The sequence below is a fragment of the Trichosurus vulpecula genome, chromosome 1 (genome assembly GCF_011100635.1).
Source record: "Trichosurus vulpecula isolate mTriVul1 chromosome 1, mTriVul1.pri, whole genome shotgun sequence".
NCBI lineage: Eukaryota > Metazoa > Chordata > Mammalia > Diprotodontia > Phalangeridae > Trichosurus > Trichosurus vulpecula.
The window spans coordinates 252,617,764-252,761,942 of record NC_050573.1 but is presented as its reverse complement, the minus strand read 5'-3'; the positions used below and the strand labels follow the sequence as shown (position 1 = coordinate 252,761,942).

Below are 144,179 nucleotides of genomic sequence, written 5' to 3'. Positions count from 1 at the left end.
AAGAAAATGCCTGTTTAAGTCTTTAAGAAGGAATTAAATAGTGGAAGGAGTGGTGGTCATGACTATCCCCCATATCTGGAATGCTCTCCTTCCTCATCTCTGATTATTGAATTCACTTAATGCTTTTAAATGCCAGAGAAAATCTCATTTTCTACGGGAACCCTCTCCCAACTCCTCTGAATACTAAGGCCTTCCCTCTCATGTATGTCCTATTATCCTGTATATAGCTTGTTTGTGCATGTTTGTTTGTTTTTTATTGTCTCCTCCATTAGATTGTGAGCTTCTCGAGCGAAGGGACTGTCTTTTGCTCTTTTTGTATCTGTAGCACTTAGCATAGAACTTACATATAACGAATATGCCGAATAAATGTTTGTTGAGTGACTAGTGAAGATGAAGAGAAGACCTAGAGGTCATAAGGCATAGGGAAAGATCTAATAATAAAATATTTTGGTGAGATAAATTTCAGAATTTGTTTACACAGAAGTGAAATACTTGTGGCATGATCTAGGACATGAACATCTTTTTCTAAAAGAGATATAGTAGAAGAGTAGGTCATGGTATTTGACTTGATTGAGTTCCTGGAAAGTTAGGGTGTTTAAGGATACATCAATATGCATATTAGAATCTCCTAGTATGAGAGCAGGAGTTGGAAAGGAGAGAAAGATGGGTAGTTGAAGATGAGGGTAGGTTTTGTGTGCCTCTAGGGGGTTCAAAATCATTGGGATATAAAAGTTCAAGGGGATGACTGTGCTCTAACCATTTAGGAGTGAGTCTGTCCAGAGAATCAGTGGTTGGAGAAAGGCTCTTGTAGACAGATGTGATTAGACTGTTCCAGTTCTAATTTCATGGAAGATGGGGATGTTGCTTTCTTGAGGCCTTAGAATGTCTGTCATAGAAGACAGGAGGAAGTATCAAGCCCAGTTAGGACACCATCATGTTTTGCCTACCCAGAAGTCCTTTGAGAATGGGAAATGGATGGCTCTGCCTGGGCTTACAGTGGAGATGGAGCAAAGCAGATCTCTATAGGAAGTAGGGTGGCAAGCAATAGTAACAAAAGTTGTTTTTCTGGTGGGGATGGGAAAGCAGAAGCCCAGACTACGGACATATCGGGACATGCAGCTGATAATTGAGTCGGGAATCTAGTCATAAGAGAACAATATGTGAACATAGGAGCTGGAACCCAGGTATAAAGTCAAAGCAGGCATAGGAATGTTGCTAAACCACTTGAGTATTAGATTATTAATTCTTATATTTCCACTGTTAAGTGGCTAGATGGGTCTTAGAGTCAGTGGTGGAGGCAGGCAAGCTCAAATAAATAGGTGTGTGTATGTGTATGCACACACACATGCATATATATATATATACACACACACACACCTATATCTATATGTGTGTATGTATGTATATATGCATTCATGCATGTATATGAAGAATGTGGGGGCAGGAATCCAGGCTGATCATTAAAGCCATATTCATTGACTCATATCTAAGGGCTCACATTCATATTTCGGTTCATGAAATGTCTTGTGTTAGAATAACTCTGTAAGGTAAGTAGTTCACATAGGTTGTATGACAAGGATGGGAAACCTGTAGCCTCAAAGGTACATGTGGCCTTGTTCTGTGAAGTTTTGATTCTTTCGAAGGGCCACACTTGAGGACCACAAGTGGCCTTGAGGCTACAGGTTCCCCACCCCTGGTGTATGGGGTGTTCTAGGAATACTAGCACTTCTGGTGTGAGAGCTTACTTAACCCTTCTCAGGGCTGCTCATCTACCTTTGGTGTCCCACTTTTCACCCAACTCTCACCTGTGTGTCCAAGAAGCTTTAACAAGCATAGCAGCCACACTCTGGTAAATAGCAGTGACCACACCTGGGTAAACTGTCTTGGCAGATGGGCTAACCCAGATTGAGGGTAACCAATGGATTCCAAATACATCTATGAATTAAGGGGATGTCTACCACAAGCATGTGAAGACTTCCCCAGTGGAATGGGAGGATGACAAAAATTTATTCCAATGTCCATAAAGATGGCTAAAGCAGGTTCTGTGGTGTGCTTAGATCTTGGTCAGATGTTGAAGATATCAAGGTCAACTACTGCATCCAGGGACATTGCTAGGCATCCTGACTTTTGTCTTGTCACTGGACTTTGAAAGCTCTGTAAGGGAGTGAAGCTGATAACTTTGTGTAATTTTGCCTCACTTAAATCCAATTCACCCATGAGTCAAGATATTGCCTGTGATGTCATTGGTCCTCTTTTAAGATGAAGGACAAACAGCAATTACCCCCATTTTATAGATGAAGAAATGGAGATTACATTTAGGAGACTGGCTCAACATCATGTAGCATAGTTTGTGCCAGAGCCAAATCTGCAACCTGGATTCTATGACCCTAACTATTGCCATGTACACTTTCTCTGGGCCAGACCCCGGCTTAGATTGGCCCTTATGGTGCTCTGCCCAAATATGGAGTCAAGATATTATGAGTCCAGGGATGGTAATGAAGGATTAAATCCCCGTCTCTGTAGGTAAAAGTGAATGTATTACAGCATTTTTATATGAGCAATGTCTTTATGACAAGAGAATTAGAATAGGTACATTGTAAGATTTGACAGAGACTTGGCAAACTATCTCTTAAGGGTCTGGAATTGGAAACCTGTCAGGCCTGGAAGAATAAAAATCTTATTAATAAAAAGCAGTGTGGTATTTGTTGTTGTTGTAAGGAGGGAAAGGGCCTTTATATTGTCATGTCTTTCTTCTTCCAAATATAAAATAAATTAGCCTTTCAGCACTGGATCCAGAAGGGTTTTTCAATATTAAATAATCCTTGCAATATCTCCTTAAAGTAGATATAATTTCCCCATGGGGTGGGGGCAATGAATCACAGTACTGTTGTATCCAGTTTAAGAATATAAATAAAGTTCAAGGGGAAAGGAAAAATAGAACTTGTGAAACTATACTCTCTTCATGAGATTGTCCTTGTGCTCTCTGTGACAGCATAACTAAGCATCAAGTCTTGTTCAGCAGGTAAAATAGGTTAAAACAATAGTAACTACAGCTCTGTCTGTGACTATGTGTCTGAGTTGGTGAAGAAAGGTTAAAGGTACATGCAAAATCCTGGGAAAAACACTCATCCGGTGCCAAAGCAAGAAACATCATGCTTTCTGAAACTTCTGTAACGGGTAAATGCTTCCTTCCTAAGACAGAGTCTCCAAATAGCTGAGTTAATGCCCAGTCATGTCTGGACATCTGTTTTTCTAGGTGCTCAGTTGCACTAGTAATAATAAAATTATAGATTCACAAAATATCAGAGAAAGATGGGACTTCGGAGGTCAACTCATCTAACCTCTGCTCAGATCACAAATCCTGTCCAGAATATCCTTAACAACTGGTCATTCAGCCATTTTCATTCCCGGTGATGGGTGTACACTCTCTCCTTAGGAAATCAATTCCACTTTCAGGCAATTCTACATCTTAGGGTGTTTTTCCTTGTAGTGAGCCCAAACTTACCTTTCTGTCACTACTTTTCACTGTTCCTAATTCTGATTTCTAGGAGGAAAACACAAAAAAAATTTCTCTTCTACTGTCTCTTGATATGGAGCAACCATAAGTGTTGGAATTATGGATTATAAGATCTGTAAGTAACATTATTAAAGACATTCTAAATCCCTCATATTTGAACATTTGAAAACTGAGGACCAGAGATAATGAGTCATGTACTTAGGGCCATACAGCTAATTAATTACAGGCTCAAAAGTAGAGCCCAGGTCTCTTGATTGAAATTTTTTTTAAAGTACATATTATTTCATTTATTGAATTTGTAGCCCCAGTGCCTTGCACAGCATTTGGTACATATCAACTGATTAATAAATGGTTGCTGCTTGGTTGATCATACAAGGTATTTTTAAATACACTAGATTAGGGGACCTTGAGGATATTCTAGTAAATTTTTAACAGGCAGCTTTCAAAAAAATTATTCATGAGGCACCTTTAAATATAATCTCAGTCATTTTTTGCCATCATATTCTTAAGTATGGACATTCAACAACAAAATAAATCAAGCCTTTACTTGTAACATTTGCCAATTTCCTGAGGTAAAACATACTTAAAAATTAACAATTGCCCCTCCCAAGCTGGCTTCAGCATATTCCTAATGCATATGAGTGTTTGTGTGTGTGTGTGTGTGTGTGTGTGTGTGTGTGTGTGTGTGTTGAACCCCTTTGGCAATTTGGTACCACTTCTAGGCCCTTCTCTGAATAATATTATTAGATGCAGAAAACAAAATACCTAAGATTACAGAGGAAACTATGTTGAAATAGTTAGGAAAATATTTTTAAAACATCCCTGCTTTATATTAATTTGGGAGGAAGCTAGTTTTATTGGAAGAAGTAAGAACAGGATGTGGTTTTGTTGTTTAAATGGGTTTTTTAAAGAAGAAAAAGGCAGCACATAGTTTAATGATGTTGATAATAACAGATACAAGCACTTCACATTCACAGAGGAATTTAATGTTGAGAAAGTACATTTCTCAAAACAACCCTCTGTAGTAGGTAGTACAACTTCTCCTCTTTATCCCTTCAGCCATCTCCTTCGTTTCTCTTTTCTCTCTCGTTTCCCCTTTCTCCTCCTCCCTCCTGACTTCAACCTTTTACAGATGAAGAAACACACTCAGAAGGGCTAAGCATCACTGGGGAAGTCCTATTCAAATGGGGATTCCATGCACAATGTAACTCTAAACTTTTTCATTTCCTTTTCCCCTTGGCAAAATGCAAAATTTCCAAAAGCTAGAAATTTTTCTTCCAAAATGTCTACTTTCAGGTGTTATTGCTTATAATCTATAATAAAGAAATAAATGGAGTTGAAATAAATATTCTTTATTACAATATTCTAACATTACCCTCTATGCTATAGGAATATTATCTCTGTCTTGCTGTTTTGTTTATTCTCTGTGGCATCCTGAATTATGCTACACATAGTGATAGAATTGCTAGTTATTTAGCAGTAAATGCATCTAGCATGATCCTTTATAGGGAAAAAATGAATGCAGGTAAGCAGAAAATGATGTTTTAAATAGTTAAACTGTAAATTATCTATATATCAAGTGATTCTTATTGAGCCAATAAAAGAAATATTTCAGCGACCTGTAATGGAACTGCTTTTGAATTCCCATTTTGAAAGTATTTTTAAATCAAATATATGTATAGTAACATATACATGTGTGTTTGTATGTGTATGTGTGTGTGTGAACTCACAGATGCTAGATGTTTCTTTACCTCTTTTGAGCTCCCCCTAAATTCTCTTGGAAACTCCAAGAAGGTCTGCAAATGGTCCTATTACTCCAAAGAACTTTTCTCTCAGATAGTTTAATGGCCCCATACTTAAAGGATTCTTGGGAATTAAGCAGAGTTAATGACTCAAGTTTTCTTCCCAAAAGAATATTAAGATCAATACCCTCCCCACCAATCTCCACTTTTATAGCTTACAAGAACTACCAAAGTGCAATTATTTCCATGTATCCGTGAATAACCCATATTTGCATGAGATTATTAACATTTTACATTGCTATCAAATGATCAGATCTCCTCTATCACGCAAATCTTCCACCTAGCTTTAACCTAGGCTCTGCACCTGTTACTCTTACCCTTGCCACTTGACAAGCACACATTTTTTTTTATCTTACATTCTTTGATGACCATAGAATAGAACATACTTGTATGAAACTACTAATGTCCCCTTTATAATTATGTGGCACTAGAATACAGATGAAAATGGCTTCACAAGTATTCTTTGACTGCTTAAAAGTCCCAGTTGACCTCTCTTATTGTGAAAGTGAAACCTTTCTTGTCCTACTCTCCAATAAATAAAGAAAAAAATTACAATGACGATCAAGACCTAATTATAATTACAAAGCTCCTTTGTGTCTCCATAGGAATAGAATACCTGAAACATATCTGGCTAAGATTAAGTAATCATGCTTTCACTATCCTTTGAATATGGGAACCCAGGTGAAGTGGAACCATATATATGAAATCATTTCACTTGACTGAGAAATTAGGGGAGGATTCAAAAAAATGTCAAAGATACAATTACAGATGGCCTGATGACACAGTGTCATCACCTCTCAGTTGTGAGGTATTGACATTCTCTGAATGGAAGATCTTGGGCAGCTTAGGACCTAGCCAAGGACACCCAACAAAGGAAAACACAGACACCGAAAGATAGTCACCTAGTAGCACCTGGACCAATTGTCTCACCACTGTGAGATCCCAGGAAAAAATATGTCTCACTTTTTCTTTTGTTAGCTATTTCCTCAAGACATAGAGTTTGTACCTTCATAAATGAACAAGCAACATCAGCCCAAAGATTCAACCTTTCTCTACTTTTATGTTTTGACTTAGAGAGAAAACCTCTTATCCCTGATAAACCTATTGTTATTAGCTGATACCTTTCTGTTCCATAGATCAACTACCCTACCATCATGATTGTAGTAATTTAAGTAACAAACAGGATAATATTTTGGACAAGTATGAAATGCTTCTTGGGAAAGAAAGGGTTATCAGTACACATACTGCTATAAACACTATTACTGATTACCAGAGGGTTTTAACAAAAAAGACAAATGTAGGAAGTGGTTGGTTAAGATGTTATCTGAGAACAGACATTGTATGTATGGATTCTAGCCTAAACTGCAGAATGAATTGCTCTTAGCAATGTCTATAATTCACCCAACAAGGGCTGGTAACAGATATGCCTAGAGCTCTAACACATCTGAAAAGTTTTTGTTTAGTAATTTTCATTGTATCTGACTCCTTGTGACCCCATTTATGGTTTTCTTGGAAAAGATATTAGAATGATCTGGCATTTCCTTCTCTAGCTCATTTTACAGATGATACAACTGAGGCGAACAGGATGAAGTGATTTCTCTAGAGTCACACAGCTAGTAAGTCTATCAGGCTAAATTTGAACTCAGGAAGATGTCTTCCTGACTCCAGGCCTGAACACTCTATCTATTGCCTCACTTAGCTGCCTGACATACCTGAAGCTACCTTTTAAAAATTATCTTAATTCATTTTGTTAAATATTTCTCAATTACATATTAAAATTTTAATTTTTTTTTAAATTTTAACTTCCAAATGTCCCTCATTCCTCCTTGAGAGGGCAAGGAATTAGATTTTGATTATATATGTAAGGTGATGTAGAACATGTCCATCATATTGGTCATGTTATAAACAAAAAAAAACCCAATAAAATAAAGAAAGATTAAAAAGTATTCTTCAATTTGTATTTTTAGAATTCATCAGTTGTCTCTCTTGAAGTATATAAGATTTTTTGTGATGAGTCCTCTGGAATTGTTTTGAGCAGAGTAGCAAAGTCTTTCATAGTTGGTCATCAAAATATGGCTGTCACTGTGCAAAATGTTCTCTTGGTTCTGCTCTCTTCACTTCACATGAGTTCACATAGATCTTCCAAGTTTTTTTTTTTCCTGAAGCCATTCTACTCATCATTTCTTATAACACAATAGTATTTCATTATAATCATAATATATGATTGTTCCGCCATTCCTCAGTTGATGACCATTCCCTTAATTTCCAATTCTTTGAAACCACAAAAAGAGCTGTTATAAATATTTTGATACAAAGAGGTCCTTTCCCTTTGCTTTAATCCCTTTGCAACACACACCTTGTGGTGGTATTAGAGGGTCGAAATTTCTATAGCCTTTTTGGCTTAGTTTCAAATTGTTCCCCAGAATGGTTGGGCTAGTTCACAACTCCACCAATGACGCATTAGGATTCCAAATTTTCCATATTCCCTCCAGTATTTATCATTTTCCTTTTCTATCATTTTAGCCAATCTAAGAGGTATGAAGTGATATATCAGAATTGCTTTAATTTCTCTTTTTTTTTCTAAAAAGAAGTGATTGAGACCATTTTTGTGTGATTATTGATAGGTCTGTTTTCTTATTCTGAAAGCTGCTTTTTTATATCCTTTGACCATTTATCAACTGCGGAATGCTTTATTTTTATAAGTTTGGCTAAATGTGCTACATATTTGAGAAATGAGGTCTTCATCAGAGAAACCTGAGGCAGACATTTTCCTATTTTCTTATTTTTCTTCTGAGTTTGACTGCATTAGTTTTGTTTGTGCAAAGGTTTTTTAAATTTCATATAATCAAACTTATCTATTGTACTTTCTTTAATCCCCCTTTCCTCTTGTCTGGTTATAAACTCTTCCTTTATCTGTACATATGTCAGGCACATTTTTCCATGCTCCCCTAATTTACTTATAATATTACCTTTTCTGGCTAAATCATGTATCTATTTAGACCTTATTTTGGTGTGTGGTGTGAAATGCTGGTCAAATTGTGCTTGTGCCACATTCTTTCCTTGTTTTCCCAGAAAATCTTGTTAAATGTTGACTTTTTACAGCAAAAGTTAGATCCTTGGATTGCTATGGTCATTTACTAATATGTATTGTGTACCTAACCTATTCCAATCATACACTACTTTTTTTTTTCTTAGTAAGTACAAAATGGTTTTGATGATTACTTCTTTGTAATATAGCTTGAAATCTTGAATTGCTATGTTGCCTTCCTTAAGATTTTTTTCATTGATTCCCCTGATATGCTTGACCTTTTGTTCTTTCAGATCTATAAAAATAATTATTTGGGAGCTTTTTATGGCACTGAATAAGTAAATCAACTTACGTAAAATTCTCATTTTTTTATGTTGGTTTGGTTTGCCAATAAGCAACCCATATTCCCAAATTCTTTAGCCCTGTCTTTATTTGTGTAAAAAGTGTTTTATAATTGTGTTCATATAATTGCTGGATTTGTCTTGGCGGGCTCCCCAGTATTTTACATCTTCAATAGTTATCTTAAATGGAATTTCTCTTTTTATCTCTTGCTTCTGGGTTTTGTTGATAGTATATTGAAATGTTGATTATTTATATGGGTTCATTTTATATCTTGCCACTTTGTTAATTGTTTCAACTAGTTTTTAGTTGATTCTGAAGAGTCTCCTTAGTATACCGTCATATCATCTCCAAAGAGGAAAAGATTCATGTCCTTATAGCCCACTTTTATTCCTCCAATTTCTTTTTCTTGTCTTATTGCTATAGCTAGCTTTTCAAGTAAAATCCTGATCTTATTGGGAAGACTTCAAGCTTATCTCCATTACAGAAAACACTTGATCATTGTTTTAGAAAGATACTACTTATCATTTCAAGACAAGTTCTACTGATTACTATGCTTTCTAGTGCTAATATTTTTTAAAATGAGAAATAATTTGTTATTTTGTCAGACTTTCTGAATCTATTGATTTAATCATATGATTTTGTTGTCATTGTTATGATAAGTGATCTGAAAATTTTCCTAATATCAAACCAGCCCCAAATTTCTGGTAAAAATTACACCTGTTTGTAGTGTATGGTCTATGATCTTTGTGATATATTGCTATAATCTCCTTGCTAATATTTTTTAAATAGCATTAATATTCATTAAAGAAATTGGTCTATGGTTTTCTTTCTCTGTTTTTGCTATCCCTGGCTTAGGCATCAGCACCATATTTGAGTCAAATTGTTCATAAATATTGGAATTAATTTTCCTTAAAATTTTCATAGAATTCACTTGTAAATCCATCTGGTCCTGGGCATTTTTTCTTAGTAAACTCATTGATCACTTGGCCAATTTCATTTTCTAAGATGTTGTTGTGTTGGTTGTTCCATCATATCCAACTCTTCCTTATGCTATTTTGGGGTTTCCTTCATGAAGATACTGGAATGATTTCCATTTCCTTATCTAGATCATTTTACAAATGAGGAACAGAGACTAACTGGGTCAAATGACGTGCCCAGGATCACACAGCTAGTAAGTGTCTGAGGCTAGATTTGAATTCATGAAGATGAGTCTTCCTGATTCCAAGCCCTATACTGTTTCCATTGTGCCACTTAGCTCCCCTTTTCAAGGATAGTTATTTAAGTTTTCTATTTCCTCTTCTGTTAATCTGGGCAGTTTATGTTTTTATAAATATTTATCCATTTTACTTAGATTGTTAGTTTTACTGACATGTAATTAGGCAAAATAATAATTGTTTTAATTTCATCTTCATTGGAGGCACATTCACCCTTTTAATTTTTTGAGAGTAATGCTTTAGTTTAATTCTTTCTTTTTTAAATTAAATTCACCAATGGCTTACCTATTTTATTGTTGTTGTTGTTTTCATAAAATGAGCTCCTGGCATTATTTACTAGTTTAATGTTTTTTTTTTCCCTTTCAATTTTACTAATCTTGCCTTTGACTTTCAGGATTTCCATTTGGTGTTTAATTGAGGATTGTTAATTTGATTGTTTTTTGTTTGCTTTTAAATGGCTTGCCCAATTTATTGATCTTCTTTTTCCTATTTATTTTTGGTGTATGCATTTGAATATATAAAATTTCCCCTAAGCATTACTTTTGTGGATTCCTACTCATTTTGGAATGTTGTCTCATTGTTGTTATTACTTTTGATGAATTTATTGTATGTTTCTATGATTTGTTCTCTGACCCACTCATTCTTTAGGATCAGATTATTTAATTTCCAATTAGCTTTTCACCTATGCTTTCCCAGCCTTTTATTAAATATAATTTTATTACATTATGGTCTGGAAAAGGTGCATTTAATATTTCTACTTTTCTGTATTATTTGTTTTTTTGTGCTCAGGTGCATGGTCAGTTTTTTTGTGAAACTCCCATGTACATGAGAAAAATATACACATCTTTCTATTCTCAATCAGTTTTCTCCAGAAGTCTATCATATGTGACTCTTCAAAGATTCTGTTCATCTCCTTGAATTTATTTTTATTTTATGGCTAGATTTATTCTAGCTCTGAGAGGGGAATTTGAGGTCCCCCATTGGTATAATTTTATTTCTGTTTTAACCTGTAATATACTTAACTTTTCCTTTAAGAATTTGGATGCTCTTCCATTTGGTGCATATATGTTTAGTATAGATACTACTACATTGTCTTTGGTATCTTTTAAGCAGATGTAGTTTCCCTGCTAATTCCTTTTACTTAGGTCTATTTTTGCTTTTGCTTTGTTTGGAATCAATATTGTTACCCCTGGCTTTTTCACTTCAGCTATACCATAATAGCTTATGCTTCAGCCCCTTATTTTAACTCTCTTTGGGTCTCTGTTTCACATATGTTTCTTTTAAACAGCGTATTGTTAAATTCTGTTTTCTAATCCATTCTGCTATGTGCTTCCATTTTATGGGTGAGTTCATCCCATTCACATTCACAGCTATAAATACCAACAGCACATTTCCTTCCATCCGATTTTCTTCTGTTTTCGCTTTTCTCTCTCCTTTACTCTTTCCCTCTTATAAAGTTGGTTTTATTTCTGAACACTGCTTCTTTTACTGTGCTCTCTTTAATCATCCCTCTTTTTCTCTTGTGACTTTCCTGTTCAGTAAGATGGCTTTCTATCACTACTTGAGTATGTACATATATTTTCCCTCTTTGAAACAATTTAGATATGAGTGAGGTTCAAGCATTACCTGCCCTTCCCTAACATTTCCCCTTCTACTGTAAAAGTTCTTCCATATATGCATCTTTCATGTGAGATAATTTTCCTAATTCTTTCTCTTCCTTCCAGTTCTCCAAGGGCATCCCTCTTTCTTACTTTTCCAGTATTTTATATCATCCTAACTTGATCAGCTTACTTCTATTCTCTCTTTTTGTATAGAATCCATCTAATTTTCCCAACAATATTAAAACTCTTAGAAGCATGTATCATTTTGAAATATAGAAAGGTAAACAGTCTAACCTTCTTGATTTCTCTTTCTTATTTATGTTTTGATGTTTTTCTCAAGTCTTGTATTTGTTTAGAAATCATATTTTCTATTCAGCTCTGATCTTTCCACCAGGAATGCTTGAAAATGCTTTATTTCATTAAATTCTCATTTTCCTTGATGTATTATACTCAGTTTTTTTGGATAGGTTATTTTTGGTTGTAATCCTAACTCTCATTTTTATAGTGGTAACTGGTAAATCTTGAGTGATCCTTTCTGTGGCCTCATGGAATTTAAATGGTTTCTTTATTCAGGTATTTTTGATTTGGGAGATAGGGAATTTGGCTATAATATTCCTAAGAGTATTCATTTTGGGATCTCTTTCAGGTGTTGATTGATATTTTCCTCCCAAGTTCTAGGATATTAGGACAGTTTTCCTTGATCATTTCTTGAAATATGATGTATACTATCTTTCTTTGATCAAAGCTTTGACATAATCCATTAATTCTTAATAATCTCTCCTTGATCTTTTTTCCCATATCTGTTTTTTTCCAATGAGATATTTCACATTTTCTTCTGTTTTTTTTTTTTATTCTATCAACTTTGGTTTATTGTTTCTTAATGCAAACAATAAAACATGGAGTCATTAACTTGATCTTTCCCAATTCAAATGTTTATGGAATTATTTTCTTCAGTAAGCTTGAGTACCAATTTTTTTTTCTATTTGGCCAAATACATTTTTTAAGGCAATTTTTGTATCTTTTCTATTTAAACAATTTTTGAGGTTTTCTTTTCTCATTTTTTTGACCTCTTTTCCAAAATTGTTGATTGTCTTCATTATTTTTTTCCTTTGCTTTCATTTCTGCACCAACTTTTCCCTCTACTGTTCGTATTCAATATTAAAAATCATTTTTATCTCTTCAAGCAATTCCTGTTAGTTAGGCTTGTGTCTCATTCCTTTTTTTTTTTCTTTGAGGCTTTCCTTGTAACTATTTTGACTTCATTGTTATCTTCTTAGTTTGCCTCGAAGTAGATGAAAAATCAGTGGTGTTTTGAGGTAGTGACAATAGAAGCTTCAGGAGCCGTCAAGGCAGAAACAGTAAAGGAATCTGGAAACTGGTCAGAAAGAGATTACAGGGCACCATTGTGCTAGCACTGTGCTCAGGACAAGATGTTATTTGGTAACTCTATTGTTTATACTCAGTTCTGGGTCATAGTTCAAAGACAGAAACTCTTTCAGCCAGGATCAAGTAAGAGCCCTGTAATGGTAATCAGAGTGGGCCTTTTTTTTTAACTGTTTTCTCTTTTGGAATGCTGAGGTAATCAACTACCTTTGATGAGTCTTGCCTTTCAAATGTAATGGCAAGCAAAGTAGGACTTTTTGCTGTTTTGTGTTTGAGTTCTTCTCAGCACTGAGGTAATTAAGTGCCTTTGTTTCAATTGGAAGTCTTTGATTAAATCAAGACTCTTTGACCTGCTTAAGAAACAAGAAAGCCCCAGGTCCCAGGCCTCACACCTTTTTGCTAAGTAGGTTCTGAGCTTTCAGGGCCCTGAACCCCTTAGGAGAGCTCTGAGGTTAGAGCTTTGCCTTGGGGGCACCCTTATTGGAAGAGTGTCGGTGATTTGGCCAGAAGAGACTCTGGGTAGCCATTAGAGCCCCACCTCCCCCGAGCTTTGCAAAACCCAGATGTTGCTTCTCTCTCTGGTAACTATGTATGTATTTCTATGGATAGACTGGTTTATGTTATTTGCTTTATTTATATAATGTACTCTTGTAATTTCTGTTTGTATACTCTCTGAAGTTCAGGGTGCTGGCTTTTCCCCTTGAACTAAGTGAATGATATATGTATATTTAATTAAAGTGTGATTGTTAACCCCTTAAATTTGCTTTCCTTAGAAAAGCAGATCAAAGAACCCATGCTAGCAGCCCTTCTGTGTGCTTTTTTTTGTCTTTCACCTCCGCGGCAGCTGATAGCAGCATTGTTGTTACAAGCCCTGAAGATCAATGGTTGCTTTTTATGGTCAAGTTATTATTATTTTTTGTTATTTCTGTTTGCTCATTTTTCCACCCTATTTCTTGTTTTCAAACTACATGTTGAAGATGTACTTTATTCCAAGTGTGAGAGATTTAGAAAAAGCTCTCTCTTTCTCAAGCTTCAGGCTTCTTTGAACTACTCTTTTCAGGACTAGTTTTGGGGATTTGCATATGTCCAGTGCTTCTGAAGCAGTGTCTTCTAGAGAGAAGTGTGGTCACTGCTCTCTTGACCTTTACTGTAGTCCTTGCCCAGGAAAAGCCCCTGATCACTTAGGATTGCATAAATATTGTTTCTCAGGACTTCTCCCTCCTTGGGGCCAGCAATGACAGTGTTCCTGAGACTTTCCATTCCTTCTAGATCAAAAATAGTTGTCTCTGCCCAGAAGTAGATATAGGCAATGGAGTTGCCTAACAGTTGCTCCTCAGGGATCTCACTCCCTCTTAGCTGAAAATACTCCTCTCTGCCCTTGAACTCTGACCCAGAAGTGAATATAGACAATTGAGCTGACAAATAGTATCTTGTTCTGAGTCCAGTGCTAGCACAATGGTACCCTGTAATCTCTTTCTGACCAGTTCCCCAATATTCTTACTGCCTCTGCCTTGAGAGCTTCCAAAGCTTCTGTTGACACCACCTAATCCCACCACTGGTGTTTCATTCATGTAGGCTCTGGGCCAGCCACTCCCCCATGTCCCAGATCTCTATTTCCTACCTCTTGTGTGATTTTGGGTGGAAGATGTCTATCCTGACTTTCTTGGTGTGTCTGTCATTCCAGAATCAATTTCAGTTATTATTTTACATTTGTTTGTAGGGGAATGTTAGGACAACTCAGCTGAGTGCTTTTACTACTCTACCATCTTGGTTTTGCTGTGGATATTTTTGTAAAATGTTTCAAACTTTGGTTAATCAGTGAACTCATCAAAATGGACACTCACTACCATGATGAAAAATTCTAGGTCTATGATACTGACCCTTTTTTATATGGATATTTAGGTTACTGAAATGGCATAGAAAGAGTATCTGTGTGAGGGATGATGATAAAACTAGTTTTCAAACAACATAGACCACCAGGAAAAATGCTTTAGTAAAAATAAGAGTGTCCTGAATCAAATCAAAAGAAAACAGTCATTCTTGGTATTAAATATGTTACTTGAAGGCAGAGATGCTTTCAAGGCACTGTTGACAATCAGATAATTTACATATGACTACTTAGAGGTTTTTGAAGGTCATAAATGAATAAATATAAATCAAACAAATGAGGAATGATTATAGGCCATACCTGCTAAAAAGTGTTTTGTTTGTTTGTTTTTGGTTTCATATCTTAAGGTAGAGATTGATTACTAAATACAAGGAGCCTGTGGCATGAGGCATTAGTAGTTATAGAAGATAGAAAAAGAAGCTGTGTATAACATGAGTCAGAAAGAATCAGAAACAGAAGACACAGAAGGTCATGAGAGAACCTGCTTGTAGATGAACAAATACAGAATCTGACAGGAGCTAAGCATTGCTGACAGGTATGTTTTGCAACTGAGGCAGAAAACTTTTTAACTTTATAAGACTATTGTAGCTGACAGAAACAGATTGGAACAAAGCAGAATCATCTGCCATTTGAATAGTTGTCTGAATTAATTCTATTTTCATGTTATCTAAATGCTTAGAGGAAGGACAAAATCCCATGGGGCTTATGTTTCCTTTCACTGCCTTCTACACTTAATAAAACACGAAGGTTAAAGGGAATGACAGACTTTGCACCTGTTGTCACAAGAGGTATGCTGATATAATTTTGCTGAAAGAGTGTAAAACTTTCTGAGAACCCTGAAAAGGGTGGAGACATGTTAAAAGAGTAAAGTTTAGCTTTACTAGCCTCAGAATAGAAGCAGTTGACAAATAATGAAGGCCATTTTCTATGGAGATCAAGGATATTAAGTCTTCTAGAACAGAGATTTACATTGTCCTGGCACATGGATTTTCTTAGTCATCTACATCTCTGTTAGGTTTCTATATGTCTATACCTACTTTTCCTCAAAGATACTGCTTGAATTGCTGGAAGAATATCAACAACAATTCTGGGTGAACTGCTTTATTTTTATTAATATTGATTTTATCTTCTATTTAGTAAATGCTTTGATTATTATTGTTTTTGCTTTATATTATTTAGTAAATGATTCATGTTTAAAAGTTAATGGTGTCATAGTGTCTGATTTTGTGAAAGTGGGAAGCACATCAGTGGGGCATGAAGAGTTAGTGTTGTAATTATTAAGTATGTACTTCTTGTCCCCCAACACCAGAGTTACTCTGTGGATCCTGAAAGCTGAATTATAACAGCATACCCATCCCCTCCCAACCTCTAACAAATCTAGCCCTCCCTCCCCACCCCCACACCAATGCCAGACCTAACAAGGTGAGTATAGGGATATAGAGAGAATGCAAAACAGTCCCTGCTTACTAGGAGCTTAGACTTTAATGGGTGAAGTCATTTGAATCTTTAAATTGAAAACAATTAAATAGAAACACATTATATACAGGATAAATTGTTTAAGAAGAAAGCAACTAAAGAGTCCTGAGAAAGACTTTTTGCTTTAGGTAGGTCTTTAGCTGATATATGAAGTGAGCCAAGAAAGCTAGGAGACAGGAATGAATAGGGAGCACTCTAAGCAATATTGGACAACCACTGAAAACTCTTACAGAAGTATTCTGAGAGGAATAGCAAGGAAGGCAGTGGCACTGGATCTCAGATCATGAAGAGAAGAGTACACAGTGTAAAAATACTGGAAAGGCAGAAAGCAGCCAGGTTATAAAGGGCTTTAAAAAGTCAAATGGAAGAATTTTTATTTGATTCTCGATGTGATAGGGAGTCACTGGAGTTTATTGAATGGCAAGGTGATATAAACAGACCTGCACTTGAGGAAAATCAATTCAGGAGCTGAGTGGAGGATTATTGAAGTGGGGAAAGACTTAAGGCAGAGACGCCAACCAGAAGGTTCTAGTAATAGTCTAGGTATGAGGTGAAAAGGGACTGCACCAGAATAGATGCAGTCAAAGGAGAGAAAGAGATATAAAAAGAGAGGCATTATGAAAGCATTAATGACATGCTCATGGCCCCATAGCTAGCTTCAGAGGCAGGATTCAAATCCATGTACTTCTAAATATAGCACTTACTTTTAACACCACATTAGAGGACAAAATTTTAGATGGATGGATAATGTGGGACCATATAATACTTCCATATATCAATTCTTTCTCTGGAGTTAGACAGAATTTTCCTCCATAAGTCCTTTGTAGTTGATTTGAATATTCATATTACTTGATAGCTTAGTCATTCATGGTTATTCTTTGAACAATATTGCTGTTACTGTATACAATATTCTCTTGGTTCTGCTCACTTCACTCTGCATTTTTTCATGCAAGTCTTTCCATTTTTTTTCTAAAATCAACCTGTTTATCATTTCTTATAGCACAGTAGTGTTCCACCCCAACCACATACCACAATTTATTCAGCCATTCCTCATTTGATGGGCCTCCCCTCAATTTCCAGTTCTGCCTCCACAAAGAGAGCTACTATAAAGATTTTAGAACATAGAGGTCCTTTTTCTTTTTGTTCAGATCACTTTGGGAAACAGAAATAATAGTTATTTTGCTGGGTCAAAGAGCTTGTACAGTTTTGAAACTCTTTGGGCATATCACTGTCCAAAATGGTTGGATCAGTTCACAGTTCTACAAATTGTGTTTTGGTATCTTAATTTTTAACATCTCTCTAACATTTGACATTTTCCCCCTTCCATTTGTTTAGCTATTCTGATACGTACTTCAATATTGTAATTTATATATCTCTAATAAATAATAATTTGGAGCATTTTTTCATATATCTATATATAGCTAAAATTTATTTTTCTAAAAACTGCTTATTCATATCCTTTAGCAATTTATTAATTGTAGAATGATTCCTATTCTTTTAAATTTTATTCAGTTCTCTATTTATTTGAGATATGAGGCCTTTATCTGAGAAACTGTGTAAAAAAATTCTCAATTTTCTTCTTTCTTTCTAATATTAGCTACATTTGTTTAATTTGTTAAAAAAAACTTTTACATTTAATATAATTAGAATTATTCATTTTGTAACACAAATGTTCTCTATCTCTTGTTTATTCAAAAATTCTCCTATTGAAAAATCTGATAAGTAATATGTTCTATGTTCTAATTTACTTATGATGTCTCCCTTTATGTTTAGAATATGTATCCATTTTGAACTTTTCACAGTAAATGATGTAAGATATTAGTCTCTACGTAATTTCTGGCAAACTACTTTCCAGTTTTCCCAGCAATTTTTTTTCCTACCAAATGGTGAGTTCTTATCACAAAAGCCTAGATCTTTATGTTTATCAAACACAAGGTTACTATAATCATTTACTACTGTGCATTGTATATTTAATGTATTCTACTGATCCAACATTCTATTTATTTTTTTAAATTAATTAATTAATTTACAGAATAAAACAACCATTGTATTTCTTAAACAGTACCAAATAGATTTGATAATTACTACCTTATAATGTAATATAAAATCTGGTACATTTAGATCTCCTCCCTATACATTTTTTTTCACTAATTTCTTTCATACTCTTAACCTTTAGTTCTTCCAAGTGAACTTTGTTATCATTTTTGTAGCTCAATAAAATAATGTTTTTAGATTAATTGGAATAACACTGAATAAACAGATTATTTTAGGTAGAGTTGTCATTTTTATCACATTAGCTCATTTTTATTGCATTAGCTTACCAATGAGCAATAAACATTTCTCTAGTTATTTTAATTTGACTTTATATAAAACCATTTCATAATTATTTTCATATATTTCTTGAGTTTTCCTTGGCAAGTATACTCCTAAGCATTTTATATTGTCTATATTTATTTTAAATAAAACATTTCTTACTATCTCTTCTTATAGGGCTTTGTTGATGATATACAGCAATGCTGATGATTTATATGGGTTTATTTTATATCTTATGGTAGCTCAATGGCTCAGTAGATAAAATGCTGAGCCTGCAGTCAGGAAGACCACTGGTCTCAGAAACTTACTAGCTGTGTCACCCTGGGCATTTCACTTAACCTCTATTTGCCTCAATCCACCAGAGAAGGAAATGGCAAACCACTCTAGTCTTTGCCAAGAAAATCCCATGAACAGTTTTGTCTTGCTATGATCCATGAGATCACAAAGAGTTTGACACAATTGAATGACAATTTTGTCTCCTCCAACTTTCCTAAATCTGTTAATTGTTTGAACTATTTTTAGTTGAATATCCAACCTGTGAGCTCCACATAGCAGCTGAATTTTGGGTCCTTCTGCCATGAATGTCAATGGTAACTGCTTCTCTTTGGAACAGCAACCCTGAGGGTCTTCCCTTCCCAGGTTAAATTTTTAAATCGTTTTCCTCTAATTAAAGGGGATGTCCCTTGATTAAGCCATGGAGCTTGAGTCCTATTGTGGTCCAATCTATGATTGAACTGGGTTTAAGGTTTTGTAAAAGAAAGAAAAGAAAAGGAAGAGAATGAGGGGCAGGGAGGGAGGGGGAGAGAGAGAGAGAGAGAGAGAGAGAGAGAGAGAGAGAGAGAGAGAGAGAGAGAGAGAGAGAGAGCGCATAATCTAGCCAGATAACTTCAAGTTAAGTGGGCAGCTTCTGGCCATCAAAATTTACCTTCCTTTCAAAAGAAGAAGAAGAAGGAGAGGGAGAGGGAGGAGATGAAAAGGATGAGCTGAGTTACCCAACTAGCTGGGTCCCCTTACAGGCAGCTCTGTCTACTCACAGGTTGTGTTTGTCCTTCATTTTCTAAGAGGACCCTGACATCAGGGAAATGATGACATGACTTGCAGTTGACTTGGATTTGAGTGAGGGAGTACTGTGCAAGGTCATCACCATCACCATTTTGGAGATGAGGAAATTGAGATAGACAGACTTGTCCAGCATGACAGAGATAATTATTGTGAAAAAAATGAAGGAAACTATGAATTTTAATTTCATGCCTTTTGATTTTTAAAAGCACACCAAAATTCTACACAGTACTTTCTCATTTCTCTTTTTCCTTTTGTCCAATTTATTATTTGTGTTCAACATTCTTCAAATATTGAGTTTTAAATTTTCTCCCTCCTTCCCACCCCTACCTTATTCACTGAGGAGGCAAGGAAAAATATTTCAATTATACCTTTAAAATAGTATAAAATATATTAGCCATATTAAAAACACAATAATAAATAAGTAAAGAGAACAAGAAAAATTATACTTCAATTTACATTCAGAGGTGGTAGCACTTTTTTTTCATCATAAGTCCTTTGGAATTGTTTGAAGTCTCTGTACTGATAAAAGTAGCCAGTTTTTTTACAGCTGATGACATTACAAAGTAGCTGTTACTGTGCCCAATGGTCTCCTAGTTCTTGTCACTTTAATTTCATCAGTTCATGTGGGTATTGCCATGATTTAAAAAACAAATGACCCCTTGTAATTCCTCATAACAATAGTACTACATCACAATCATAAATCATATGCCACAACTTGCTCAGCCATTTCCTAATTGATGGGTACCCCCTTGGTTTCCATTGCTTTGCCATAAAAATGTAGATACTATGAATATTTTTGTACATATTTGTTCTTTTCCCTTTCCTTTGTTATCTTTAGAATTTAGACATAATAATGGCATTGCTGGGTCAACAAGTTTGCACAGTTCTATAGCCTTTGGAGTACAGTTCAAAATTGCTCTCCAGAATGTTTGGAGCAGTTCACAACTCCATCAATGGTACATTATTGTCCCTATTTTTCCATATCCCTTCTAACATTTGTCATTTTTTTCTATCATATTAGCAAATCTGATAAGTATGAAGTAATACCTCAAAGTTATTTTAATTTGTATTTCTCTAGTCAATAGTGATTCAAGAGTATTTTTATATAACCATAGATAGACTTGATACTTCATCTGAAAAATCCTTTGATCATTTATCAAGTGGGCAATTGCTCTTATTTTTATAAATTTGGCTGAGTCCCCTATATATTTGAGAAATAAGGCCTTTTTTTGCTACAAAGTTTTCCCCCAGTTTCCTGTTTTCTTTCTAATCTTGCTACAGTGGCTTTGGTTATGCAAAAACTTAAATTTTACTAAATCAAAATTGGCCTCTTCCTTTATCTGTAAATATGTCAGGTAAACTATTCCATGCTTCCCTAATTTGCTTATGATATCAACATTTTGTCTAAATCATATATCCATTTTGATCTTATCTCAGCATATGGTGTGAATATTCTTTTTCTATATATTTTTGGCCAAATTGCTATATAATTTTCCCAGCAATTTTTATCAAATAATGATTATTTTGTCCTAAAAGCTTGATCTTTGAATCTTTGGGTTTATCAAGCACTAGATTATGAGGGTCATTTACTCTTCTATAACTGTGTACCTAATCTGTTTTGCTGATCCATCACTCAGTCTCTTACTATCCAACATCAGGGTCTTTTCCAGTGAGACTTGTCTTCTCATTATGTGATCAATAATTTGAAGCTCCAATTTCAGTATGTATCCTTTCAATGAGTAGTCTGAATTAATTTCTTTAAGTGTTGACTGATTTGATCTCCTTGCTATCCAAGGGATTCCTAAAAGTCTTCTCCCGTAGGTTGATTCTGCAGCTCTCAGCTTTTCTTGTAGCTCCTCACTCATAGCCATAAATTACTACAAGAAAAACAAACAAACAAAAGTAAGTTTGACTCCACGGACCTTTTTTTTAAAAGTTATTTCTCTGCTTTTTAGTATGCTGTGCAGATTTTCCAAAGCATTCTTTCAGATGGGCAAATATCTTCTAATTTCATGGCTGTAGTAAGAATCTGTAGTGATCTTTCAACCCAAGAATATAAAATCCAAGACTGCTTCCATTGTTTCTTCCTCTATTTGCCAAGAAGTGAAGGGACCAGTCACCAAGATCTTAGCTTTTTGATGGTAAGCTTCAAACCATCTTTTACATTCTCTTCTTTCACTCTTATCAAAAAACCTCTTAATTCTTCTTCACTTTCTGCCATCTGGGTGATATCATCTGCATGTTTGAGACTGTTGATATTTCTCCTGGCAACCTTAATTCCACCTTATATTTTCAGCCTGGAATTTTACATTATGTATTCTTTACATAGTTTAATAAATAAGGTGACAACATACAGTCTTGCGTTTCTTTTCCAATCTTAAAATAATCAGTTGTTCCATGTTCAGTTCTAACTATTGCTTCTTGACCTGCATTCAGTTTCCTCAGGAGACAAGTAAGATGATCTGGTACTCCCACCTCTGAGGACTTGCCACATTTTATTGTGATCCACACAGTAAAATAAATAATTTAATGTAGTCAATAAAGCAGAAGTTGATTTTTCTGGAATTCCTTTGCTTTCTCCATTATAAAGTGAATTTTTGATTTTCTAAGTATTCTATCATATTATCTGCAAAAAGTGATAATTTTGTTTTGCTCATTGCATATTCTAATTCCTTCAATTTATTTTTCTTGTTTTATTTCTATAGCTAGCATTTATAAATAATAGTAGCAGTAAGGTAATCCTTTCTTCAATAGTGATCTTATTGAATAGGATCCTAGCTTATCTCCATTACAGATAGTACTTGATGATGGTTTTAGATGGATAGTACTTATTATTAAAAATAACAACCTCTATTTATTCCTATGCTTTCTAGTGTTTTTATAGCAATGAATATTTTATTTTTTCAAAAACTTGTTCTGCATCCATTGAGATAATCATATTATTTTGCTGTTTTTGTTATTGATATGGTTAATATAGGCTGATGATCTTTGTGACATATTATTGCAATCTCCTCACTATTATTTTATTTAATTCTTTTACATTAACATCCTTAGGGAAAATTGGTCTGTAGCTTTCTTTCTATGTTTTCACTCTTCCTGGTTTAGATATCAGCAACTTATTTGTGTTGGAGAAGAAATTTGGTAGAACTCCTACTTTGCCTATATTTCCAAATAGCTTGCAAGTATTGGATTTAATTGTTCTTTAAATATTTGTTAGAAGTCATTTCTGAATCTGCCTGGTTCTGGGAATTTTTTTTCTTTGTTGGCTCATTAATGACTTATTCAATTTATCTTTCTAAGATAAAGTTATATAATTATTGTATTTCTTCTTCTGTAATTCAGGGAAATTTATATTTTGGAAAACATTCCTCTATTTCACTTAGATTGATAGATTTATTGGCATATAATTGGACAAAATAGCTCTTAATAATTGCTGGTGAATTCCCCTTTTTCATTTTTGATAGTAATTTGATTTTCTCTTCTTTTTATTCAAATTAACTAATGGTTTGTCTACTTTAATGAAATTATTTATTGTTCTATGATTTGTTCTTTGATCCACTCATTCTCTAAGATTATATTATTTAGTTTCCAATTGATTTTTTCTATGTTTCCATGGCCGTTGATGGAGTTGAACTTTTATTGTGTTCTGAAAATTATGCATTTAACATTTCTACTTTTATGCACCTGGTTGTAAGGTTTCTATGCCCTTATACATGGTAAGTTTTCATTAAGGTGTCATGTATGGTGCAGAAAACGGTATACTTGTTATTGTTTCTTGATATACCATGAGTCATTAGCTTTCATTTGTTATTTTCTAATTTTTAAGAAATTATTTTCTTCAATGAATTTTGTACCAGTTTTTTTTTCCCATTTGACCACTTCTGCTTTTAAAGGAGTTCTTTTCTTGAATGTATTTTTGTACCTCATTTTCCATCCAGTTTATTCTACTTTATAAGGAATCCTTTTCTTCAGTTAGTTTTTGTACCTCTTTTATAATTAAACCAATTTTTTAAAGGTGTTGTTTTCTTCAAAATTTTTTTGCTTCTTTCACCAAACTTTTAATTTTATTTTCATAATTTTCTCAGATTATTCTTATGTCTTTTCCAATTTTCCTCTACTGCTCATCTCTTTCTTTAACCCTTCCTGGAATTCCTATTGGGCTTGGGTCCAATTAGTATTTTTTACTACAACTTTGCTTGTAGCCATTTTCATATTGTCATGTTCTGATTTCATATCTTGGTTTTCCTTGTCAGCAAAGTAGGTTTTTATGTTCAAGTTCTTTTTGTTGTTTTTGCTTGCTCCTTATTCCATCTTATTTTTTCAGTTTGAACTCTATATTAAAGTTAATCTCTGCCCACCTGGGGCTAGCCAGACACTGTCCCAAGCTTCAGGCTTTCAGTTCTTGTTTTGGAGCTAGTTCTGGGAGTATGCAAGTTTTCAGTACTTCCAACGTGTGGTGATCTGAGGAGGCATTTGGTCATGGCTTTCCTGGTCTTCACTCTTTTCTTTCTCAGAAAAAGTCCGTATTCCCCTTCAGTAACAAGCACTAGTGTTCCACTCTGACATGGAGCTGAAATTCAGAACTGCATATGGAAAATAGAGTTGATAAACTGTGCCAGCTCCTGCCTCAAGTGCCAGAAAAGGGACAAATGTAATTTTTTCTGACCAGTTGTTTAACCCCCTTACTGTCTCTGTCCTTAGATCTCCCAATTCTGCTACTGCTGCTATGATGCTTCTATATGATCTCTAACCTGGTGCCACACACCTCTTTGCTGACCTGGAAATATATCTTACTCTTACTTTTTTTTTTCTCTCTGCTATGTCAAAATTTTATTTGTGGAGTCATTTTAAAGTTGTTTGGAGGGGAATGCTGGGGAATTCATCTGTATGCTCCTGTCTTGGCTCTGACCCTTTACACATTACTTTCAAAACTGTCTTTTGTGTGTGTGTGTTTCCTCCTGTATTTCTGTTTTGTGCATTTAAGTGAAACTGTTTCAGTGACCCTCTCTTTTCGGATATAGTTTACCTGACTCTTCCTAATGAACAGTTTACCTCCTTTCTTCCCATATATCACTTTGATATCTTTTAAACTATTTTTTTCCTCACAATATTTCTTTGATAATATGTTGTACCCTATTTATGTTGACCAGGCATTTTTCCGTTGCCCTTTAAATGACTCAGAATTTTGATTCTTTGAAGATTGTGCAGCCATGATTCATAACCATATATTACTGAAAGCTTACTGTTGTTTAAGAAAAGATAGATTTTTTTTTTTTTATTTCAGGAAGAAGCTTGGAGTAATTGGAAGTACTGAGTAATTTCCCAAATGCAATCTAATCTGATCTCTTTCTCTTTTTCCATTCATTCACTCATTTATCCACAAAATGTCAAAGTTGTAAGTAACTTTAAAGATCATTTAGACTAATTCCTTCATTTTACAGATAAAGACACTGAGGTCAAGAGAAGTCAAGTTGCAGACTCAAAAGAACAGGTTAGTATTATAAATCCAAAGCTCAGACTTGAACCCAGGTTTTCAAAATATCAACACACAGAAACACTCTATTTTTCCCACTCATTTATTCATTCATTTGTAGTATTTAACAACAACTTTTAACCACTTGCTTTTTGCATTGCACTGGAGGGCATTGGAAGCACAGTTGTGAAGTTGTGGGGGGAGTTCTAAATTGAGAATCAGAAAACTTGGTTTCAAATTCTGACTTGAGTTCAAATCCTGTCTCTGAGATTGGCTCTATAATAATTTTCAAATTATTTAACTTCTATAAACTTTAGATTTCAGGTTTATAAAATGAGATTATGAATATAGAAACTATACCATAAAGATCTTGTGAAGAAAATGGTAGATAAATCTTACAATACTAAAAAACTGAATTATTATTAGCATGCAAATACAGATTTATTTATTGTTTATAAGAATTGTCCTAAGTAGAGTGGATTATCTCTGGAGGCTGTGAGTTCCTCCAAACTGCAATGTTGCAAGAAGGAATTGAGTGACCAGTTGCAAATATTTTAGAATGAATTCCTCTTCACAGATGAGTTAGACTAGATGTCTTTGTCATTGGGCAAATAACTTAATCTCTTTAAGTCTCAGTTTCTTTGTTAAATGACAGGGTTGTTTTAGAATCTAGAGCAGTGGTGTTTAATTCAAATAGAAATAGGGGCCACTAAACTGTACATAATGATCCCTGCAGGCCACATATTGATGCAGAAAACCACATATTAATATAATCAATGGCATTGTATTTTTATGTGTTTTGTTAAATGTTTCTCAATTACATTTTAATTTCGTTTGGGTCTCAGTCAGAATGTTGTGGGTCTCATAAAGCCTGCAGGCAACATGTTTGACACCAGCTCTAGAAGACCTTACAGGCCTATTCCATTTATAAAACCATGATCCTATGATCTTATTACTGCAAAGCTGAGGAGTCTAGGAAAGATCTCCTATTAAAATAATGAAATTTTAGGTGAATGAATTTATAATGATGACATTGTTTCATGACTGGGAATAGTAAAATTAATTATTAATTTTTTTAGCAAATTTCTATTTCATTAGCCTACCATGTGATCTCCAGAATCTTCCTCAGACAGTTCGAATGGAAGAGATTCAGTTTCCTGGCCTGGCACTGGCATACTGTTCAGGTTTCACAGACATGCAACAATGAGGTCAACACAATAGCTCTGTAGACCTTCAATCTGATAGTCTAATACCTCTTCTCTCCCATACTTCCCTTCGGAGCCTCCCAACACTGAGGTAGCTCTGGCAATGCATTCATCCATGTCATTATCAATGTTTACATCCCTGGAAAGTACACTACCACAGCATTAAAAACTTCTCTATTTGCTGTAACTGATGGTTCCATGTATGGATGGTATGGTGGTGGCTATTGGAGCACATGTGTTTTCTTGGTGTTAATTGTTAGGCCAAAATTAGCACAAGCAGCAGAGAACCAATCCATAGTTTGTTACATCTTGGGTTCAGAGGCTTCATTGAGTGCACTATACCTAGATCAACCTGAATGTCACTTATGTAGCTCACATTCAACTGGTCTAAAATGGAATTCAAAATCTTTCTTGATAAAATATCCAAACCAAACTTTGTCCTTGTTGAAGAAATCAGTATACTGTCAGTCACCAAGATTCCCAAATTTGGAGTCATTCTTTACTCTCCCTAGCCCTACCTTCCATCCTAAAATATCCAATCAGTTTCCAACATTTTTGTTTTTCACCTCCCATCAATGCTCCTCTCTCCATGCATATTAACACTATCACCTTAGATCAGAACCTTATCACCTATAAACTCAACTATTGCAGGGAAATCTAAATGGTTTCTCTCATTCCAGGCTCTCCCTCTTCAATTCATCTTTCATATAACAAACAAAATGATCTTCCTAAAGCACAGATCTAAGCACATCACTCACCTTTTCAAAATTCTCCAATTTCTCCATATTGTCTTTTGGATGACATGCAGAATCCTTGCGCTGGAATGCTATCCATTCCCACTCTAACTCAAGGCTGACTTTCAAGATATTTTTACACATAATTTCTCTTTACATACTCTATTTTTCAACTAAACTGTCTTCCTTGATCTTCCTCAAGCCCACGTTTTACCTCCATGTCCTGTGCTTAGAAGGTTTTTCCTCCTCACATCATCCCCCTTTGAATTTCTATTTTCTATAAAGTTTGAGCTCAGTTACCATCTTCTCTTTGTAGTCTTTCCTGGTCCCTTTAGTTACTAATGTTCTCTCCCTTTCTTCCCCCTACTTATCTTGTATTTCCTCATCTGTGTATATATTACTTCCTTTTTCAGTCAGCTCCAATTAACTCCCATTGCTTCTAGGATAAGATTCAAAGCCCTCTGTTCAGCATTTTCAAATTTATTACATAATATCAATGAATGTCTGATCATCATGCTAGCTGGAACTCATAGAATTTATTCTCCCTTTAGGCTCTGGATCTTTCTACAAACTGTCCTATATTCTTGTAATATGATCCCTCTTCATTTCTGCCTCTGAGATTCCATAACTTGGTTCAAGGCTCAGTGGAAACTATACCTGTCCATGGGGCCCTTCCTGAATTCTGTAGCTGCTAGTGATTCATCCTAAAAATATTATCTTGTGTTTATGTTGCTTGTATTTATCAAATACTCTGCTTTATTTTTGTCTATGTTGTTTCCTCCAATAAAATGTAAGCTCCTCGAGGTAAAGAAATGTTGCATTTTTATCTTTGTATCCTTGCCACCTAAATGTGTCTGGAATGCAGTATCCACTTAAGAAATATTTATTGATAATTGATTTATATGTCCCCACAATAGGAGGTAAGATCCTTGAGGGAAAGAAACATTTTGTTATTACCACTGTCCTCTAATTGCCTAATAGTAGTTCCTTGAACAAAATAGCTACTTAATAAATGCAGAGCTCTTTTCCCCATTTTTATTGATTCTTTCTGCTTTTTACAATGTAGTCATTACCCAATATTCTCTATCCCAAAACACAGTTAAAAAAAGATTAAAAAGTTATGCAAAGTTACTGACTAGTATGACAGCTTATTCAGCATTATCCAATCATAGGCCGTTCATCCTCTCTCCCCCATATTGCAAAAGGAGGTAAATATGTTTTATTATCTGTTTTGTGATACAGTTTGGCTGTTGAAATTATGTTAACTTTGACTACCTTCCTTTGGTGTGGTTTGACTTTTCTTTCTTTGGTAGTATTACCTATATAGTCTTTGTGGCTCTGCTTATTTATCTGCTTCACTATATATTCTGATGTTTCTCATTGTTTATATTCATTTTTGTAGCATAGATTATTAACTATAACATATGTTATATATTTTATGTATATATATATATATATATATATAAACATACATATAGATGTATATGTATAACATGAGAATTTACTCAGCCATTCACCTATCATCACCCACCTAGTTTTGAATTTATTACTTTTGTGAAAAACATTTTAGTTAAAAGTTCAGTGTATTACAGGTCCTTTCTGTCTCACATTCAAATATTTTATTTCTGTTCAAACCTGTTATTTTGTTTGTGGAACACACACTGAAAGAGGAAATTTCCTGTACTAAAGCCAAGATATAACTGCTTTTATTCTTGGGGAAGAGACTGGGGGTAATGAGGTGTTGTGACTTGACCAGATTTACCTAGCCACTATGTGTCAGTGGTCAAACTTGAACATAAAAAATATCAACTCCAAAGCTGGCTCTCTAGCTGTCATGAGGCCCAGCCTCTTCTCTTTTGAGTGTGTGTGTTTTAATTGCATTGCTGAGTCAAGGGTCATAAGCAGAATATAACTTTGTTTTGTGAATGACTTCAAATTGTTTTCCAGAATGCTTGGACCAATTCACACCACTACTAACAGTTTTTCAGTATGCTTCTCTTCATAAAGTCCATCCAATATTGAATAATTCCATCTCTTTTCAACCTTTTAAAATTTGTTAATATCAAGGTGAAAGTTGAGTATTTTGATTTGCATATATTTTGTTATAAAAGATTTAAACATTTTGTCCATATGCCATATCCACTGGTTACTTATTTATTGAGGACTCACTTTTATTTTATATTGATGTCATTTTCCAATATTGTTTGAATTATATTAAAATATTATGTGCATTTTTGGTATATTTATTTTGTTTTTGCCATTTGACAGAATAATTCTGGCTGCATTGGATTTGTTCTATATTTTTTTATAAAATAATATAATTATAATTAAAGTGTTTTTATTTTGTGTTTTATATTTCTTTTTATTTCTTGTTTAGTCAGAAATTCTACCAAAGTATGAATACCTTCCACCTTGCATTACCCTCCAATTGGTTAAACATTTGACTTTTTATATTTAGGTTGATTAACTATTTGGAAAATGTTATAATAGGAAACTTGTCTAAATTAATTTTCTGCCGTATTACTTTTCACTTTATCAGCAATTTTTATAAATTAGAAATTCTTTTGTCTAGAAGTTTGTGTTCTTGGGCTTGCTGAGTAATTATCTAGTAGGAGGAATTATTTCCAGGTGTTGTTTTTCCAGCCTGTGCTACTGATCTATTTTCTTTAACCAACCTCAGATAGTTTTTATGTTTGCTATGAGAATTCTAGACATAGGAATCTTTTGTCCCATTTATTCCCAGACTTTATAATTTCCATTGAGATTCTATACTTTTATCTTCTAAATGAATTTGGTTTTTGTTTTGTCTAATTCTATAAAGGAGATTCTTCTAGGCATTGTAATTTTTATTAAACTTCTATAATTTAAATTTATCTTTCCATTTACTTGTTTGCTTATTTATTCATTTATTTGTTTGTTTGTAAGAACTGTTGTAGATGTGTTTATATTAGTACAGAGTCTGTCTTGTCATCACAAAGGTATTTTATAACTTTGTTATCACTGGGAATAGAATTTGTCTTTATTATTATTGTCTCCTTTTTGGTAATTGTAAAGACATGCTGATGGTTTTATTAATCTTTGTATACTACTGCTATATTAATCTATTAATTTTCTTGATTAGTTTTTACCATTTCTTGTGGTTTTCAAAATAAAATATAATGTCCTCTATAGCTAGATATATTTTTCTCTTTTTAAATTATCTTGATACTTTATAATTCAACCCTATTGTCTTGCTATTGTAGCTAAGATTTCTCAAAGTATTTATTTTTAGTTTTCAACATTCCTTTTTATAAGATTTTGAGTTCTAAAATTTTCCCCCTTCCTCTTGCTGCTCTCCCTCCAAGATGACATGAAAGTGATATGGGTGATACATGTACAATCATATTAAACATATTTCCATGTTAATCATGTTGTAAAAGAAGATTCAGAACAAAAGGGAAAACCACAAGAAAGAAAGAAAAAAACAGAGAAGAAAATAGTATGGTTTGATCTACATTCAAACTCCATAGTTCTTTCTCTGGATGTGTATAGCATTTTCCATCATGAGTCTTTTAGAGATATTTTAGATCATTGCATTGCTGTGAAGAACTAAGTCTATCAAAGTTGGACATCATACAATGATGCTGTTACTGAATATGGTGTTCTCCTTTCTGTTCACTCCATTCATCATCAGTTCATATAAACCTTTACAGGATTTTTTTCCCCTAAAATCTGCCTGCTTATCATTTCTTATAACCCAATAGTATTCCATTGCATTTGTATACCACAGCTTGTGCAGCCATTCCCCAATTGATGGGCATACCCTCAGTTTACACTTCTTGGCCACCACCAAAAGAACTGTTATAAATATTTTTGTACATGTGGGTCTTTTCCCATTTATATGTTCTCTTTGGTATACTGGCCTAGGTATGATATTACTGGGTCAAAGTGTATGCACATTTTATATCCCTTTGGGCACAATTCCAAATTGCTCTCCAGAATGGCTATGTCAGTTCACAACTCCACCAACCACACAATAGTGTTCCAATTTTCCCGCGTATTCTCCCACATTTATTATTTTCCTTTGTCATGTTAGCCAATCTGGTAGGTGTTAGGTGGTACCTTACAGTTGTTTTAACTTGCATTTCTCTGACCAATAGTGATTTAGAATGTTTATCATGTGACCATAAATAGCTTTAATTTCTTCATCTGAAAATGGCCTGTTCATATCTTTTGACTATTTATCGATTAAGGAATGATCTATATTCTTATAAATTTGACTCAGTTCTCTATGCATTTTATAAATGAGGCCTTTATCAGCCTTATTTAGCGGCCTTTATCAGTCTTTTTATCAGAGACAATAGCTACAAAAATTATTCTTCAGCTTTCTTCTTCCCTTCTAATCTTGGTTGTATTGGCTTTGTGCAAAAACTTTTTAATTTAGTAATTAAAATTATCCATTTTGCATTATATAATGTTCTCTATCTCTTGTTTGGTAATAGATTCTTCCATTCTCTATAGATCTGTCAGATTAACTATTCCTTGCTCTCCTAATTTTCTTACAGTATCACTCTTTATGTCCAAATTATGTACCCATTTTGGCCTTATCTTGGTGTACTGTATAAGATGTCAGTCTATGCCTGGTTTCTGCCATACTATTTTCCAGTTTTCCCAGAAGTTTTGTCAAATAGGGAGTTCTTATCCCAGAAGCTGGAGTCTTTGGGTTTATCAAACACTAGATTACTATAGTCATTGACTATTGTGTCTTGTGTACCTAACCTAACTGATCTACCACTCTATCTCTTAGCCAGTACCAAGTAGTTTTGATGATCGCTGCTTTATTATACAGTTTTAGGTCTGTACGGCTGGGTTACCCTCTCTTGCATTTCTTTTCATTAATTCCCTTGATATTCTGGGCCATTTCTTCTTCCAGATGAATTTTGTTGTTGTTTTTTCTAGCTCTATAAGATTTTTTTTGGTAGTTTGATTGGTATAACACTAAATAAGTAAATTAATTTAGGTAAGATTGTCATTTTTATTATATTAGCTCAACCTAGCCGTGAGCAACTGATATTTTTCCAATTATTTAAATCTGAGTTTATGTGACAAGTGTTTTGTAACTGTGTTCATGTAGTTCCAATATTTATATTGTCTACAGTTACTTTAAATGGAAATTCCTTTTCTACCTCTTGCTGCTGGGCTTTGTTAGTAATATGTAGAAATGTTGATGATTTATGTGGGTTTATTTTATATCCTGCAACTTTGCAAAATCTAGAACTATTCAAATGGCATTGGAAAAAAGAGAATTCATTGCTTTACCACTGTACTCATTAGGAAAAACAATCCCTCAAGGAGCTTACATTCTAATATGGGAAGATAGCCCATTAAAGGAAGCTGGAAGGTGGGTGAGGGGGTAGGAAGTATTTGAATAAGGGATGTTAGAATCTAGAGAGCTAAGAATGAATCCCATAGAGGAATAAATAAGTGAACATGAATAGCAAGTACAATTTCCTTACAGAGGTATTTCAAGAGAAATTGATCAATCCAAGGAGGGACCACAGGGATGGCATGATTTTCCAAGGTGAGAAGGCTTTAGATTATAATCAAGGCTGAGGTCTAGATAAGAACTGGAACCCAGAGAGAAATGACATGGGGAAAATAAAGTCCTTTAGTCAACCAGTCATCACATTTATTGAATATCATGATATAATTAAAAAAGAATAAAAGAAATATAAAATACAGCCCCTAACTTCAGGGATTTACAATAGTATATGGGAGAGAAAAAGACATCAGCATGTGAGAAGTTAAATAGTGAAGCTATAATTAAAAAAAATAACTTTGAAGAAGAACACAAACATAATATGTGAGTAATCTCAAGATGAGTAGCAAAGATAGAAGGTGCTTTAAATTCATAAAAAGGTAAAAATTACATTTTATGCACCAAAGTTGTTTTGCTGGTTTTCAGATCCTTTTTATGATCATGGACTAAAAACAAAAAAGTTATTTTGATAGCCAAATACCATGGGCATTATGAAAGGCAATTAAATCTAGCTAACAGCAATCTGTACCCTCTGAATTGTTGCTGGTAATGAAGCTACTTAGTTTGAAAAGTAAGACTCATCAATTATTGATGTATGAATATTCTAGTCTTTCAACTTTTTGAATAGAATTACTTCCTATTCATTAGTACTATCCAAAAAGTCATTAATTTTAATATTCATTTGGGTGACAATATTTGAATTGTAAATACATTCAGCACCAACATTTTTCCAAGTTTAGCATATTTATAAGTCAATTTAGTAGCTAGTGAGAGAAAAATCTTATGAAGCAAATAGCATCGTTCAATTGCCCCATACCTAAGATACAGAAGGATTTAGAATGTGTGTGTGTCTGTAGATATGTAAACAAATTCTATGCATAGGTGTTTCTTTTAATATGTGTAAAATTAGATAAATGTACATTTAATTGCACATTTATCCATACAATTTAAATAATTTTGTACATAGGTAAATATATGTAAAACATTTTCAATCATAGCTTTTAAAAGATTCATTTGGGCTTATCCATAATACTATTCCTTAGCATAGGAAATGATGGAACTATTACTCTCTTAACAGAAAAACCTAGCACTTGTATTGACTTAAAATGTGAACCTTCTGTGTTATGGCTTCTTATGCCTTAGATTTAGAAACAGTCAAATGATACAAGTTCCTGCTAGAATTATTATTGAGCTAAAAGGTATGGTCCTATCCCCATTAAAAATAAATTTATTTCTTTCTATAGTCCTGAAAATACAAAATTTCCTGAATATTAAAGTTTTGTTGCCCTTATCTAAATATTATGAAAGTACTTTATCATAAGTGAAAACTTAATTATCCCAGTTTTCTCAAATCCCCTTCTCCACTCCCTGTGGCAAGTAGAAACATAGATGTTAACTAATAAAGTAGATACAAGTTACAGTTCATAGAATATCACAGTTGGAAGAGACCTCAAAAATTATCTGGTTGCAACTCAGCAAGTCACCACGATAATGTAGCAGATATGTGGTCATATTGCCTTTATTTAAGGATCTCAAATAGGAGGAATGTTCAAATTTCTTCTTTTGAGGACCTTTAATTTTAAGAAGTTCTCTTTAGGTAGAAACATCAGGTCAATTCTAATGTAAATGTCTTAAAGAATGCCATTCTGATTTCACCATGGATGAGTACTAGTCAGGTCATGCAATCAATTTTGAATTCACTCAAATCTCTGATGGCATTTTGTCCAAAAATGTTGAATCTGCTCTCTTTATATCCAGCATCTTTGAAGTATTTGTGTAGATCACATCATTTGTTTTGATAGTACTCATATTGGGAATTGTAAAATAAATGATAATTCATTTTGTGGATGGAAAAACTGAAGTTCAAACAGACTGACTAAGAAAGGGATAGAAAAAATCTCATCTTTTCTAAGAAATTTGTGTTTCCCTCTAAAATAACATCTTCTTTTTCTCCCCACAGCATTAAAACCTGAAATTCATTGATGTCATCATTAGCAGACATGACTTATTCAACAATGATTATGTGTGAGGTAGTTAGATGGAGGATGGTGAAGTGAAGAGAAGATATATCCTTAAAGTTCATGAGATATTTGCAAGGGTTAGGGAGGAAATTGGATGAATAAAAATATATTAAAAATGATATTATAACCTTCATTTTCCCCTTAATTTTTATAGAGTATTTCTGATACTGAAACTCTATTTATTATAACATATTGAGTCTTCCTCTGCAATTTAGAGGCTTAGAGAGCTTCCTGGTTCAACCAAAAGATTAAATGATCTGCCAAGGATAACCTAGCCCAAAATGATACAGACAGGACTTAAAATCAGGTCTTTTTTAACTCTGAGGCCATGAAACTTTTTACCATATCCTATGTAAGCTAATACATATTTTTATATTAGGTGAATGTTAGAAAATGGAAAGCTTAAGAAGAGGAATGATAAGGAAGGAATTTCTGTGATTCGAATTAATTGAATAATTTTCTCAAGTATTCATTTCTCTGCAGCTTTTATGATTTGGAGATACAAGACTCTACACCATCTATTGACGTGTATTTATTAATTATCTACTGTGTACAATGCAATCTCATTATTCATTCAGTCTAGGATTTTTTTCTTTTTTTTTTTTTAGCTTGCATTATTTGTATAATTGTCTCTTCTTCACTTCATGTATTGATTATACACAGGAGAATTTTATTTTAATTAATTGTTTGTTAAGGATCTGTTTACCCAGGAAACTGAAACCCTACTCTCTAAAAGTATGTCATGAATTATTATAATTGAAAATGAAAATTAAGATTAAAATATACTTCCTACTTTATTTTAATAAACATCATGTCACCACATTTTCCTCTCATTGAAGATCTGTCATCTTTGTGGTAATAACCTTGATGAGTTTTTGGCACACAATAAAAGAAACAATTATTTTCATAAAGCACAAAAACAAAATGTACATTTGTGATCCAAACCTAATGTAAGGGGAAGTGGCACTGATAAAATTATTTTTTCAAGTACAAGGCCTCTCCAGAGAGATAAAAATAATTTTTTGAGTTTTGTCAAAGATTAAAGTAAACATTATACACACTCATTCTTTGACATTTACTTCAGTTGTCTATCATACTCTATTTTACTTTATTATTGAATCTATCTGACTAACTCTGTTAACTTTCCTTGCCAGTATAGACAGTTATATCATGTATACTCAAGTGAGTAGAAACAACTTGAAAATCAAGCTTAAATATTTCAGACACAACAAACTTTTTCATCAATAGCAGGTTTCGGAGTCTCAATTATCCATGCAGTACCCTTAATTCTTTAGTCCTTTTAGCCCAAAGTCTGTGTGTAAGCAGCTAAATTCAAAATAAGACTACGTTTCTTGAGACATATTTTGAATGCTCTATTAACGATTTATTAAGTAGTGTAAACCTCACACAGTTTGGTCTAAGACAGACAAAGGGGATGAGGTTGTTGTCACATGTGTATTTCTCTCAAAGTTGGCATCATGCGTGTACGGGAGTTGCAGTGTTGGAACTGAGCTCATATTGTGGTTAGGGTACACAATTTCCAACAGGAGCTGATGTCACCCCATCATCATTCACCCCTGGAGAGAGAATATATCTCTTATACCAGATGACTCCCAATCATACTAGACCACTCCCAGCCTTAGACTGTCTAGACAAGGGAATCTGTCTCCACCCAAGCCAGGGCAGAACACAAGGGAGATCCTACCTTAGATTAAATTACTTCAGACCTTGGGGTGGTGGTGGGGTGGGGGGTGTGTGGAATGACCAGGATAAGGAGAGTCAATGCAGTCTAATTATAAATAGTGTCCTTTTGAAGAAAATCTGAACTTAAAAGTGAGGACTTTTGAAGAAGGGGCCTGGAGAAAGGTTGGAATCTCCAAGATAATGATTACTGAAAACTCTTTTTTCCTAGTAGTAAAAAAGCAAATGGTCCATATCAATAAACTCAGTGTTTATAGCTACTTAATTTCTCCTCTGGAGCACTCTCATCCTGGAATATTCCTACCCACACTGGTACCTTTCTCCTATTAGTGAGTTCTTCCTTAGGGACTCCATTTCGGTGAAGGACCTGATGGGGTACAGGCTCTGCGAGCCCCCTTGAACTCCTTGAATCTTCCCACTTGATGAGGCATTTGTCTGAGGCCATAAGCTTTAGGGCTAGGCCCAAATCTCTAGGTTACTCTTAACCTAGCCCTCCATTGTCCTGTTACTTCCTACCCTTGATCCTATGAATATGGAATATGACCTCACCCCAGTTCCATCAAGATCCTCCTTAGACTTCTCCTCAAGACCATCCCTAAACCTCTCCTCTCATCACCCCAGGACCACCCTAGACCCCTCCCATAGCCTTTCTGTATATAAGTCTCATCCTGTCTCCATGAAGGTGCTCAGATTCAATCTACCTCAGATTTAATCTGGACCACTTGTGAAAACAAGTGTCACAGTAAGATTTCTTAAAACTCTACCCAATATGGTGAATCTTTAATAAACTTTGTTTTTCTCTTCAGCTGAAAGAAGGCTTGGTTCAAATTCATTTGACCAGGACCCAGTGTGTTGGTATTTTGGGATCTCAAGCACTCCTAAAAACATATGGTTCCCTGACCTCATCAGACCCAGATGTGACTTCCCTGCCTTTGTTTCTGAAGTTTCAAACTTAACCACTATGATGGCTGAGCCACTATTTCACCCTGGAAACTTCCCTGAGTCTTTGTTAATTTTGAATAATTTTTCTGTTTTGGCCTTTTTGGACTCCCCCTTTCTCCTCCCTTTTTTTTGTGTTGTCTTCCACCATTCAAATGTTACTTCTTCAAAGGCAGAATCTGTCTTTTTTTTGTGTTTGTATTTGTAATTGCAGCACTTAGCTTAGCAACTGGCACATAGCAACCACTTAATAAATGTTTGTTCCTTTGCCTAACCTCTGGAATGGATATGAATCTCTTCTTTCTTTATTAGTCAAAAGTGTAAATTAGACAGGTCTTAAATGTCTTGTGGGGGGGGGGGTCATTTGGAAGTAATATGAAAAGAGGGGCAGGTCAGGTGCTGGTGAAAATAGTGAGTTTGAGGGAAAATGGCTATATAGAATGGATTTGAGCAGGATGTAGAGGACAAAGAAAGTAGCCGTTCATGAGTCAATGCATTGCCCTGTCTGGTAGCATATAGAAAATAGAGAGGAAGCCCAGCAGGATCAAAAAAGGTTAGAATTGGAAACTACTTTAGAGAGCCTCTCTTAAAATTCTTTCCTTCATTTTACAGGTATGGAAGCTGAAGCTCACCAAAAAAGTGAAGTGATTTGTCACTTCACCAAAATCTCATAGATTGTAAGAGGAAGACTAGTATATGAATCCAGGTTTCTGACTCCAAGTCCTGAGTGTTTCTAAATGAAAATATTGTTCCAGTAATCATAATGATAGGGTACAGGTTATGGGAGCCCCTTTGAACTCTCCTTGAATCTTCCCACTTGATCTGGCCTTCACCTGAGGCCATAAGCCTTCCATTATAGCTAGGCCCAAATCTGTTACCCTTAAACTAGCCTAGCCCTGCTTCATCTGTTAACTCTAGATTGCTTCCAGCTGCTTCCCACCCTTGATCCCTTCAAAATCCCATTCTCTTAGTTCCCAGAGTCTGACCTCTAATCACCCCAGTCTCCTTAGACTCTTCCTCCTCTGGTCACTCCAGACTACTTGACCACCCTTAGATCCCTCCCACAATCTTTCTGTATATAAATCTCATCTTGCCTCTGTGAAGGCACTCAGAGTCAATCTAGCTCAGTTTAGATTCAATGTGACCCACTGGCATTAGTGACACAAATGCCCAGGCTCCCTAAGAGTCTGCTCATTATGACAAATCTTTAATAAACTTTGTTTTTTTTTGGCTGAGAAGGCTTGAGTCGAATTCATTCAGGAATACTCGGTACATCAGTATTTTGGGGTCCTGAGCACCCCTAAATCCCTAAAAACCTATGGTTCCCTAACCTCATCATTAACAAGAATTTATACTTATCTTGACTATTAAGCTGCTCCCTTTGAAAAAAGTGAAATATATTAATTTTCTATTAAAAGTTGGCATTACTTTATGTTGATAGGTTTTAGAATAGGGTTGCTTGGTTAAACAAAATATAATTACCATATATTAACACCGTACTAAATTACCATATTTTAACACTGTAAAAAAGAACAACATGTGAAATATTCAGCTACAGGTAATTTATGTGTATGACACAACCAGTCATACTATTTAAAAAATAAAATAAAATTTTCAATAGAAAGAGAACTGCAACCAGGAGTTTAGAGGGCACCCTTCAAATGACTTGTCCCAACCCAAACAAATAATTAAAAAGGCCATGATAATTTCTGTGTAGAGCAGGCACATGATAAGCTTCTATAGACTGGATTAGTCATGTCTTTAATCCCACTGTCAGCAACCAGGTGTCCCCCACTAATTTGTGCTTGTTTAAGAAAAACAACAGCAACAACAACAATGCCTTATATTGACTGCTAGCACTCACCTCTCTGTTTAAGGTTTTATTGATTGATGAATCTCTACTGGTAGAATTTGGGTTTTCAATCTTTTTTGTCTTGTGGTCCCCTTTGGCAACCTGGCGAGGTTTATGGTGCACTTTTCAGAATTATTTTTAATGCCCAAAATAAAATGCATGGAATCACAAAGGACAATAATACTGAAATAAAGAGGTAACTTTCCTAAGTTCATGGACCCCTTCAAATATATCCAGGTCAAGACCCTTGTTGAACCCCTGCTATAGAACTAAGGCTAAGTGATAGATTAAGAGAGGATTGTTATTATAAGAAAGGGTTGTTAATGTTACTATTTATTTTTATTGTCACATCTTGTAAACTTTCCTACTTTGAAGTTAATTCAATTCATATTTATCACACAACCAAGATTCTGGTAGATGTTTTCTATTGACTTCTGGTACATTCTCCTTCCTTTCTCGTTGAATTCAGTGTCTGGCTCACTCACAGTCTTTTTCTCCTCCCCAAAATATTTCTTTCCTTTCCTCTTCTCTTCTCTTCTCTTCTCTTCTCTTCTCTTCTCTTCTCTTCTCTTCTCTTCTCTTCTCTTCTCTTCTCTTCTCTTCTCTTCTCTTCTCTTCTCTTCTCTTCTCTTCTCTTCTCTTCTCTTCTCTCTCTCCTTCTTTGTTTCCATATACATACTGATATTCCTTTGGACATTCTAACATCTCAGTTCTTCAGTTTAACCTTTCACATGACCTACTCCTCCACTTCACCAGCTACACACAGAGATGGTCATACCTTGGACTTTACTATCACCAATAATTGTCTGTAATCTCTTATCTGATAACAACTTATTGTTACTATGTTGTGGCCTAGGGTGCTGTGAGCCCTGAAATTCAAGGGCAAAAAGATATGGGTCCTGCCTTGAAAGAATTTGACTCAAGCCTTCTTTCAGTCAGAGACAGGGTTTATCAAAATGCTGGTTGAGGTGGGGTGAGATTTTAAGATGCTATTGTGACACTTGTATTGACAAGTGGGCCAGACTCTTAAGGAATCTGAGCACTTTAATGGAGGCAAGATGGATCTTTTATACAGAAGACAGTGGGAAGATCTAGATGTGATCTAGGAATGGCCAACCAGTCTGGGCTGACTAGGAGGTAACAGAAGGAGTCTAGGTTGAATTAAAGAATGGTGGTTTAGTGTCAGGCCACAATGAAAGGTCAGTTGAAAGGATTATTAACTGGGAAGGGCTGGGTGCACCAGGTGAATGCCAGAGGCAAGTGTAGGGCTTTTTAGGGGTCCATCATTAATATCCCACCAATTTCACATCTTCCATAGCCCTGCAACTAAACCTGTTGTTTATTCTCAGTATAATCTCTAGTTCTCTTCCCCTTAGTTGATTCACCTATATGAGCAACATTTTCTTACCTTTCCCTATCTTAACCTATTGGTGAGCCATTAACACTGTACACTATCCTCTTCTCGGAAATCCCTTGGCCCTTTGTCTTATTCCCAACCTTTTTCAAACACTGGATTACTCGCACCATCTGCTGCCTTTGCTCTTACCTACATGCTTCTGAATTAAACTAGAGAAAATCACAAAACCATGTCCACTGGGTATACAACCAATTTGTGTTACACCCTCCCGGGCTCTCCTTTTTTCAAAGTATTTCTCTTACATATCCATAGTTGATTCACTATCCCACACACAAAAGCTTTACTAAACTTCATCCTTCCTAAATCCTATTTCCCTTTCCCTCCACCATCCTACATGAAAGCCTTGCTCCATATATTATTGAAAAATTAAGACTTTTTGCTGAGAGATTCTGATTTTCCACTAATCTCATATCACTAAGTTGCATTCTACTATCTCTTCCTTCACTGATGTTTCATAAGAGGTAGCCTTTTTTTTCCAAGGCAAACCCTTTTATATGCACAAATGATCCAACTCCTTCCCAGCTTCTTGAGCAGATTGTCTACTCTATCATTCCAACACTCTCACTTATATTCAGTCTCTCTCTGTCTCCCAGATTCTTCCCTACTGTCTACAAATATTCCCATATCTTCCTTCTCCTCCAAAAATCCCTCAATGATCCATCCATCCAGTTTATCATTCTATATCTTTCTTTCCTAACTGGCTTAAAGTACCTGAGAAGACTATAATTGGCGACTCTGTATCCTCTCTCTCTCTCTCTCTCTCTCTCTCTCTCTCTCTCTCTCTCTCTCTCGCGCTCTCTCTCTCTCTCTCTCTCTCTCTCTCTCTCTCTCTCTCCCTCTCCCTCTTTCTCTCCCTCCCCCCCCTCCCCCCATTCTAGTTACCAAACTCTTCATTCAACTGAAGGAACTCTCTTCAAAGTTACCAATGGTCTCTTAATAGCTCAATAGCTAAATCTGATGGTCTTTCTCAATCATCATCTTTCTTGACCTCTTTGTAGATAGTGACACTGTGGATCACCTTTTTTTCCTTAATATTTTCTTCTCTCGGTTTTTTATTTTTTGACACTGATCCTGATTATCTTCCTACCATTTTGTTCCTTTTTACTCCTCTTTGCTTGATCTTCATCCTGGTCATAACCATGAACAGTGGGTGTCCCCCTAAGCTCTGTCCTGGGTCCGCTTCTCCCTCTATACAATATTTTTCTTGATGATATCACCAGCTCCCATGGATGTAATAATCATCTCTATACAGATGATTCAACAATCTATTTATCCTAAACTAACCTCTTTCTTGACCATCAGTCTTACATTTCCAACTGCCTACTTGACATCTTGGGATAGCTAGGTGGTACAGTGGATAGAGGGCTGGGCCTGGAGCCAGGAAGACCTGAGTTCAAATCTGTCCCACTTAGAACCTTACTAACTGTGTGACCTGGGGGAAGTCACTTAACCCTGTTTGCCCCAGTTTTCTCATCTATGAAATGAGCTGGAAAACGAAATGGCAAAGCACTCTAGTATCTTTGCCAAGAAAACTCTAACTGGGTCGTAAAGAGTCAGAGACACTAAATGACTGAATAATAACAACACTAGACATCTTGGACTTGATGTCCTGTAGACATCTCAAATTCAACATGTCTAAAATGCAACTCAACATTTTTTTTCCCCAAATCCTACCCACTTCCTAATTTACCTATTACTCTCTCAAGGATGCCATCATTCTCCCAGTCATTCCTGTTCCCAACTCAGGTTTCATCTTCAGCTCCTTATTCTATCCCTCCTTGTATCTTAGCAGTTGCCAGGAACTATAGATTCTACCTTCATAACATCTCCCACATGTGCCATCCCACATTTCTCCTCTAATATTGCAGACCTCTTGTTTAGGTCCTCATCAGTTCATGTCTGTACTATTGTGCTATCCTACTGTGTGATCTCTCTCCTTAAATATCTCCATAATCCAGCCTATTTTAAACTCAAGTATCATCTTTCTAAAGTCATCTTTTCTCAAGTCATCTTTCTAAACCTTAGATGTGACCATGTCACCCTCCACCCCATTTAATCACCTCCACTTTCTACCTATTAATGACAGGATCTAATATAAAATCCTCTTTTTGACTTTTAAAACCTTTCATAACCTGGCCCTTTTGTACCAGGTTTACTATACCATACAGTGACAATAGCATTCTTTTTTTTCCTCTTATAATTATCATACTTTCCTAACACTATTCCTGAAATCCTCTCCTACCTTGTCTCCCAGGCCTCCTTCAGGTCCTAATGAATACCTTGCCTTATGCGAGAAATTTTTCCTCATCTCTCTTAATGTTATTGTATTCTCTTTAAGACTATCTTCAATGGATTCTGAATATATCTCATTTATACATTCTTATACATGTCTCTCCATTAGAATGGGGATTCTTTGAGATCAGGAAATATTTTTTACTTCTTTGTATGCCCAATATTTAGCACAGTACCTGACATATAGTAGGTATTTAATAAATGCTTGCTGATTTGACTTATTGTTTTTATATAATCTTCCTTTTCTAATAATTTTTCCTCACTCACTAACCCAGAAATAAGAAACATGGGTAAAAAATATTTTGCCCAAAGCTAACACAGTTCAAATCTGACATCATAAGATGTGTTTTACCTACATAGTATTCTATTTGTGCATGGAAGTAGAGTTTTGCATTCTTTCTTTTGTAAGTTTATTTTTAATTAACAAAAAAAATCTATTTTTCTTCCTCCAACTTTTTCTTCCACCTTGGCTATACCTACAAAAGAAATGTCTGAATCTGTATTCTGAATATATTTTCTTTCTTGTGAAGTAGGAAGGATTTCATCATGTAATTGTGATTCATGGTCCTTAATCCTTTCAAAGTTGTTTTTCCCCTTCATAATATTACTGTTATTGATTAAATTGTGCTCCTGATTCTGCTCATTTCATTCTGAATTACTTCCTATAAGTCTTTATAGGTTTCTCCAAAAATATCCCACTCAATGCTTATGGCATAAGTACTCCATTATAATCATATACCATAATTTCCCCCTAATCAGTGGCTATCCCCTTACTTTCTTTTTCTTCACCACTACAAAAATCAGCTAATATTTATTTGTATATGTATACATATGTAGAAATTAAATGTAGTTCCTTTTCCTCTTTTTTTTAAATCTCTTTGCGACATTGGGGGCTTATTGTGGTAGCATGGGTGGAAAGGTAAAGTTAGTTTAGCAACTTTTTCCCATAGCTACAAAATGATTCCTAGAATGCTTGTACCTGTTCACAACTCTTTACCATAATCCCTACAGGACTTTTATTTTTCCTTTTTTTAAAAAAAATTACCATTTTGGTGGTTTTGAAGTAGGAACTCAGAGATGCTTTAATTTGCATTTCTCTAATTATTTAAATTGCCAATAACATACTAGATTTTAACCTTTGAAAACTGACTATTCAAATCATCTTACCATTTACTTAGAAATTAATGTTTTAAACTTGAACCACTGCCCTGTATATCTTAGAAATACGACCTTTATCAGAGAAACTAGCTACAGTTTTTGTTTGTTTGTTTTAGTTTTTACCCAGTTAGCTGATTCCTTTCCTATTTTAGCTTCATTGGTTTTGTTTATGCAAACTCTTTATAATTTTATATAATTGAAATACTCATTTTATCTTCTGAGATCCTTTCTATGCTTTGTTAATGAAGTCCCTCCTATATCAGAAAGTAATTTCTTATATTCCACTATGTCTGTCATATAGCTATTTACAATTTATCTTGGTATATATAGAGTGTGAGATGCTGAAATAAACTTAGTTGCTCAGAATAAATTCCAGTTTCCCCAGAAGTTTTTTTGTCAAATAATGAGTTATTATTCTAGTATTTATAATGTTTGAATTTATCACATATAGGGCAACTGTGGGTCAAATTTTTTTTGTTGAGTACTGCTTTGCATTTAAACTTTGAAATTAGGTTCTGCTAGGTCCCTTCCTTCACATTCTTGTTTTTCATTATTTCCCTAGAGGTGATTCTTTACCTTTTCTTTTTCCAAATAGATGTTGTTATTTTTTTCTAGCTCTATAAAGTACTACTTTAGTAGTTTGATTGATATCATACTAAATAAGTAAATTTAGGTAGCATTTTAATTTTATTACATTGTTTCAGTCAATACAAATGCAACTACTACTTTCCATATTCTTTTAGGTCTTTCTTTATTAGTGTACAAAGTCATTTGTAAGTGTATTCGTAGTGTTTTTGTGTTCGTTGTAGCAAGCAGACACCTAAGTACTTTAAATATTCTATCTATTGTTTAAATTGAATTTTTCTTTCTGTCTTTCCTACTGAATATTCATAATAATATTCATAAATACTGATAAATTATGTAGGTTTACTTCATATGCTGCAATTTTTAGTTGACTCTTTAGTTGACATCTGCAAAAAAAACAATGATTTTATTTTCTCTTTGCCTTCCCTCCCCAGGCAAAGTGTTTTATTCTTGACTTATTAGTATAACTGGTATTTCAAGGACCGTATCAAATCACAGTTGTGGTAGTGGGCATTCTTGCTTTATGTCTTTATTATTGGAAAGACCTTTAATATATCCTTATAAAATAAAATGGTGTTTCTTTATTTTAGACAGCTAATGCTTATCATATAAAGGATTCACTTATTCCTATATTTTAAAGTTTTTTTTTCAGGAATAGGTATTGTATTTTGTCATTTCTTTTTGAATATATTGATATAATCATAATTTTGTTATTGTTATATATAATGTCTATTATGCTGATTTTATCCTAATATTGAACCAATGTGGTATTCCTAGTAAATCTGTAATCTGGTCATAGAATATAATTGTCACAATATGTTTTTTATATCCTTCTTACTAATATTTTACTTAATTTCTGCATCAATTTTCATCAGGTATATTGGCATATAGTTTCATTTTTATTTTGACTCTCCATGGGTTTGATATCAAGACCATATTTGAATCATAGGAAGAATTTTTTAGGACTTCCTTTCTCCTGTATTTTAAACAGATTATTCAATATTAGCATAGTTTTTTTAAACATTTGATGGGATTAACTTGTGACTATGTTGTCCTCTTCTCCAATTTTCTCCTTGTCCCCATTTTTTTTCTGAGATTGTTTCAAATCCTCTATTTCTTGATCTGTTAATCTGGGCAATTCCTCCACTATGGGATTTCTCTACAGATAAACTGTATTTCCTTCTCTAGAAGCTACCAGATCCCAACATCTTACCTATGTAAAATGGGAATTTCCATTCCATCATTTTTAACCATGTACAGAGTAGAAGTACATTTACTATCCCCTTTTGTCTTTTATCTCTTCCTATCCTTTCAAAGAAACCTCTGCCATTCTTTCTTCCATCATTGATTTACCTGTGTGGGGCAGGGGTGAGAGTGAGGCAGAGGGTAAGGGCATTAAGATTTATTCCACAGTACCTCAGTTTAACTCTTGCACCTTTGCTTCTACTGATTCTTTAAATTCTCCTTAAATCTTTAGCCCAATATGCCTTTTTATCCTGTCATAGTCTTTCTGTTTTTTCTCTTACCCGATAGATAAATCTATCCCATTTTCTTTTCATATAAACAACAGTCAATAAATGAGATAATACTTTCATGACTTAGTCTTTTTTTAGATATTTGCAATTATTTACCATCCCTGTGCTTTCAGGGTATTTACCAGTCAAATAATCCCTCTCTCTCTCTCTCTCTCTCTCTCTCTCTCTCTCTGTGTGTGTGTGTGTGTGTGTGTGCGTGCACATGCTAGAATGCATCACATTTGTTGAACTTTAACCTCTTTTTCACTAATGGTTTGGTTAAGGTTTATGTGATATGTTGAAATTTCAGTTCCACTTTTTGTTTGGCAATATATTAAAAACAGAAGAATGATAATATATTTTTTTATTTCCCTTTCCTTGATGTTCAAAACTCTTTTTTCTGGCTCCTTGAAAAATACTTGGTCATTGAAAATGTTAAATGTAACCATGATGTATCTTGAGACTTGAAGTTTGCTTTTTTTTGGTATTTTTGTATTTTTTTGGTAGTGATTTGTTGAATTTCCTAATTGCTTCTTTGTTCTTCAAGTCATGTAATTTAGACCTCCTCAATAATTTTCTTATATTTTCCCTTTTGTTATAGCATTATTTTGATTTGTCTTGTTCTTCTGAGAGACCTGTTATGTTTATCTTTGAATATCCTGCTTTTAAAGAAAGTTTCTTTGGATTACGTAAAATTCTTCTTTCATTTCAATTTCATTGCCTTTTGTTTTCCTTCTGCCAATTTTTTCTCCACTTCAGTATCTTGTGTTTCAAATCTGTCTTTGACTTCTTTAGATTATCCACAATTGATTCAGTTACTCATAAACCACTGATAGTATTATGTAATTCTGCTTTGGCACTCAATCTTCTTCAAACTAATCACAAATAAAATGTTCTGAGGTCCAGTTCTCAGTTGCAGCTCCAGGATGAAGAGAAGCACTGCTTGTCTCAAGGGAACAGAGGCCCTACATAGGTATCAGTTCATGTTCCAGTATAGATAGGAATTGTGTTCTCAAGGGAGCAGGGACCCTACTTAGATCAGGTCTAAAACACAAACCAAGAGGGTCACAGACCCCTCCTTGGATCACACTGTCCTGAAAGCACTAAAAAAAATTAGGCCTTCAGACCTAGTTGGGAAAACAGCAGGACATAAAATCAGAAGCTCACGAAAGTCAAACCCCTGCTCATGCAGCAGTAAGGAGAGTTCATTTGTAATATTAAGTTCAAAGTCAAGAAATTGCATGGAAAAATAAACAAATAGCAGAAATAGAACATCAGCATAAAAAGCTATAATTGTAGACAGGGAAGCACAACTCACATCTTCAGAGGAAGATAATGATTTTAAAATATCTATAAGTGGAGCCTCAAAAAATTCAGATTGAACACAAGCCCAACAATAATTCCTAGAAGAATGAAAAAAAAAGTGATTTTATAAAAGCAAAAGTGATTTTAAAAATCAGAGTGACACATGAAAAAAATGAGAAAAGAAGAGTAATGCAAGGAAATTATGAAAAAAAGACAACGGTTTGGTCAAAGGGGCACAAAAATGTTGATGAAAATAACTCCTTAAAAATAACAATTGGCCAAATGGTAAAAGTAGCACAAAACCCACTGAAGAAAATAATTCCTTGAAAATTGGATTTTAAAAAAAAAGGAAAAGAACTTATTTGTACAAAAAATAATTAAAGCAGCTCTTTTGTGGTGGCAAAGAATTAGAAATTGAGGGCATGTCCATTCTTTGGGGAATGACTGAATAAGATGTAGTATATGATTATAATGGAACACTATTGTGCTATTAAAATGACAAGCAGTATGATTTCAGAAAATCCTGGAAAAACTTACATGAACTAATGTAAACCGATGAACCAGGAGAACATTTTACAAAGGAACAGCAATAAGGAAAGATGATCAACTATGAATATCTTAGATATTCTTAGCAATACTATGATCTGAAACAATTCCAAAGGATTCATGATCAAAGTGCTACAACCAAAACAACGCAACTGACTACCTGCAAACCTGCAACTTAAAACCATTCTTAGAACACTGTCCTTAAAAGTTTTGCTAAAGTTTGAAGTGTGGGGAAGTAGTTCAGTTTTTCCCTCATCCATCATGATGGACATGAGTTTAGAGAATCATGGGAAGATTTTTTAAAACTAATATAGAGTGAGAAAAGGAGATATAAAAGAATGATATGAAAGAAATTAAAGGTAAGAATGGTAAGAAAACAGCTCAAATACAGTGGAAAAATTGATCCCAAATTATTGAATTTAAAGCACATGACATTTGTTTCTCTTTTCTCTCTCTTTGAAGTAGAATTTTTTTCTAATTACGTGTCACAACAACTTTTGACATTCATTTTTATGAGTTTGAGTTACAAATTTTTCTCCCTCCCTCTCCTTCCCTCTTCCTAAAATGATAGACAATTTAATATAGGCTACACATGTGCTATCATGTAAAATATATTTCCGTATTAGTCATAGTTGTGAAAGAAAAACACACAAAAGAGGGAAAACACAAAAAAGAATAAAGTAAATGAAAAAGTATGCATTGATCTGTATTCAGAGGCTATCAGATCTTTATCAGGATGGAGATAACATTTTCCTTCATGAGTTATTTGTACTTTGATCATTGTGTTGCTGAGAAGAGCTGAGTCATTCATAGTTTATCATCATGTAATGTTCCCGAAACTGTGTACAGTGTTTTCCTGGTTCTGCTCATTTCACTCAGCATCTGTTCACAAAAGTATTTCCAGGATTTTCTGAAATCAGCCTGTTCATCAGTTCTTATTGCATAATAATATTCTATTACATTCATACACCACGTCTGGTTCAGCCATTCCCCAATTAATGGACATACCTCAATTTCCAATATTTTGCCACCATGAAAAGGACTGCTATAAATATTTTTGCATATATAGGTTCTTATCTCTTTGTTATGATCTGTTTGGGATACAGACCTAGTCGTGGTATTGCTGGATCAAAGGGTATGCACAGTTTAGTTGCTCTTTGGTCATACTGTCAAATTGCTCTCCATAATTGTTGCATCAGTTCACAACTCCAACAACAGTCTTCCAATTTTCCCATACTCTCTCCAACATTAATAATTTCCCCTTTTTCTCATATTAACCAATCTCATTGGTGTGAGGTAGTACCTTAGAGTTGTTTTAATATGCATTGCTCTAATCAAAGGTGATTTGGAGCATATTTTCATATGCCTATATATAGCTTTTATTTCTTCTTCTGAAAACTACCTGGTCATATCCTTCGACTATTTATCAGTTGGGGAATGGCTTATATTCTTATAAATTTGACACAGTTCTCTATATAGTCAATTGATGAAGCCTTTGTCAGAAACACTTGCTGGTAAGATTTTTTCTGAGATTTCTGATTTCTCTCTAACCTTGGTTGCAATAGTTTTGTTTGTTCAAAGGCTTTTTAATTTAATATAATCAAAATGATCTATTTTGTACTTCATAATGGTCTTTATATCTTGTTTGGTCATGAACCCATAACTCATTTAACTCCTCCCTTATGAATTTGGATGCCATGCCACTTGGTGCATATGTGTTTAATATTGATACTACTTCACTGTCTATGGTGCCTTTTAGCAAGATGTAGTTTCTTTCCTTATCTCTTCTAATTAGATCTATATTGTTTTTGCCTTGTCTGAGATAAGGATTTCAACCCCTTTTTGTTTGTTTGTTTTTCACTTTAGCTGAAGCATAATAGACTCTGTGTGTGTCTCTCTCTGCTTCAAGTGTTTTTCTTGTAAACAACTTATTGCAGGATTCTGTTTTTTAATCCATTTTATTATTCAATTCTGTTTTATGGGAGAATTTCTCCCATTCACATTCACAGTTATTATTACTAACTCTGTATTTGTCTCCATTCTATTTTGCTTCTAGTTTATCCTCTTTCTCCTTTCACCCTTTTCCTCCTTGACAATATTTGCATCTGTCTACTGCCTCCCCTAATCTACCCTATCTTCTGTCAATTCTCACCCCTCCCCCCCCCACCTTATTTAATCTCCTGCCACCCTACTCTCCTGTCAGGTAAGACAGATTTCTATATTCAACTTATTGTATATATCTTTCCCTCTTTCAGACAATACTGATGAGAGTAAGGTTCAAGTGATGCCCATTGCCCACCCTCCAATCTTTCCCTCCATTGTAATAGGTCTTTCACACTTCATGTGAAATAATTGACTCCATTCTACCTCTCCCTTCCTGCTACACCCAGTTTACTCCTTATTCTCATTCCTTAACTATTTTTATGTCATTCTCTCAAATACCCCTTATACCTATACCTTTTGTCTATGTATATTCCTTCTAGCTCCACTATTAGTGGTATAATTTTTAAGAATTACAAGTATCATCTTCCCATCTAGAGATATAAACAGTTTGGTTCCATTGAATCCCTTGTTTTTCTTTTCCTTTTAAAAACTTTTTTAAGCTTATCTTGGGTCTTGATATTGAAGATCAAAGTTTTTGTTCAATTCTGGTCTTCTACTTATGAAAGCTTGAACTTCTTGTATCACATTGAATGACATTTTTTTCTTTGAAGTATTATGCTTAATTTTGCTGGGTAAGTGATTCTTAGTTGTAAGATCTTTTAATGTTGCAACTGCAACTCTGTAATCTTCACTGTGGCTCCCCAATATTTGAATTCTTTCTTTCTAGCCAATTGCAGTATTTTTTCCTTGATCTGATAGTTCTGTAATTTGGTTATAATGTTCCTTGGAGTTTTTATTTTGGGATCTCTTTACTGAGGTAATTAGTGGATTCTTTCAATGTCTAGGGCAATTTTACTTGACAATTTCTTAAAAGGTGCTGGGTAGCCCCCTCCCCCTTTCAAATACCTTTTATTTCTTCTCCCTTAAAATACAAGATCTTTAAAGGCATGTATTTTCTTTCTTTATTCTTGTATTTCTATTCTCTATGCTTATTAAAATGCCTGGCACATGATAAGCACTTAACGAATATGTGTTGACAGGAATCAATGTATCCTTTGGAGAGGGTTAAGCAATATTTCTGAGAAAGCTATTGAAACCTTCCTTTCAGTCATATTTAGACAAACCTTTGTGGAAATACTTATTACCTGCATAGGCAACATATATTGCCTACTTATACAAAATGAAGATTGCAGTAGAAAACTATTAAGGTCACTTCCATATCTATATTTATGATTGAATGCCTTTAGGTCTGAAAGTTGTTGTAGAGGCCATCCAGTTCAATTCCCTTATATAAAAATACAGGATTTAGAAAGAGAAATAAAAAAACTTAAAACAACTTGAAGAGCATTTAGTTGACAATTAAGGGAGCATAGAACAGAAGTCACATTGTCCTTCAATTTTACTATAGACTTGTCAGAAAAAAAATAGATGAAGCGTTTGGGAAATAGATCACAAGTCTAACACAGAAGAATGATATAGTAATGTTGGAGGCATTCAGTCATCCAGGCATCTGATAGAATTCTTTATCCAAAATACAGTGGACAAGAATTTCTTGAATCAAATTAATAATGATTTTATGACTAAAAAATTGAAGACACAATGGGAGTAAATTATTCAAACTTGATGATTTTGACCAGCCATTCAGTTTGACATTGATACCTGGCAACAATCTAGCACATTCAATTGAAGGACCAACTGATAGACATCTAAAAAAGGAATCCATGATCATAAGATACTGTTAAATCCTTCATTGGGAAAATGGACTCCAGCCATTTGAAAAACAGCTAAATTACTTACTACATTGTGTTTCTCATTTTCAAAATATTTCAGAAATATCTTGTATTCATGCAATTTTAGTGAGTGTTTTAGGCTAAAATAGCTAGTCGGCACAACCAATTCACTTAATGAATTTGTTTGGCATGTTGTTGATGATGCATCATCTGACTAATTAACAGATTTTACTTAAAGGACTGAAGATATACATTCTATGCAGCCTGAAAAGGTTTCCTCTTACTCATATCTGGGATAAGTATAGGAAGATGGATGTGACTGTATCTGCATTCCAATTTTACTTTATTACCTCAAGCATTCATGGCTCCACTTGTTTCAGCTCTCCCCAGACTGATACAACCAGACCTTCTTTGACCTAAAAGAGATAACTTTTAAGAACAAAAAAATGGAAAATTGCTATTATGGAAAATTGCATTGTCCTGTAACCATTGTGGTGATGAGCCTCTTCTAGAATTTAGTTTCTTTTGTTTTCAGTTCCTATTATTTTATCATTTATTTTTATATCACCTTCATTTTCCGAAAGTCCCTACTACTACCACCCCAGGATTCTCTTGTAATAAAGAATAAAAAAGAGGAAATAAGGAATTTCAGCAGAACTAATTAATAAATCAAGCTGACAGTATACTCATTCTTCCACACCCATAGACCATCTTTCTCTCACTTCTTTAAAAAAAGGGATGGAGGTACATTTTTTTGTCTCTTGTTTAAGGTCAGGTTTGATCATTTTAATTACATAACATTTTATTTTTGTTTTTGTTCTTTCCATTTACATTGTTATAGTCATTGTTTACATTGTTTGCCTAGTTCTATTCCTTCACTTTGCATCAGTCCATATGATTCTTCCCATGCTTCTCTGTTTTATTCATACTAAACAATTTTCTGTTGTGTAGTAATATGTCATTATACTAATTTACCACAATTTGATTAGCCATTCATATACCGATGGGAATTTACTTTGTTGAGAAGTCAGCTTTACCTCCATGTCACAATGGGGCATCAAAGGAGGACTTTAGTCAAAATTAATCATTCCATGTTAACTATTGAGTTCTGTAGAAGTCAGGAAGGAAGGAAAGAATTAAAGTAGGAAAAAAGAAGGAAGGAAGGAGGAAGCAAAAATGTTAAAGGAAGGAATATGTGTCCTGCCTAATAGGTGCCTTACAATTATTCTGTCCTTTGGTCATCACAACAAACCTGGGAAATAGATGGTATTATTATCTCTATTTTACAATTGAAGAAACTGAGGCAGAGGTTAAGGAAGTTGTCAGGGTTACATAGCTTATAAATGTCTGAAGCTAGATTTTAACTCAGGTCTTCTGAAGTCCAGTTTCACTGCATAATACTGAACATTTATCTAAAACTTATTTTCTCATATATAGATCAAGTTCCAGTGTTAATAATTCAATAGTTTACTCAGAAATTATTTATGACCTGATGTCACTATGATAGCTTGAATTTTTATTTTTATTTTGTTAAGTTAAACATAGCTTTATTTTGAACATGGAGGGACTAGGTTAAGTTCTGTCAAATTCAGAACACCAGCAGCTAACCATTGGGAGACTGGCAGGTGAGAAGGAGTTGTGAATTTACGTGCAAGAGTAGGAAATGTAACAAGGTGAAAGAAAGAATGTGATGGTGTGTGTTCAAGCCAAAGGTCAATCTAATTCAAAAGAATAGAGTATCCATGGAAAGGAGACTAAAAAACTTGGGTGGTGTTGACTGGAAAATACACAGAAGCAGAATAGGAGTGGAGGTGGGGTGAGTTGAGAATCTGGTTTCAAAAAGGGTGATTTTTGGTCAGAAATGGCAGAAGCCATAAGGTTACCAATACAATATTGCTCACTATACTCACTAGTTATTATAGAGCATATTTTCATGGAGTGACAATGTACAGTAGCCATACTCTTTGCTACTCCTTAAAGGGGTAATACCAAAAGAAGGAAGGTCCCAGGAAGAGTGAGTCTAAATTTTGCCAAATCAGTAGATATAGTGTTTCTGGTTTCCCACCAGATGACTCAGTTCTCCATACATTTAGTAGTGAGATTAGGTGAATGTTTCAGGCCATCTGTTGGGACTCTACTTGTATTGCCTGGTCTGACTCTGAGAAAGTTGTTATTGCTGCCTTATATTCATCAACATCATAACTTATTCAGTTTCAGTTGATTAGAAATCTTCTAATGAGTTACAGGATTTTATATTATGCAAATTCTGTTCCCCTCCCCTCCCCAAAGCTGATGAGTTTATTTTCATCCATAGATTTAGCAATGCAGAACTCATACCAAGAGAGAGCCAAAATTTTATATGGGTAATGGTACAGAAATAGGCATATTCTATATATATACAGCTGCAGTTCTCTCATCTAATTTCACCCTCTTCTTGTCCCTTCTTTAAACAAACTGAACAGTAAGCATTTTCTCCTCCTAAGGGAAAAAATAATGTATGCACCACCCAGGCACTAAATGCATTTGACATTGTTTGGAACTCAGGGTGTAAATGAAAGTGGAAATGGGTTTTGGAGAAGGGGTTTAAGAAACACACGGTATGCCAAAGAAATTATCAAAATTTTCAGGAGCTTCCATTTGACATGTTGAAAGTGTTTTAATAATAGACATCAGTATAAACAGGCTATAGTGTATCTCATACCTTGATGTATTAGGAATAATAAAAAAATCCTTTGAATACAAAGATCTACTTAGAAAAAAGCATTAATATTACATGTACAGCATGCAGATAAAATTTACATCAAAGCACTTCACATCCTTCTAGAAGTATTAGATGGTGGAAGGTCTGAATTAAATATATGTAGGAAAGTTATCTTAAATAATAATCATTTCAAAGTAATAACCTGCCTAAAAATGACAGCTTAGTGCTTCTACATTTGGTATTCAGTGAGCAGTTATCCTGTCATAACTGCCAATGCTGACTGATAAATGTTCCAAAGACTCAGGAGAATATTGACAAACCTTCCACTTGGGTGTAACATGGAGATAAGAGAACTGAAATTATATTTGCTTAAACTCCTAGCCCAGCACCATGCTTCACAAAATTGCAAGATGGTGATAGGTTTTTCCCAGAACCATGAGCATTTTGTTTATGTATTTCTCTTGACCATAATTTTTGCCTATTGATAAATGTTGAATGAAACTCCACAAGCAGAAAGTACAGAACTACTGCAATTATCCAGATAGTTCCAGCCAAAACCATATTTTACCCAGAATCATCCAGAAATTTGAGGCAAATATGTTCCTTTGAAAGAAGTCCAATATTATGCTGTATCAGCTTCCTGTTTCAGTTTCCATACATGTAAACAGCATAAAATTATTTACGTATCATGAAGGAAATTGAAGTTTTGATTGATAACACATTGTTTTGATCAGAGTAGGAGCATAAGAAAAAAAAATCTATTTTGAGAAATGTATTTTCTTCTTGGTGACTGTTTCTACACAGAATACTGAAAAAATTTGTCCCAGAGATGATCTTTTTTTTTGCTTGAGCCAATAGGCCATGGTCCTTACAAGGTGTTGGAATTAGACTGAGCTGAGTCTCACTCAATCAAATGATTGTGTTGATGACTATGGTTAAGCAGTTGCCATTGGCTTGGTTCTGGCACTACACAAACAGAAAAAGTCTATATTAAATAACTAACCAAATAATTATTCAATATCTATTTAATTTTGCACTGTGTAGATGCATACATATGTATTACATAAATCCATCCACATGTGCCAACCATGATGACAGTCTACGATGCTCTAGAATTATAAAAGATTAGATGGAAAATACACTTTCATGGAAGTTTCTCTATTGAACTCCTAATAGGGATAAATCAAGCAATTAGATATGCTGAAGTCATAATATTTTTTCTTGAACAACAGGATAGATTAGTATGCTTTCTCTGTATCTATACATAGAGAAATATCAAGCAAATCATCCCTCTTAATAAATTACAGCTGCTTTTATGTTAAAGGCTACATCAAGTTTTGTTATGACTCACATAGCAATTTATTGAACTTCTGGTTTTAAAGTTGCAAATTAAGGGCTTTTTTTGCTAGATTTATATTCCATGGGGATCTGATTTTCAGGCAATTTGGATGGAAATTATAAGACTACTGAAAACAACTCTTCCATTTAATTTATTTCGACTAGATAATCTGGCCCCTGCATGTGTATAAGGGAGAACCTGAGTCATAGTCATGAATTGTACAAAGTTATGGTTATTGAAATTTTGCAAAAAATACACACCAGAAAAATGAAACTAATTCTTCCTGAATACTTATATATTGTTCAAGTAATACTGTTATAAGAATAATTGACTGCCATGACTTGGGGTGTGGGGGAGCAAAATGAAGGTCTTTAGTGACATTATCAAATTTGACCCTCATTATTTTTCAGCACTTCTTTTACTCCTGGATCCTGAATTACCCATCAATTTCCTAAGATTATTGTTCTAAAACCTTTCTTATTAGACTTAAATTTCAATTTGACTCACATTTTCTACACTAATAAAAGATGATGTGTTGACTCAAGCTATCCAAGATGAGTTCCTTCAGTTCACCTGTTTCGTACACCAAACACTTTCTATATTTTCCTCTTCTCCTCCGTCATCATTGTTCCCTCAAGTAATAAAGTTGATTTCTGCTTTTGTTGAAAAATTTCTTATAAGGTTGCTCCATAGTCACTATGTCTATTTCTTTATCACTCAAGTCTCAATTTGCAGCCTAGATTTGATCCCAAACACTAAGGAAATTATTTTCTCAAAGGTCAGCAGTGACTAATCACCATATCTAATGGTCAGTTTTCAGTCATCACTCTATTAGCTTTAATGTAGTTTTTTGATACTGTCATTCTTCAATCAACATATATTTGTTGTTGTTAAGTTGTATCTGACTCTTCACAGCCCCATTTGAAGTTTTCTTGGTAAAGACACTGAAGTGGTTTGACATTTCCTTTTCCAGGTCATTCTACTGATGAGGAAGTGAAACAAATAGGATTAAGTGATTTGCTCAGGGACACGTAGCTACTACGTGTCTGAGGCTGGATTTGAACTCATGATGAGTCTTCCCGATTACAGGCCCAGCACTGTATCTGCTGCCTCACCTAGATGACCCCAACACATATTTATTCTGCACCTCATATGTGATGGGGACTTTTCTAGTCACTCAGGGTAAAAATAAAATGTATGAAAAATGCATATTAAAAAGGAGTTTCCCTAGTAATGGAGAAAACAACAAGGGTATAGAGATCAATAAATGCATACATATCTACATACATACACATATATATGCATGCATACTCTACATAGATATGTATATACACATGCACACACAAATATATGTACACATGTAATATAAAGATAAAATAACAGTTATACAAGATTTAAGGAGGGCAAACAAGTGGAGGGCTAAGGAAAGGATTCATGTAGAATATAGTATTCACACTGCATCTTAAATGAAGGGAACTCATTGACAGAGAGGTGAGGATGGGAGTTTATTCCAAGTATGGGGTTAACCAGTGAAAAGGCACAGAGACAAGATATGGAATTTCCTTTGTAGGAAAACAAAGAAGACCAGTTTGGCTAGATTATACAGTGTGGGAAGAGGAGTAAAGTACATTGAGGCTGAAAAAAAATAGGCTAGGTTCAGTGTATAAATACTTTTAAAAGCTAAATGGTGTATTAAATTTGAGTTTAGAAACAATGAAAACACAGGGCTAGGGACATCAGATACTTGCTTAAGTGAAATCTTTTTTGAAGCAATGCAGCTGATGAGCTGGAGTGGGAAAAAATTGACACAGGAAGGCCAATTCGGAGACAATTGCATTTGTAGAGATGAGAAGTAATGTGTGTTTGAACTAAGGTTCTAGCAGAGTGTGAGTGGAGTAAAGGGGTTAGATGCATGAAATCTTTTGGAGGTAGAATGGCATGCTTGGGCTACTGACTGGATATAGGGTGAAGGAGATTATGGAGTCAAGGCTAGCACCACAGTTATGAACATGGGAGACTGGGATAATAATGGTGTCTAACAAAAATAGGGAAATGTGTAAGAGGGTTCGGTTTGGGAAGAAAGATAATGAGTTCTATTTTGGATCTCTTAAGTTTGATTATTATGTCTCTCAGTGCTTGTGAACTCTATAGTCTGGTTCTCATTTTACTTATCTGTATTTCTTTTTTTGTCTCCTTAATTCCTCTTCTTAGACTCTATAGTTATTTTCCCCAGCTCTGTCTTCCAGTTCTTTTCACTTTTATCTCTTTATCCTTTCTGTAATCTCTCTTTTCTCTGGATGTATAAATCCCAGATCTCTATCTTCAGTCCTGACATATCTTTAAAGTTCTAGATTTGCACTATAAACCTCCTACTGGACATCTCCACTGGTATGCTCTTTCATCATGTAAAACTTGATATCACCCAAATTGAAATTCTTGTTTTCCCTCTAAATCTTAATCCTTTCCCTGACATCTTGATTCCTATAAATCTTCTTAGTCACAATAGTGTGAAACCTGATTGTCAACCTCAGTAACTTTCTCTGTTTCTCTCCTTCTCTGTTTCTCTATCTCTGTCTGTCTCTGTGTCTCTGTCTCTCTCTGTCTCTGTCTCTCTCTCTCTCTCTCTCTCTCTCTCTCTCTCTCTCTGTCTCTGTCTGTCTCTCTCTCCTCTCCTCCTCTTCTTCCTCCTCTTCCTCCTCCTCAAAAACAATCAGTGGCCATAAAATTTAAGTCTGATACATACAATTAAGTTTCCATTTTTTTTTGTTTCCACTGCCAGTTCTCTACTTCTGATCAGCATTGACTCATTCATTCACTCCTCACTTATTTATTCAAGAACATCTGTTAAGCATATATTATGTTATATGTTAAAGACACTGCGCTTGGCATTTGAGATCCTGGGACAAAAAGGAAAATAATCTCTGTCCTGGAGGAGCTTACTCTCTTTTGGGAAAACACAAAATCTCATATATAATTGCAACTGTGAGAAATGATTATTTCTCTCTTGTATTTAAAAATTAATTATTTTATTAAGACCAAGGTTTTCCCCCTTTTCTACTTCCTCATCCAGAAATCAACCAATATGAGAAATCTTTCTGAAACACTTAACCAGCCAGGATGGCTAAGATCTAATTGAAGACACTAAAAGAAATTCTAAGTTTGGGCTAATGGGTACATTTCTGCTCACTGTTTGCTCAGACAGGTCTCAAAATTGTTAATTCTCTCTCTTGTCAGACAGGTGACATGGAAATTGAGAAGTCTCTTTGATCAACATTTGGGTAACAAAAGTCATGTACCCCAAGAACCTCATTGTAATATAGCCCATCTTCTCATTGGAATATCCATTTTCCCATTATTTGTTAACTAGCCACAGTTGATTGCCACCCTCAGGAACACCTGCTCTTTCAAGGGCATATAAACTGTGAGCCTGCCACCACTGGGGTCTTCAGTCTAAGACAGAGATGGCCAAATGACCATCTCTTTATTAAAATGTTGGAACTATAAAGTGATTAAATTACCCAGAAGATGTCTCCTGAGACTTTTAAAAAATCATATAACACATACATGTATATGTATATGTGCATATACATACACACATGTGTGTATATTCATATATTTGTATATGTGTGTGCATATAATTGTTGTATTTTGTCATTGTTTCAGCCATGTACTATTCTTTATGATCCAATTTGGGGTTTTCTTTGCAAAGATATTCCTTTATCAACTCATTTTGCTGATGAGGTAATTGAGGCAAACAGAGTTAAGTGACTTGCCCAGGTTCACACAACTAGGAAATTTCTGAAGCCATATTTGAACTCAGACTTTCCTGATTCCAATCCTGTAGCCATATCTACTGTGCCACTAGCTGCCCATAAATAAAATCATCACAAACTAAATTTATGGGAGAAGCCACATAATATATGTCAGACTTTTAATGGGTTAGAGACTCCTTTCCTTTCTGAGAAAATATTTTACAAAGACCATATATCTTTTCTCTGGACTATTGTAAAATTGGACATGATATCAATTAGGAATTTGGTTCCTCAGGTATGTGAGTTTGGGGTTTATGAATACATAAACATACATGCACAGAAATATACACATATGTGTATATATTTTACATATATTCTGTAATGCATATATATGTAATATTAGTATACAGTTATGTAAAGCTTGGTTAAGGTTTTAATTGCAATATAATGTCTGACTTTTGGGACATCTTCCTTAGATTGCCTTGCTGATAAAAGCCTAGCCTAGGCCTTCTATTTCCAGATTACTTTTTTTATATATTGTGATAAAGTCTATAATTCTCACATCTAGTTTTGACTATTGAATTAGAAATAATTAGAAAATGGATATGTCAGGTGAATCCAATTCCTGTAGAGTAAGAAACATGATCTATAGCCCACTATATGTGAGCAGGATCTTTGGCACTAATATCCCATTGTATAGTATTGTAGACCAATTGCTGTGTAAAACCAACAACAATCAGCACACAGAAGGCTGCTAACACAGGTTCTTTGATCTGCTTTACTAAGGAAAGCAATGCTAAGGAGCTAACAATCTCACTTTAATCACACATACAAATATCATTCACTTAGTTCAGGAGGAGAAGCCAGCAACCTGAGCCTCAGAGCAAATACAGACAAATTACAAACATACATTATAAACAGACCAAATACAAACCAACATCTGGTTAGCAAAGCCAGGGGCATTTATAATGGCTTGCCCAGAGTCACGCACCACTCTTCTAGTGAGTGAGAGCCCCAAGGGAAGATGCCAACCTCTTGAGTTTATATATTCTGTTCCGGGTCAAAGGGTGTCACAACATGCAGCTCACCCACATGACCTAAAAGCACCACAGACATGCGACCTAAACCCACATGGCCTAGGCGTTCCCTTGAGGCAAGGAGTTCATCAAATACTCCTGATTTAATCAAAGAAACAAAAGCCGGACTCTTCAAGGGCATTTGATTAAATAAGTGCTAAAAGAGAAAACAGTAAAAAAAGTCCCACCTTAATTACCAATACAATATATACAAGTATCCTTAGATAATAGCATAGAATTCTTCAAACAATGGCTTAATGATCATTTGTCAGGTATGCTTCAGAGAGGATTTTTTTTTAGGTATGTGTTGAACTAACTGAGATTCTATGAAAGGCCAAATTACCTTAATCCATGGTGCCTATGCATTAAGATACAACCTGATGTCCTTTCTGGAACTAACCTGTGTGTGTGTGTGTGTGTGTATATATATGTGTGTGTGTGTGTGTGTGTGTGTGTGTGTATGTATATATATGTATATGTATGTGTGTGTGTATATATATACATACATACATACATACATACATACATATATATATATATATATATGATTGGAGGTCTGATTGGATTGTCAACCTGGTGGTAGTGTTGTATAGGAAGGGACAGAGGGAAAGGGGGCTATTTTTGGGGAACATAATTATAGTTATATTGATAAAATAGAGAAGTATGTTTAAATGTGAATAAATAGGGTTTAAAACTGGATGGGACTTCAGGGACAAATCTACTATTTTTCAGATCTGGGGAATGAGGTCAAGAAAGGGAGAGTGACTTGTCCAGACTCAAACAGGCTGTTGTGGACTTAGAGTATGTACATAACTCCATCTAGGTTATTTCTAAAATAAATGTACATCCTGAAAACTACTTTACACACCATGAGTATTCAATACATATTTTTAAAAATGAATATTTTGCAATTTATTTTTTCTGCTCCCCCTTCCAATTGATAAACTTTTTTCTATTTCACTTCCATTCTTATTTTATTTTGTTAATTGCACAACTATAAATATTTCCTTTTATTTTAGTGTGCAAAGCAATTTATACTTTATGGTTTATTTATTTATCATTTATTATCGCTGATATACTTTTTTCCTCTGTAATTCATTAAGTGAAGGAATCTCAGAATGATGCCTATTTTGAGCTCTTTGACTGATCATATGACCTTAAGTACTACCAATTGACTAAAAGTCTTCTTTTTCTTAATTGCTAAATCTAGTTACCTTTTTCTCAGTTCTAACTTGATCTTTCTCAATTTTGAAAGAGTTTATAACTCTTTTGTCCTTGATTCTTTCTTTTTTCCTAGATTTTCATGATACGATTCTTGATTGATTGTTGAGAGCTCTCCAAGGTTCTCTTTCTTCCTTTCTGTTTCTTTTCTATATCCTTTTGCTGAATAATCACTCATTGCTTACCCCATAAGTGTGAGTATACATTAACTCATATACCATCTCTTTCAAGAGGCCTGTACTAATCCCTTTAGTTGTCAGTGCCATCCCAATCTGTAAACTAATTTGTTTTTATTTTAATATGTTTTATATATTACTAGGCAGGTAGGCAGTATAGTGGATAAAGTTTTGGACTTAGAGTCAGGAAGATCTGAGTTGAAATCCTGCCTCAGACATTTAGCTATGCAATATTAGGCAAGTTATTTAAGTTATATGAATAATAGTTTCCTCACCTATCATTTTACATCATAGGGTTATTATAATATCATTTTATGTCATAGGGTTATTAAAGGAATCAAATGAGGTAATGAAAAGAGCTTTGTAAACTAAAAGTACTGCAGAAATGCTAATTATCACCTATTACCTTGTATTTACCTTTCTGCATACTTGTTTTTGCTCAATGGAATATAAGCAATTTTTAAAAAAAAATTTATCTTTTTATTCCTATTCTGTGTCATGCAGTAAGCACTTAAGGTGTTAAGTGAATAAGACACTATCTTTATACTGCAAGCATTTTTCCTGGTTGTCCCCCATGCCTGGAATATTCTCTCTCTTTATCTCTACCAATTGGTTTCCTTTAAGACCCAACTAAAATCCCATCTTTTAAAGAAAGGCTTTCTCAATTTTTCTTAATTCAATTGTCTTTCCTCTGTGTTTACTTGTTGTCTTCCTGATTAGATTGTGAGCTCCCTGAGGACAGGCACTGTCTTTTGCCTTTTTTTTTTGTATTCCCAGCTATTAACACAGTGTCTGATATAGGACATCTTTAATATATGATTACTGGCTGACTAACTGCTTACCGGTACATTTTGCAAAATCATGCTATCTCTGAACAATAAATTAAACTACAGAGATACATATTTCCCCTCAAGATGATAAAAAATGATGGGATCTGATGTACTTCAGTCTTCTTCTCAAGACACATGAATAGCAATTCAGAAGGAAACACTGACAAGCAGGACAGTTTTGATGGTACTTGTGAATGGCAAATGGCAATATTATTGATAATTAGTAGTGACTTACAACTGCTAAGGGTTTCAGGTTAAAATTATATTTCTCCTCCTCTAAAAATGTAAATCTTTTTCATTATTTGAATGAGTATCTACAATTTCATCATTTAAATGTGATTCTTTTAGGAAAGGAAAGATAATAGAAGAAAAGAGAACGGAGTATGTGCTAAGGTCTGGTAGTCTGCAAATTAATCACTGGAATATCTTTCTTCAATCTCTTAATTATATTTTTAAGTTCAATTTGACTGTCATTGTAGAGCTGCTTTGAAGAAGGTCTATGAGTTTTACACATCAAATTAATAACATTTCAGCTAATTAGGAGAAGAATAGACTGGCTTAATAGCCTTGGAGGCATGAGGTCTGTAGAAAGAAAAAGACTTGTAGTTGAAACTGCTTTGGTGGTCACATTAGTGTTTCATCAATGCTTGAGGGTTAATGGTAATAAGGTGAAGCTGGCTCGATCAGCAGGCAGAGAGATGATACTTTAATTGTGCATTCTGAAATGGCAGCAAAGGCTGTTGGAGTTTGATAGCAGATTTTCAGGAGTTTCCATTATTTTGAAATTAGAGACATAGATTGTAACATGCTGAAAATGGATCCTACTCTAAGGAACCTACTGCAACAGTCCATTAAGTCCAGAATCCTAGGTTATGTAATTGACAATTAAAAAAAAAGTTAACCATCTTGATGAAATGCCAAGAAGTTGAACACAACTGCAAAGATAAAGTGAGGCCATAAACATATACTTTTTTTTTTTTCAAAATAAGACCAGTGGTCCTCTACTGCTCCTTAGGGAATAGAAGAGGGTGTCTTCCTGGAGAAGTGGCTTTAGGACATTGGGACAAAAAGTCTATGGTACTTACATAATGAAAGGTCAAGTGAGTTTGCACTATACTTGTTAGGGAGTAGGGTGATTATAATGTGAGTTATCCACTACTCTCAAGGGTATTAATTTTTGCAAAGCAGATTGCATATATTCCTATTTTCCTTGAATATAAAATTTTCACAAAGAATTTACCATAGAGGAATGAGGCTACAAAATCCAATTAGATAGCAGGATAATTAAACATCAAGCATTATAAGCCCTCTATGAAAGCAGAGTAGTCAGACACCTGCATGCTACAATTTGAGGAATGATACTAAAAAGAACCTTTGGAGATTTTGGATTAGGGTATGAGATCATGCTCAACTGCTCATTTAGTCTAGAATCATGTTGTTTTTTTTAAAACTTTTAAACATAATGCCAAGGACTTGAGTATAACCATAAAAATTAAGTTCTTCACTAGTAGTGCACTCTGAAAAAGTGAAGTGGTTGCTAAAAAGAAAAACAAAAGAAGATCCTTTCTACTAAAATATAGGAGAAGAAAGCCCTACAGAAATTTTGTTCTCTTGGGAAGTATCTATTACTTGAATTAATTTTCCAAGAATTCCATAATTCTAAAGAACATTGCAGAAAGACTAGGTTAATAGACTATTTTTGTTTAAAAAAGAGATAATTTAATCAACATACATCTTTTAGTTTGGATTATTTGAGCTATTGCTATTTCATTTTGGTGATTTCACTATTCATTTTAGTTTTGAAGCATGTGAGATGCTTTATAAGTTACTGAGAACAGAATCATACATTCGAAGGCAATTTGTTCAAATTCTTCTTCCAATGGCATTTGGGAGAGGCAATGTGGTGAGGCGTTATGTGGTTTAGTAACCAGAGTGCTGAGTCTGGATGTTAGGAAATGTGTGATTTAAGTTCACTGTGTTATATGGAGCAGTCACTAAACTTCTCTGAGAATCATTTCCCTCATTTTCAATCAACTTCAGTAGCTCCCTATTACCTTTCAGATCAAATATGTAATCTTCTGCTTGGTTTTTGAAGTCCTTCATACCTCTGGCCCATCCTTTTTTCTAAATTTTTTTTCTACCTTACTCCCTTCCATGTCCTCTGTAATCCACTAGCCTCCTTGCTTCCTTTTGTACACACTCTATACCTCCCACCTCTGAGAGTTTGCACCAGCTTCAAATACTGTGCTTCATAATCTCCACTTCCTGGCATCCTTAACTTCCTTTACTTGTCAGCTAAAGCTCTACCATCCAAAAGAAGACTGACTCTGCTCAGAAATTTTTCTTCTCTATATCTTTTTTCTGCATAGTTCACATGTGTGAACATGTGTTCATGTTCATATGTTGTATCCTTCAGTGACTATGAGCTTCATGATAGGAGAGGCTGTTTGTTTTCCCCTTTCTTTGTATCCACATGCTTAGCACAGTGCCTGGCACATGGTAAGCACTTAAAATGTTTGTTGAATCATCTCTAAAATAGTGATGAGAGCACCTCTGTTTCCTGCCCCAGAGAGTTTTCATAAATGTATCAAAAGAGATGATGCTTAGAAGTTACTTTGAAAATTTTAAACTTTGCAAACATTATAGAAATTTTAGTTATTGGGGCACCTTTTAGAAAGTTGCTACTTGAAGGCACTAAATGGTGGTTAAGTGGTCTGAATGAGTCACTATTACTCCCAAGGTACTTTACGTTCAGGCAGGAATTTTTTCTAATTGACTTAACCAGGTGAAAATAATAAAATAAAATAAATGCCTTTTAATTAAGGATTTGTCCTGAAAAATGATTTCTGATTTTCCTTTTCTGGCTTAGGTAACTTCCCAGTAGAAGTATTACATTATTCCTAACTAAAATATCCTCTAGTTTCAATTAGAAGGGATGCTAATTGTGTCACATTGTCTTATTGAAGCTCTCCCATGGCAGGGATGTTCTGCCCATGAAGCAGCATTATTTCAGGCATGGATTAAGTGATCCCATCTGGAATGTGCTTTAAGTGGCTTGGTAACTTTCCAGGTGGAAGATGGCATATCAATTTTTATTGGCATAATTATTTATACTATTGTTTTGTTTACTATTATTTTAACACAAATAACTTTGCAGGTGTCTGTCTTCTCTCTTATGTATGGCATACCTGCTGGGCTCACAACAACTGTTTTCAGAGAAGTGATGTGTTCTTCAGGGGAAAATAATAGCTAGCAAAGGGAAAGGGGAGGGAAGGGTTTTCTATTTTATTCATACTAATCATTCTTCATCCACATTTATTATTTGAGATGCTTCCGGCTGAATGACTATATACAGAAGAGATAATGTTATCTATCCATCTTGCTGCTTTACTGTGGGTAACCTCATGCAGAAAGTAGTCTAGTATTTCATTACATGTCTTTCTGGGAGCCAAAAATGTCCTTCAGGTGCCTCTGTGTAACTATTGTAAAGAAATGTACCTTTCACCCAACCAAAACTATCAGAGTGATTTGGTGATAGTGAAGAAGGTCTTAAAACTCAGAACTGCCCCTGCTTAGGTGACTTGGTATTCTGAAATGACCTTCTCTGTCCACTATCTCCCATTTTTCACCTCTCACCTATGTTTGCTCCTATTTAATGTCTTGTTATTGATGCTTTTTCTTCTGTATTCCTGCTATTTAAGCTGCAAGTATATGGGATTTAGAATCATGGGATATTTGGACTTGTATCCTGGTTTTGGCATTGCAGATCTATCTGACCAGCCAGTCACTAGAGTTCTCAGAGTCTCATTTTCCTCCTATGTAAAATCAGTATGATAACATATCTCACCAGGTTGTCCCGGGGATCAGATGAGGTATGTAGAGTTCTCTGCAAACTTCAAATTGAAACATAAATGTCAGTTATCATCATAGAATCATAGATTCAAAACTGGCAAGGATCCTAGAGGCCATCTAGTCTAATACCATTGTTTTGAAGATGAGAAAATTGAGGCATAGAGGTTTGTGACTTTCCCAACATCAAAAAGAATAGGGGAAGAAACAGGCTTTGAATTTAGGTGCTTGAACTCCAAATTCATCATTCTTTCTAACTATTATATTATTATCATAGTCACCATCACCATTATTATCATCAGCATTATGGTGGTAAAGGTTGTTGTTATTAGCTAACATTTATATAACACTTTAACCTTTGCAAAGTGCTTTCCATATGTAATCTCATTTGTTCCTCATAAAAACCCTTTGAAATAGAATGTTATCATGATTTTACAGATGAGGAAAATGGGCCTGACAGAGGTTAGATGACTTTCTTAGTGTCATGTACCTTACTAGTAAGTGTGTGAGGCAGGATTCAAATTAGATTTTTCTGCCTTCAAGTCCAATACTCTACCTGCTGTGTCACTTATCTGCCTATATACCATATGATCCTAGAATGATAGCTTCGAAATCTGAAATTCAAAGATTCTATTCACTTTCTGAAAACTGCTTGTTGTTGTGTGGAAGAAAAAAAAGTAAAAATTGCTCAACCAAATTATTACTCTTCATCACTCTTCATCTCAATGGTGGGAATTTGGCCAGAGTGCACTAAAAATCACAGTTTTTAAAGCATCTATAAACTTTAATTTGTCTCTTGGTATTCTAAAAGTGAGTTTCCTGTAATAAAATAAATAAGTGACCATACTAATATAAATGGAGCTAGAAGAAAGAAAGAAAATCAAAGAATACATTTCCTTGGAGAAATAAGCAAGTCCAGTCAATAAGCATACACTAAAATGCTAAGACAATGTGTTAAGAATGAGAATACAAATAAAGGCAAACATTCCCTACTCTCAAGAATCTCACAGTCTAATGGAGGAGTAAATATGAAAATTACTGTACAAAAAATATATACAGTATAAATTGGATAGAAACCTAAAAGGAAGGCACACATTCAAGTAAGACAAGCAAAGCTTCTTGTAGAAGTTAGAATTTTAGCAGGGCAGGAGGCAGAGATGAGGAAGAACACTCCAAGCATGTAGATAAGCCATATGCTTTGTAAAGAACAGGAAGGTAACCAAGGTTACTGAATTGTGGAATATGTAAAGTAAGGTGTAAGTTAGATTGAAAAGGTACTAAGGGGGGTGGGGCAGAGCCAAGATAGCAGAGTGAAACCAATGACTTGCAGTAGCTCTCTTACAAATTCTGTCAGATATCTCTAAAAAAGTGAATCTGAGCAAATTTCAGAGAGGTAGAAACTACTAGGAGACTATGTGGCAGATTTCCTGCCCAGTAGAGCCAACAGGGTTGACAGAATAGATCTGTGGGCTGGGAGAGTGCCAGGCCTGTGTAACCACACTCAACCACAGCAGAGTGGAAGCAGTAGGCAGTTGTAGAACATAGCCAGAGGACCAGGCTGAGAGAGTGCTGAACTCATAAAACTAAACTACACCAGAGTGGGAGCGGGAGCAGGCCTAGTGCTGAAGTGTCTACTGTGGTGGTGATCCCCAGGCCTCCCAGGAAAGGAGTCTGTTGCAGCTAGGTGAGATATCAGCACAGAGGCTGCAGCCATGGCAACAGCTGCTCCTGAGGCTTTTAGCCCACAGTCTAAAGGTTTGAAATTCACCTTCTTGAGCTTCTGGGAGCCATGATGAGCAGGAAAAATGGCCATGCCTCCCTTCCTCACCTGGAGTTGAACCAGGGAATACTGCCAGGGGAAAAAATCCTGGAATAGCAGAGTCAGAAATAAATGTTCAGTAATTTTTTAGCTCAGGAGACTGGGGAGATGGACTCCTCTTGTGGTGGTAGAAAGAGACCAGTGCAGGAAGGGAGGCTTCCCAGCAGGCCCCACCTCAGCAGACCAGCAGGAGTTCCTGAGGCCCAGAAGGGTGGAGCTGGCAAATGTCAACACAGGACCCCAGGTGTGCCTTCTCACTGCCAGGGGAATTGGCAGACATCAGGGCAGACAACAGCTAAGACCACTCATGTTATAGTACAGCCCTAGGGGAAAAGGAGACTTTCAGAAGCCAGACCACCCCTTCTTCACACCTCACACAGGGAATGTCAGTGTAACACGGGGAAACTCAGAAAGACTGCACCTGGCCTTGACCTTGGCACACACCACCCAGCTCCAGCTCAGCATCAGGTGAGCTGCAGAATAATATTGCCTTTAGCTGACAAAACCAGAGGCCACAGCACACAAAGCCAGTAACTAGGCCCCCAGTTCCCAGCCCAAGAAGCTTGCAAATGAGCCCCCAAGGCTCCAGAAGCAGAAGTCAAGTTTAAAAGCCAAGAAAAAGACAAACAGCATGAAGAAACAATCCAGGCAAACAAGTACTATCAATTCTTATCGTGAAGACAGGGAAGATCAAAATACCAATTCAGAAGAGGCCAGTATTGATACTATACTCACATCTGAAACCTCAAAAGGGAATGTGAACTGGTCTCAAGCACAAAAAGCACTCCTGGAAGAGATCAAGGAGGATTTTAAAAACTAAATTAGAGAAGTAAAAGAAAAAATGTGAATGGGATGAACTCTCCCATAACACGGAGGCAGATAGTAGAATGGATTAAAATCAGTAATCCTACAATATGTTGTTTACAAGAAACACATTTGAAACAGGGGGATACACACAAGCTACAGGTAAAAGGCTGGAGTAGAATGTATTATACTTCAGCTGAAGTAAAAAAAAAAACAGGGGTAGCAATCCTTTGTCTCAGACAAAGCAAAAGCAAAGATAGATCTAATTAAGAGATAAAGAAGGAAACCATATCCTGCTAAAAGGCACCATAGACAATGATGTAATATCACCAAGTGGTGTAGCAACCAAATTCTTAGGAGAAGTTAGGGGAGCTACAGGAAGAAATAGACAGAAAAACTGTACTAGTGGGGGACCTTAACCTGTCAGATTTATGGGAAAGGGAAGAATTCATGACCAAACAAGAGATAGAGAGTGTTCCAAAATGCAAAAAGGATAATTTTGATTATGTTAAATTCAAAAGTTTTTCTACAAACAATGCCAAAAACAAAGATTAGGAGGGAAGCAGAAAATTGGGAAAGAATCTTTACAATCAATGTCTTTGCCAAAGGCTTCATCTCTAAAATATACAGGGAACTGAGCCAAATTTATAAGAACACAAGTCAATTGAGAAATGGTCAAAGGATATGAACAGACAGTTTTCAGAGGAAGAAATTAAAGATATCTATAATCATATGAAAAAATGCTCTAAATCATTATTGGTTAGAGAAATATAAATTAAAACAACTGTTAGGTACTATATCTTTCCTGTCAGATTGGCTAATATGAAAAGATAGGAAAATTATAAATGCTGGAGAGGATGTGGGAAAATTGGAACATTGTTACATTGTTGATAGAGTTGTGAACTGATCCAGCCATTCTGGAGTGCAATTTGGAACTATGCCTAAATGGTCATAAAAATGTGCAATACCACTTCTAGGGCTGTATCCCAAAGAGATCATACAAGTGTGAAATGGACCAGTATGTACAAAAATATTTATAGCAGCTCTTTTTGTGGTAGCAAAGAGTTGGAAATGAAGAGGGATGCCTATCAATTGGGGAAACAAACAAACAAAAACCTTAGCCCTTATTATTAGAAACAAAGTTGTCCTAGAGAATATCAACAACTCTTCATCTATGTGCTTAATTTCATTTATATAAATTTTTTTCATGAAAATCAAGTAAACACAAACCAATTGAATATTTTACTGCCTACCACAATTTTATGATGACACAATTGACTGATAGTAATAGAGAATATGATCAAACTCTCTTTTTTGTGTGCAGAGTAAAAAACAAAACAAAACAAAACAAAAGGAGATAGGAGATGAGGTGCTTTGTGTGAGGAAAAGTCAGTAGACATGTATGGGTTGAAGATTGAGTATATGTAGGAAGCTCTCAAAGGTTAGATAGGGCCAGGTTTGAAAGATTTCAATTGCTAAACTGAAGAGTTTATAAGTTGTCATAGAAGTAAAAAGGAATCATTGGAGTTCATTGAGTAGGAAAGTGACATGGCCAGACCAGTATGGAAAAAATGGATTAGAGTGGGGAAAAAACTTGAAGTAAGGAGGCCAATTAGGATATTAAACAATAGTTTTGGCTAGAAGTGATGAGAGCCCAAATGATTATTGAGCCAAGGAGATAGAGAGAAAGGAATGAATTAGAGATGTTTTGAAAATGGAAACAAGATTTGCCAAAGGACTGAGCTGGGGGTGCAAACCTAGGTGACTAGAAAGATGGCGACAACTTCAAAAGAAATAGGTAAATTTCTTTAGGAAAAAAAAGGTATAGGTTTTGGGGATGGGAGAGAAGACAACATATTCTACTTTGGATTTACTGAGTTTTGGTCTTCCATCCATACAAGAGTCAAGATTTTTTGAATAGCAAAATAACATAATCTTATTCATTCATGTGCTGATTTTATACATTGCACAAAGCCAAAAGCAGGGAGGCAAACTCACCAAACTAATATATCATTATAACAGTCTACTTTCAGTACATAGTGCAAGTTTAAAAATGAGATCTTCCAGATGTTGTTTTCAAAATGACATTTTCTTTTCTTTTTCAATCCTTGGAACATGGCAGAATGTCTTAAAAGTTTCATAACCCCTTAAAAGAGTTTTGGTTAATCATGCACACAGAAAAAAAATTACAAAGGATATCTATCGTCTTGATTATGAAAAGAATTTATCTGGACAGCATATATAGTTTCTGCACCACTCTAGGACACAGCATAGATGGCTTGGTGTTGAAATAAATAGGACAGCAGGTTGGATTGTCTAAAGGAAACTGAAAAAAAAAGATCTTTTAATGATCTCAAACTTTTGAATATAAGGTCTATTCTGCCTGTGTTGTTATCTGACTGAGACATGAAGCTTAGCAATCCCTGAGGAAGTGAAAATGACTATAGTATAGACAGTAATGGAAGACAACACACACGTATATATGTGTGTATGTGTGTGTGTGTGTGTGTGTGTGTGTGTGTGTGTGTGTAGAGACAGAGGGCACAGGGTGAGCTGAATATGAAGGGATGATACCTAAAAAATAAAATTAAGTGTTGAGAGGAATGTATTGGGAGAAAGAGAAAGGGAGAGGTAGAATGTAGTAAGTCACCTCACATAAAAGAGGCAAGAAAGAACTTTTACAATGGAGGGAAAGGGTGGGGAGGTAAGAGAATAAGTGAGCCTTACTTTCATCAGATTTGGCTTAAGGGGGGAATAACATACACACTCAATTGGGTACAGAAATGTGTCTTACACTGCAGGGAAGGAGGGGGGAAGGGGATAAGAAAGGGGGGGATAATAGAAGGGACAGCAGATTGGGGGAAGGGGTAATCACTTTTGTGGGGGGACAGGTCAAGGGAGAGAATGGAATAAATGGAGGACAGGACAAGATAGAGGGAAATGTGGTTAGTCTTTCCCAACATGAATGTTATGTAAGTGTTTTGCATGGCTGCACATGTATGACCTATGTTGAATTCTTGCTTTCTCAATAAGGGTGAGTGGGGAGGGAGGGAGGGAGAGAATGTGGTACTGAAAGTTTTAAAAATGAATGTTAAAAATTGTTTTTGCATGCAACTGGGAAATAAGATGTACAGGCAAAGGGGTGTAGAAATCTATCTTGCCCTGCAAGAAAATAGAGGGGAGGGGATGGGACAAGAGGGAATGATAGAAGGGAGGGGTGGTCAGTGTAATTACTGTCCTGGGGTGGGGGGAGGGGAGAGATGGGGAGAAAATTTGGAATTCAAAATCTTGTGGAAGTGAATGTTGAAAACTGAAAATAAATTTAAAACATTGTTTTAAAAAGGATAGACTAAATACAATAAGCACTCAAGGAAAAAAAATGAAAAATTTGGTTAGAATGACAGTTCAACCTACATGCTTTTACAGTCATCTCTATTATGCCCCAGTTATGAAAAATGACAATTCTTCCTACATAGCAATTTCTACTATTCTTCCTTTTTGCTCTCTTTAAAATAAAACTAAACAGAAACAAAAACTTATGCCCTGAGCTTGTCTTTTTTTCTCTCTGCTAGATGCATGAAGATGGTGGAGTTCTATTCTTTCCTTTTCATGCACTCCACCACCATCAAGTTACTCAGATGTCTTTACCTGTCTAGGTTTCTCTTATTTCCCATGTTTGTATTTGAAAGTCATCAATTTTTCAGCATACCTTCTTAGCATTCACTATGAAGATGTAAAGGAAATATTAATTCTCTTCTGGCATCAGCACCTACTGAATTAGTCATCTGGTATTTCTAGAGTTAACAATATACTTGGAGTCCTACAAAAGGTTGACCTGGTTAAAAAAAAAAAACATATTACCTAAGAGAGGAAGGGTTTTATACACATGTGAACTCCAGTTTAATAAGTTAGTGGTTTGGACATTTTGAGTTCCTGCATTTTCCTCCTTTTGAGTTCCTCTAGAATTGTTTTTGCGGTATTAAAATGCCATCATATTAAGGATTATGTTCTATTTTACTAATTAACAACTTTTTCCTGCCCTCAAAAGGGACTTTGGAGAACTCATTTTGCCTTTATTGTACTTGTGCCTTTCTGTCTTTATTTTTCTATCAGTAGTATTTCAGTTTAAAGGGCAATGTCAGGTAAAAATAGCCTACCTAATCAAATCCTAGGAAACCCTGGCTTTTACAAAGTACAATAATGCTAAAAATGCACCAAGTTTACTGCTTTGCTCCAATATCCAAAATCATTTGTGCATTCTCTTTTAGTGTAAGGACATAACTCAAGTATATGAACTAGTTGTGAACTCCATTAGTGATTCAATGGGGCAAGAAGTAATTTAGGGCAGGAAAAGCTCACTTTCCTTGAAGAGTTAACTTCCTGGAGAATGTCTAATCACCTGGAGATAGTAGAGAGGAATGGGCATATCGTGTTCTTCTTGGGAGGAGTTTAATAAACATGGACCTATATATTACATGACATTTTTAAGGCTAACTTTAATTTTAAGTTGAAATATTAATTTTTTTATACCACAGCTATTTCCAGGTATCTTCCTCCACCTCAAATTAGAACTCACCATTGTATTAATAAAGACAGCTCAACCCAACCAAGCATAAAGTGTCACAATGACCACATCTACGAGATAATGAAATATTTGGAAGCAATAATAATTAATATATATGTATATGTATGTGTGTATGTACACACACATGTTGCTACCATGCACTTTACAAATATTGTCTCATCTAATCATAACAACTCTGGGAGGAAGGGGTTATTATTTGTGTTCACTTTATGAGGAAACTGAGTCAGGTAAAGGTTAACTGACTTCTACAGTGTTAAACAGCTAGTAAGTATCTGAGGCTGGATTTGAAATTAGGTTTTCATGACTTCAGGCTTAGTGCTCTATTTACTGTGCCACCTAGAAATGGTTTTTCCTCTCCCATCTCACTCCTGCCCACTCTAACCATCTAGCAAAATTCCATATTCTATCTTCATTCCTATGGGACTAGTATTTTCTTTAACATGGAGTTTTCAATATTTTTTTGTTTTATTTCCCTATAAAAATGAAAACTACATTAACAAAACCATGGCTGATTATGCCTTTTTTATTTTATAGAACCTTCTTGCTATTTTGATTTGACCAGTTGAACTATTTTGTGTCTGTTACAAGACAAGCCTGCTTTAATCTCCATTCCATTCTGAGATTCTCCTATAGATTTCAAACCCCATAAATGCATGTTCTGTATCCAAAGAGAGTATTGAGGGTGTTTAGTAAGTTCCTTTTCTAGTGAGTATTAATTATATCATGGTTAAAACTGAAATTGGAGTTAAAAGATCAGTCACCCATTAGACAATTCTTAGTAGGGACAGTGAGCCTTAAACATCAATAACTTCAAAGAGACTATCAAGAAAACTGAGATTTGGTTCTAAAATAAAGCTCACTTAAGTGTTTTCTTGTTGTCTCTGACAATCAAAGAACTCCAGCGTATGACCCAAAGTTTTCACTTTCTAGTTCAGAAAATGCTGCTGATATAGCATTTTTTGTTGTTGTTGAGAAGAATGGACATGTATTGCTTGTGGCTAAGGAAAGTTTGTTTGTCTGTTCTGGTCATTTTTTTTTTTTGGTAAAGTGCAATGATCTCTTGTTAACTGCATGTGACACCCATTCCAACTTCTCAGCTCCCTATTCTCTGAAATTGAGGATGAAGTGTTAATGTCTTCTCTTGAGTCAGACAGTCATTCAGAGGGAGATGTCTTCTAATTTCTTTCTAGCTGAAGATATTGTGATCAAGCTCTCAACTTCAGCTGACTATATGAATTGAATTGTCATAAAATAGTCAGTTTGTAATATAGCTTCATACAGTTAAATATGCATGTTTATTATTATGCAAAACCCAATAATTAATTAATAAACTCTGTAAAACTAGATTATCATCATTTTGAGATCTTCGTCAGCTTTCTTTCAAGAATACATATAAGGAAGGGCAGCTAGGTAGTACAGTGGATAGAGCAACAGCCCTGGAGTCAGGAGGACCTCAGTTTAAATCCAGCCTCAAGTACTTACTATTGGACCCTGGTCAAATCACTTAACCTAAGTTGCCTCAAAAAAGAAGAACATTTGTAAGGGAGGTGTCAGAGAATAGAGAGACTCACTAAAAAGATATCTGATCTTATTGGCCCTGCCTTCTACATAGCAGGTACTAAATTGTTAAATAAATAAATGCTGAATGAGCATTGCTTATAATAGGAATACATGTTGGATAAATGCATTGAATGAACAGGAGCATGTGAATGACAAAAGAGCCTTCCCAATGACAAAGAAATGTTTCACATGACTGTTTAATAGACAAGCACCTTACAGAAAATTAGATCAAATATGTAATCTGTAGCTCATACCCTCACATTTGTATGTAAGACTGTCTAATAGAGAAAAAGAATATTCAATGTTCCATGTCTTCATGAGTGTTAGACCTGGCAAGATATCCAGAGAGGAAAGATTTTGGTCTTGCTTCTGCTTTTCCTCAGTAAACAATCGGATCTAGGCCAGGAGTGGGAAACCTGCAGCCTCCAGGTCACATCCAAAAGTCTGGATACAGTCAAAGGGCCACACTTGACCCTTCGAGAGCCACACATGACTGCAGGTTCCCCACCCCGGATAGGCTCTCTTCAAGGAGAAGAAGGGACTCCAAAGGGAATGAAAGACTCTGGAAAACATTCAAAATGTAGAGGACATGACAATACATATACACAACTTAAAAATAGTTTTCAGTATAGGATTATTTTTATCTGGTTATTTAGATAAGTTAACCTTCATTCCCTTTGGTTTAGATTATGAAGCTACAGACCAAATTGGAACATGTTTATGATTTGAATTTCTTGTTTGACCTGGTACATATAATAGCCAGTTGATCATCTTTCTCCTTGTAAAACAGCCACAGTGAAAATTGTCATTTGAAGGTCAAGAAATGCCTTCTGGCTAAAATGCTCTTCAACTGGTGATGCTCATGAAATTTCTAGGGAATTGTGATTTTGAAAGTAGGTAATAAGGAAACAATTGAGTTCCTTTGAGAATTGCTGAATCCTCATGAGAATTTCTGTAATGTCAGCATGCCCAGGAGGTAAAACACTTTGCTTTCCTTGGAAGGAAGGGCAATGTTGGACTGACTGACTGAAAAAGAGATACATCACTCAACTGATCATAATATCATTCAGGACTTAAATTCCAGGAATCTAGTGATTTTATTTCCCTTTAGACTTTCTTTGCAAGCACAACAGGTATTTCATCTCTATATCTGTTCTATACTTTTTTGACATAGACATTTAATAATTCACAAGCTGTAATTCATTTGTAATATCTTCTGTGGCCACAATCTTCCCACAGGAATTGTTGCTATCAAATAGCATTTACTTACCAGGGTGCATGACACTGGACACAGCAGGTTAGGCAGACAGTGAGTCCGCACTTTAAGAAATTATACTCTAAACCCATTCGAAGGCTTGGCTATACCTATCCTGATATAAGTGAGGTTCTTGACCATTTTGTGTGTCATAGATCCTTTTGGCAGTCTGATGAACATATGTACTCCTCAGGATTATGTTTTTGTTTTTAAAATCACAAAATAAAATACATGTACAAAGGAAATATACTAAAGTACAGTTATCATAATTAAAACACACGCACATACCCACACACACACAAGTTCACAGACCTCAGGTTAAGAGGTTCTCACATAAGGCATGGCGTAAGTATTCCCCATTCCTTCATGTATACAGTAAGATTTAACTTTCCTCTTCCCTCTCAAGAGAAGGGTCGATAATAATGCTCAGCCCAGGATGATCTGACACACCTGGACACACTCTGTTAATCCTTTAAGAATACCTAAATTTAGAAGAAAATTGTGATTACAGTCATGCTGAAGACTGTGAGCAGTTAGAAGCTGTAATTACTGGTTATTTGTGGCCCAACAAAAGATAGTGATGGAGCATTCTTCTTCATCCCAATGAATAAAAGCTGTCACTAACATATATACTTGGTATAGCAATTAAAATACCATGGTAACAATAGGCTATGTTTTATTGCTTTTCTGAGTACCAAACATGATATCCACCCAAGTGAAAATGTTCAGAAAATATCTTTTTAGCAGTGTTTTATTTTTTTTTCAAGAGACGATGGATCTTTCTTTGCAATGAAAACATACACAGGGATGTATGTGATGTTCAAGGAGGACTAGGCCTTCTGGTCTGAGGGCTTGCTGAACCTTTTTCAGGGCTGCTTATGATGAGGGCACAGTCTCTGGGAGCCCCCTTGAATCTGGAATACAGTCTCTGGGAGCCCCCTTGAACTGTCCTTGAATCTTCCAACTGGATCTGGCCTTCCCCTGAGGCCACAAGCCTCACATTATCATTAGGCCCAAATCTCTACCTAGCCTTGCCCTTTGTTGTCCAGCTACTTCCCCACCCTTGATATATTGGTATCCATGCCTTCCGCTACTTCCCACCCTTAATCCCATTACCTCACCTTGCCCTCCTTGGACTTCCCCTCAAGACCCTCCCTAAACCCCTCCTCTAGTCACCCCAAACCACCCCTCAATCCCTCCTACAATCTTTGTGTATATAATCTCCATCTTGCCTCCATGAAGTTGCTCAGATTCAATCTAATTCAGTAGGTTGAATCTGGCCCGCTTGTGGAAACAGGCGTCACAAAGTGGGGGGGATTTCTTAAGACAGCCCGTTGTGGTGAATCCCTAATAAACTTTGTCTTTTCCCTTGGCTGAGAAGGCTTGAGTCGAATTCTTTCAGCAGGACCCGGTGCGTCAATATTTTGGGGTGTCGAGCACCTCTCAACCTTTTACCTCTTCACTTATCCACCTTTGGTGTTTACCTGACACTCAACTTTCACCTATATCTCCAAGAAACTGTAGTAAGAGCAGTGACCATACCCAGGTAAAAGCATGTTGGCAGGTCTGCTGAACCAGGTTAAGGGTAACCGACAGACCACAGACCTCTTATTCAGTTGGTAAGGTGTCTACCTCAAGTATGTGAAGACTTCCTCCAGCAGAATGGTTGGAAGAGAATAATTTTTTCAAGCGCTCATAAAAGCGGCTGAAACAGGTAGTGTGGAGTGCTTAAAGTTTGGTAAGACACTGAAGTCATCAAGATCATCCACTGCATCCTAGGCCATCACCAGTTGTCCTTACTTTTGTCTTGTCACTGGACTTCAATGCCCTTGGAAGAGAGAGGCTGACAATTTGGACAACTCTGCCTCATTTCAATCCAATTAATGCACAAGCCAAGACATCACTCTGTGATGTCAATGGTCCTCTTTGAAAAAAAAGAAGACAAAGAAAAACAACATATATAGTATTATGTTCTGACATGGGAGACTTAGAGAAGATAATTTTTTTTTTATGTTAGGGTGACAATAGTAATGGTCAGATATTGCAGGTGCTTGCAAAGGATGAGCAGCTGTGCATCTCAGGGTCCATGGGCTGCCAGCAATTTGTAGGCCTATTTAAGGATTACTGTTAGATAACACAAGGGAAAATAAAATATTCTGTGTTGAACTATTTAAATGTACAGTCAAAGTTTTCAGGAAGCCTGGATATATATGATCTGATAACTGATTTGATTCAGTCTTCAAGAAGACTGCCACTCTTCTGCTCTATAAATAGTAGGAAAAGGTATGTAGAAGTTTAGTAGGGGGACCCCTAATGTACAGTGTTCTAGAAAGAGTATATGAGAAGAGTTAATAAGGAGATAGGTATGAGAAAGGGGAAAAAGGGGAAAGGAAAAAGCAAGAGGTAGAAGAGAGAGGCAAGAGATGGGGCAGGTGGAAGGAGGAAGAAGGAAAGGGTTAGTTACTGATGTGATACTGATTTCTATGGGTGTTTGCCTCTTGGAGCTCCAGTAAATTATGTGAGAAATTCAGGATCTGAATAAGAAATTGAGAGAATTAGCATACGTAAAATTTGCATTGTGCCTGGGAGTGTGGTTGGTAATGAGTGCAGGGAAAGGCACCATACTTTTTATCTTAGAATTATCTCCACCCTGCAGTAAAATCAGTACCAGGAAGTCACATCAGAATATCAATTATCTGAATCTTCTGGATAAAAGGAAAGAAGAGGTATTTGGAGTTGGGGGTGGGGAGCATAAGATTGCATAAAGCTCAGAATTGTGGGAAGGTAGGTGGCAGATCCATGAGAGGAATATACTACACAATACCCCTTTAATAAGTGGCTACCATAGGTGTGGCACTGTGCTAAGTCCTGAGTATACAAATAAGAAAAAGAAAGTCAATATTTTCAAGGAACTTACAATCTAATGGGAGAAGACAAAAAAATGAAGCTAAAAAGTCTCAAGTGTGGAGAGAGAAGGAGTCTGGCACAGGGTCATGATAATAACAAAACAAAAATAAAATACAAAAATCCACTAATATGGGCCATTTCTTTACTCAGTCTTTTATATTCATATATTTTCCCGGGTAACTCTTCACTTGAAATAGTAGTGTATTTGTAACCAGCTTCTCCCATCATCCCCTTTGGAGCCTTTCTTCCAGTGATATCAACTCATTAGCCTTACTTGGCACATATCTTTTCTTTGACAGTGATCTTCACTCATCATTGTGTTAATTATGAAAGTACTCTATACAACACACAAAAAGGACTGTAATATATGCATCTGCCTTATCTCACATACAACTTGTGTATGTGATTGTGGCTGGTTTCCTAACTTTTCTCATATGATTCTAAATTATTTACTCAAAAAGTTGGGTTAATCAAGCCACTAGGAGATTTATGGTGTTGCTATGGTAAAACATAGATAAGCCTAGTTCCTTTGTAAATGCATTATCATCAGGGCTTAACAATGCACCACTTTAGAAATAAAACAAGATCACTTCTAGACTTTCATTCAATTCTGGAATACACAGAAGGATCACTGAAGTCTTAGGGAGACACTGGGATAAGTGAATAGAATTAGATTGAGTTTGGAGTGTGGAGGACAGATCTTAGGCATCTCCAAAAGCTTCAAGGAAATTCAGCATAGCATTCCTGGCTTGAGTTCAGCACCCCTCCATACATCCCACTATCCAGGCACTAACCTTTGCTGAAACAAAGCCCAACTACAGTGAGCACTCTCAGGGAGTTCTGCATGGTTCCAGCAGGATTCCGATGTAAATCCTCAGAATAACAGAAGACTATTTAATAACCCAGTATGTGAAAAAAATGATTATACCATAAATGGACTCTCAAAAGAAGCAATAACAAGACAAAAACTCTGGGAAGATGAACTTGACAGTGAATTCTACCAAACATCCAACCAATTAATTCTAGAACTAAGTGTAATGTTTGCAATGATAAGAAAAGAAGGCATGCTTCCAATTGTGCAAATACTGACTTGATGACTAACCCAGGAAAAAAAATGCAGAGAAAGAAAATTGGAGATTAATATTAGCAAATAGAAATTAACACAAAATCACTAAATAAAATATTAGGAAATGTTTATAACACCATATCAGAAAGACTTACAGTATGAGTAGTTTGTATTTATACCAGAAATTCATGGTTGCTTAAATATAACAAAGACTATATTGCAATATACCATGTTCATTATATAATAAAATCCATGATTATATTAAAAGATGATGCAAAGATGTTGCTTCTAATAAAACTACTAGAAATCATAAATATGAATGGAACATTTCTTATTGTAGTAAATAAAATAATTAGTAACATAGCATTATATTATTATATTAAATATTATAGTGATATTTATACTAAATAATCATTTTTATTGAAATCCAAAAGCCAACATCATAAGAATTGGAGGCTTTTCCAATAAAATTAGCATAAGAGTGCTCATTATCACCTTTATTATATAACATAATGCTGGGAATTCTATCTATAGTAATGAGACATGAAAAAAATAAATTGAGAATAGAAGAAATAAAATAATCACTTTTTGCAAATGATATTATATGTACTTAGAGAATCCTAAAGATTCAACTACACTTCAGATCTTTAAGCTTCAATTTTGTTATTTGAAAAATGGGGAAAATCATCTTACCTACTTCATAGGGTTGTTTTGATGATTAAATGAGTCATTCTATGGCAGCCAGGTGGTGCAATGGATAGAGTTCTGGGCCTAGTGTCAGGAAAACTCTTCCTGAGTTCTTATCTGGCCACAGACACTGACTAGCTGTGTGACCTTTGGCAAGTCACTTAACTGTGTTTGCCTCAGTTCCCACATCTCTAAAATTAGCTAGAGAGAGAAATGGCAAACCACTCCAGTATCTTTGCCAGAAAACCCCAAAATGGACTCACAAAAAGTAAGGCATGACTGAAAAAGTGACTGAAGGTATAATGTGCTTAAGAAACTTTAAAGTGCTCTGTAGGTGCTAGATATTACCCCCTGTAAATTTTCATCTGTGCTTATCAAACTCTCTCTCTCTCCCTCTTACTTTAATGCTAAACTCAGTTACTACCTCCTCTGTGAAGCCTACCTTAATCTCTTCAATTTTAAGAAATCCTACCTTCTTTAAATATGCCTAGGACACTTTGATTTTTTCTTTTCTCCCTTCATTCACAAAGTTGTTTTGTGCTTGTATGGATACCTGACATTTTTCCAATAGAAACTAAGCTTCCGTTTTTATTCCTGCACATCCAACATAGTATCTAACATAGTTAATACAGTACAATGCAGTCAGTTAAATATTTAATCACTGAATTATAAGCTCTGAGAAATAATACCATTGATTAAAGTAAACAAAAAAAGATTAGTAAGCAGATGAGTATATTAGTCACATGTTTTGATTGGAATTAAAGCTTTTTATTAAAAAAGTCAAAGATGTTGAAAATAATGAGAGTTGTAGCTTATTCTTCAACATATCTGTGCTTTCATTGATCTATTTTTCCCCTTTCGATGATCAATCATTTGCTTCAGGGCCATTTGATGAGCAAGATAGAGGAATAGCCATCTTCTCAAGTCAAAACAATAAAAAAAATATAAGCACCAACAAAAGGAGGAATTATCTGCTTCTCAGAGTGACAATGGAAATTAGATCATCATTTGATGTAACACAGAACCTTAAAGATTCCCAAAAGAGCATCAAACTGCAGCAGGATGTTCCAGAAAGGCCCTGGGGAGAAATCAGAATCTGGAGAGAAGTTACACGGAACAGCAGAAATAAATAGCAGAATTTATGACCTGTACAACAGAAATAATTACTGGGATATAAAATAATGAATCCATGGTGGATAATGTCTCAAAATAAGACAATGAAACCACAGAAACTTGGAATAGAAATCTACTTAAGTGAAGGACAATTTGGGAGAAGCAAAAACAAATCTATCCACAATTATTTAATAATCATCTATTGTGTGCTAGATTCTTGAGATTTAAAGATATGATGAATAGCCACTATTCTCAAGAAGTTTAGATTCTTATTATAGAGGTGACATTAAGTAATTAAATATGGCTTAAATGCATACTATTCAATCATCATTAAGCACTTAATAGGTGACAGATACTCTGCTAAGCACTTTCAATGCAAATATAAACCCAAATAAAAGACAGTTCCTGCTCTCAAGGAGGTCAAATTCTAATGGAAGATAACACAAATTAACAAAGGAAGCTGAAAAATGAGGATCAGAGGGATGAAGTACCAACCAGAGAGCTTTATGGTGAAGTCTAAGGAATATGGGATGGAGAATGAAGGATGGCTGGCCTAGGATCTTTTTAAAAATTGAGGTTTTGGGAAGGACTCACCAGTGGCATAAAGGGACCCAAAGGGGTAGAGGGAGTAGGAAACTAAGGAATAATGGCAAATAGGGGCATGGACTTGTGATTTTACTCTTATTTGTAAATCCCAGGTGTGTAAATCCCTATTAATATAGGCGTGCCTTTCTTTATAATTTATAATTTTAGTTTCATGAGGTCCTAAAATGTTAGTGACTTGCCTAAGAACCCATAGCCAGTATATATCAAAGGAAAAGTATGAACCCAGGGTTTCCTAGATTCAATGCCATATCTATTCACAAAATCATTCTGCCAATAACATACAAAATATTTGCAAAATGAATACAAATTAATTTAAGGACGTGCTATTAATATCTAGTGGAATTGGACAAGGCTGAATAGAGTTTCATAGGACAGAAAGGATTCTAAAAGGTAGAGGTGATAAGAAAATACATTTCCAGTTTCAGGAAAAGCCAATGCAAATTTAGTGGGACAAGAAGCAGATTATTTTATTTGAGAAATGGTAAAAATACTCATTTGGTTGAATCCTAGAGTAAATGGAAGAAAAAAAATATGAAGTTTGGATAGAGTTATGGATGTCTTTCAAAAGCCAAACAGAGGAATTCACATTTGATCTTTGGGGAAAGAGAGAGACTCTAGAGTTAATTGAAGAGAAGGATGACATGTTCATATCTGCACTCTTTGAAAATCACTGTGGGGTATATGCAGAATGGATTGGATAGTGTAAAGACTTGAGATGGAAACAAATTAAGAGAATTTTACAATAGACCAGGTCAAAAGTGATAAAATGGTAAGGGCTTGAATTATAGTAGGAGCTTTATATAGTAAAGACAGCAGATGTGAGAGGTGATATGGAATTATAGGCTACAAGATTTAGGAATATCAGGGGTGAGGAAAATGAGGAAGCAAAGATGACATTGATGTTGAAAAATTTGGTGACTGGAAAGAGAATGAATTCCTTGAGAGAAAGAGGGGAGTTCATACGAAGGGGTATCTCTAGGGGAAACAGAATGATTTAATTCTTGGGCATACTGAGTTTGGAAAGACCTCAGGCCATCCAGTTTGAAATATTGAATGGGCAATTGAAGATGCTGAATTAGAATTTAGAAGAAATCCTAGAGCTCTACATACATATCTGGGAGACATTGGCATAGAGATGATATTAAACCCACAGGTGAGGATGAGATTACTAAATGAGAGATGGCAAAGAAAGAATTGAAGAGGTCACAGGGAAAGGCCATGAGAAACATTGTTAGATGGAAGCACAAAGTGGGTAAAGAACCAATAGAAAATGCTGAGGAGTCGTAGAAGGGATAATTATTAAGAGAACAATTTCATGAAAATTCCGAGAGGAGAAAGTATTCGAGAAGAGTGGTCAACAGTGAAAAATGCAGCAGGGAATCAAGAAGAATTACAGTTTATAAAAACCTATCAGTTTTTGCAGTTAAGTGATGCCTATAAAATGAGATCATTGGCTACTTTGGAGAGAACATTTTCATTTGAATGGTGATATCTGAAACCAGACTGAAAAAGCTTAAGAAGTTAATAAAATGAGAGGAAGCGAAGTCAATTAATGTAGACAGATGTAGAATCTGTCTACTTTACATTTTAAGAAAGAGTCCTTACAGATTTCTGGGCCTATAAAATTCATCATCTTAAGGAAAAATAATGGTGTGCCTCTCCAGACTTAGCTACATTATTATTGTTTGAAAGACAAACTCCCCATTAATAGGTCCATTCTCAAAAGCTTTCATGCTTGATAGCACCAGCCAGCACTTGTACTACACTGAGACTGAGAATGCAGGGTAATCCTCATGCTACAGCAACGCATAGGATGAAGATGTTAGCAAGGAAAAGGTTTTAATGAAACCCAAACATCAGAGAAGTTACAGTCTATATCAGATTTTAGTACTGATGCATTGTTCTTTTTATATAAGATATATTGTTGGTTCTGTATTTTCGAAGAAGACCTATGTCATCAAAGGGTGATGTCTTCACTTGCTTGTGAATTGGATTTAAGTGAGGCAGTGCTGCACAAACTAGTCAGCCTTACTCTCTCTTCCAGAGCCATTGAAGCCCAGCGGCAGCACAAAAGTCAGGACAACTGGCAATGGCCTCGGTGGATGATCTTGGGAGCTTCAATGTCTGACCAAGCTTTAAATGATCCACAGTGCCTGCCTTAGCTACCTTCATGGCTGTTGGAACAAATTGTTCTCATCTGTCCATTCTACTGGGGGAAATCTCAACATGCTTGGGTTTTACACCCCCTATCCAATTCACTAGAAAGTCTGTGGCCCCATTGGTTACCCTCAACCTGGGTTAGCCCATCTCCTGAGTTGGTATTACTGGGGTGTGGCCTCTGAACATTCTAAGCTTCTTAGAGCCCCAGGTGAGGACTGATCACCAGGTGGATGCCAAATGTGGATGAGCAGCCTAGAAAATGACTCAGCAGCTCTCACACTAAAGCCACTAGTTCTTTCTGAACACCCATACACTCCCTTACATAACAACATTACCCAGCAACTCATTTCATTTTGAAAACCTCTAATGAGGAAGAAGCCATTCAACTTTTGTAAAGCTCTAATTGGAAGGATTTTCCCCCTTGGCATCAAGCTTAAATTTTTTCCCCTTGTAACTTTTATCCATTGTCAAATTGTTAATTGTTTTTCTACATGGTTTCCTTCCAAACACTTGACAGCAACTATTTGGTCTCTGTGTCTTTGTTTCTGAGACTACACATATCCAGTTCTTTCAAGTGACCTTACATGATTCAGATTTTCAGTACTTTATAACCTCCAGCCTGTCTATAGAAGGCATTTTTTTTTCTGCAACCAATGGTTCTATTTCCATTTATTGGATTAAATATTCAAAGTCAAACATAGGCTTTCTATAATCCACACAGGGAGTTTTAGACCAAATTTTATGTCACACCGTGAAAGAATTTTAAAATAGATATGCAAACAGTATGTAAAAGGTTAATAAAGAAATATAGACTGGAACAAGAATACCTTCCTCAATTGTAGCTGAAGGGAATTCTTAATCCACCATATTATAGAAGACAACATAAAATACAAAATCAACATTTGTATTACAAATATGTTTTTGAAAGTTTTTGCATGAGAATGGAATAAGGAGAGAAACTGCTAAGTGGTAAATATTTTGCATCACATACAACTGAAAAAAGTCTGATATCCATGATAAAATGACACAAATATATAATATGGAGAATCATTTCACAGTGCATCAGTGGTCAAGGGAAGAATATAACAAATAGTTTTTAAAAGAATTGCAAATCATACATGACAGTTTAAAATATTCTCTAAATCACTAATATCAAGAGCAATGCAGATTAAAACAACTTTGAAGGTTAACCTCAAATAATGAAAATATATAAGATGTCAAAAAATAAAATCATTAAAGCTTGTGGGGAGACTGTAAGAATACATAAAGAGATTGTTGCTGCAGCTTCATATTGATCCAGTTCTGCATTGTGTTTTGAAATTATGCACAAAAAGTGACTAAACTGTCCTCTTTAGCTTCTAATCCCACCATTTAGAATATATTCCATGGAAGTCACAGACAGAATCAAAGGACAATTATAATTTGAAATGGTCATAGCATGTATCTTTATAGGAATAATGGACTAGAAAAAAATGTCCATTAATTGGAGAATGGCTGAGGGAGAAAAGTGAGATATGAATTTATTGAAACATTGCTTTTTCAAAAAATGATCAATATGAGGAATTCAGAGAAACATGGGAAGATATATATATGAACTGATTGATGCAAAGTAAATGAAGTATAACTAAAAAGAAAGTCATTCATGCTGACTACAATGTAAATTATATTTTAAAAAATTACCATAAGGGAACTGATATGTGAGCAAGTGAAAAAGCAAAAAAGCATTTTGATCCTGTACAAAGAGTAATGAAATATACTAATTGCCTTATGGCAGAGAAAAAGGCTCCATTGGGATTGCTCAGACATAATATTGTATGAATTGTTATATATTTATTGCCTTTTATATACGATTTGTTTTCTTTTTTGCATGAGAGAGGTCAATCTGGAAGTTTTCTTTTCCTTGAAATCACTATAAGTGAAGAAATATTTTAATGTATTAAAATCAAGAGGGAAAATAAAACATATATGAATTTTTTCCTATCTGTGTAACTAGTCTGCTTTGAAAGTACTATATTCATCTTAATGAGCAAAATAAATTATTTTTACACTGCCCAGTCACTAAAATAATCTGTGTGTGTGCGTGCGCATGTGTGTGTGTGTGTTCATTTGGTTGTGGGTAAGCAGGAATGCTTTTAAGAGTTTGGACTTTTTTCCTTTTTAATATTGGTAAAGGTTAAGGAAAATAATATTGTTCAAATTCAAAATAGCTATTCCATAATTAAACTAAAATACTAGTATTTCTCAATGTGTAATTGTGACATAGTCCCCATTATGTGGCCTTTTTTAATATGGTTCAAGTGCTTCCTTCCTTCAGCCTACAGGGACAGCATGCTGCTGTGTTAATTATCCAGCAAAGGAATCTTAGTCAGATATATGCAATATCTGAATTATTCACCAGGTAATGTTCAAACTGAGCTGCAGGCCTCAGTTTTTTCATTTACTCTCTGTTATATACCTGAAAGATTGTTATTTTCTAGGAGGCAAAAATATAACCTCAGGCCATAAGAAATTGCTCAGCCTACAAATACCGATGCTCTATAATTACCAAATAATAATTTTCTACCACCAAGAATAGATGGCAGAGGTACAAAACAAGTATAGATTAATGTTTTATTATCTTAGTTCTAATTTAATCTATATAGGCCATTCTGACAAGTGTGAGGTGGTATCTCAGAGTTGTTTTAATATGCACTTCTCTAGTCAAAAGTGACTTAGAGCATTTTTTCATATGCCTATAGATATTTTTGGTTCCTTCATCTGAAAACCGCCTGTTCATATTCTTTGATCATCTATCCATTTGTCATTTGTAGTATTTTTTTTTCTTGACCTTATGGTTCTGAAATTGGGAGGTTTTATTTTGGGATCTCTTTCCGGAGGTGACTGGTGGATTCTTTCAATGCCTATTTTGTCGTCTGGCTCCAGGACATCAGGGTAGTTTACTTTGATAATTTCTTGAAATATGTTGTTGAGGTCCTCCTTCTGATTTTGGCTTTCAAGTAGTTCAATGATTCTGATATTAGCTCTCCTGGATCTATTTTCCTTGTCAGTTGTTTGTTTCCCATGAGGCATTTTACATTTTCTTCCATTTTTTCATTCTTTTGATTTTGTTTGATTCATTCTTGTTGTCTCATATAGTCATTAGTTTCCACTTGCCCAATTCTAAATTTTAAGGTTTTTCTTTTTCTTCAATTACCTTTTGTACTTTCTTTTCCATTTGGTCAGTCATACTCTTTAGGGAGTTGTTTACTTCAGTGGAATTTGGTATCTCCTACTCCATTTGGTCAATTCTACTTTTTAAGCAGTTTTCCAAACTATTGCCTCTTTTTTTCATAATTCTCTTGCATCACTCTATTTTTTCCCCCATTTTTTCTTCTTCTCTTATACAGCTTTTAAACTCCTTTCTGAGCTCTTCCATAAGTTCTTTCTGGGCTTAAGACCACTTTCTGTTTTTCTTTGGGATTTTGCCCATACGGTTTCTGACATCGTTGTCCTCTTCTGAGTTTGTGTATTGGTCTTCCCTGTCACCATAATAACTTTCTATGATCAGATTCTTTTTGTTGTTGTCTTTTACTCATCTTTTTTTTTCCTTTTTCCTTTCTTTTAAATTGATTTCTGCTCCCAGGGTGGAAAGGGCTCTGTCTCAAGTTTCCTGTTCTAGTGGCTGCAGGCCTTGGCTGTTTATCTGGTGCTGCACTGATGTTTCCCTGAGGCCCACTGGTGACCCTCCTGTCTGCTGTTGTGTTTGGGGGAGGGCTGGAACTGCTGGAGGCCATAAATTAGCAGTTTACCTGGTGCTGAGCTAGGGTCCTAGTGGTGGTATCTGGCATGTACTGAGGCCCAGTGGGGCTTTTCTGCATTTCCCTGAGGCTACACTGAAGCATGTATCTGGCCACTGGTGGGTGCCTGTTTCCCCAGAGATGTGCTGAAGCAAGTGGAGATCAGGGCTACTTTCTTTACATGCTGGAGGACTCCTGCCCACTTGGGGCTCTGCTGAAGCACGTGGTGGATCTGCAAGCTGGAGTCTGCCTGTTACCCTGGCTATGATAAGATGCATGGGGGTCCTGGTGTTGGTGTTTGCCTATTCCACCACACTAGGGCTCAGGATGTCCTACTGGTTTGCTGAATTGAGGCTTGCTACTGGCTTACTGGGACACTTCCTGTCCTGGAATGCACTCCCATTTTATCCAAGTGAGAGGAACCTTTCTTGCCTATTCTCTAAATCTCTCCACAGTGTCTTTCTACTGGTTCTGCTGTTCCAGGATTTCTTCTGGGACAACGGTTTATGGTTGTTGGAGGTGAATATGGGAGAGCTTCAGTGTTTTAGTCTGATTTTCTCTTATTTCACAGCTGGGTGTATTCAAAGATTCAAACATTTAAGCACTCCCTAGTTCAGGCCTTCGTCACTTAGTGCTTATTCCAGTGCATGGCACATAGAAGCTGCTTAATAAATGCACATTGACTAACTGATGATCATCTCTCCCCTGTACTAATTCAATAGACTTTTTAAGCCCTGTCTCAAGTCTCTAACCTACTCAAATCCACCCCATATTCACACATCAAGTGATTTTTCCAAAATTATCCTTCCTCTTCAGTGAGCTCCAGTGGTTCACTATGACCTCCAGTATAAAATATAAACTCATTTGAGATTTAAGGCTCCTAATAATGTGATCTCTTCTTTTCTAGTCTACTTATGTTTTACTCTTCTGCATGCACTCTGTGATCTAACTGCACTGGCCTCCTTCCAATTGTTCATACATGATATTCCATCTTCATACCATCGACCAGCTGCTTGGCTGCCTAGAATGCTCAGTGGTCCCTCCTCTCCTCTACCTATTAGTTTCCTGGCCTTTTTCAAGTTCTTTCTTCTGTAAGAGTCCATTCTTGGTCTCCCCAGCATCTAGTACCTTACATTCTGAGATTATGTGTGCACTTAATTATTGACCTTTTTTTGCACAATGAGTTTCTTAAAGGTAGAGACAAGTTTAGCCTTTCCGTCTATCTTAGCACATGGTAAATACTAAATAAATACTAACTTGATAGAAGTATTAATTATTTAGAAATAAATTCAAAAGACATATCAATGTTCATCTCCCTTTCAGACTTCCTGTGTAGGCTGGAACCTTACCAATGTGTGCTAGCTATGATTTACAAAAAGGAGGATGGGGCAGGTCACATTCCATTTGTCTCGGGTTCATGAGTTCAAAGTAAAGCAGAAAAAAAGATCTCTATCATCCCTGTAGTTCACTAGCTATGGGAAATATTTCAGCTGAATTATGCCCTGAAACGTGTTTCCATCTCTACTGGCTTCCCTACCTCCAATCAATCAGTCAGGGTTCTAGGGGTTCTAGACCATATGGGTAAAATTGGTCCTCCTGTCTTTTGGGCCCTTGGTTAACTCACCTCTCCCCTCTGTATCTCTCCTAGAAGCTAAAATATTAAGGTTAGAGAAAAGAAGACAGGAAGCAAAAAGAAGGTCTCATAAAGATAAGGCCCTTATCTTAATCTTAGCTGTGTGACTTCTGATAGTGGCCCCAATTTTGGGGATGGGGGAGGGGAATGGTAATCTTCCTCTCCGGCTAGTATCATCAGAAATTGCTCTGTCAGTCTGTCTTAATGAATGACTTGAACATAATTAAAATAATTCAGAGATCTGAAAGGTCAAGCAGGACACAAAGATAGTTAATTATTCAACTTAAAGTGATTCATACTTAATAATACTCTGCCAAATGCATTACTCATATAATTTATCTATCATGTTTACAGCATGCAAAATGTAAACTCACCTTTGCATTCAGGTAGTTTTTTTTAATATGCTCCTCCTTGTCCAAAGTTTTTAGACAATATCTCCCCTGACTCCCACCTTTCCCACACTAATTAATGCCTCTCTTGAAGAGTCTTTTGGTCTACTGACTTAAGGTACTGTGTAATGGTCCTTTTTACATTTTCTCATAGACCCAAACAGCTGGCATACTAGTAAATGTTTAACTGGCTGCAGTGGGGAGGGATGACAATTGTGTGTGTGTGTGTGTGTGTGTGTAGACAGGGGGAATAGGGTAAGTTGAATATAAAGGGATGATACCTAAAAAATAAAATTAAGGAGTGAAAGAGGAATCTACTGGGAGAAAGAGAAAGGCAGTGGTAGAATGGGGTAAATATTCTCACATAAAGGAAGCAAGAAAAAGCTTTTACAGTGGAGGGGCAGAGGAGGGAGGTAAGAAGAAATGAGTGAACTTTACTCTGATAAGATTTGGCTTAAAGAGGGAATCACACACACATTCAATTGGGTATTAAAATCTATCTTACCCTAAGAAAAGTAGGGGGAAAGGGAATAAGAAAGGGAAGTGATGATAGAAGGGAGAGCAAAAGGGAGGTAGGGATAATCAGAAGCAAACACTTTTAAATTTTTTTATTTTATTAATTAATTTATTTTTAGTTTTCAACATTCACTTCCACAAGATTTTGAATTCCAAATTTTCTCCTTATCTCTCCCCTTCCCCACTCTAAGAAGACATACATTCTGATTACCCCTTCCCCCAGTCTGCCCTCCCTTCTATCACCTGCCCACTCTTTCTCTTATCCTCTTCCCTTCTATTTCCCAGTGGGGCAAGATAGATTTCTATTCCCAATTGACTGTATATCTTATTTCCCAGTTGCATGTAAAAACAATTCTTAACAATTGTTTTTAAAACTTTGAGTTCCACATTCTCCCACTTCCTCCCTCCTCATTTACCCTTAATGAAAAGGCAAGCCAATTGAAATAGATTATACATATGTAGTCATGCAAAACACTTCCATAACAGTAATGTTGTGAAAGACTAGCTATATTTACCTCCATACTATCCCATCCCCCATTTATTTTATTCTTTCCTTTGACCCTGTCCATCCTCAAAAGTGTTTGCTTCTTATTACCCCCTCATGCCATTCGCCCTCCCTTCTATCATTCCCACCTTTTATTGATCCCCCACCCCCACACTTTCCTGTAGGGTAAGATAGATTTTCATACCCCATTGAGTATGTATGTTATTCCCTCCTGTATCAACAAAGTGGTTAGCAGCTGCTGTGGGGGCATAAGACCAACAGCACAAGCACACAGGAGGGCTGCTAGCAAAGATTCTTTGATCTGATTTTCTAAGGAAAGCAATTTTAAGGGGTTAACAATCTTCCTTTAATTAAACTTGCACATATCATTCACTTAGTTCAAGGGAAAAAGTCAGCACCCTGAACTTTCAGAGAAAATACGAACAAAAATTAAAAACAGGAATTATGAGCAGAGAGAATAACAGAAAACAAGAGTCTTCTATCTGTCTGAGAAAATCACAATGCATAGTTACCAGAAACAGAAGCACCAAATCTGGGTTTTCAAAGCCAGAGCACTCTTAATGGCTACTTAGAGTCTCATCTGGCCAAACCATGCAACCCCTATTCCAATGAGTGAAATCCTCAAACCAAAACACTAACCTAAGAGCATATATACACTTCTCAGGGCCCTGGGGCTTAGCACCTAATTAGCAAAAGGGTTTGAGAAAGATCTTTAATCACTAGCACAACTTCATATATATGTGTGTGTGTATATATATATATATATATACACACATACACACATACATATATATACATATATATGTATATGTATGTGTATATATGTATATATATGTGTATATATATATATATTTGTATGTATGTATATAGTTTTCAGTCAATGGCTCTTGATTCAAAGAAAGGCAAAACTCATCAAAGTCACTTGATTGCCTTAGTGCTGAGAAGCACTCTAAAACAAAAGATAACAAAAAGTACACTTCATTTGCCATTACATTTGAAAGGCAAGACTCATCAAAAGTACTTGACTGCCTTAGTGCTGAGGAGCATTCCTAAAGAAAAAAAAAACAAAGCTAAAAAGTCGCACCCTGCTTGCCATCACACCTCCTTAAGGCAAATCTAATGAGACTAAGGTTCTCTCATTCCCTCTCACCTCCCCCCTCTCCCCCTCCATTGTAAAAGCTTTTTCCTGACTCTTTTATATGAGATAATTTACCTCTCCCTTTCTCCTTCTCTCACTCCTCTCTCACTCCTTAATTTAATTTTTAGATATCTTCTCTTCATATTCAACTCACCCTGTGCTTATATACATATACATACATACATACATATATATATATATATTTCCTCCAACTACCCTAATGTTGAGAATGGTCTCATGAGTTACAAATATCATATTTCTGTGCAGGAATGTAAACAAATTTAACAAGTCCCTTATAATTTCTCTTTCCTATTTAGCTTTTCATGCTTCTTTTTAGTCTTGTATTTAAAAGTCATATTTTCTATTTACCTCTGGTCTTTTCATCAAGAATGCTAAAAAGTCCTCTATTTCATTGAATATCCAAATTTCCCCCTGAAATATTATATTCAGTTTTGCTGGGTAGGTGATTCTTGGTTTTATCCCTAGCTCCTTCAACCTCTGGAATATCATATTCTGAGCTTACTGATCCCTAAATACAGAAGCTGCTAAATGTTGTGTTATCTTGATTGTATTTCTGCAATACTTGAATTGTTTCTTTTTGGCTGCTTACAATATTTTCTCCTTGACTTGGGAACTCTGGAATTTGGCTACAATGTTCCTAGGAGTTTTCCTTTTGGGATCTCTTTCAGGAGGTGATCAGTGGATTCTTTCAATATCTATTTTTACCCTATGGTTCTAGAATAACAGGGCAGTTTTCCTGGGTAATTTCTTGAAAGATGATGTCTAGGCTCCTTTTTTGTTCATGGCTTTCATGTAGTCCAATAATTTTGAAATTACCTCTCCTGGATCTATTCTCCAGGTCAGTGGTTTTTCCAATGAGATATTTCAAATTCTCTTCCATTTTTTCATTCTTTAGGTCTTGTTTTGAAATTTCTTGATTTCTCATAAAGTCATTAGCTTCCATTTGCTCCACTCTAATTTTTAACTAATTATTTTCTTCAGTGAGCTTTAGGACCTCCTTTTCCATTTGACCAATTCTTCTTTTGAGACTTTTTTTCCTCATTGCTTTTTTGGATGTCTTTTGCCATTTCGGTTATTCTATTTTTAAGGCGTCATTTTCTTCAGCATTTTGGGGGTCTCCTTTAGCAAGTCATTGACTACTTTTTCATGATTTTCTAGCATCACTCTCATATATCTTCACAATTTTTCCTCTACTTTTCTTACTTGATTTTCCAAATCCTTTTGTGCTCTTCCATGGCCTGAGACCACTTCACATTTTTCTTTGAGGCTTTTTATGTAGGCTCATTGACTTTGCTGTCTTCTTCTGAATATATGCTTTCATCTTCCTTGTTACCAAAGTTTTAGTCTTATTTTTGCCAATCTTTGCTCATTTTCCAAGCCAATTGCTTGACTTTTTAGGTCTTTGTAAGGTAAATCTTTGGTTCCAGTGTGGAGGTTGTACTGTCCAAAGCTTCAGGGGTTTTGTGCAGCTCTTTTCAGAGATATTTCTAGGCACCTGTAAATTTTCAGTCCTCCAACATTGTATGAATAAGGGAGAGGTGTTTACTCCTCTCCTGGTTTATGTTCTGGTCTGTGAGTGACCACAGGCACTCTTCTCTGCTTTGGAACTGTAAGGAGGATTCTCTCTCCACTGCTGCCACAAGCTCCACCATGGCAGTGCTCTTTCTTGTTCCAGATCTGCCACCCCAAATTGTGACCCAGATTGAAGTATGGACAAAGCAAGAGAATACTGCCTCAGCATGAGCAAAGAGATATCTGCAATTCCCCTCTGATCAGCAGCTCAATCCCCCCACCATCTGTGGGCTGAGAGCCATGGAAGCAGCCAGTGCCCTTGCCACCTTGGGGCTTGCGCCAGACCTTGCTCCTTTCTCACCCAGGTTCCAACAGACCTTTCCTACTGATCTTCTAAGTTTTCTTTGGCATTTGTTGGTTGAGAAATCTGGAAACCACCACAGCTGCCAGTGATTCAGTGCCCTGAGTTCTACTTTGCCCATCTGTGCCAGCACAGCCTTCCCTGGAATGTGCTCTTCTCTCATACTGGTGCAACAGTCCTTTCCTGTTGACCTTCCAGGTTGTCTTGGGTTGGATTTTGTTTCTGTCTGCCATTTTGTGGGTTCTGCTGCTCTAGAATTTGTTCAGAGTCATTTTTTACAGGTATTTGGAGGGGTTTGGGGGAAAACTCAAGCAAGTCCCTGATTTTACTCTGCCATCTTGTATCTGCCCCTCAAAAGCAAACACTTTGAGGAGCGACAGGGTCAAAGGAGAAAATAGAATAAATGGCGAGAGGGATAGCATGGGTGGGAATATAGTTAGTCTTTCACAATATGACTGTTATGGAAGTGTTTTGTATGACTACCCATCTATAAACTATATCAAATTGCTTGGGTTTTCAATGAGGGTGGGTGGGGAGGGAGGAAGGGAGAGAATGTGGAACTCAAAGTTTTAAAATTGAATGTTAAAAATTGTTTTTACATGCAACTGGGAGATAAGATACACAGGCAATGGGGTATAGAAATCTATCTTGTCCTATAGGAAAATAGAAGGGAAGGAAATAAGAGAAGTGGTGGGAAGGCAATAGAAGGGAGGGCAGATTGGGGGAAGGGGTAATCAGAATCCACACTGTTTTGGAGTGGGGGAGGGGAGAGACGGGGAGAAAATTTGGAACTCAAAATCTTGTGGAAGTGAATGTTGAAAACTGAAACTAAATTAATTAATTTAAATTTTTTTGGAGCACATTTTTTTCTCTGATCATTTTCCAGCTTACTTCCTAACTGACTGTGCTGTATATTAAGATCAGTATCTAGAGGGAATTTATGGGCTATTCTGCTGCTATTTTCTTGGGATATTTGTTGTTGTATTAATTCATATTCTCAGAGAGAACTCAGGTTAAAGTTGTGTGACTTTCAGTTTTCCTAAAGTGGCCTTATCCAAGACAATACTGATCACTGCCTTCCTGGTATAAGCATCATAACTTCCATACCTGGGTTTGGGCCTGAACAAAGACCAGTAGTCTTGAGTTTTTAGGAATTTCAGCAGACTGCTGCTGAACTCTGCCCCTAGTACCAAATGGAAATCTCTGCTAGTTTATAGTGAAAGATGCACAGCAGAGAACAAAAGAAAACTCACAAGGGAGCAAGAAAAGATGGACAATTCTCAAAGCAACATGTATTATTTATCATATAGGCTTTCTTGAAATGAAAATCTATTGTTATATATTTTGAATCTTACGTTCTACTATGCACACAACATGCTTTTTTTCTTTCTTATTTTATATTCAAGTTTCAATATTTAAGTTTATGATATGTTTTGTTTCTTTTCTCTACTCTGTACTTGTGTTCTGGCTCTTGAGCCTACAATAAAATTTTTAAAAAAATAAAGTGAAAGAACTGCGGACTCCTTTTGAGTCAGAGAGTCACAATCTGGTTATTCCTTGAAAGGCTTCTGACTATACTAGAATTTGAAAATGATATCCCACTCTGTGGTGGGCATCAGGGCCAATTTTAGGTCTTATGACTACTCCTTTACTTAGAAAGCCAACCCTGAGTATATATCCCCTCAACAATCCACCCTTGGAAATGTGACCTGGAACTGGGTTACAAATAGAAAAGCTGAGAGCTGACACCTTCACACTTAGTTGTAGTGCCCATGTACAGGCTCAATACCTAATCTTATTTATTTCACAACCTCAAGTCCCTTTCCACAATCTCTGAGTACCAAAATATTTCACATGGCTAGCTTTTGGTCAGAGCTTATCCCCTGTGTTCACAGATACTCTATGTTCTTTTGATGATCCAGGCTAGAAAAAATGATTCTGACTTTTTATTGGATGTCCCCATTACCTTTTGATCTAGTATATTTTCTAGATATTTTTGGAAAAGATTTGTGGGGTGCAGAGGGGAGTTCATTTTCTTTCTTCCTGCTACTCTGCTATCTTGTCTCACCTTCATGGATCTAAAAATCTTCTAATTGTACGATGTAGTTATTTAGAAGTGAAATTTGTATTTATATACACAAGAAATGATTATTAGGCCTTTAGTTAGGAATATAACAAGTCCTCCCCTCATATTTGATCCCAATTCGATGGAAAATGAGATTTTAATTGTATAATTTAACCTATAAAATTCTAAAGAATAAAATTGATGGTAAATCTAGGGACATAGCAAGCAGCTTGGACTTGGAGTCAAGAAGTCTCACCTTCTTGACTTCAAATCTAGCCTCCTAGACCTAATGTCTGTGTGATACTGGGAAAATTACTTAACTGTGTTTATCTCAGTTTCTTATCTGTTAAAAAAGAGAGCTGAAGATGGAAGTGGTGAACCATTCTAGTATCTTTGCCAAGAAAGCCTCAAATGGGGTAATGAAGAGGTGGACACGACTAAAAAAAAATCCATTGGCATTGTATTGTCATTTGTGTATTATGATTTTATTATGCTGTATATATTTATATGTACATGTGTGTATTGCTGGGTGAAGGATTTTTGAAGTGTGGTGGTAGGAACTTTGAATTAAGATTTTGCATATTACATCAGTATGTGGCTAGAAGATGTTATGTAAAAATTCAACCAGAAGCACCTACAACTAGGGATGTTAACCTGGTAAAGAAAAAAATAATATTTATATGTCAGGGTCAAAATTTATGCACTGTTTGGTAACTTCAGAGGCACAGTCCCAAATTGCTTTCCAGAATGTCTGGGCCAATTCACAATTATATTATAATATATGAATATGTCTCTTTTCCTTTAATCCTTTCAACATTTGGCATTCCATTTTCGTTTTTTTTGCTTACAAAAATAAAAAAAATTGCAACTTTGCCACTCTAATGGGTTTGATGTGAAACCTCAGAGTTGATTTAATTTTCATTTATCTAATTATTAGTGATTTGGAGATTTTTGTATATGACTTTACATAGCTTAGATTTTTTTCTTTTAGAATTTCCTGTTTATTCATATCCTTTAATCTTTTTAATAAATGAGAAATGGTTCTTATTCTTCAAAATTTGAATCAATTTCATATATATTTTGAAAACAAGACTTTAGGGAGGTCAAAGGAAGACAAAAAGATCAATGTATACTAAGATATTTGTAATAGCAACTTTCTGTAACCAAAGAGATGGAAAACAACTTAGTGCAATTTAAATTTTAAAATACTGGTATATTGATTTAATAGAATACTATTGTAAAAAAATGTTGAAATGGATATTTCCTGAGGAACCTTGGAAGACTTCCATGAATTGATTATAGATTAAATTGAACAAAACCCAGGGTACAACTTACACCAGGATAGCAATATAGTAAAAATGAACAAATTTGAATGACTTAAGAATGATGACCAATCATGATTCCAGATGACTACTGCTCAAAAATTCAACCCACCTCTTAGCAGAGAGGTGATAGACCAAATCTACAAAATGATAAACATATTGTTGAACATAGTCAGTTTAGGAATTTGTTTTCCTTGACTATGAATATTCATTGCAATGATTTCTTTTTTCCCCTTTTTCCCCCAAGTGGGAGAGTAGAGACAAGAGAAAGAGAAAAAAGAATCTTGTTAATTAAAAAATTAATTTTGCACAATAAATAAAAGGTGATCTGAGACATCTAATTAAAGAATTAAAGGACTCTATATTCTGATAACAGTGTTTTAATTGTCAAGATAATACTTGTCTAAATATCACTAGGCTAGTAGAGTCAATCTGACTCTCAGACTTTTAGATCGGAGAAATAAGAGGGGAGGAGGGAAGGAAAAGGATGGAAGGAGAGAGGAGGAGAAAGAAAGGGGGAGATAGAGAAGATGGAGGGAGAGAGAAAGAAGCAAGAGAGGGAGGAGGGAAACTGGAAGAGAAAGAGAGATCAGAGAGAGAGAGAGAGACAGAGACAGACAGAGACAGAAAGAGGCAGAGAGAGAATACATTGAGAACCACTGTAGTAGATTTTATTTTGGGGAGGAAAATTCTATATTATCCCATGAAAAACCATGTATAGCAGTGATTTCTTAAGTCCCCTATTTTTTTTGTTTCATCCCCAGTGAAAGTTATAAGTATTATAAGTAAGAGAAAACTGCCTTGAATGTAAAGTATTAGATTATTTTAATAACATTACCTGTCCACATAAACAGGAAAGATAAAACTTATGAAGAACTTCGATTGAAGAGAATTCATTGTTCCTTGGAGGGATACTCTTCCGGGTTTGCATATCTGAAATAGACTTATAGATGTCCAATGTGCTGAGGGTCAGAATTGAACAATAGGAAGAAAATAGCCTGATTGCTATCATGAAATTACATTGACCCAAAGCTTTCCATAAGGCAAAGAATCATCTTTTCAACACTAACATTTTATTAATTGTGAATGTCATAGCATCATGGAATATCATTACCTTGGAACAGAGCAATGGAGAGATATGTGGAGGATAGAAGAATGGAATATACAACCATTGAAGAAATCTAAAAACAAAGAATAGCAAAGGATTTATTTAAGGAATTCATGATGAGAAGAAATGATAGGCTAGTGTGCATCATTTTTGACATACTAATATGTGATTAAATATAATCTGCTCCCCTCCTATCTATTCCCCACCATTTTTCTTTGAACACTTTATGACCTTTGAAAGCAGTGCTTTTTAGTATTTAAATTTAAATATATTAGTTTAATTTAAGCATATGTGAATTTTGAAAGCTTTTTGACAAAGTTAGGACCCTAAGATATTATGCTAACATGAAAGAGACAAATCTATCAGATGGTTTGTACCTGATGTTCCATAACAATTGCAAGAATCCCATCATATTATAGTTCTTTCATTGCCTTGAAAATTTTCATTACAGCCATGAAGCTATATTTAAACATTACACCTAAAAAATAAAATTTCATATAAGAAAGCCAATCACGAAATTGAAAAGCAAAACCATGAATATAATCTGGATTAATTATAGATTTTTTTTGCTTGATTATGCAATAATAAGACACCACAGGTTAAAGAAGAACTAGGGGAACAAAAAATATTAATCAGTATTATATAATATAGTATCGCATAGATAAGTACAGCTATATTCCCATATAATAAGCATCAATTGATGTTTTGTTCATGTCAAAAGAGGATTATGTGAATACCAATGATACATAATTATAGACATAAAGATAAAACCAAAATCTGGTAGCCAAACCTCTGGTTGATAGAAAGATAAAGCATTTATCAGGTGACTACTATTTACCAGACATTCTGCTAAGTGCTGTGAATACAAATAGAAACAAGTAGAATGGTTCTTATGGAAGGCAGAGGGGAGAGAAATTATACATATAGAGGCTAAGTATACAGATGTCTAGGAAGTGATGTGGAAGCTTGGAGATTCTTCAATATGAGGCTAAATCTGACCTATCCATGCCCATGGTGGTTCTAGGAGTGATACTAAATTTTCTGATGGGAAGAAAAGCAGAGATATCCATGATATATACATGATCAATGGCAAATCTATAGGCTCAGTAGTATGGAAATAAATTTTGTGAGTGTGTGTGTGTGTCTGTGTTTGTGTGTATGTGTTAAGACTAGGGTGCATGAATGGCTCACAATTAAGGAGTTGTATTACTTTCTATTTCTTAGGAAAAATCACTAGCTTTTTCAACATGATATGTATTTGCAGTTGACCACATTGGAAAAGGGGAAGAAAAGCAAGAGGAGTTACTTTGGTTTCTGGTCCACTCATCGGAACTCTGCTTTATATAACCTACAAACACATAAGCATGACTACTTTGCTTTACAAATGTACCATTCTTGAATTTGAAAGACTTGAGTAAATGCTGATTCAATTTATATCCGAAAAAATCTATGAATTAAACAAGGAGTGTTTTTCTTCAGTGAATTTTTATACCTCCTTTTCCATTTAACCAATTCTTCTTTTTGAGGCATTCTTCTATTTGGTATTTTGTACCTCTTTTGCCATTTGGCCTAGTCTATTTTTGAAGGTGTTGTCTTTTTCATTAATTTTTGTGTCTCGGGGGTGGAGACAAGATGGCTGCAAGAAAACAGTCTTACTGGAGCTCTCTCACAAGGTCTGTCAGATTCCTATAAAAAAGTGAATTTGAGCAGACTTGAGAGAGTTAGAAACTGCGAGCAGTCTGAGTGGGGCAAATTTCCCAACCAGGAGAGTCTGAAAGGCCGAAGGCACAAACCTGTAGGCTTGGAGAGTGCTCAGCAAGCGGAGCTGCTCCAGACCAAAGCAGAAGCAGCCGGCCGGAAACCCACGTAGGAGACAGGCTGGGAGAAAGCTGGGCACCTGAAACCGCTGAAGATCCCCAGGCCTCCCAATACAGGACGGCAGTCTGTGGAAGTGATGAGAGGCAGTGCAATGCCACTGGCTGTGAAATATCAACTCCTGAGGCTTGCACCCAAAGGTATGAAACACGGATTCTTGAACTTCCAGGAGACATAATGGCCAGGTAAATGGCTCTAATCCCTCCCCCCGCCCCCACACCCAGAGAATTCCTCAGGAAAAAAAAAGAATGCTGGAACAGAGGGGATAGAAGTGGGACTTCAGTGGCCAAATAGTAGAAGTTCATTAATCCCAGAGGGGCAGAGCTGGCAGGGGTCAACACCAGGAGCCCAGACATAATCTTGCTCCCCTAGGGGAAGTTCCCACACCCAGCTCAAACAATAAAGAGCTGAGACCATTGCTGAAGAGCAACAGTGCTGGAGAGTACCCCTAGGGAAAGAGACATCAGGGAGCCAGACCCCTCCCCCACACCTCAGGAAACTGAAGGCTGTAATTCACAAAGACAACAACTAGATTCACAATCCCCAGAATAAGAAAGCCGGGACAGAGAGCCCTGACCACAAAGGCAGAAATTTGTTGTAAAGCCAGGAAAAGGCTAACCAACATGAAGAAGAACACAAAAAAAACCAAGGACCATTGATTCTTTTTATGGAGACAGGCATGATCAAAATACCAATTTGGAAGAGGACAGCAATGACACTATAGATATATCTGATACCTCAAAAGGTAATGTGAACTGGTCTCCAGCCCCAAAAGCATTGCTGGAAGAGCTAAAGGAGGATTTTAAAAACCAAATTAGGGAGCTAAAAGAAAATATGGAAAAAAATCCACTGATGAAATCACATTCCTAAAGAATAAGATTGGTGAAATAGCTATGGAGATTCAGAATCTAAAGAGAGAAAATGACATGCTGAGAGGTAAAATCAACCAACTGGAAAAGGAGACTCAAAAGCAAAATGAAAACACTAACTCATTAAAAAAAAATAGAGTTGAGGGGCAGCTAGGTAGTGCAGTGAGTAAAGCACTGGTCCTGGAGTCAGGAGGACCTGAGTTCAAATCTGGCCTCAGACACTTGACACATGTACTAGTTGTGTGACTTTGGGGAAGTCACTTAACCCCAAATGCCGTGCTAAAAAGCAAAAAAAAAAAATCGAGTTGAGCAAGTGGAAGCTAATGAATCTAGGAGGCACCAAGAAGAAATAAAACAAAATGTAAAGAATGAAAAAAATAGAAAAAAAAAATGTGAAATATCTGATTGGGAAAACAAATGACCTGGAAAATAGATCCAGGAGAGACAAATTAAGAGTTATTTGTCTACCGGAAATCCACGATGAAAAAAAGAGCCTTGACAGAATCTTCGAAGAAATTATCAAAGACAACTGCCCAGAGGTCCTAGAACCAGAGGGCAAAATAGTCGTTGAAAGAATTCACTGATCACCCCCTGAAAGAGATCCCAAATGGAAAACACCAAGAAATATTATAGCCAAATTTCAGAACTCCAAAGTCAAGGAGAAAATACTGCAAGCAGCCAAAAAGAAACAATTCAAATATCGTGGAACTACAGTCAGGATCACACAGGATCCCTCAGCTTCCACATTAAAAGACAGGAGAAATTGGAATATGATATTCTGAAGGGCAAAGGAGCTGGGACTGCAACCAAGGTTCAACTACCCAGCAAAACTAAGCATAATTTTTCAGGCAAGGAGATGGACATTCAATGAAATAAGGGAATTCCAGACCTTCCTGATGAAAAGGCCAGAACTTAATGGAAAATTTGATCTCCAAATACAAAACTCAGGAGAGATATAAAAAGGTAAACAGGGGAAAACCCCCACAAACCTTATTAATCAATAAGGGCAAATTATTTGCATCTTTATATAGGATTATATCATCTTATGTATGTTTTATATATATACGTATATATGTTAGTCTTGAGAATAGTACAGCTATTATGACAATTGAAAGGGATACACATAGATTGTGAATGCCTGTATAAAATAACTGATATAAGGATAAAAAACATAAGTAAGAGATGTAAAGGGAGGGCTATGAGAAAAGAGGTAAGGAGTTAATAGAAAATGGTAAATTACACCAAATGAAGAGGCACAAAAACATATTATAGTAGAGGGAAAGAAGGGAGGGAGAGGAGCAGTATTTGAGCTTTACTGTCATCTGATCTGGTTCAAGAAGGGAATAACATACCCTGATAAGTATAGAAATCTAACTTGTCCTACAGGAAGTAGGAGGGGAAGGGGGGAAAAAGGGAGGGGGATGGTCAGAAGGGAGGGGAGAAGTAACAAGTAGGAAACAGTAAGATAAGGGAGGGGAAAAAGAGGGAGGGTAAACTGAGGAAGGCGGTGGCCAAAAGCAAAACTTTGTTGAGGAGGGGAAGGGGAAAGGGAGAAATAAAAGCATAAACAGGGGGAAATAGGATGGACAAAAAGACACAGATACAAATTATAACTGTGAACGTGAACGGGATGAGCTCTCCCATAAAATGGAAGCAGATAGCAGAATGGATTAAAAACCACAATCCTACAATATGCTGTTTACAAGAAACACATATGAAACAGGGGGATACACACAGCGTAAAGGTAAAAGGCTGGAGTAAAATATATTGTGCTTCAGCTAAAGTAAAAAAAGCAGGTGTAGCAATCCTAATCTCAGACAAAGCAAAAGTAAAGATAGATTTAATTGAAAGAGATAAGGAAGGATGCTACATCCTGCTAAAAGGCACCATAAACAACGAAGCAATATCATTGTTTCACATTTAAGCACCAAGTGGTATGGCATGCAAATTCTTAGAGGAGAGGATAAGGGAGTTATAGGAAGAAATAGACAGCAAAACTATAATATTGGGAGACCTCAACCTCCCCCTTTCTGAACTTGATAAATCTAACATCAAAATAAATAAGAAAGAAGTTAAGGAGGTAAACAGAATTTTAGAAAAGGCAAATATGATAGATGTCTGGAGAAAACTGAATGGGGATTAAAAGGAATATACTTTCATCTCAGCGGTACACGGCACATACTCAAAAATTGAGTGTGTACTAGGGCATAAAAACCTCACGATCCAGTACAGAAAGGCAGAAGTAGTCAAAACATCCTTTACCAATCATGATGCAAGAAGAATTATTTGTAACAAAGAACCATGGAAAAATAAGCTAAAAATTAATTGGAAACTACAATAATCTAATTCTAAAGAATGAGTGGGCCAACGAACAAATCACAGAAACAATTAATAACTTCATTCAGGAGAATGACAATAATGAAACAACATACCAAAACTTATGGGATGCAGCAAAAGCAGTTCTTAGGGGAAGTTTTATATCCCTAAAAGCTTACATGAATAAAATAGGGGAAAAGGAGATCAATGATCTGGGCATACAGCTGAAAAATCTAGAAAAAGAGCAAATTGTTAATCCCCAATTAAATACCAAATTAGAAATACTGAAAATCAAAGGAGAGATTAATAAAATTGAAACCAAGAAAACTATTGAATTAATAAATAAAACAAAGAGCTGGTTTTATGAAAAAATCAATAAAATTGATAAGCCTTTGGTCAATTTGATTAAAAAAGAAAGAAGAAAATAAAATTACCAGTATCAAAAATGAAAAGGGTGAGTTCACCTCTAATTAAGAGGAAATCGAAATAATAATTAGGAATTATTTTGTCCAATTGTATGCCTATAAATTTGACAACCTTAGAGATATGGATGAATATCTACAAAAACATAAATTGCCCAGGTTAACAGAAAAGGAAGTAAAATTTCTAAATAACCCCATCTCAGAAAAAGAAATTAAGCATGCCATCAATGAACTCCCTAGGAAAAAATCTCCAGGGCCAGATGGTTTTACATGTGAATTCTATCAAACATTTAAAGAACAACTAATTTCAATACTTTGTAGACTATTTGGGAAAATAGGTGAAGAAGGAGTCCTACCAAATTCTTTTTATGACACAAATATGGTACTAATACCCAAACCAGGTAGAGTCAAAACAGAGAAGGAAAATTATAGACCAATTTCCCTAATGAATATTGATGCAAAAATTTTAAATAAAATATTAGGAAAAAGATTGCTGCAACTTATCAAGAGAATTATACACTATGACCAGGTAGGATTTATTCCAAGAATGCAAGGCTGGTTCAATATTAGGAAAACTATTTGCATAATTGACCATATCAACAACAAAACTAACAGAAACCGTATGATCATCTCAATAGACACAGAAAAAGCCTTTGACAAAATACAACACCCATTCCTATTAAAAACACTAGAAAACATAGAAATAAATGGAGCCTTCCTTAAAATTATAAATACCATCCACCTAAAACCATCAACAAGCATTATTTGTAATGAGGATAAGCTAGATGCATTCCCAATAAGATCAGGGGTGAAACAAGGATGTCCATTATCACCCCTACTATACAATTTGGTACTAGAAATGTTAGCTGTAGCAATAAGAGAAGAAAAAGAAATTGAAGGAATTAGAGTAGGAAAAGAAAAAAGCTAAATTATCACTTTTTGCAGATGATATGATGATCTACTTAGAGAATTCTAGAGAATCAAGTAAAAAACTACTTGAAATAATAAACAACTTTAGCAAAGTTGCAGGATATAAAATAAACCCACATAAATCCTCAGCATTCCTGTACATTACTGACAAAGCCCAACAGCAAGACATAGAAAAAGAAATTCCATTCAAAGTTACTGTAGACACTATAAAATATTCGGGAGTCTATCTGCCAAGACAAACCCAGGGCCTATATGAACATAATTATGAAACACTTTTCACTTGAATAAAGTCAGATCTAAATAAATGGAAAAATATCAGTTGCTCATAGTTAGGCCAAGCTAATATAATAAAAATGACAATTTTACCTAAATTAATCTATCTATTCAGTGCTATACCAATTGAACTACCAAAAAATCATTTTACAGAGCTGGACAAAATAATAACAAAATTCATCTGGAAGAACAAGAAGTCTGGAATATCTAAGGTTTTGATGAAAAGAAATGCTAGAGAAGGTGGCCTAGCCATACCAGATATTAAACTGTACTATAGAGCAGCAGTCATCAAAACTACCTGGTACTGGCTAAGAAACAGAGTTGTGGATCAGTGGAATAGGATAGGAATACAAGATGGAGAAGTCAACAACTATAGCAATTTACTCTTTGATAAACCCAAAGGGGCCAGCTTCTGAGTAATAATTCAGTATTTCACAAAAACTGTTGGGAATATTGGAAAATGGTAGGTCAGAAACTGGGCATAGACAAATATCTTACACCATTTACCAAAATAAAGTCAGAATGGGTTCATGATTTAGGAGTAAAGGCTGATACTATAAGTAATTTGGGAGAGCAAGGAATAGTTTACTTATCAGATTTATGGAAACGAAAAGAATTCATGACACAACAAGAGACAGAAAGCATTAAAAAATGCAAAATGGACAATTTTGATTATGTTAAATTGAAATGTTTTGGTACAAGAAAAAGCCAATGCAACAAAAATTAGGAGGGAAGCAGCAAATTGGGAGAAAATCTTTGCAACTAGTATCTCTGATAAAGGCCTCATTTCTAAAATATACAGGGAACTGAGCCAAATATATAGGAATACAAGTCATTCCCCAATTGAGAAATGGTCAAAGGATATGAACAGGCAGTTTTCAGAGGAAGAAATTAAAGCTATCTATAGGCATATGAAAAAATGCTCGAAATCACTACTGATTAGTGAAATACAAATCAAAACAACTCTTAGATACCACATCTCTCCTGTCAGATTGGCTAAAATAGCAAAACAGGAAAATGATAAATGCTGGAGAGGATGTGGGAAAATTGGAACATTGTTACATTGCTGGTGGAGTTGTGAGCTGATCCAGCCATTTGTAGAGCAATTTGGAACTATGCCCAAAGGGCTATAAAAATGTTCATACCCTTTGACCCAGCAATACCACTTCTAGGGTTGTATCCCAAAGAAATCACACAAGCGGAAGAAGGACCCATATTTACAAAAATATTTATAGCGGCTCTTTTTGTGGTAGCTAAGAAATGGAAATCAAAGGGAAGCCCATCAATTGGGGGATGGCTGAACAAGCTGTGGTATATGAAGGTAATGGAACACTATTGTGCTATAAGAAATGGGGATGATACGGACTTCATAACAACCTGGAAAAACCTACACAACATAATGCTGAGTGAGCGGAGCAGAGCCAGGAGAACATTATACACAACCACAGATATATGGATTCTGTGAGGACCAACCCTGACAGACTTCGCTCTTCTCAGCAACACAAGGTACAAAGACAACTCCAAAGGACTCACGATGGAGAATGCTATCTACATCCAGAGAAAGAACTATGAAGTATGAATGCAGATTGAGGCACACATGCTAGCCTTTCCCCTCCACCTCTTTTTTTTTTCTTTTTCTCTCTTTTGTTTTTGTTTTTGGGTTTTGTTTTGTTTTTTTGGTCCTGTTTCTTCTTTTGCATGATTCATTTCATTGATCGCAGTTCTTCTCCATAACTTGACTAGTGTGTAAATTAATTCAATGCGAAGTTATACTTGGAAGCTATGTGGGATTCCATGCCGACTTGGGGAAGGAATGGGGGAGGGAGGGAAGAAAATCTGGAACTCAAAATTATGTATAACCGAGTGTTGTAAACTAAAAATTAAAAAAAAAAATAAAAATTTAAAAAAAAGAAAAAAAAAGAAAAAAAAATTTGTGTCTCCATTACCAAGCTATTGACTCTTTTTTCAAGGTTTTCTTGCATTGCTCTCATTTCTCTTCCCAATTTTTCCTCTACCTCTGTTACTTGATTTTTAAAATCCTTTTTGAGCTCTTCCATAACCTGAGGCCAATTTGTATTTTTCTTGGAGACTTTGGATGTAGGAACTTTGACTTTGTTATCTTCTTTCAAATGTGTGTTTTGATCTTCCTTGTCACCATAGTAGCTTTCTATGGTCAGAATTTTTCTGTGGTTTGCTCATTTTCCCAGGCTGTTTCTTGATTTTTAATTCTTTGTTAAAGTAGGGCTCTGTTTTCAGGATGTAGGACACACTATCCAAAGTTTCAGGGGTTTTGTGCAGCTATTTTCATAGCTACTTTCAGGGACCTGTACATGTTTACATCTTCTAAGGTGGTACGATATAATGAGAGGTGTGTTTATTACTCTCCTGTACTATATTCTGGTCTGTGATTTACCACAAGCACTCTTTTCTGCCTTGGAAATGTGACGGGCCCTGCTCTAATGCGGCTGCAAGCTATGATGTGTTAGTGTTCCTGCTTGCCCTTGCCCTGTGACTGCCACACAGGGCTGTGAACCAGATCCAAGTACAGGCAAAGCAACAGAGTCCTGCCTCAGTGTTAGCAAACACACCCATGTAATCTCCTTCTGACCAGTTGTTCCACCCCCTTACCTTCTGTGTGTGCTGAGAGCTCCAAAAACAGCTGCTGCTGCTGCTGCTGCTGCTGCTGCTGCTGCTGATTCAGTGACTCCTAAGGCCTACTCCCACTTTTTTTTCTTTATGTAGTTTTTAAATGTGGCCTTTATCTAATATACCTGATATAAAATTCTTCTCAGTTTTCTGCTTTCCTTCTAATTTTAGCTACCTTGGTTTTGTTTGTGCAAAAACTTTTTAAATTTAATGTAATCAAAATTATTTATTTCACATCCTCAGATGCTCTCCAACTTATTTGTTCACAAATTCTTCCCTTATTAATAGATTTGATGCTTAAATTATTTCATGTTTCCATAATTTGCTTATGGTATCACCTTTTATGTCTAAATCATATACCCATTTTGTCTTTATCTTAGTATGCAGAGTGAGATTTTGATTTATACTTAGTTTCTGCTATACATTTTTCCCCATGAACTTTTGTCAAATGGTGAGTACTTGTCCCAAAAGCTTTTATATTTGGGTTTATCAAAAACATATTTACTATGGTTATTTGCTACTGTATCTTGTGTACCTAATCTATCCCACTGATCCACCACTCTATTTCTTAACCAGCACCAGATTATTTTGGTGATTACTGGTTTGTAATACAGCTTGAGATCTGGTATGACTATGCCACCTTCCGTCACATTTTTAATACACTTGATATTCTTAATCTTTTTTCTTCTAGATGAATTTTCTTATTAATTTTTCTAGCTCCATAAAGTGTTTTGTAGTTTGATTGGTATGGCATATGATTGGCTTGGCCTAGCCATAAGCATTTGATATTTTTCCAGTTGTTTAGATCTGATTTTATTTACATGAACAGTGTTTTGTGATTGTATTCGTATAGTTCCTGTGGTGGTTTTGGCAGGTAGACTCCCATGTATTTCATATTGTCTACAGTTTTTTTAAAGGAAATTTCTCTTTCTATCTCATTGCTGGGCTTTGTTGGTAATATATAGAAATGATGATGAATCTTGTGGGTTTATTTTGCATCATGCAACTTGGTTAAAGTTGTTAACCATTTTAACTAGTTTTTTGGTGATTCTCTAGGATTCTTCAAGCATACCATTATGTCATCTGCAAGGACTGATCATTCTGTTTCCTCATTGCCTATTTGAATTCCTTAAAATTCTTTTACTTCTCCTATTGCTATAGTTAGCATTTCTAGTACAATATTGAATAAAAGTGCTAAAGGTGTTCATCCTTGCTTCACCCACGATCTTGTTAGAAAGCCTTAAACTTATCCCCATTACAGCAAGCTTGCTTGCTGTACATAATGCTTGCTGATTATTTTACATAGATACCACTAACCATTTTAAGGAAAGCTCTATTTATTCTATGCTTTCTAGGGTTTTTTAATAGGAATGGGTACTATATTTTATTGAAAGCTTTTTTTTCTGCTTCTATTGAGATGAATACACATACACATATACTAATATGGTTCATTATGCTTATAGTTACACTAATATTGCATTAGCTTTGCATTCACAGTACAAATCCCATCTGGCCATAGTGTATGATCTTTGTGATATTTTGCTGTAATCTCCTTGTTAGTATTTTATTAAAGAGTTTTACATCAATATTCATTAGGGAATTTGGTCTAAAGTTCTCTCTCTCTCTCTCTCTCTCTCTCTCTCTCTCTCTCCTTTTCCTGGCTTAGGTATCAGCATCATATTTGTTTTGTAAAAGTAATTTGGCAGGACTTCTTCTTTGACTATTTTTTCCAATAGTTTATATAGTATTGTAATTTATTGTTTAAATATTTGGTAGAATGCACTTGTGAATCCATATGGCCCTATGGATTTTTGTCTAAGGGAGCTCATTGAAGGCTTGTTCAGTCAGATACATTTATTTGTTTCATATCCTATTTTGTTAATCTGACCAATTTATATTTTCATAAATATTAATCCATTTCACTTAGATTGTTTGATTTATTGGCCCACAACTGGACAAATAACTCCTAGTAATTGCTTTGATTTCATCTTCATTGATATTGAATTTGCTGTTTTAATTTTTGATATTGCTAATTTGGATTTCTTCCTTTTTGAATCAAATCATTCAATCATTTTTTTTCATGAAACCAGTCCCTAGTTTTATTTATCATTTCAATGGTTTTCTTAATTTTAATTTTATTCATCTATCCTTTCATTTTCAGGATTTCCTATTTGGTGCTTTATTGGGGATTGTTTTTTCTTTTTCTAGTATTTTGTTAACTGTAAGCCCAATTCATCAAACTGCTTTTTTTTCTTTTTTATTAATGTAAACATTTAGACACATAAATTTCCCCCTAATTGCTGGTTTGGCTGATTTCCATAAAGCTTGGTGTGTTATCTCATTGCTATCATTCTCTTTAAAGAAATTACTGATTATTTCTATGATTTATTCTTTGACCCACTCATTCTTTAAATTGTATTATTTATTTTTCAATTAATTTTAATCTCTTTTCCATTGCCCTTTATCAAGTGTAATTTTTATTGCATTATGACCCAAAAAGGATTAATTTAATATTTCCACTTTTTCATAGTTTTAATTTTGCTTATTATTCAAAAAACATATCCTTTTTATTTACTTTTTTTGACTCTGCCCTTGTGCCATCAACAACTGCACAACAATTTTTTGCTCCTCAATCAGGAAAGCATGCTTGATCCTGTCACGGACACACTTAGCACACATGGAGCCACCATAAGCCCTGCTGACATGTTTTTTGTCTTTGATAGCCTCATAAGAAGTCTAGGCCTCACTTCATGAACACCTTGAAGTCTTCCTGGGCATACACCTCAGGCTGATTTTGGTGCTTTCCCTAATTTTTTGGTATAAAGATAAACAATTCTGTTACCTGGGGTTTGTGACAGCCAAGTTTTGTTGGAAGCTGTATTGTAGGACAGCCTACGGCAATATGTCAGATGCTGAACCATTTTTAATTCTGTCAGGTCCATCATCAGAAGAGGCAATATTTCTACTTTTCAGAATTTGGGTGTGAGGTTCTTATGGCCACATATCTGATCAGTTTTTGTGTAAGTGACATGTAAGTGTCATGCTGAGAAAAAAAAGTATACTCCTTTCTTTTCCAATTTAATTTTCTCCAGACACCTCTCATATCTAACTAAGTGGTGGTTCAGTGGAAAAGTTAGGTACACAAGACACAGTATTCAATGAATATAGTAATCTACTCTTTGATAAATCCAAAGAGTTCACCTTCTGGGTTAAGAACTCACTATTTCACAAAAACTCCTGGGAAAACTCAAAAATAGTATGGCAGAAATTGGGCATAGACCAATATCTTACTACATATTCCAAAATAAAGTCAACACAGTTTCACAACTTAGATTTAAAGGCTGATACTATAAGCAATTTGGGAGAGAAGGGAATAGTTTGCCTGTCAGACTTATGGAGAAGAGAAACATTTACAACTAAACAAGAGATAGAGAGCATTATGAAATGCAAAATGGATAATTTTGATCATGTTAAATTGAAAAGTTTTTGTACAAATAAAGCCAATGCAATCAAGATTAGGAGGGAAGCAGAACATTGGGAAAGAATTTTTACAACCAGTGTCTCTGACAAAGGCCTCATCTCTAAAATATCCAGGGAACTGAGTCAAATTTATAAGAACACATGCATTCCCCAATTAATAATTGGTCAAAGGATATCAATAGGCAGTTTTCAGACGAAGAAATTAAGATATCTATAGTTATATGAAAAAATGCTCAAAATTACTATTGATTAGAGAAATGCAAATCAAAACAACTGTCAGGTAAAAAACATCTTTCCTGTCAGATTGGCTAACATGTCAAAGCAGGAAAATGATAAATGCTGCAGAAAATTTGGAAAATTTGGAACACTATTGCATTGTTGGTAGATTTGTGAACCAATTCAACTATCCATTGGTTATAATTCTTCTTTACAACTTGATTATTGGGAAAATAAGTTTAATGTGAAGATATATGTAGAATCTATATCAGATTACATGCTGTCTTGGGCATGAGGAGGGAGAGAGGGAGATAATATGGAACTCAAAAACTTGTGAACCTGAGTGTTGTAAACTAAAAAATTAATTAATTAACTAAAAGAGAAAGTGTCAAATGTTCCCAGTACATTGAGATGACCTCTTATGATAGATGAGCATTACTTCATTGGGTGATATGTATGGCATTTGCCCCACACAATTGGAGAAATTCTAAATGCCCACAACATAAGAGGTCTAGTGGAGTATGGGAATATTGGAATACCACTTTTAAAATACCCACATCTGAAAACACACATTAATACATATAGTAATTATTATATAAAAAATTCCTAACTCTGACATGACCTATATGACCCTGAGAATGTCATTTATACTCCCTAGGCCTTAGTTTCTTAATAAAGTGGTTGAACTAGATGAACTCTGAGGTCTATTCCAACTCTAAATTTATAATCCTATGTTCACATTAACAACTAATGGCAATAAAAAAGTTTCCCTTATGTGATAAACTGGAACTGATGGAAGAAAGGGATTATAAGAAGGAAAGGTGAAGAGGGTGACTATGTCCAGCACTACTACTACTCAGCGCATCTCTTTGTTGCTGTTTTCTATTATTTCAGGCAACCGTTTACAAATTAGGAGATAACCTACTTGGAATATGAGGGGGCAGTGGCACAAGCCTATATTAAATACCTGTTATTTTCATTTGATCCACACAACAACCTTAGGAAGTAGTTGCTGTTATTATGTCTTTTGTCAGTTGGGGAAACTGATACCGATAGGGATTGATGCTTTACCATGGTGATACAGCAGTAAGTGTCTGAAGCTGGATTTTAAATGGGATTCTTCTAACTCCAGGCCTAGTGCTTTTTTCAGCTGCATGTTCAACACATGTTTGGCTCTTGGTTAAACAGGTATCCTGATAAGCCCTAGCCTATATTAAAGTACTAGGTCCTGGCCCTAGATGAAGTCATCATGGCAAAACGCCAGGTGTCTGAGCTTCTTGTCCTGGTTGGGATTGTGATGGTAAGAGATGTGAAGACTGAATACTTAGTGACTGTCAATGGCTGAGGCATAGTCATTCATTGGCTATGGTTAAGAAAAGTAAGTTATGCTTGTGTTTCCTTTTCTGAAGGGAATGGCTAAAAAGACTGATCAAATATAAAAAGTATGTAATAGTCTTTTGTCTATTCATTTATGGAGATATTCATCATCATAATAATGGCTGTCATATAATATTTGTAGTATAAAGCACTATATAAAAATAAACTATTTTTCTACATGAGTATACCTCAGCTTTACTTAGTCTTTATATGAGAAATTCATCCTAAACCTCAACATTTCTATTAAGACTTCACTTCCTATAATACAAAAAGGAGCACATGAAATATTTTCCATTTCTAATAGTTGACTTTGAAGAACTCAAGGTCCATTTAAAACATTTCTCATTTACTCATTCACCTAGAAGGTGGTTAGAAATTATGGTATAAATACTTTCTATTTTCTGGTTGAATCACTCCACAAAGAAAGTAAATGACTTGCTATAATATTAAGTGCAACTGAACTAACCAAAGTGAATCTGGTACTAAATTTGAGAACTCCTTATTGTTCTGACTGTATATTTATCTTGGAGTAAAAATGTCTTTCCCATTCTCAACACAGGCAAAAAAGTGATTACTAGTGAGGATATATTAATTAAAAATATTTCCTAGGGCCTAGGGATAGCAACTCGACCTTTGGTTTCGTGGCTATAGGGAGCAGTCTGAATTGAGAAATTGCCTTTTCCAGTGCAAGTCATAACCTTTTCACAAAATTGTATTAGAGAATTACTAAGAATGCAGAGGTTCAGAAGTTGTCCAGTACCACATAGCCAATATGTGTCCCAGGTAGGGCATGAATTCATGTGTATATCATTGTGAAGCCTGCTCTCTATACATGACACAATGCTGCTTGTGTTTTTCCTGATTTTCCTTGAATAAAATGAGACAATGTTAATACATATTAGGTATACTTTCATAATTCAAAAAAAATCTATGATTTTATGATATATATAATCACCTTTTAATTCCTTTTTAAGGCCTAAGTCTATGATTATATGATCCTATAATTTCTAAAATGCCTTCATAATTGGATTAATAAATTTCTTTCATTTAAAATTCATGTTCTCTGCCTAAGCTTATGATCACGAACATTCTTGAATTTGGTTAGACTTATCTTCATATGACAAATCCACTGAGTATCCTTAGTCTCATTGTCAGCTTTCTTGCTTTGTAGGGACAATGAATGAATACGTATGATGCTATCACCTTCAAATAATCAATTAGCTCCACAGAAATGGGATATCAGTGAAGTATTGTATCTCTAAAATGTGACTGATCAACAAATCCTCATTGAATGCTCTTCATCTTTCACTACTGCGGAAAATATTCAATTATGGTACAACCTGATTTTGAATTATAATTGGTCACATATCCTTTTTAAATTAGGAAGTGGATTAAGTGATACAACTATTATACAGTTTTATATGAGGAAAATGAGGCTCAAAGATTGTAAGTGATTTCTGTTTGGCTTGACTTTGGGGATTTCAAATTTTCTGACTCTGAGGCCAGTGTGCTCACTGTTGCATCACACAGTGGGGCAGCTAGGTGACACGGTGGATAAAGTGCTGGGCCTAGAATCAGGAAGATTCATCTTCCTCAGTTCATATCTGACCTAAGATACTTACTAGCTGTGTTACCCTAGGCACATCATTTAACCCTGTTTGACTCAGTTCCTCCTCTGTAAAATGAGTTAGAGAAGGAAATGGCAAATTACTCCACTATCTTTGTCAAGAAAACCCCAAATGGTGTCACAAAATATTGGACACAAGTGAATAACACGACCATACTATTTCTGAGATTGGATTATATTAGCTTATAAATTGAGGTGCCAATCTTCTTACCTCCTCTTAGCTCAAGACCTTGTAGATAGAATTTAGTGGTAATGCTATCCAAGTGTTTTCACATTGGTACCTTGGGCTGCTCCAGAGGAGTGGGTTTGAATTTTATTGGGGTCATCCCAACTGTGTTCATCCTGAAGCTATTCAGAAGATCTATGCAGTTTCTGAAGATTTCAAAAATTCCTATATGGTTATTGGGGAGAATGTTCTACCTTTCTCTAAAAGATTATAACCATTCTAGACTGGATTAATCATCTATTATCTTCTTCTTTCCTCACTCCAATGAGTAGATATTCAAGTTTGGAGATATGTGAGCTTACCGGAATTTTTCCAATTAAGACTTACTCCTTTAGGAACCTGGCACCAACTTAAGGTTACAAAATAGATAACAGATTTATAGCTTAGGTCCATTGGTTTTGATGGTTCATTACGGTACAGAGTTGCCTTGAAGCAATCATCAGTACTGAAACAAAGTACCTGGAAGTTAGTTATTTACTCTGCTTATATGAAATACATCTGAATTTCATGGAGGGAAAACAACATTCATGAAAGTTAAATCAAGATGGGATCATATTTTGACAATGATTAGGAGTCAGTGATCTGCAGAAACACAAAAAAGGAATGAGGGGAACAAAAATCAGAATTCAGATTCAAGGCAAATTCCACTCTGAGATCTAACTTCAAGGCAAAATCATTGTTGAAGGGTAAAAATGCCTCTAATGTAATGCAACATTACATTTTTATTCTGAAAATAATTTTGGTTTATGAAAGCCTTGGTATAGTCAAGCATATTTTGGGATGTAGATAAAAATACAGATTGTTGCTATTGTTCAGTCATTTGTAACTCTTCATAACCTTATTTGGGATGATCTTGGCAAAGATACTGGAGTGGTTTGCTAATTCCTTCTCCTCCTTCTCCAGCTCATTTTATAGATGGGGAGCTGAGGCAAACATGGTTAAGTAACTTGCCCAGGATCACAAAATTAGTAAATGTCTGAGGCCAGATTTGAACACAGTTCTTTCTAACTCGAGTTATGGTGCTTTATCCTCTGTGCCACCTATTCATCTGCCATTGTCTTTGAAAATCAATTGCTTTAAAAATTTTTTTCTTTGCCTCTTGTTATCACAGACTTCAGAAGGAGAACCATACATGGAATAGAGATGGGAGCAATAGTACAGAAATGAATGTAAGTTAGACCCATTGTGGATTGACTTCCTAGATAGAGTAGTTACTCCCTTTTAGAGTCCCAGATTCAGTGCCGATGTATATTTTCCAAAGCTAAGTTATAAAGCTCAGCAATTCAACCGATTTCCAATAAGATTGTTCAAAATTATTTATTTAGCCTCTTTTTGCTATCTGAACTTTATACTAGAGCAGATTATTGATTCCAGTGAAATCATTTTCACTTTCAAAATTACCAATAATGCTTTTATGTAGAGCAGTAAAGTATAATGAGTTTATATTTGACATTAATGGCTAAAAGATAAGGTTATCCTATTAATGCTTTACAGTTATATATTGCTTTTTTGTAAAGGCATATTATTTGAAAATTTTTAAAGGGTATTCCTGTGAAGACTTACTCAAGTTGCCTTTTTTTTAATTGTAAGAAATGTTTTTTCCCATATAACCCAGATTTAAAATAGTCCAAAAACTGAAATGTGAAATCATATTAGGGAAATGTCTCTACTTAAAAAAAATATTCTGGAGTCTTGTCAGAACACTAAAATGACATGCAGTTATTTATTGAGCAAAGATGATTGTTGCATGAGTATGCTACTGCTGCTTTGAAATCAGACCTCTTCTTTGCCTTTTACTGAAAGAATGCAGATAATGCTTGTCAGATTACATTGATGAAAAAATTTCCTGAAAATACTGATTAAAATTCATATTAGCTATGACATTATGGGAAATGTAGCATTACATCTTAAAAGAAGACATTGTATTTTCCTCTTAAGTATCACAAACTTGATTTGTGAGATACTATTCTATTGCAAACAATTTTTGCTCTTGAGATTCAAATTTACTGATTTTCCCTTTCCCATTCAGTCCCTGAAACCATTTTCATTGGCATGGAATTTTGTTATGAGATTTCAATTCCTGAACCACTCTATTAAAGTGTGTAAGAGCCATTAGATTTTTTAAAAATTGAACCAATTATAAACCATTTCCATGGACACTGCCCCTCTTAAAATGGCTAATCTTGAACACTGTGGAATAAACAGTTTTCTAAAACTACTTCATGCAATTTTAGTTTGCTCTTTAGCATTTTCAAATGATGATCCAAGCAGGAATTGTGATTTCCTGCCTTTTATATTCCCTGACTCTTCTTTTTCCTGCCTCCAGATGAACCTCAGGGGCAGAATCAGATGATGGAGAAGCACAAGGGGCAAAAGCAATATGGTAACTTGGCTTTGGTTCACTTAAATGGCCTGTGGGGAAGAGTCTTATGTTGAATATTCTACATGAAACCAGGCTTAAATAATTCAAATTGATTGTGACCATCAATCTCCAAGTTAGAGATGTGGAACGCTCCACTTGAATGGTTTGATTTATGGATTTATGCATAATACAATTTTTGCTCTTGTACTTTTTCAGGATTATAGTTATGATGTAGTATCTTTTAGGCGTGTCACTTTTGATTTCACTTCCTGGGGGGATATTGAGTCAAACGTATATTAAATTGTGTTTTTCTTAGTTGAAACTCATTTTGTCATTGCCTATAATTCTAATCACTTTATGTCCCTTTGCGTTATTTCTGTGCTAATTGGTATTAACAACACTTGACAATTTATTCTCATCCGCAAAATTCATTAACAAGATCCTTCCCATTTCTAGATGATTAATCACCATGTTAAATAAGATTACCAGATAATAACAATCTCCCCTCCCCTTGGTATACAATTTCTGTCTGATCAGATTTGGACATTTATCCAGGTAATTCTAGAATTTCCTCTTGCCCTCCACTTCTCTAGCCATGTGACAATCGTGCTTTCCTCTTACTTGACTGGATACTTTAGGAGGCAATATACTTTTCTTTTTGCAATTATGTCTTAATTTCTACTTAAAGTCATTAATACAAATATATTACAATGTTAAATAAAATTTAATAGAAACTGAATTTCTAAGGTCCTCATTGTGCTGGTAAATATTGAATTAAATTTTAAAGAAGGAATTTTTGTCTAAAAAGTCCCAAACAATATATCTTTCTTTCATCATTTTTAAATTTATACTCTAATAGTTATGGGTGCATTAATTTAAAAAAGTTAAAGAGCAATTCATCAGTGTTCGAAGGTGGTAAGGAAAATTAGTGACTCTTGACAACTATAATATTAGACTCTCCTGTCATTGGATCACATTGTAGACAATCCTATTGAAGTATACTACAGCTTTTTTATTGTACTTGATTGCTCTGGCTGTGACAGCTGATAAAAAAACTGTTTTCTTTAGCTGCTCCAATGAAGCCTACTCATCTGGACCTATCTCCTATAAGTTGGCTCCAACAGTCAAGTAACCTATATAGGGATCCTGTATAACATTATAGACCTCTCAAGTCCAGAATCTCAAGAAAATCTCAAAAGAGGACTGTATCTTGTTTTATATTCAAGCCTTCTAGCCTTCTGATATGTCTTTCAGATTACTGTTGTGGTCTTCCTTCCCAATACTTTATACATGATTAACTACAATAGTGTTTTAAATTATATATATATATATATATATATATATATATATATATAATTATATATATGTATATATATATGATTAACTACAATAGTGTTTTAAATTATATATATATATATAAATTATATCTATATAGATAGATATAATTATATATATATATTTAATATATTTAGTTTTCAGCATTGATTTTCAAAAGAATTTGAATTACAAATTTTCTCCCCATTTCTACCCTCCCCCCCACTCCAAGATGGTGTATATTCTGGTTGCCCTGTTGCCCATTCAGCCCTCCCTTCTGTCCCCTCACTCCCCTCCCATCCCCTTTTCCCTTTCTTTCTTGTAGGGCAAGATAAATTTCTATGCCCCATTGCCTGTGTAACTTATTTTCTAGTTGCATGCAAAAACTTTTCTTTTGGTTTTTGAACGTCTGTTTTTAAAGCTTTGATTTCCGAATTCTCTCCCCTCTTCCCTTCCCACCCACCCTCCCTAAGAAGTCAAGCAATTCAACATAGACCACATGTATATCATTATGTATAACCCTTGCACAATACTCATGTTGTGAAAGACTCACTATATTTTGCTCCTTCCTAACCTATCCCTCTTTATCCAATTTTCTCTCTTGACCCTGTCCCCTTTCGAAAGTGTTTGTTTTTTATTATCTCCACCCCCATCTTCCCTCCCTTCTATCATCCCCTCCCCCCTTTTTTATCTTCTTTTCCTCCTTTTTTCCTGTGGGGTAAGTTACCCAATTGAGTATGTATGGTATTTCCTCCTCAGGTCAAATCTGATGAGAGCAAGATTCACTCACCTGACTTCTCTGCCCTTCCTACAGAACTGCTTTTTCTTGGCACTTCTATGCAAGATAATTTACCCCATTCTATCTCTCCCTATCTCCCTCTCTCAATATATTCCTCTCTCATCCCTTAATTTGATTTTATTTCTTTTAGATATCTTCCCTTCATCTTCAACTCACCCTGTGTCCTCCCTCTCTCTCTCTCTCTCTGTCTCTCTCTCTCTCTCTCTCTCTCTCTCTCTCTGTATATATACACATACACATACATATATACATACATACACACTCATATATACATATATATACATAAACATATATGTATATATAATATATATATGTATGAATATTCCCTTCAGCTACCCTAATAATGAGGTCTTATGAATCATACACATCATCTTTCCATGTAGAATGTAAACAAAACAGTTCAACTTCAGTAAGTCCCTTGCAATTTCTTTTTCTTGATTACCTTTTCATGCTTCTCTTGATTCTTGTGTTTGAAAGTCAAATTTTCTATTCAGTTCTGGTCTTTTCACTGAGAAAGCTTGAAAGTCCTCTATTTTATTGAAAATCCATATTGTGCCTTGGAGCATGATACTCAGTTTTGCTGGGTAGGTGATTCTTGGTTTTAATCCTAGTTCCTTGGATCTCTAGAATATGGTATTCCAAACCTTTCAATCTCTTAATGTAGAAGCTGCTAGATCTTGTGTTATCCTGATTGTGTTTCCACAATACTCAGATTGTTTCTTTCTGGCTGCTTGAAGTATTTTCTCCTTGATCTGGGAGCTCTGGAATTTGGCAACAATATTCCTAGGAGATTTCTTTTTGGGATCTATTTGAGGAGGTGATTGGTGGATTCTTTCAATTTCTATTTTGCCCTGTGGCTCTAGAATATCAGGGCAGTTCTCCTTGACAATTTCTTGAAAGATGATATCTAGGCTCTTTTTTTGATCGTGGCTTTCAGGTAGTCCAATAATTTTTAAATTGTCTCTCCTGGATCTATTTTCCAGGTCAGTGGTTTTTCCAATGAGATATTTTACATTGTCTTCTATTTTTTCATTCCTTTGGTTCTGTTTTATAATATCTTGATTTGTCATCAAGTCACTAGCTTCCACTTTCTCCAAAATAATTTTTAAGGTAGTATTTTCTTCAGTGGTCTTTTGGACCTCCTTTTCCATTTGGCTAATTCTGCCTTTCAAGGCATTCTTCTTCTCGTTGGCTTTTTGGAGCTCTTTTGCCATTTAAGTTAGTCTATTTTTTAAGGTGTTGTTTTCTTCAGTGTATTTTTCAGTATTTTTTGGGTCTCCTTTAGCAAGTCATTGACTTGTTTTTCCTGGTTTTCTTGCATCCTTCTCATTTCTCTTTCCAATTTTTCCTCAACTTCTCTAACTTGCTTTTCCAAATCCTTTTTGAGCTCTTCCATGGCCTGAGACCAGTTCATGTTTTTCTTGGAGGCTTTCGTTGTAGGCTCTACGACTTTATTAACTTCTTCTGCTTGTATGTTTTGGTCTTCTTTTTCACCAAAGAAAGAATGCAAAGTCTGAGACTGAATCTGGGTGCATTTTTGCTGCCTGGCCATATTGCCAACCAACTATCTTGACCCTTGAGTTTTTTCAGTGGGGTATGATTGCTTGTAGACTAAAGAGTTCTATGTTCCATGCTTGGGGCGATGCGCCAGCTATGCCACACCAACACTCCTCCTTTCCCGAGAACCCCCAACCCGGACTGGGCTTAGATCTTCAGCAGACTGTGCACTCCTGCTCTGATCCACCACTTAATTCCCCCCACCAGGTGGGCCTGGGGCCGGAAGCAACTGTAGCTATACTTCTGTAGCTGTCCCACCTCCATTGCCCCCAGGGCGGTAGCCGAACCCGAGCTCCTTCCACTCCCGCAGCTTTTCCCACTAACCTTCTCTGTTGTCTTTGGTGTTTGTGGGTTGAGAAGTCTGGTAACTGCTGCAGCTCACTGATTCAGGGCACTAGGGCATGCTCCACCTGGCTCCTGGTCTGGTTGGTCCACGCTGCTCACGCTGGGCTCTGCTCTGCTCCCAGTTCTGTGCTTGATAGACCTCACCCAGAGACCATCCAGGCTGTCCTGGGCTGGAGCCCTGCTTCCCTCTGTTCTTTTGTGGGTTCTGCAGTTCTAGAATTGGTTCGGAGCCATTTTTTTATAGGTTTTTGGAGGGACTCGGCGGGGAGCTCACGCTAGTCCCTGCTTTTCAGCCACCATCTTTGTGTTTTAAATTTTGATATCAAACTTCCAAAATTTAAAATTTCATTTAGAGATTTATGTACATAAAATACATACATACATATGTATGTATATAAAAGTACTAATAAAGAATACACTGGTAGCTTATGTCCCTACCACAAGGATAGAACTTAACAAATATGGATCTTATAGAAAACCAAGAGGAAGCCAGGAAAAACAAACTCACCACCATCAATAATTATTTCACATCTAATTTTCTTGTTATCATAGAAGTGAGATCATCTCATGTAATATGCTTTGTGGGCACCATCTTGTAAGACTTTCTAACCTACTGACTGACTAGATGTGTCATTTAACTTTTTGTGTAACTCAAGATTATAATTTCTAGAAAATTTGCTCATCTCCAATGGGGATAGAGCATTTTTTTCTTTCGAGTTCTCTATATTAATGACATCACAGAACTGAACAAACATAAAAACTAAACATAGCAACATTTTTTATGATAGCAAAACACTAGGAACAGAATTGATGTCTATCAATTAAGGAATGTCTAAGTAAACTTTGGCACGTTAATGTATAATCTATAACATTATGTATAATGTATAATATTATTGGACCATAGAAAAACAAATGTATGAAAAAATTTATGGGATCAAAAATATGTAGAATCTGTTGCAATATAATGTGGAAAACAGCAAACACAATGACAACAGCAAGGTAAACAAAGTCATACAACAAAAGTGAAAGCTGTATAATTATAACAACCAGTTTCAGCCTTGGAAACCAGATGACATAATGCACTTTTCTTCACTTGTTGCAGTGGTGAGCATGGTTGCATGTTTGTGTGTGTAGTGGGAGGAAGCATTATGGAGATAGAGCATAAGTTGTTAGAGGTGTTTGATATGGTGGTATGTTTTGCTTACGTATTCATTGTTAGTTACAATGGAAGGTTCACTGGATATGGCAGGAAAAGGACTGTGGTAAGATCAAACATTTAGAGCTATGTGGGATCTCAAAGCTAATCAAATTTAATCTTTTAAAGATGAGGAAACTGAGGCCCAGGAAAGGTAAGTGACTATACCAAGGTCCTATAGGTATAAAGTTTTAAAGGAAGGCTTTGAAGCCAGGTCTTTACACTCTAGAGCCAGTACTTTTTATTCAATCACATTGACTACTTCAGAAATGATTCCTATATAAAAACAAAAGTTAAAAATAAAGCTTTAATAAACATCTAACAGTTTCCCTATAAGAAAGTATTTTGATTGTGATATTGATGATTGGTTCATTCATTCATCCAATAGCTATTAATTTTAAGTACATATCTTGTGTCTTCCATTCTTTTGGGTGGTGGGAAGAAATAAGTGAGACATGAGTTCCCATATCAAGGAGCTTAAATTTAGTAGGGAAGAATAAGGCATATGTCTGATAGAGTACTAGCAACATTTTTATAAGGATGAAGATCCTAGCATTGAAAAGGTCGTAATGATAGAATGCAAACAGTGATGGTAACCAAAAATGGATGCAAAACAAATGTCATTTGAAAGTGAAAGAATGAAGATATCAGAACCTTGGTCTTTCATTTAGTTTCTGGAAATTCAAAACTTTAATCAAGCTTTTAATAAAAGCCTAAAGTGACACAAGACTAGAAAATGTGTAATATTTTTCTAGTCATTTCAACCCCTTTTTCCATAACTAGTACTAATGATAGGTTTTCTGATTAGATAGAAAATTCATGGATTGAAGAAAATCTCAATAAGAAAATATTGTTACTGAGAAATAGAATAACTAATGAAGCAGGAAATTCACATATATGTACTTATGTGAATTTATGAATATGAATATAAATTAATTTTTTCCACTTATATATATATTCATATGTTTATATGTTTGAGTTTTATCTATCTCTTATCCTAAAGTCTTCTCTCTTTAATAAATCCATCTTCTTTTAATAGAAAACCTATTGAAATTCAGGTTAGCTTGATTACAATATAATTATGACATCCTTTCAAGAGACATTTATCCCAGTGTTATTGAGTAGAATTATGAAATTACCTATTGTGGATAATTGTTAGTAAATGTATTCACCTTCTTGTGTACTTGAAAAAATGTTTAAACTTAATGGAACAAAAAAAGAGAGTATTTTTCTTGCTCTTAATCAGTCCTGATTTAGAGCTTTAACTTAAAAACAAAATAAAATAAAATAAAACAGTAACAAAAATCTCACTTAAAAGCAAAAAAAAATGTTGAAGCTTTTATATCAATTTGGGAAATATGGAGATAAAACAAAAAAACAGCCACATTTACTGCTGTGTTTTTTACAGCTAAGCAATCACTGGAAAGTTTGAAAGAAAAAAAAAACTCAGAATAATGCTCATACCTTTTGTTGCTTCTTTTTCTGACAGTATGTAAGGGCATATGTTTCCCAAGGTATTTTAGAAATTATGCTTTCGGCTAAGCTCACATACTCTATAGATTGACCCAAAATGAAAAACATAATCTTTAACTCTTAGCAAAGGTTTTGAAACCTATAATGTTTCTGTTTCTACTTCAAATAAAACAGGAAATTTAACAAAGGAAAGAAAAAATCCATTCTGAATAATTACATTCCAGGACTAAGCTTAGAAAAATATGGGGAAATTTTATGAAAAAGAAAAATTCTCCAAGTTCAATTCTTCTCATCCCAGCTATCTTTTTTTTTTCGGTTTTCATTACTCCACATCCTTCATAATTCCTACCAGATACCAAATGTCCTACTATAAAACTCTAACTTATCCTAACTGTATCAGCAGATATCACCATTTATTTCTTTTCCTATGTTTTTTCTCCTTAACAAAATTCAGTTATTAAGTTATAAAAGCTAATCCACAACTATTTGTTCAGCTGCTAATAATATCAGATATTACTTCTCCTAGAAAACATATTTCAGTACTTCAACTTTTTATAATTCCATCTATATAGATATTATCTTGACCAGTGCAGATCAAAACCCTAACAGCCTGTTGTCTTCATGAGTGCATGCAATAATAAAATAATAAAATGATGAATAAACACAATAAATTAAAAAATAAAATAAAACAAATGAAGGACAACTATTTTGTGAAGATCTTTAAATATACCTAGTGTATATCTGAGGGAATAAAGTACATGTGTATGCCTGTACCTAGGTAATGCACTTTTATTTTAAAAGAAACATTTAATGTCTTAAATCAAATAATAGACTAATACCTGAAATTTCAGGTAATTCAGTCTTCATGTAAAGAAGAAGTAGTAGCCCTTACCCTGCGGTGAGAAAGAATCCCAACTGCCGCCGGCGCCATGGGCCGTAGTCCCTCCAGCTGTTATAGGTATTTTAAAAATAAGCCGTACCCAAAGTCCCGTTTCTGCAGGGGATTTCCTGATGCCAAGATACGAATCTTTGATCTTGGTAGAAAGAAAGCAAAAGTGGATGAATTTCCATTGTGCGGCCACATGGTGTCGGATGAATATGAACAGCTGTCATCAGAAGCCTTAGAGGCCGCTCGGATCTGTGCCAACAGTTACATGGTGAAGAGTTGTGGCAAGGATGGCTTTCATATTCATGTGCAGCTACACCCATTTCATGTCATCTGCATCAATAAGATGTTGTCACGTGCTGGGGCTGATAGGCTCCAGACTGGCATGTGGGAAGCTTTTGGGAAGCCCCAGGGCACTGTAGCCCGTGTACACATTGGCCAAGTTTTCATGTCGATTGGAACCACAGTTCAGAATAAAGACCATGTGATTGAAGCTTTGCGGAGAGCCAAGTTCAAGTTCCCTGGCCGCCAGAAGATCCACATCTCCAAGAAATGGGGTTTCACCAAGTTCAATGCTGATGAATTTGAGGATATGATAGCTGAGAAGTGATTCATTCCTGATGGTTGTAGGATTAAGTACATCCCCAGCCGGGGCCCCTTGGATAAATGGCGGACGCTACACTCTTGAGGGGTGTGTGTCCTGTAACGTCTACCTTTTCGAAGGCATAAATAAACTAGATACTCCTAAAAAAAAAAAAAAGGAGTAGCAGCAGAAATTTCAGGTAATTCAATCCATGAGTAAAGGAAAACATTTCAAGAAAAGCATGTAATGAATGATAGCCATCTCAAACATGATTGCATTATATTTGAGGCTAATAATAGCACCTACATTGGAGAGTTGTGGTGAGAATCAAGAGTAAACACTTTGCAAAACTCATAGCACTATATAAATGTTATTTATGATCTTTACTATTATATTATTATATAATAGAACAAATAGCTGCAGAAATGTTTATATAAAATAGCAAAATTCAGTAACAGTCTTCTAGATAGTAGCAGAATTAAGCATAAGTAATTTTATTTAGTATAATATTACTTTCCAATGAAATAACAAATATATAAGATACAGTGTTATTGAAATAGTTGTATAGAATGATATAAATGAAGGTCAACAAAAATAATAGTAAAATTGTAACCATAGTGAAAATGATATTAAAAGTAGCAATGGTTTTAGCCAATCTGACAGGAGAGATGTAGTACCTGAGAGTTGTTTTGATTTGCATTTCTCTAATTGGTAGTGAATTAAAGCATTTTTTCATATGCCTATAGATATCTTTAATTTCTTCCTCTGAAAACTGCCTGTTCATATACTTTGACCATTTCTCAATTGGGAAATGACTTGTATTCCTATAAATTTGGCTCAGTTCCCTGTGTAGTTTAGAGAGGAGGCCTTTATCAGAGACACTAGTTGTAAAGATTTTCTCCCAACTTGCTGCTTCCCTCTTAATCTTTGTTGCATTGGCTTTTTTATACAAAAACTTTTCAATTTAACATAATCAAAATTTTCCATTTTGCATTTGTAATGCTCTCTATCTCTTGTTGGGTCATGAATTCTTTTCTTTTCCATAAATCTGATAGGTAAACTATTCCTTGTTCTCCCAAATTACTTATAGTATCAGCCTTTATTCCTAAATTGTGAACCCATTTTGACTTTATTTTGTATACGGTGTAAGATATTGGTCTATGCCCAGTTTCTGCCCTACCATTTTCCAATTTTCCCAGCAGTTTTTGTGAAATAGTGAATTCTTAAACCAGGCTAAAATGACAAAACAGGAAAATGATAAATACTGGAGAGGATGTGGGAAAATTGGAACACCATTACATTGCTGGAGGAGTTGTAAAATTATCCAGCCATTCTCGAGAGCAATTTGGAACTATGCCCAAAGGGCTATAAAAATGTTCATACTCTTTGACCCAGCAATACTACTTCTAGGGCTGTACCCCAAAGAGATCACAAAAGTGGAACAATATGTACAAAAATATTTATAGCGGCTCTTTTTGCAGTAGCAAAGAATTGGAAATCAAGAGGATGCCCATCAATTGGGGAATGGCTGAACAAGTTGTGGTATATGAAATGTAATGGAATACTATTGCGCTATGTAAGAAATGGGAAAGATACGGACTTCATAATAACCTGGAGAAACCTACAGGATATAATGCTGAGTGAGCAGAGCAGAATGAGGAGAACATTACACACAACCACAGGTATATGGATTCTGTGATGATTAACCTTGACAGACCTCACTATTCTCAGCAATACAAGGTTCAAAGATAACTCCAAAGGACTCATGATGGAGAGAGCTACCTACATCCAAAGAAATAACTATGGAGTCTGAATGCAGATTGAGGCAAATTCGTTGCTCTCCTTTTTTTTTCCTTTTTTTTTGGTTTTGTTTCTTCTTTCTCGTGATTCATTCCATCTGTCATAATTCTTCTTTATAACTTGACTATTGTGTAAATAAATTCAATGTGAAGTTATATGTAGAAGATATATCGGATTCCATGTTGTCTTGGGGGGGAGAAAATCTGGAACTCAAAATCATGTGGAACTGAGTGTTGTAAACTAAAAACAAAAAATCTTAATAAAAAAGAATTAATATTTTTTTTTAAAAAGTAGTAATGGTTTATGTAAATACATTGACAACTATTAAAACATGGATGATTTTTTCTTTATATTATTTATTTTGTCATTTTACTAATGAAATTATAGTTTAAATGTAAAAAGAAAATTAAGATCTTACCTATGAGGTTTATTGTAAACTGAGACAATTTTGTTTGATAATCACCAGAGAGGCTATTGTTCCTAAAGCAAAAGGGACTGAGATGGTGACCTTGATGGCCTGAGGCAAAGCAGATTATATTTAATAATGTCAATACATCTTATCTTACACTGGAAAAGAAATGAACATTGTAGTTAAGCAAAATGTACCACTATGAAGGTGTTTGAAGGTTATGTGAAAATATTTAATAAAACAGTAGAAAGATAGAAATATTCTATGAAAAACTCAGCAAGACCCTCCAAACCAAGTCCACATATATTGATGCTCTGTATAATGTAAACATTTATAGTCACTTAAATGCAAAGGTTGAGGTAAGGGATCTTTCAGATCTCAATGGGATTATGTACTTTATTTTCTATTCTACTAATCTGGGCAATTAATATTCTTCTAAGTATTCATGCATTTCACTAAAATTGTCAAATTTATTGGAATACAATTGGGCAAAATAGCTCCTAATTATTGTTTTAATTTCCTCTTCATTGTCAGTGAATTCACTCTTTTCAGTTTTTGATAATGTAATTTGGTTTTCTTCTTTCTTTTTTTAAAATCAAATTAACCAAAGGTTTATGTATTTTTTTTAATAAAACCAGCTCTTAATTTTATTTATTAGTTCAATAGTTTTCTTAATTTCAATTTTATTGATCTCTCCTTTGTTTTTCAGAATTTCTAATTTGATATTTAATTAGGGATATTTATTTTTTCTAGTTTTTTAGTTGCATGCCCATTTCTAATTTGATATTTAATTAGGGATATTTATTTTTTCTAGTTTTTTAGTTGCATGCCCATTTCTCTATTTTATTCATGTAAGTATTTACAGATACAAAATTTCCCCTAAGAACTGCTTCAGCTGCATCCCAAAAGTTTTGGTATATTTTCTCATTATTATCATTCACTTGGATCAAATTATTGATTTTTTTCTGTGGTTTGTTGTTTGAACTACTCATTAGATTATTTAGTTTCCAATTAATTTTTAGAATATTTTTCTGTGGCCCTTTATCACATATAATTTTTATTGCATTATGATATGAAAGGGATATATTTATTATTTCTGTCTTTCTACATTGAATTGTGAGGTATTTATGCCCTAATACAGTGTAATTTTTTATAGGTGCCATGTATCACTGAGAAAAAGATATATTCCTTTCTATCTCCATTCAATTTTCTCCAGAAGTCTGCCATATTTAATATTTCTAAAATTCTATTCACCTCCTTAACTTTTTTCTTTTTGCTTTTATGGTTAGATTTATCTACTTTTGAGAGGGGGGGTGTTGAGGTCCCCAAATAGCATCATTTGGTTTCCATTTCTTGCTGTAACTTATCTTGTCCTCTAAAAATCTGGATTCTATACCACTTGATTCATATATGTTTAGTATTGATATTACTTCATTGTCCAAGGTACCTTTTAGAAAGATGTTGTATCTTTCCTCATGTCTTTTAATTAGATCTATTTTTGCTTTTGCTTTGTCTGAGATCAGAATTGCCATTGCTGCTTTATACTTTAGTGGAAGCATAATATGATTTGCTCCAGCCTTTTACCTTCACTCTGTGTGTATCTCTCTGCTTCAAACATGTTTCTTGTAACAAAATGTTGTAGTATTATGTTTTTAATCTACTCTGTTATCTGCTTCTGTTTTATGGCAGAGTTCATCCCATTCACATTCATAGTTATGATTACCCTGTCTTTCTCTCCATCTTCTTCCCCCATTTATACTTTTCTCTCTTCTTTTACCCTTTCCCTCCTCACCAGTGTTTTGCTTCTGACAAGTGCTTCCCTCAATCTGCCTTCTCTTCTATCAGCCCTCTCCTTTTCTTTCCCATTTCTCCTCCTACTTAGCTACTGTTTAAGGTAGATTTCTTTACTTTGTATTTTGAATGTGTTTTGTTTATACCTATCCATTTACACATTTGTCTTCTAAGGTATAATGTGATCTCTTTAATGGCAGGGATGATTTAGTTTTGGTATTTGAATTGCTTTGCTTAAAAGAGAAGCTGTTTAATAGAAGTCTGTTAACTGCCTGATTTCTAGGAGTTAAGGAGGGAAACATGAGAGCTAGAAGAGGTTGCTCATGGGTTTTTGTGAGATCCCCTGCCTTCCAGTGCTGTAAATCTTGCCCCAGTCATTGAAGGTATCTTCTTAAATATCTTACTTCTTTCTAACTAGGAAACTAGGGAGACCCAGACTCATTAGCTAGAATTCTTCCTCTTGCAAAGCCCAAGTAAGGTCACACACACACACACACATACACACGCTCCATGAGCTGTGCCACAATTGATTTAATACAGAGACATTTTATAGCAATCAAACATGCATAATGTGAGGAGTCACTGCTATCTCAGAATTAGATTGAAGAATCTAAAGATTTTGGATGAATCAAGTCAGTATATATGCCTTTATAGGATAACTGTAAGTATTCAGTAATACATTCAACCAGGAAGGGATTCTGTAATACTTTCTCTTGCTATTGATCATGTCTTTTGGAATTAAAATAGCCCACTTAAAACATAATGAAAAGTGTCAGGGCTGGATGCTATTGCACATTTGGCAAGACCATTGTGTATATAATGCACTCAAATGTGAGTGGGTAGGGAGGCTTCTCCATAAATTTTGATGAACTAAGTAAACTTCATTGCTGTCATGTGAAAGGTGATATTAAAAATGGTCCTTTAGAAATACCGTCCAAATTAGTGGGAAGGTATCTGTTGAGTACTGTGAACTCTAGATTTAACCATAGCCCAAATCCCCAAGAACTGACTATAATGTAAACCAATTCCAAATTTCCTAGAGACTGCTATAAGCTATAAGTTCTTTTAAGTCACTTAAAAATGAAACATAATACTGTAATCTGGGCCTTAAATGGGAGCCTTTGACTAGAATTAACTAAAAGTTGACCATTTGTATCCCTGTAGTGGAAGAAATGGCAATCTCAGCATTAACTTTCTTTCCCCCTCTCCATATAATTCTATTTAATTTCATATTCTGTTCAGTGGTGTATATTTGGAGTGTTAGTCTTTCTTTGGAAGAGGAACTTAGTATATAAATCAACACTCCATGGAGATCCTTGTGCAGCAGTCTATTACTCATGTTTATTGGTTTTTGTTTGTTTCTCAGCCATAATTTATAAGTATTCTGGAGCTTATGAAAACATTTATAGTAAGTGCATTATTATTGAAAGTTGAAAATACCTTCTGAAATTGGGAACTCAGAGAGCAGCCTTGTTTTTCTTTTTTAAAAAAAATAATTGCTTTACACATCTTAACTAGACAAAGCTGACAACCACATACCCTAAAGAGCAATGACCATGTCCTTGTGATGTGGAAGAGGGATTAAATATGTTTCACTTGACCCTAGAAGGCAAAGCAACTACCACTGGGTCTAAGTTACAAGGAGGAAAACATCAGGAAAACATAAGATAGAGAGAGAGAGAGAGAGAGAGAGAGAGAGAGAGAGAGAGACAGAGAGAGAGACAGAGAGAGAGACAGAGAGACAGAGACAGAGAGACAGAGACAGAAAGAGAGACAGACAGAGATAAAATAAGCTATATATAGCATAAAATGAAACTAACCATTACAAAAAAACAGATGCATTATTTAGTTAATATTAATAATTTCAAAGGGACTTGATTTCAAGGACACATGATTCAGAAAATAATGATTTCACCAAAAAGATATATAGCACAGAACATTACAAAGAACATTGGATATGGAACTGGAAGGCCTGGATTTATATTTTCTGTTTCTTTTGGGGGGGGGCAGGGCAATTGTGGTTAAGTGACTTGCCCAAGGTCACACAGCTAGTAAATATGTCAAGTGTCTGAGCCTGGATTTGAACACAGGTCCTCCTGACTCCAGGGCCAGTGCTCTACTCACTGTGCCATGTAGCTGCCCCCTGGATTTATATTTTAACTTCAGTACTTACAACTTATCTCCATGTGGGGAATATTCAGTTTCCTCATCTATAAAAATGAGGTTAACAATACTTGCACTGTGAATTTCAAAGGGTTTTGTGAATAATACATTGTGTAAATTTAAAAAATACTATAAAATGTGAGCTGTTATTACTATAATTATTCAAGTTCCCAATGATGGTGGTGCATTATAACAAATCTGATCCGACAAAATAAATCACAAGACATTTATTAAGCACCTGCTATATGCCAGTCATGTGGGAGCTACATGGAGCAGTGGATAGAGTGCTAGGCTTGGGTTTAGGAAGAAAGGAGTTCATATCCTGCCTCAGAAATTTACTAGCTGTGTGATCCTGGGCAAGTTCATTAACCCTGTTTAAGTCAGTTCCATCATTTCTAAAATGAGCTGAAGAAGGAAATAGCAAAGCACCTCAGCATATTTGCCAAGAAAACACCAAAATTCAGTCATAAAAAACTTTGACAGGACTAAAATGTTTGAACAATGATAACACAACATGTTCCAATAACTGTGCTAGATGTTGGGGATACAAATACAAAAGTATGGTAGTCTTTCTTCTTAAAAGTTTATCTTAATATGGGGAAAAGGTTAGAGGTAGACAAGACATTCACTGTACTTGGAGTGACTCCATTTCTGAAGCAATGGACCAGTTGGAGCCTGAGGATTCCAATTTTTAGAAAACATTATTTTGTAATGTCCAAGTAAAAGCAACACTTGTAGAAGAAAAAGTTGTCCATAAGCAGTTAAATTTAGCCTAAAGGGAGTTTAATACTATCTCAGAAAGCTCTTAATTCATAAATTGATTCTTCTATATTCCTTGTCCAAATGGCCCATGGGTAGGTTTTAAGTCAATTCAGTAAGGACCAAAGGTAACTCAAGATGCTCTGGGACTATTTTATCACATCTTGTCTCACAAAAGTTAAAGATACATAAAGGGAGAATATAAACAAATATAGAAAACACAAACACCCAGAGAGTTATTGAAAGGTCTTTTTGAAGGTGGTGCTTCTTGAGCTGAACTTTGTAGGGAGCTAACGGTTCTAACAGGAAGAGGTTAGAAGGAAAAGATTTCCAAGCATAGTGGGGCAGCCTTGAAGGGGCCATGGAGGCAGTAGATGGAATGTCATGTATGGAGAGTAGGAAAAATTGGCCTGCAATGTGGCTTGTTTGATTGATGTAGAGCAATGATGTCAAACTCAAATAGAAATGACTCAAACTCACATAGAAATTAAACTGTAAATGAAAATCCCCACGAGTCAAAATTTGACTTAGAAAATCACATTGAAATTATGCAAGTTCTATTGTAGTTTTATTTATTTTGTTAACTATTTCCTACTTATGTTTTAGTGAAGTTCCTACAGTCTGTCAAAGGCAGTGCATTTGAAGCCTCTGATATAGAGTATTTGAGTAAGAGAAGGGCATTATCAGCTAGCAGTTATATAGACTGAAGACAGAATAGGATGGAAAATAAATGATAATCAGGAATTTGTATTTGATCCTAGATCAATGTTTCTTAAATTGGAGTACATAAACTTTAAAAAAGATAATTGTATATCAAAATAATTTGTTCTCCTAGTCAACTTATGTATTTTATATATAATTATTCTGAGAAAGGGTAAATAGACTTCACCACACAACCAAAAGGAGTCATGACCCCTCAAAATTTTAAGAACCATTCTCCTAGAGGCAATAGGTAGCTACATCTTCTTAGTGAGTAGGGGAGCAAAATGGTGAGAAGCATATTTTGGTAATATCACTTTGGTAGCTGTGAGGAGGAAAAACTACAGAGGAGAGAGACTTGGGTGTAGAAAGATGAATTAGGAAACTGTTTCAATCCGTAAGTTGATGAGGAGAGAAGGTGATGGCTGGGAAAGTACAGAAAAAGGAGCACATAGAAGAGCTGTTAAGAATCATGGAGGGATGACATGATTTGGCAACTGATTGGGTATTGTCTAATTTTCCAAAAAAATATAGAAAATAAAAACACAGCTTCAGAAATGGTGACCATTTCCTAAAATAATTTTAAATGATGTGATACTACTGTCACAACAAAGTATCCAAAATAGCTTCGAGCCTTGTCAGTCCACCAACACTTAATCTTTTTGACAACCAGAAACAACTGAGGGGTCAGACAGTAATTCAGAATGTCAGTTTAGAATATCAAGTAATTCGCAGTATCTTATGGAGGAATTTATGAAACATTATGAGCTATGTTCATATAGTAAAAAGGGGTGATGGAAAGTCTACTCAAAATTTGGGATGTGACCTCAATAAATTAAATCACCTCAAGACTATTTAAAAGATGAAACAGATGAAAATGGAAAAGAAAGATTTTCTCAGTATTTTTATAATTAAGTATTTTTATCATTGATGACAGAATTATCACATTTGAACTCTAACAACTCATATCTTATATTGGCAAATGTAATTAGAGAACAAAAAATGATAACTGTTAGAGTAGAACAAGGATGCACATGTAGTGGATGTGATACAAATGTGAAAGTATCAAGGGAATGATCCTCCAGGTATCTTATCATACATTTTCTGAATAATACCTTTTATGTCACTTTGTGAATAGAAGTCCAGCTCACATTATGCGATACAGTCTACTTATATTCCCAGTAAGTTTCTTTACTGTCCTTTGTTCACTTAAGATATTGATTGATTATTCAGAGATTATTCTGCTCTGTGATTTGCAACCAATTAATGATATTTTGTCATTTATATTTCTATTAGTCATCTAGAGATATTTGAAACAAAAGTCTTTTTTCCCCAATCACTTCCCATATTATCCTACATACATATATTTATTTATTTTTTAAGCATCTAATTTTAGATTTTTTTAAAATTTATTTAATATATTTAGTTTTCAACATTGATTTTCACAAGAGTTTGAATTACAATTTTTTTCCCCATTTTTACCCTCCCCCCACTCCAAGATGGCATATATTCTGGTTGCCTCGTTCCCCAGTCAGCCCTCCCATCTGTCACCCCACTCCCCTCCCATCCCCTTTTCCCTTCTTCTCTTATAGGGCAAGATAAATTTCTATGCCCCATTGCCAGTGTATCTTATTTCCTAGTTGCATACAAAAACTTTTTTTTGTTGTTGTTGTTTTTGAACGTCTGTTTTTAAAACTTTGATTTCTAAGTTCTCTCCCCTCTTCCCTCCCCACCCATCCTCCCTAAGAAGGCAAGCAATTCAACATAGGCCACATGCATATCATTATGTAAAACCCTTCAACAATACTCATGTTGTGAAGGATTAACTCTTTTGCTCCTTCCTAACCTATCCCCCTTTATTGAATTTTCTCCCTTGACCCTGTCCCCTTTTGAAAGTGTTTGTTTTTGATTACCTCCTCCCCCTGTCTGCCCTCCCTTCTATCATCCCCCCTTTTTTATCTTCTTCCTCCTTCTTTCCTCTGGGGTAAGATATGCAACCGAGTGTGTATGGTATTCCCTCCTCAGGTCAAATCCAATGAGAGTGAGATTTACTTATTCCCCCTCACCTGCCCTCTCTTCCCTTCCTACAGAACCACTTTTTCTTACCATTTTTATGCGAGATAATTTACCCCATTCTATCTCTCCCTTTCTCCTTCTCTCAATATATTCCTCTCTTATCCCTCAAATTGATTTATTTTTTTTAGATATCATCCCTTCATATTCAACTCACCCTGTGCCCTTTGTGTGTGTGTGTGTGTGTGTCTGTGTGTGTGTATATACCTACATATATACATACATAGACACACACACACACACACATATATATATATATGTATGCACATATATATGCATATTCCTTTCAGCTACTATGATATTGAGGTCTCATGAAATCATACACATCATCTTTCTATGTAGGAGTGTAAACAAAACAGTTCAACTTTAGTAAGTGCCTTATGATTTCTCTTTCTTGTTTACCTTTTCATGCTTCTCTTGATTCTTGTGTTTGAAAGTCAAATTTTCTATTCAGCTCTGGTCTTTTCACTGAGAGAGCTTGAAAGTCCTCTATTTTATTGAAAATCCTTATTTTGCCTTGGAGCATGCATACATATATTTATTTAGGCAAAAGGTTTTTTTTATTTCTTGTAATCAAAACTATTTGATCTTTTGTAAATGCCTCTATCCCTTATTTCATTAAGAATTCATTTCTTACTCATAGTTGTGAAAGTTATATATGTTTCCCTTCTAAATTTTCATGTTATGATCTTTGATATTCAGGTTGTTTGTCCATTTTGAATATATTGTCACATATGGTGTAACTATAGTTCTGAATATAATTTCTGCCAGACTGCTTTCCAGTTTTCCCAAAAGTTCTTATCAAATAGTGAGTTCATTCCTAGGTAATTTATTTTTCATATTTTACAAACACTGGGTAATTGAGTTCCTTTATTTATAATTCTCCTGTGTCTAGTACTAAAGAGTTTTGGTGATTGCTGCTTTGTAATATAATTTCATGTTTAGAAGTATTATTCTCTCTTCATTCTCATATTTTCCATTACTTCTTTTGGCATTCCAGATTTTTTGTTTCTCCAAATGAACTTTGCTATTACTTTATCTAAAAGTTCTTTCGTATTTTGATTGGTATGTATAGCATTAATTATGTAAATTCATTTTGGAAGTGTTGTCCTTTTAGTATATTGGCATGGCCCAGCAATGAGGCCTGAGTATCCTTCTACCTACCTAAATTTGCTATTTTTAAAAGAACATTTTAGAATTGAATTTATAGAACAATTGAGTGTGATTTGTAGCTTGACTTTCAATTACTTTGTATATCTTGAACAGGATTTCCCTTCTAATGTTGCCTGTTAGATTTTATTATTACATGGAAGTGCTTTTGATTGGGGAGGGGAGGGAGGTTATTTTGTAGCCTGCACTTTGCTGAAGGCATTCTTTTAATTTTAGCTATATTTAAAATAATCGACTCCTAGTTGTTTCCTGAAAAAAATTTTAAAATATTCTTCACTGTACTGTATATGTTTATACATTGTATGAGAGTACAATCTCTGAAGAAAAATTGATGACTCAAAGTTCAATTAAGAGACATATGATACTATCATCAAGGACTTCTACAGAAGGAGTGACATAAAGATATCATTTAGGAAATGTATAATTTGAAAAAAGAGGGGGGTTGTAAAGAAGCCAGAGAAAGGAATAACAGATAGACAACTAGAGTATTTGTCTGGTATTCATATAATTTCAAGAAAATCTTTCAGCATGTTGGGTGTATCTTTTATGTAAATGTATGTGAAATATAAAGGAGACATTTATTTTTTTAGATAAAAACATGTGCACGGGTTATGAGTTGTACCATTATCTGCATTGATGATGTCATTAAACCATTAAAGTATCAAAAAAACCCTAAATTATAATAATATTGGCAACAATTATCTGTTTTGACCAAATAATGCAGAGTAAAGTCAAAGATGTATGAACGATATAGACAAGAAAATCTACCTTTTGTCCTTTTGACATAAATAATTCAGAGGGGAAAATGTTATCCCCTCTTCTCCTGCCCTGTCATCCAGACATTTATTTAATTTCCCCCTCTATTTTGTCAATGTGAAATTTTCCCACTACCTTTCAAAAGTTCCTTTGTTTTCAAAACCTGTATCAGCTTCCCCTCATAGAGGAAACTTTCTCTGACTACTCCCAACTGCAGTACTTGAATTAAAATCTTCCTGACATGATTGTTGGCTCTGAACCTAAAATGACACAGTGTTTCAGTGTTAGGAAAAGATTGATCATTATAAAGGAAATAATTCTCAAACCTAATTAAAAGGATCAGAGGGATGAATGTTATCTAGCTATTATAGATAATCTAGCTTGATATATTATGGCATGGTATATGCTATAGTAATATGTTTGCTCACATTGAAATAATAGTAAATTGGAACCTCAGGGATCATTCATTTAAAATGATTTTAATTGATATCATCTTATAATATTGCCTAGATTTCTCCAAGTATCTTCCCTCTTCCTTTGCTGCCCAAGAGCCACCCCTTATAGTAAAAATTTCTAAATGAAAAAAAAGATGAATGAGAGAAAAAATCAGCAATACTGATCAATGCATAAAACTCTTCTGACATTACATGCAATTTTCCACAACTTCCTTCACCCTCTCATCTTTGCAGATTTGGGTAAATGAATTCTCAGATATCTTCTCTGTGGCCAAAATGTTCTTTTTTTATTTCAAAGTACTCATCTTGAATTGTTTTGTGTTTTTTCTTTCCATTGTCATTCCATTGCTCCTCTGTCTCTGCTTTCTTTACTTTGCATCATTTATATCAGTCTTTCCATGATTCTTTGCACTGAAATATTCCATTATATTCATGGAACATAATTTGTTTAGACATGTGATAGGCATCTAATTTGTTTCCAAATTAAATGTTTTCCTGGCAAATATCTCATTTTACCCTCATAACAGCCCTGGGAGGGAGGTACAATTGTTCATCCTCTTTTGCAGATAACAAACCTAAAGCAGTCAAAGTTTGAGTGACTTACCCAGTGACTTAATCAGACACAGTAAGCATCTAAGGTTGGATTTGAACTCAGGTCTTCATGTCTAGCACTTAGTGCTCCATAAAGTATTCTATCCACTTGTATTACCTCATTTTTCACCATAAACGGAATTGTTGGATTTGCAGTTAGGTAACTTGTTCTCTGGATCCAGCCTTCCTTTTACTAATGCCATTACATTGGAAATAAAATAGCTAGAAATATTTTTGAATGGCACTGCATACTAAAAGACAAGTCATAGTTTTCCTTTCTTTCATTGAGATACTGTATGGTATAGCAGATTGAAAACTGCCATTAGTCAGGCAGACCTGGGTTAAAGTCTTGCCTCTGCTATCTACTGCTCACATACCTCTGATACATACTCTATGTATGATCCTGGACAAATAACCTAGCCTATCATTGCACAAGATATCTCACTAAGAGAGGGGCTCTTTACTCTCAGTGTGTGTACTTGCACTAGTGGAGAGGTTTCTTCATGAGAGTGCCCTTTACTAATGAGATGGCTGGTTTTGTCCCAAAAGTGGGGACAATAGTAGCTCTTGCCTACCACTTATCTCTGGAAAGATTGGGAGATTCTAAAGTACAAGAATTTTCTTAGAAGGAAAACTTAATAAGTTAAAGAGGAAAAGGTTGTTTAGAAGGAGATAGGAAGCATAGGCTTTGATATGAGCTCTTCCAATATCAGGATTTATAACTTTAGAAAAAGTCTTCCATTTCTTTAAGGCTGTTTCCATCTTTTAGAAAGTGAAACTAGATGATCTCTCGGGCCTCTTCTGGTTCCAGAATGCAATCTCTTAATGAAGTGTGTGTGTTGGGGGGGGAGGTGGGGAGACCAAGATCTTTTCCGGCTCAAAATTTCTATAACATAATATAATATATACTGTTAATTAGTATCATACTCTATAATGACATTGGGAAAGATTCCTTTTTTCTTAGTAAGAACTATGTTATTGAAAACATCGCAGAGAATGCCTACCTCCTGAACTTCTCACATTTAAAAGAACTCTAAGTAATTGAATTCACCTATGACATTTGGTAGGAACACAGATAGATATCTTGAGAATCTATGCTTCAAAGAAGGTTTCAGACTTCTAGAACAAAGCTTTTCCTGGGTTTAAAGGATATCGCAATTCATTAGTTTTCACAGACATCTTTATGCCCATTTTAAAGACTGCAGTCTAAATGTTCATGTAATAATTCCTTCTATGAGAAATAGGCTGAACCATTTCAGAAAAAAAGTTTTAGAATAAAGTAAACTTAATGCATTAACATTGGGGCAAGGGGTAGAGAGCAAGAGAAAGGATTATTCATTTTTACACAGCAAATATATATATATATATATATATATATAAACATACATATATATATATATATATATATATATATAGATATATATATAGATATAAGTTTTGAGAGTAACACAGTTTAAACTAGACTATTCATTGTGATCTCTAACCATCTTTTGCTTCCATAAATGATCCATTGTCTGTGCCTGCCAAGATTCTGCCTACTTTTACCATGAAATACTAAAAAATGGTTGAAGTTATGCTCTGACCTTGAAACCCATCCTTACTTCCCTCCTCAAAGGAGTAAGAAAGGACCATTGCAGATCACTGTTTTTGACACCAAAACCAATCAATTATGCTACCATGTATCTTGTAGTCCTCATCAATTGTATTCCTCTAAAAATTGCCAAAATGTTGAAAGTTTTGTGAGCAGTTGGGGAAAAAATCATGCTGCAAAATGTGCATTGCTCATTTATCCTGACAAGTCTAGTTTAATTTTAATGATTCATGATTATGTTTTATAGCACCCTGGTAAATGAGCTGTTGAACATTCTTAAGAGAGTTAGTTCTCTATAATACAAGACCTCATTAAAGCTGACTGTCATTAAAATTGCTTAAAATTTGTGGTACAACAGGAGGATTTTTACAAAATAATCCTTTTTTAACATAGAATATTATCTAATCTCTAGAATAGTTGAGTCTACATAGGCCTGTGGAGTGAGAAGTGATGGATTATATATGATCAATGTGGGCAGGGATATGGGTGGATAGGAAGACTGAAAGTGGTGTGCATCCAACAGTATTTCAATATAATTTACTTATATCTTTGTATCAACTTTTCACATTGTCACTTATTATATGTTGGGAGACATGCTGTTCTTTAACTCCTTTGGGGAATAGAGGATTTGAATCCTTTTGCATTCCATATGCTTCTCCTCCAATACCAACTATTATACTTTCTATAACTTTTATTATGTTATATTCTCTCTTTCTTTTATTTTCCAAGGCTCACCTCCCTATCTTTGGAGGATAAATTGCCTCAATGCATCATTGCCCTTGCCCCTCAGGGACATAGTCTGGGAGACAGTTAAGCATTAAAGAATGGTAGGTAAATAAGGGAGCAACGTGGACAGAAAAACACAGACGCCTCTAATGTGTCCCATAAGACTTGTCCTCATATCTACCAGTTCTATGTATCAAAAGTTTATTTTTATTCAGAAAAGGTAATAAAACATGAAGCTATGAAATGCTTTGGAAATCTTCTCTAATGAAGTGATGCAATTATATTTATGTAACACTTTTATGTTATAAAGCAATTTGGATATGTAATTTCCTTTGAGTCTTACAACAATTTTGTCATATGTATTATTTTTAGTTTTTAAACAGAAGTGTAATCTGTAAGAGATAAAATGTTTTGTCCAACAATATAACTAGCAAAGAGCAGATTATACAGCTTTTGGTGGCAATATTTTTAGATATATTTTATTTTTCCCTTTAATTTTTTTTACTATGAATGAATTTTTAAAAAAGAAACACAATATGAAATTCCTTAATTAACAAAAACAAATGGAAAATCAAACAGAGTGTAGGCACTTAACTAAAGTTATCTAAACCATTCCACAAAAGTCTCATCATAGAGACTTTTTCACATTTTGTATTATTTAAAACATATACAAACACACACAAACTAAAACCTCTCTTGAAGTGGTGAAATGTTTTAAAAGCCCAGAAATCTACATGAAATAAGAAATTTTCATTTATAAACAATTTCCACCTCAAAAATATACTCTCTGATTTGCTTTAATAGTTTTTGAAAATATCTGCTGAGTGACTGTCATATTCAAGACCTTGTGCTAAATACTGGATGTTTTCTATTTTAACATTTTAACTCTAAGTGTACTCTAAATAAACACTTTAGTATGAATATATTCATCTGCACAGTTAAATATAATATGGCAAACATTCAATATTGTTTATGCTTCATCTTCTCATACTTTAAGATACTTAATGGATCTTAAGTTTATTTTGCAATGTTGAAGAGCAAATTCAACAGTCATCTGAAATACAATTGTTTTTATTTAGTTTTTCCCCTGTGGATTAAATATCAGTTTGGATATGGCTTTTCTTCTTTTTTCGTCCAATCTAATATTGGATGGAGGCAGTAAGTTGCTCGGTGGATAGAGCCTGAGTCATGAAGTCAGGAAGATATGAATTCAAATAGGGCCTCAGACACTCACTAACTGTGTCATCCAGGTAGGTCACTTAACCTCCATTTGCCTTATTCCACTGGAGAAGGCAATGGCAAATGACTCCAATACCGCTTGCCAATAAAACCCTATGGATAGCATCAGCATGCTATATTTGATGTAGTCATAAAGGTTGGGCACAACTGAATGACTAAACAAAAGCAACAATTAGACAGAGACAGACAGACACAGACAGAGACAAAGAGGGGAGAAGAGACAGAAGAAAAACACAAAGATGTGGAGAGACAAAGAAAAAGGAGGGGCAGAGGGAAAGAGAGAGAGAAATACAGAGAGATAAACATTAAGTCTAAATAAATATAATTAACTTAGTATGTAGTTATTGATTTATATATATTATGAAACTGAAGCTCAAAGTAGTTGAGCGATTTAACTAATATCATTTAGTTATTAGATATCAAATCAAGAAAAGGAAAAGATGTCATGCTGCAAGTACTTCAGTGAAGATTAATATTGATCACTACTTTACTACTAAATTTTTACATAGCATTATGGGTAGCAAACCATTACTATTGTAGTGATATATGATTACTAATTCTGATTTCACAGTCTGCATTGATATATCTGCCTTCAGAACAAATGTTTTCATGTATCCAGCAGAAGTGGAATATTTACATTACCGATTGTATTTACAACACTTTAGGAATTCTATGCATTACTCCTCCCACTTCTTTTATACACATACTCCCTCCTGATACTGAATATTCTTGGAACACATTCCAGGTAAAAAGCATATTTCTTCTGTACTGGTGTTATTTTTTCCATCTTTTGCTGTTTCTGTATGTTTAGGACAAAATTTACATGGGTTGACTATAGAAACAAATGAACAAAGTCTCTGGAAAGATGAGGAGTAACAAAAATACCATTGTTCTTGGCACTTCAGAGGTTACCAATGATCTTTTAAAAAAGGAATTACAAGGTGGATACCAGATGGCAGAAAAAAGGCAGGAAACTTCCTGAGCTCTCCCAATTTTTCTTCAAAATAAGTTTAAATCATCCCTCAAAACAAATTCTAAAGTGACAGAACCCACAGAAGCTGCCCAACCTCTCCTCATTTTCCTTCAAAATAAATTTAAATCATGCCTCAAAACAAATTCTAAAGTGACAGAACCCACAAAAAGATGGGATAAAACAATTTTTCAGCCCAAGATAACTTAGAAGGACTTTAGGAAAGGTGTATGTCACTTGAATAAGAGAGGAGAGCAGCCCAGCACACTGGGTGTCCAAGCAAGCCAGAAAGATGCCAGTAGCCCCAGTACAGATCAGCAACCAAGGTTCTAACTCAACAGGCAAGCTTGAACAGTGGACCAATTGTGAGACCTCCAGCAAAGACATAGAAGGTGTCAAGCCTGGCAAGCCTGGAGTCCCTGATGCAGCTGTCGAGAGCAAGCGTGATGATTCCAGAGCAGCAGGCAAGCTGCTAGGCTTGAGGCCCTGGTACAGAAAGGCAGTGACCAGCACACAACTTCCAGAGAAAAAGCTTGGGCACAGCTGAACTTCAGAAGTAACAACATAGACTGGAAATGAGCAAAACTAACAAACAACAACAAAGCCCTGACCATAGAAAACTACTACAGTGACATGGAGGATCAA

At 35.2% G+C, this 144,179-nt stretch overlaps 1 protein-coding gene across 2 annotated transcripts; it reads left to right on the top strand.

The window, feature by feature from the left end:
- The first annotated feature begins 125,802 nt into the window (after positions 1–125,802).
- Positions 125,803–126,369, top strand: LOC118833355 (60S ribosomal protein L10-like). 2 transcript variants are annotated; one of them, XM_036740725.1, is made up of 2 exons: positions 125,803–125,911; positions 125,993–126,369. In XM_036740725.1, exons 1-2 carry the CDS (start codon positions 125,803–125,805, stop codon positions 126,367–126,369), a joined length of 486 nt encoding a protein of 161 aa, XP_036596620.1. The 2 variants fall into 2 exon arrangements, with proteins under 2 accessions (XP_036596620.1, XP_036596614.1); XM_036740719.1 differs by having other exon boundaries at positions 125,803–126,369.
- Positions 126,370–144,179: the final 17,810 nt, after the last annotated feature.

Excerpts from the sequence above, each read along its gene's own strand:
- LOC118833355 (XM_036740719.1), top strand. The coding sequence starts at position 125,803 with ATGGGCCGTAGTCCCTCCAGCTGTTATAGGTATTTTAAAAATAAGCCG.